The 144,179-nt window shown below is 42.5% G+C and overlaps 1 protein-coding gene across 6 annotated transcripts; it reads left to right on the top strand.

Annotated features, from left to right (window-relative positions):
* The first annotated feature begins 44,774 nt into the window (after window positions 1–44,774).
* On the top strand, window positions 44,775–143,551 carry pde1ca (phosphodiesterase 1C, calmodulin-dependent a). Of its 6 annotated transcripts, none has more exons than XM_041861905.2 (18): window positions 44,775–45,548; window positions 48,705–48,728; window positions 102,474–102,587; window positions 104,700–104,882; window positions 106,917–106,983; window positions 108,593–108,709; window positions 109,102–109,242; window positions 119,770–119,870; window positions 120,355–120,483; window positions 122,604–122,705; window positions 123,062–123,182; window positions 124,788–124,869; window positions 126,431–126,551; window positions 129,399–129,425; window positions 132,116–132,291; window positions 132,823–133,140; window positions 133,666–133,743; window positions 142,971–143,551. In XM_041861905.2, the coding sequence occupies exons 1-18, from the start codon at window positions 45,418–45,420 to the stop codon at window positions 143,153–143,155; spliced, it is 2,217 nt and encodes a 738-aa protein (XP_041717839.1). In that variant the 5' UTR covers window positions 44,775–45,417; the 3' UTR covers window positions 143,156–143,551. The 6 variants fall into 6 exon arrangements, with proteins under 6 accessions (XP_041717839.1, XP_041717838.1, XP_041717842.1 ...); XM_041861904.2 differs by having other exon boundaries at window positions 48,702–48,728; XM_041861908.2 differs by lacking the exon at window positions 142,971–143,551 and adding an exon at window positions 134,678–134,895 and having other exon boundaries at window positions 48,702–48,728.
* The last annotated feature ends 628 nt before the right edge of the window (window positions 143,552–144,179 follow it).

The following is a 144,179-nucleotide window of genomic DNA, read 5'->3' as shown; positions in this document are numbered from 1 at the left end:
AGCCCATTCCTGCTACTCGCACCAAGCCAGGGATGCGAGTCGTCAGCCTGGTGAGGTCCGTTCCGGCTCCACACACCAAGCCTAGGGTGCGTATCGTCAGTCCAGATCCTACCAGCTGGGTCAGATCGGACCGGGGGCGCTACGGGGGGATTGAAGAAGGGTGGTGGTCAAGCCCGGAGCCGGAGCCGCCTCCGAGGAGTAATGCCCACCCAGCCCTCCCCTGTTTGGGGTTTTGAGGCGCGGTCGCAGTCCGCGCCTTTGAGGGGGTACTGTCACGCTCTGGCTCCGGGACTTTGTATTTTGAGCCAGGGTGTGTTCGTTTTGTTGTGTTTTGGTTGGTTGTCTTTGGTTGTGTTTTCTTGGTTGATCGAGTGACTCCCAATCAGAGGTAACGAGTGTCAGCTGTCGGCTCGTTATCTCTGATTGGGAGCCATATTTAAACTGTCTGTGTTCACCTTGTGGTTGTGGGTTTTTGTTCCATGTTTCAGTCTGTGTACTGAGGACTTCACTATCCGTCATTGTTTATTGTTTTCTCGTTCGTGCACTTTAACTTTAATAAAGTCATGTTCGCTACAAACGCTGCGCTTTGGTCCACTCCTTCCGTAGACGGCCGTGACATCTATATCCATCCAGGATACCTGGGCCAGGTCAATTAGGAAGGCCTCCTCGCTAAAGTGTTTTAGGGAGCGTTTGACAGTGATGAGGGGTGGTCGTTTGACCGCGGACCCGTTACGGACGCAGGCAATAAGGCAGTGATCGCTGAGATCCTGGTTGAAGACAGCTGAGGTGTATTTAGAGGGTATGTTAGTCAGGATGATATCTATGAGGGTACCCATGTTTACGGATTTAGGGTTGTACCTGGTAGGTTCGTTGATAATTTGCGTGAGATTGAGGGCATCTAGCTTGGATTGTAGGATGGCTGGGGTATTAAGCATATCCCAATTTAGGTCACCAAGCAGTACAAACTCTATTGTATGCACGTGATGCATTTAAAAATATGTTGTTTCACATGTTCTGTTAAATCTGGACAAAACCAATCTTGTGAAATCTTGGTTACCAAATCCCCTCTTGACGAATGACACATCCCATGTGCCATTTGGCAAACCGACGGGATAAGCTGTGTTGGCGACACAGGTTTACTTGAAAGGTGTTGTCTCCAGAGGCCATCAGGGCCCCGGGAGCAACCTCTGGCCTCCCAAAGGGAGTGAGACATGTGGTCAGTCGCCTGTGGTTGTTGCAGATCAACAACAGGCGAGGCCACAGCAGAAGCCAGGTACACAGCATGGGTGTGACACCTTGTAGCAGCATCTTTAGCAGCAATGTCAGCAAGATCATTGCCCTTACTTGCCTCATCTTGGTTACCCGTATGGGCCTGGACTTTAAAAATGGCCAGTTTAGCAGGGAGTTTCATTGCTGAAATGAGAGCCAGAACATAGGTTTTGTTTTTAATAGGAGTCCCTGAAGCATTGGTGAAACCTCTAGCCTTCCAAACACCTGCCCATTATAAACATACACCAATTGCATAGGCAGAGTCCGAATAGATGTTAGCAGTTTTACCCTCAACAGCCTCACAGGCTGCTTGTTGTGCAGAGACATGGTCAGAGAGGGACTGCTCTATGTGTAGGGAGTTATCTATGGTTGTTACAGCAGAACCTGCATGTTTCCTTCCTGTCGTCTGATGAATGTAAGCCGACCCATCTAAGAAAAGTGTCATGTCAGCCAATTCAAGAGGTTCATCAAATAGGTCAGGTCTTGCTTTTGCATCAAGTTCGATTAGTTCAGTACACACGTGTGGGGTTCCTTAGCCAGTTCCATCTTGGCCTCTTCTGAGGCCTGGCTGTGGTGCCCAACCTCCCTGGTTTACAGCAGTAGGGCACTGATTCCTCATGTGACCTGCAATGCCACACCCCCAACAGACTAGAGGATCACCAGGCTTTCTCTGGTAGGGTTGGTAGGGCTGTTGAGCTGGGGCCGCTGCAGGGGGCCATTGTGGTGGGACAGGTGTTGAAGCTGGTGCAGGAGCTGGAGTACTCAGCATAAATGTGTCTGGCTTGCTACTTTTCTCTAGTGCAGCCAGTTGGGCCTTCTGGAGATGTGTCTGCAGGCCTGTTTTCTTTGATTTCTCCTCTGCCTTTGTTTTCTTCCTGAATTTGCAGTGGTGTCTCATGTAGTCTTCTTTCTCAGGGCCATCTTTGCGGTCCCAGCCAACCACTTCTTTCAGTTTCAGATGTAGTTCTTCAGTGGTTAGGGTGTTATCATACCTTTCACCAGTCTCATTTCTTCTTGTTTCTTCATTCTTTCCACATCATCGTAGTATTTCTGTCGGAGCGCCATCTCTTCAGCTGCTATTCTTTCTTACATGTCTTGTTTGGCTCATGGAGAGAAGGCACCTTCTGTGTCTACTTCCCACCTTTATCTTGTACTCACTTTCTTTTTTCCGTCTTTCCTCTTCGTACTCCCTCTCTCTATCTCTGTGTCTTGCATCCTCTCTCTCAAACATTTATTTGTCTCTCTGCCACTTTGCTTCACGTTCTCTGTCCGCTCTCCACTGTTCCTCTCTCTCTCTGTCCACTCTCCATCGTTCTTCACTTTCCTGATTCATCTCTTCTCTCTTCTCTCTTTCTCTCTTTCTTTCATTTTGTTGTTCTTCCATCACTGATTGTTCTGTCCTGGTGTAGGGGTATTTAGGCTTAGATGCAGTGAGTGGCTTGGTTCTTGCGTCCAAGTCCAACTTACCCAGTTCTCTTGTCAGTCTGGTAACCATGGAGGGCCCCGGACCGGGGTTTGTGGAGCCCTCTGTTCTTTTTCCGGTCTCTTTCAGGGTGCCTCTTTTTCACCTTGCCTTCTGAGCCGGAGTTGTCCTGTCTCAATGGGAATACACCCCCTTTGTAACCGGAGTGGTCATCTTCATATGGAGGAGGTGGTGCTGTTGGGAGTGCTGGGTAGACTTTCTTATAGGATGTCACACCAGATCTTTCCTCTGCTTCTTTCTTCTCGTCTTCTTCCCTTTTTTCAACTGACTGCAGATGGGTTATCCTTGAACATGCCCAAAACAGGGTCCCCTCTGACCAGAGTAATTGCAGGACAGTTAGGGATACCTGTGTGGATTTCTTTGTTGTCTTCTTTTTATCAGTCTTTCTTTTTTCCACTATGTCATGTACAACGTTAAACATGATTTTGTCAAAAGACCCATCCTTTGGAAATCTGAACTCCCCAGAGTGTCACGGTTTCGGCCGAGGCTGCCTCTCTCCCTTGTTCGGGCAGGCTTCGGCGTTCGTCGTCTCCGGAATTCTAGCTGCCACCGATTGATGTTTCATGTTCGTTTGCTTTTGTCTGTTTGTTTCTACACCTGTTTCTGTTTTGTAGTAATTAGTGTCCTATAAGTTTCTCGTTGTGTTTGTCTTGTGTTGTGTGTGATTGTTACCGTCAGTCTGTGTATTGCTCGGTTGAGCGTTATTTTCTCCACTGTTTGCTGGAGCGTTCGTTGCACTTGTGTGTGCACTTATTTCATCCTGACGCACCTGTTTGTGCGCATTGTCTTTTCGCCTTCGTGCGTATTTTGCTGTCAGGCTTATTTCGTCCTGTTGCCTGTGTTTAGGCAGGAATACAGCTTTTTTGGAATTCAGTCTGCTTCCTGCGTTTGATTCCTACACCACACCTACAACACGACCTGACAGAATCACACACCTTACAGTATGGAATCAGCAGGAGCCGAAGCAGCACATTCAAGACTGGAAACCCAGGTTCGGGAACAGCAAGAGCAGCTCCTGCAGATGGGGGCCGCCCTGCAGGAGGTGATGACCACCCTCCGAGGCTGGGGTCCGCCTCCACCGCCAGCCGCCCTGCCAGCACCATCGGCCAGCCCACCCAGTCCAGCGCCGGAACCTCGCGGAGTCCGACTATCTCTCCCGCAGCTGGGTGTCAGGGATTCCTGCTCCAGGTAGAGCTGTACCTGGCCACAGTATATCCGGCACCTTCAGGGCATGAGAGCGTGTCCGCCCTGATCTCCTGCCTGGCCGGTAAAGCGTTGGAGTGGGCCAACGCGGAGTGGAGGAAGATCGACGCCACGACTATTACATACACCGAGTTCTCCCGCCGCTTTAGGGCGGTGTTCGACTCATCCCCGGAGGGGAAAGCGGCGGGGGAGCGTCTGGTCTTCCTCAGGCAGGGGAGGAGGAGTGCCCAGGAATTCGCACTCGAATTCCGTACTCTAGCGGCAGATGCAGGGTGGAGTGAGCGGGCCCTCATCGATCTATACCGATGTAGCCTCAGAGAGGACGTCCGTCGGGAGCTGGCCTGTAGGGACACCAGTCTCACTTTCGACCAGCTGGTCGACATGTCAATCAGGTTAGATAACCTATTGGCTACCCGCGGACGTCCTGAGGGGGGTCCGTCCATTCCATCCTCCAGCGCATCCGAGCCGTGTCCTATGGAGCTCGGGCGCTGGCGCTAGAGATAGGAGGAGTCGGCAGACTAGGGGGTCCATCCACTGCACCAACTGTGGTCGGGGAGGACACACCGCGGCTAGGTGCTGGGGATGGCCTCCTAGGGGAGATGACGACAGGTCCCGCACTGGGGATTCCTTCCAGGTGAGTAGGCGCCCCACTCACCCAGAGCTCTCTGTTGCCCATTTCTGTATGCCTGTATGTTTTCCACAGGTAGCACCTCATGCCCAGCATAAGGCGCTGGTAGATTCAGGCGCAGCTGGGAATTTTATTGATAAAAGTTTTGTTTAGCGTTAGGGATTCCCCTCATTCCTGTTGATGTTCCTTTTCCCGTTCACGCCCTAGATAGTCGTCCGTTGGGTACGGGCTTGATCAGGGAGGTCACGGCGCCACTTAGGATGTGTGCGCAGGGGGATCATCAGGAGATGATTCAGCTGTTCCTGATTGACTCTCCTGCGTATCCGGTGGTGCTGGGCATGCCCTGGTTGAGTACCCATAACCCAGTGATTTCGTGGCAGGAGAGGGCTCTGATGGAGTGGTCTGCTCAGTGTGTGGGTAGATGTTTGGGCGTTTCCGTAGGGGCTACCTCGGTGGAGAGTCCAAACCAGGTGCCCGCATTGCACATTCCACCTGAGTATGGGGATTTGGCTATCGCGTTTAGTAAGGCGAGGGCGACGCGGTTGCCACCCCATAGGCAGGGGGATTGTGCGATAAACCTTCAGGCAGGAGCTGCGCTCCCACGGAGTCATGTGTATCCTCTGTCTCAGGAGGAGAAGAAAGCTATGGAGATTTACATAGACGAATCGCTGAGACAAGGATACATACGGCCGTCCACTTCCCCGCGTCCTCGAGTTTCTTTTTCGTGAAGAAGAAGGATGGTGGTTTGCGTCCGTGCATCGATTACCGTGGTCTCAATCAGATTACGGTGAAGTATAGTTATCCACTCCCGCTGATTGCGACCATGACTGAGTCGTTGCATGGGGGCGCGTTTCTTCACGAAATTAGATCTCAGGAGCGCGTACAACTTGGTGCGCATCAAGAAGGATGATGAATGGAAAACAGCCTTTAGTACCACCTCGGGCCATTACGAGTATCTAGTCATGCCATACGGGTTGATGAATGCTCCGTCGGTTTTCCAATCATTTGTGGATGAGATCTTCAGGGACATGCAGGGACAGGGAGTCGTTGTGTACATAGATGACATTCTCGTGTACTCACCTACCCGTGTCGAGCATGTGGCCCTGGTGCGCAGAGTGTTGCGGAGGCTGGTGGAGCACGACCTGTATGTGAAGGCAGAGAAGTGTCTGTTTTTCCAGGAGTCTATCTCCTTTTTGGGGTATCAGTTGTCCGCGTCAGGGGTGAAGATGGAGGTAGACCGAGCGTCGGCCGTGCGTAATTGGCAAACACCAACCACTGTGAAAGAGGTGCAGCAGTTTTTGGGGTTTGCGAATTACTACCGGAGGTTTATCCGGGGGTTTTGGGCAAGTGGCAGCTCCCATCACGTCTCTCTTGAAGGGGGTCCGGTGCGTCTGCAGTGGTCAGTCGAGGCGGACAGGGCGTTTGGGAGGCTGAAGGACCTGTTTACCTCGGCTCCGGTGCTGGCGCATCCGGATCCTCTTTACCATTTCAGGTAGAGGTGGACGCGTCTGAGGCCGGTATTGGCGCCGTGCTTTCACAACGGTCAGGCGCGCCACCTAAACTCCGCCCCTGTGCCTTCTATTCCAAGAAGCTCAGCCCGGCGGAGCGAAATTATGACATAGGGGACAGGGAGCTGTTAGCTGTGGTACAGGCCCTTAAGGTGTGGAGGCACTGGCTTGAGGGGGCTCAACACCCTTTCCTCATTTTGACGGACCACCGTAACCTGGAGTACATCCGGGCAGCGAGGAGGCTGAACCCTCGGCAGGCTAGATGGAGTATGTTTTTGACCCGTTTCTCTTTTAAGATCACCTACATCCCTGGGTCACAAAACGGGAAGGCAGATGCGCTGTCTCGGCTGTATGACGGGGAGGAGAGGTTCGTGGAGCCCACTCCCATACTGCCGGAGTCGTGTCTAGTGGCACCGGTGGTGTGGGAGCTCGATTCTGAGCTCGAGCGGGCATTACGCACCGACCCTAGTCCACCACAATGCCCGGAGGGTCGGAAGTATGTTCCGCTCGAGTGTCGGGATCGATTGATCTATTGGGCTCACACGTCACCCTCCTCTGGACACCCGGGTATCGGCCGGACAGTGCACTGTCTTAGTGCCAAATATTGGTGGCCCACGTTGGCCAGGGATGTGAGGGTTTATGTTTCCTCCTGCTCGGTGTGCGCCCAGTGTAAGGCGCCTAGACATCTGCCTAGGGGTAAGTTACTGCCCCTGCCCGTTCCACAACGACCATGGTCCCACCTCTCGGTGGATTTTATAACTGACCTTCCCCTCTCTCAAGGGAATACTACCATCCTGGTCGTTGTGGACCGGTTCTCTAAGGCCTGTCGTTTGCTCCCCATGCCGGGTCTTCCTACTGCCCTGCAGACCGCCGAAGCTATATTCACCCATGTGTTCCGGCACTACGGGGTGCCCGAGGACATTGTGGCTGACCGAGGTCCCCAATTCACCTCCAGAGTCTGGAGAGCTTTTATGGAGCGGTTGGGGGTCTCGGTGAGCCTCACTCGGGTTACCACCCGGAGAGTAATGGGCAGGTGGAACGCGTTAACCAGGATGTGGGTAGGTTTCTCAGAACGTACTGCCGGGATCGGCCGGAGGAGTGGGCGAGATATGTGCCCTGGGCCGAGATGGCACAGAACTCTCTCCGCCACTCCTCCACCCAACTAACCCCTTTTCAGTGTGTTTTGGGGTACCAGCCGGTTCTGGCACCATGGCATGAGAGCCAGATCGAGGCCCCCGCTGTGGATGAGTGGGTGCGGCGCTCGGAGGAGACGTGGGGACGCTGCACACGTCCATCTGCAGCGTGCCATACGTCGACAGAAGACGAGCGCCGACCTACACCGCAGTGAGGGGCCAGTGTACGCACCTGGAGATCGAGTCTGGCTCTCTGCCAGAAACCTGCCCCTCCGCCTGCCCTGTCGGAAGCTGGGTCGGCGGTTTGTAGGGCCATTTAAAGTCCTGAGAAGGTTGAACGAGGTATGTTATAGATTACAGTTACCAGTTGAGTATAAGTGTATTAACCCCTCGTTCCATGTGTCCCTTCTCAGGCCGGGTGGTAGCAGGCCCACTCCAAGAACATGAGATCTTGGAGACCCCCCGGCCCCGTTGGACATCGAGGGGGGTACCGGCGTACACCGTGAGATCCATCTTGGATTCTAGACGTCGGAGAGGGGGTCTTCAGTATCTAGTGGAGTGGGAGGGGTACGGTCCGGAGGAGCGGTGCTGGGTGCCGAGGAGAGACATCTTGGACCCCGTCGCTCCTGACGGAATTCCATCGGGGGTATCCTACGCGCCCTGCGCCGCGGCCTCCGGGTCGTCCCCAAGGCCGAGAGTCGGCGCGCGTCTGGAGCCGCGCGTCAGGGGGTACTGTCACGGTTTCGCCGAGGCTGCCTCTCTCCCTTGTTCGGGCAGGCTTCGGCGTTCGTCGTCTCCGGAATTCTAGCTGCCACCGATTGATGTTTCATGTTCGTTTGCTTTTGTCTGTTTGTTTCTACACCTGTTTCTGTTTTGTAGTAATTAGTGTCCTATAAGTTTCTCGTTGTGTTTGTCTTGTGTTGTGTGTGATTGTTACCGTCAGTCTGTGTATTGCTCGGTTGAGCGTTATTTTCTCCACTGTTTGCTGGAGCGTTCGTTGCACTTGTGTGTGCACTTATTTCATCCTGACGCACCTGTTTGTGCGCATTGTCTTTTCGCCTTCGTGCGTATTTTGCTGTCAGGCTTATTTCGTCCTGTTGCCTGTGTTTAGGCAGGAATACAGCTTTTTTGGAATTCAGTCTGCTTCCTGCGTTTGATTCCTACACCACACCTACAACACGACCTGACACAGAGGCAATAGTCCAATCATGCCATTTCTTGAATATCCATATAATGTATTTAATCAAGGCTGGGTACTGTTGTCCCAGGTATTCAACAGGAGTAACACATTTCATAGCTATTGGTCCAGTGGACATGTGAGAGGGACCGGTTGAGTTGTCTGCCATGGTTGCTATAATTTTTTATTGGGGCCGACCTGTGTACAATATGAACTAGAAATACACATTTGTTCCATAAATCAGTACTTATCTAATTATCTTCTTTTATATAAGGTCAATATCAAAAAACTAATTTTTTAAGCCTGGTGTCTCTCCATTCCCATAGTGACGGGATGGTAAATTATCTTAAATGTAATGCAGTCTAGGCGAACAGATTGCTTTACAGTATTACAGCCGTTAATCAACCATGCAACAGTAAAAGGTTCCACAAAAGTTGGGACCAGACTGGTGACAGGTTTAGTCTGTACAACTATTCTAATCTCCGCATCCACATTTTCCTCAGGTAAAGGGCTCAAAATAGTTTCAAAAGAGGTTCTACCAAGTAATGCCAGGCACAACCTGTTTCTAAAAGCAGGCTCCCTTATAACAGTTGTAGCATATTAATCAAGGTTTAATGCAGCACACCTTGCCTGATGTCCCGTTATTAGTAAATGTCCATTCAACCAAGGCAAATGCCCTTCGTTCAAACACGTATTGAGATACACCAGAATTATAACTCCACCATCTAGCCATTAATGATTAATCAACAAACAAATACATGCCTAACCATCACCGATAGTCAGTCACTCATAATCATATATACAATTTATACAACATACAACAATCAATTATCAGGATCAAACCTCTCATTTACCGTCCCTCACACAACTAGGACAAACATCTCGTTTACCGATCCTATCACTCCGGAGTACACAATTACAGGCCTTCAATCATAACCATTGGCTTTATACTTGGATTTGCCCTAAATCCTATCACCAAGTCAACAGAGAAATTCCTGGGTGTGAATATGTATAGCTATCACCTAGGTGGTGTGTGTCAGTCTCCAACAGGTTTATCTATTAAGAGTTTAGTAATAAATCAATATATACCACAGTGTAGGTTTCGTCTCTTAAATGAACAGCATACTGTGAGTGAGGCACCACTTACGTGTCAGAATGAGTCATCAACCACACAGTGCTTTGTTCAAATTACAGACTTTAAATATAACAGGCGTCTGCTTACCTTTAAGTAGTTAGTCGCGCGGCACAGTGGGTCCACGCTCACTCCAACGGCAGGTGGTCACTCACTCCTGGCAAGCTCGTCAAAATGTTGAGAGTTCTTTGCACAGTGCTGATATTCTCTTATTCTTAAACAAACTTTAAACTTTAGAAAATGACAGAGACAATGAATTCCAAATATATGAAAAAACCTTTAATAATGCAATTGCAGACAGAAGTTAATACAGAGACAACAGCAAAATGTAGCTCTTCAAAAGTTCTGCAAAGTGTCTAAAACAATCTCTGCTTTTTATACTAGCACTCCCTTCCCATAGTGTGATGTTTACACCTGACCCTGAACTTGCCCTAGCAACAACAAAGTATTCTTCCTAATCCTGTCTTCCCACGAACTCAGTATCAGGGGGTGAGGTGTCAGACAATAAAATGAGACATGTCTAAAGACAACGGGGCAATTGTGGTTGCAGGTTTCTGAGAACTATCTGCTGTCAAGGCCTCCATAGTTTTTAATAATGTAAGCAAATGCGCATAATATATAATATATTCCTCATCACAAGCATACCATTAACATGATAAAATAAAATAAAATGTTATTGGTCACATACACATATTTAGCTGATGTTATTGGGGGTGTAGCAAAATGCTTGTGTTCCTAGTTCCAACAGTGCAGTAGTATCTAACAATTCACAACAACACACAAATCTAAAAGCAAAATAATTGAATTAAGAAATATATCAATAGAAATATTAGGACGAGCAATGTCTGAGTGGCATTGACTAAATACAGTAGAATAGAATACAGTATATACAGTTGAAGTCTGAAGTTTACATACACTTCGGTTGGAGTCATTAAAACTCGTTTTTCAACCACTCCACAAATTTCTTGTTAACAAACTATAGTTTTGGCAAGTCGGTTAGGACATCTACTTTGTGCATGACACAAGTCATTTTTACAACAATTGTTTACAGACAGATTATTTAACTTATAATTCACTGTATCACAATTCCAGAGGGTCAGAAGTTTACATACACTAAGTTGACTGTGCCTTTAAACAGCTTGGGAATTTCCAGAAAATTATGTCATGGCTTTAGAAGCTTCTGATAGGCTAATTGACATCATTTGAGTCAATTGGAGGTGTACATGTGGATGTATTTCAAGGCCTACCTTCAAACTCAGTGCCTCTTTGCTCGACATCATGGGAAAATCTAAAGAAATCAGCCAAGACTTCAGAAAAATAAATTGTAGACCTCCACAAGTCTGGTTCATCCTTGGGAGCAATTTCCAAACGCCTGAAGGTACCACGTTCATCTGTACAAACAATAGTACACAAGTATAAACACCATGGGACCACGCAGCCGTCATACTGCTCAGGAAGGAGACGCGTTCTGTCTCCTAGAGATGAACGTACTTTGGTGCGAAAAGTGCAAATCAATCCCAGAACAACAGCAAAGGACCTTGTGAAGATGCTGGAGGAAACAGGTACAAAAGTATCTATATCCACAGTAAAACGAGTCCTATATCGACATAACCTGAAAGGCCGCTCACCAAGGAAGAAGCCACTGCTCCAAAACCGCCATAAAAAACCCAGACTACGGTTTGCAACTGCACATGGGGACAAAGATCGTACTTTTTGGAGAAATGTCCACTGGTCCGATGAAACAAAAATAGAACAGTTTGGCCATAATTACCATTGTTATGTTTGGAGGAAAAAGGGGGTTGCTTGTAAGCCGAAGAACACCATCCCAACCGTGAAGCACGGGGGTGGCAGCATCATGCTGTGGGTGTGCTTTGCTGCAGGAGGGACTGGTGCACTTCACAAAATAGATGGTGATGAAGATTTTTCAGTAAACTATTGGATAAAACAAAGTTAATCACAGACATGACCAACATATAGTCAGAATTATCTGTTGCTGGGCAATAACTTAATTGGTTCCTTTCACTGGGTTCGGACCTTGGGTCGAATTCCTTGCTCTTACCTAATCCATGGCTGTCCTACCTTATCAGAGACTGAAACCAGACTGTTGCCTTTTGCCTCTCTCTTCAAACAAAGTCCTGAGAGTGGAGCCAGAGTTGAACAGAGTTCAGACTAATCATGAGTAATTACAGCATGACGGGAAGGGAGAGAGGAGTTGGGTTTGGGTATGTTTGAGAGATTGAGTGTGGACCTGTCATGTCCAACAATCAATCTTAAGGTCAAGCAAGGGTGAGCCGGGGTTGAACAGAGTTTAAACTGAACATGATTATTTTTGCATGACAAGGGCTTGATTGATTGTACTACTATTGATTGTAAACTGAATAAAAGTCAAATTTAGCCGCTATCATAGACTAAGGAAATGGGCGGAGCGGTAGAGAGAGGGGAAACTGAGGATGGTGGTGGGGTAACCCAAGAGGGAGGGGCTTTAAGCTAAGATGTATGTGAAATGACTATATAAACAGAGAGCTGAGAGGTAGACGGGGGGATGCTTTGCAAATCACCCCGGCTTTGTATTTGTAATAAAGTCTATCTTGTTCATCAAAAACTCTGAAACACTTTGATTCTTTGATTAGTATAAGGACAACATTTTCCACATCAATGGCATCATGAGGAAGGACAATTATGTGGATATATTGAAGCAACATCTCAAGACATCAGTCAGGAAGTTTGGTCGCAAATGGGTCTTCAAAATGGACAATGACCCCAAGTATACTTCCAAAGTTGTGGCAAAATGGCTTAAGGACAAAAAAGTCAAGGTATTGTAGTGGCCATCACCCTGACCTCAATCCTATAGAAAATGTGTGGGCAGAACTGAAAAAGCGTGTGCGAGCAAGGGGGCCTACAAACCTGACTCAGTTACACCAGCTCTGTCAGGAGGAATGGGCCAAAATTCACCCAACTTAGTGTGGGAAGCTTGTGGAAGGCTACCCGAAACGTTTGACCCAAGTTAAACAATTTAAAGGCAATGCTACCAAATACTAATTGAGTGTATGTACACTTCTGACCCACTGGGAATGTGATGAAAGAAATACAAGCTGAAATAAATCATTCTCTCTACTATTATTCTGACATTTCACATTCTTAAAATAAAGTGGTGATCCTAACTGACCTAAGACAGGGAATTTTTACTAGGATTAAATGTCAGATATTGTGAAAAACTGAGTTTAAATGTATTTGGCTAAGGTGTATGTAAACTTCCGACTTCAACTGTACAGTGGGGAGAACAAGTATTTGATACACTGCCGATTTTGCAGGTTTTCCTACTTACAAAGCATGTAGAGGTCTGTAATTTTTTTTATCATATATACACTTCAACTGTGAGAGAAGGAATCTTAAACAAAAATCCAGAAAATCACATTGTATGATTTTTAAGTAATTTATTTGCATTTTATTGCATGACATAAGTATTTGATCACCTACCAACCAGTAAGAATTCCGACTCTCACAGACCTGTTAGTTTTTCTTTAAGAAGCCCTCCTGTTCTCCACTCATTACCTGTATTAACTGCACCTGTTTGAACTCATTACCTGTATAAAAGACACCTGTCCACACACTCAATCAAACAGACTTCAACCTCTACACAATGGCCAAGACCAGAGAGCTGTGTAAGGACATCAGGGATAAAATTGTAGACCTGCACAAGGCTGGGATGGGCTACAGGACAATAGGCAAGCAGCTTGGTGAGAAGGCAACAACTGTTGGCTCAATTATTAGAAAATGGAAGAAGTTCAAGATGACGGTCAATCACCTTCGGTCTGGGGCTCCATGCAAGATCTCACCTCGTGGGGCATCAATGATCATGAGGAAGGTGAGGGATCAGCCCAGAACTACACGGCAGGACCTGGTCAATGACCTGAAGAGAGCTGGGACCACAGTCTCAAAGAAAACCATTAGTAACACACTACGCCGTCATGGATTAATATCCTGCAGCGCACGCAAGGCCCGTCTGAAGTTTGCCAATGACCATCTGGATGATCCAGAGGAGGAATGGGAGAAGGTCATGTTGTCTGATGAGACAAAAATAGAGCTTTTTGGTCTAAACTCCACTCGCCGTGTTTGCAGGAAGAAGAAGGATGAGTACAACCCCAAGAACACCATCCCAACCGTGAAGCATGGAGGTGGAAACATCATTCTTTGGGGATGCTTATCTGCAAAGGGGACAGGACGACTGCACCGTATTGAGGAGAGGATGGATGGGGCCATGTATCGCGAGATCTTGGCCAACAACCTCCTTCCCTCAGTAAGAGCATTGAAGATGGGTCGTGGCTGGGTCTTCCAGCATGACAACGACCCGAAACACACAGCCAGGGCAACTAAGGAGTGGCACCGTAAAAAGCATCTCAAGGTCCTGGAGTGGCCTAGCCAGTCTCCAGACCTAAACCCAATAGAAAATCTTTGGAGGGAGCTGAAAGTCCGTATTGCCCAGCGACAGCCCCGAAACCTGAAGGATCTGGAGAAGGTCTGTATGGAGGAGTAGGCCAAAATCCCTGCTGCAGTGTGTGCAAACCTGGTCAAGACCTACAGGAAACGTATGATCTCTGTAATTGCAAACAAAGGTTTCTGTACCAAATATTAAGTTCTGCTTTTCTGATGTATCAAATACTTATGTCATGCAATAAAATGCAAGTTAATTACTTAAAAATCATACAATGTGATTTTCTGGATTTTTGTTTTAAATTCCGTCTCTCACAGTTGAAGTGTACCTATGATAAAAATTACAGACCTCTACATGCTTTGTAAGTAGGAAAACCTGCAAAATCTGCAGTGTATCAAATACTTGTTCTCCCCACTGTATATATATTTTTACATCATTACCAATGTTATTTATATAGATTGTAAACAGTAGTGGGCCGAGTATCGAACCTTGGGGCACCCTTTTACGTAACTCAGATTTGACCCCATGTACCTCGATGGCCTGAGTTCTGTCATTGACATAATTATTAAACCATCGGCAAACGTCAGTACCCAACCCTATATAGGGTGCTTCATCTGTGCAGGTAATCTGTTTCAGGTCAAGAGCACTCCAACAGGTGCCCCTGTATGTATAAGTTAATATTATGTACATACAGTTGAAGTTGGAAGTTTACATACAGTTTACACAAATTTCTATAGGAATGAAGTCAGGGCTTTGTGATGGCCACTCCAATACCTTGACTTGTCCTTAAGCCATTTTGCCACGAATTTGGAAGTATTTTTGGGGTCATTGGAGATCCATTTGCGACCAAGCTTTAACTTCCTGACAGATGTCTTGAGATGTTGCTTCAATATATCCACATAACTTTCCTTCTTCATGATGCCATCTATTTTGTGAAGTGCACCAGTCCCTCCTGCAGCAAAGCACACCCACAGCATGATGCTGCCACCCCCGTGCTTCACGGTTGGGATGGTGTTCTTCGGCTTGCAAGCAACCCCCTTTTTCCTCCAAACATAACAATGGTCATTATGGCCAAACAGTTCTATTTTTGTTTCATCAGACCAGAGGACATTTCTCCAAAAAGTTACGATCTAGTTGCAAACCGTAGTCTGGCTTTTTTATGGCGGTTTTGGAGCAGTGGCTTCTTCCTTGCTGAGCGGCCTTTCAGGTTATGTCGATATAGGACTCGTTTTACTGTGGATATAGATACTTTTTTACCTGTTTCCTCCAGCATCGTCACAAGGTCCTTTGCTGTTGTTCTGGGATTGATTTGCACTTTTCGCACTAAAGTATGTTCATCTCTAGGAGACAGAACGCGTCTCCTTCCTGAGCGGTATGACGGTTGCGTGGTCCCATGGTGTTTATACTTGCGTACTATTGTTTGTACAGATGAACGTGGTACCTTCAGGCGTTTGGAAATTTCTCCCAAGGATGAACCAGACTTGTGGTCTACAATTCTTTTCCTGAGGTCTTGGCTGATTTCTTTAGATTTTCCCTTGATGTCAAGCAAAGATGCACTGAGTTTGAAGGTAGGCCTTGAAATACATCCACAGGTACACCTCCAATTGACTAACATTATGTCAATTAGGCTATCAGAAGCTTCTAAAGCCATGACATCATTTTCTGGAATTTTCCAAGCTGTTTAAAGGCACATTCAACTTAGTGTATGTAAACTTCTGACCCACTGGAATTGTGATACAGTGAATTATAAGTGAAATAATTTGTCATGCACAAAGTAGATGTCCTAAACGACTTGCCAAAACTGTAGTTTGTTAACAAGAAATGTGTGGATTGTTTGAAAAACGAGTTTTAATGACTCCAATCTAAGTGAATGTACACTTCCAACTTCAACTGTATGAGATGAGTAAAGCAGTATGTAAACATTATTAAAGTGACTAGTGTTCCATTATTTAAAGTGGCCAGTGATTCCATGTCTATGTATATAGGGCAGCAGCCTCTAAGGTGCAGGGTTGAGTAGCCGGGTGGTACCCGGCTAGTGATGGCTATTTAACAGTCTGATGGCCTTGAGATAGAAGCTGTTTTTCAGTCTCTCGGTCCCAGCTTTGATGCACCTGTACTGACCTCGCCTTCTGGATGATAGCGGGGTGAACAGGCTGTGGCTCGAGTGGTTGATGTCCTTGATGATATTTTTAGCCTTCCTGTGACATCGGGTGCTGTAGGTGTCCTGGAGGGCAGGCAGTGTGCCCCTGGAGATGCGTTGGGCAGACCGTACCACCCTCTGGAGAACCCTGTGGTTGCGAGCGGTGCAGTTGCCATACCAGGCGGTGATACAGCCCGACAGGATGCTCTAAAATGTGTATCTGGTAAAGTTTCTGAGGGTCTTAGGGGCCAAGCCGAATTTCTTCACCCTCCTGAGGTTGAAGAGGCTCTGTTGCGCCTTCTTCATCACACTGTCTGTGTGTGTGGACCATTTCAGATTGTCAGTGATGTGTACGCCAAGGAACTTGAAGCTTTCCACCTTCTCCACTGCGGTCCCATTGATGTGGATAGGGGCGTGCTCCCTCTGCTGTTTCCTAAAGTCCACGATCAGCTCCTTCATTTTGTTGACATTGAGAGAGAGGTTATTTTCCTGGCCCCACTCTGCCAGGGCCCTCACCTCCTCCCTGTAGGCTGTCTCATCACTGTTGGTAATCAGGCCTACTACTGTTGTGTTGTCTGCAAACTTGATGATTGAGTCATGGGTGAACAGGGAGTACAGGAGGGGGTTGAGCACGCACCCTTGTGGGGCCCCTGTGTTGAGGATCATCGAAGTGGAGGTGTTATTTCCTACCTTCACCACCTGGGGGCGGCCTGTCAGGAAGTCCAGGACCCAGTTGCACAAGGCAGGGTTCAGACCCAGGGCCCCGAGCTTAATGATGAGCTTGGCGGGTACTATGGTGTTGAAGGCTGAGCTATAGTCAATGAACAGCATTCTGATGTAGTTATTCCTCTTGTCCAGATGGGATAGGGCAGTGTGCAGTGCAATGGCGATTGCATCGTCTGTGGATCTGTTGGGGCGGTAATGAAATTGAAGTGGGTCTAGGGTGTCAGGTAAGGTAGAGGTGATATGATCCTTAACTGATGACAGAAGTGAGTGCTACGTGGTGAGAGTAATTTAGCTCAGTTTCCTTTGCTTTCTTGGGTACAGGAACAATGGTGGACATCTTGAAGCAAGTGGGGACAGCAGACTGGGATAGGGAGAGATTGAATATGCCCATAAACACTCCAGCCAGCTGGTCTGCGCATTCTCTGAGGATTCGGCTAGGGATGCCATCGGGCTGGCAGCCTTGCGAGGGTTAACACGCTTAATCGTCTTACTCACGTCGGCCACGGAGAAAGAGAGCAGTCCTTGGGAGCGGGCCGCGTCGGTGGCACTGTGTTATCCTCAATGCGGGAGCAGAAGGTTTTTAGGTACAGTAGTCTGGGAGCAAGACGCCGGTGTCCGCAACATGGCTGGTTTTCCCTTTGCAATCTGTGGTTGTCTGTAGACCCTACCACATACGTCTAGTGTCTGAGTCGTTGAATTGTGACTCCACTTTGTCTCTGTACTGAAGTTTTGCCTGTTTGATTGTCTTACGGAGGGAATAACTACACTGTTTGTAATCAACCATATTAACAGTCACCTTGCCATGGTTAAATGCGGTGGTTCGCGCATTCAGTTTTGCGTGAATGCTGCCATCTATCCACGGTTTCTGGTTTTGGTAGGTTTTAATAGTCACCATTGGATCAACATCCCCTATAAACTTCCTGATGAACTCAGTCACCGTGTCCGTGTAAGCTTCAATGTTATTCTCAGAGGCTACCCGGAACATATCCCAGTCCGCGTGATCAAGACAATCTTGAAGCATGGATTCCGATTGGTCAGACCAGTGTTGAATAGACCTTAGCATGGGTACTTCGTGTTTGAGTTTCTGCCTATAGGAAGGGAGCAGCAAAATGGAGTCGTGATCTGATTTGAAGGGAAGGCGGGGGAGGGCCTTGTAGGCATTTCAAAAAGGAGAGTAGCAGTGATCTAGTGTTTTCCGTAAATGAGTACTACAGTCAATGTGTTGATAGAACTTCGGTAGCGTTTTCCTCAAATTTGCTTTGTTAAAATCCCCAGCTACAATAACTGCGGCCTCAGGATATGTGGTTTCCAGTTTGCATAAAGTCCAGTGTAGTTCCTTGAGGGCCATCGTGGTATCGGCTTGAGGGGGAATATACACAGCTGTGACTATAACGAAAGAGAATTATCTTTGGAGGTAATACGGTCTGCATTTAATTGTGAGGTATTCTAGGTCGGGTGAACAAAAGGACTTAAGTTTCTGTATGTTATCACAATTACACCATGAGTAGTTAATCATGAAGCATACACCCCCGCCTTTCTTCTTCCCGGAGAGTTCTTTATTCCTGTCTGCGCGATGAACTGAGAACCCAACTGGCTGTATGGACGGGGACAGTATATATAGAGACATTATTCCGTGAAACAGAGTATGTTACAGTCCCTGATGTCTCTCTGGAAGGAGATCCTCGCCCTGAGCTCATCTACTTTATTGTCCAGAGACTGAACATTAGCGAGTAATATACTCGGAAGCGGTGGATGGTGTGCCCGCCTCCTGAGTTGGACTAGAAGTCCACTCCGAATACCTCTTCTCCGCTTGCGGCGACTTGCAGCAGCCTCTGGGATAAGTTCAATTGCACTGGGGTGTACGAACAAAGGATCCAATTCGGGAAAGTCGTATTCCTGGTCGTAATGCTGGTGAGTTACTGCCGCTCTGATATCCCAAAGTTATTTCCGGCTGTATGTAATAACACAAAAAACGTTCTGGGCTAATAATGTAAGAAATAGTACAACAAAAAACAAAATACTGCAAAGTTGCTTAGGAGCTAGAAGCAGAGCTGCCATGTCTGTCGGCGCCAGATGCAGCCACCACTATGCTTGAAAATATGGAGAGTGGTACTCAGTAATGTGTTGTATTGGATTTGTCCCCAAATATAACACATTGTATTGAGGACAAAAAGTGAATTGCTTTGCCCATGTTTTGCAGCATTACTTCAGTGCTTTGTTGAAAGCATGGAATATTTTTTCTCTCTACAGGCTACTCTATTGTGGAGTAACTACAATGTTGTTGATCCATCCTCAGTTTTCTCCTATCACCGCCATTAAACTCTGTAACTGTTTTAAAGTTACCATTGGCCTCATGGTGAAATCCCTGAGCAGTTTCCTTCCTCTCCAGCAACTGAGTTAGGAAGGACACTTGTATCTTTGTAGTGACTGGGTGTATTGAAACACTATCCAAAGTGTAATTAATAACTTCACCATGCTCAAAGGGATATTTGTATTTTTATCCATCTACCAATAGGTGACCTTCTTTGCGAGGCATTGGAAAACCTCCTTGGTCTTTGTGGTTGAATCTGTGTTTGAAATTAACTGCTCAACTGAGGGACCTTACAGATAATTGTATGTGTAGGGTACAGAGATGAGGTAGTCATTAAAAAATCATGTTAAACACTAATATTGCATACAGAGTCCATGCAACTTATTATGTGACTTGTTAAGGGCATTTTTTAAATAAAATTATACAAACCCAGACCTAATACTTGCCCTTGTGATTTCAGTTGATTGATGTTTTATGCTAGGAATCACCATAACTCTCACTTCAGATAGCTAACCAAGTTCTCCAAGGGTCAAACACAATGGTAATATATCACACAGAGCTTCTAAACCATCAGGTATATAACATCTAGTAATTTGAAATGAATAGGTGTTGAAGATTATACCTTAGTTGATCTATGATGGTTTAGTGTAGTGTTGCTATGCAATAATGACACTATTGTTCTTGCACTGGCAACGGGCAACATATTTGTTTTTCCTCCTTTGTAATATTCAAGCTTTGGTTTCAGTGGATGAACAATATTAATTATGATTTAATGAACAATGAATATTCTTGTGGGCCATCAATCTTGGAATGGGTAGGAGGGGGGAGCAGATGCTAGATTACATAGACCTGCCTTGTTGATTAATAATGTACATACACAGTGACTATTCCCCTGTTTCTGTTACTGGCTGAGAGTACACCCCCTTTTATCTTTCTCTCTCTCTCTCTCTCTCTCTCTCTCTCTCTCTCTCTCTCTCTCTCTCTCGCTCTCTAATCTAATGTAATGCACAAATGCAAAACCTTAACATAAGTTATCAATCTACAATGGGCAATGGTGTCAGTCATGATGGCCTATGAGGCACAATGAGGCCTATGAGGCACAAGGAAGCGCTCAGTGAAGTTATTCACGTTCAAGCCGAAGTGTTCCCTTGTTGTTCATCAGAATTTGGTAGGAGCTCGTGCTAAGCCTTCATATTTTATGACACATGAAATAAACTACATGTAGATTACATATTTGAATATAATTAAATGTTTTAATGAAATTCACACTTTTGGTATTTGGTATTTTATTAGGATCCCCATTAGCTGTTGCAAAAGCAGCATATACTCTTCCTGGGGTCCACACAAAACATGAAACATGACATAATACAGGATTTAATAGACAACAGCTCATGGACAGAACTACATACATAAAAAAAATGTTTTTTACAAAAGGCACACGTAGCCTACATATCAATACATACACACGCCATATCAATACATACACACGCCTCCAACTCAATCATCAAGTTTGCAGACGATGCAACAGTAGTAGGCTTGATTACCAACAATGACGAGACCGCCTACAGGGAGGTGGTGAGGGCTCTGGGAGTGTGGTGCCAGGAAAATAACCTCTCACTCAACGTCAACAAAACAAAGGAGATGATCGTGGACTTTAGGAAACAGCAGAGGGTGCACCCCCCTATCCACATCGACGGGACCGCAGTGAAGAAGGTGGAAAGCTTCAAGTTCCTTGGCGTACACATCACTGACTAACTGAAATGGTCCACCCACGCACACAGTGTGGTGAAGAAGGTGCAACAGAGCCTCTTCAACTTCAGGAGGCTGATGAAATGTGGCTTGGCACCTAAAACCCTCACAAACCTTTACAGATGCACAATTGATAACTCTATAACTAAATAACTCAAATAACTCAAATGTAAAAATGAGAGCATCCTGTCGGGCTGTATCACCACCTGGTATGGCAACTGCACCGCCCGCAACCGCAGGGCTCTCCAGAGGGTGGTGCGGCCTGCCGAACGCATTACCGGGGGCAAACTAACCACCCTCTAGGACACCTACAGCACCCGATGTGACAGGAAGTCCAAAAAGATCACCAAGGATATCAACCACCCGAGCCACTGCCTGTTCACCCCGCTATCATCCAGAAGGCAAGGTCAGTACAGGTGCGTCAAAGCTGGGACAGAGAGACTGAAAAACAGCTTCTATCTCAAGGCCATCAGACTGTGAAATAGCCATCACTAGCACATTAGAGGCTGCTGCTGCCTATTGAAATCACTGGCCACTTAAAGAAATGGAACACTAGTCACACATTAATGTTTCTTATAAAAAGAAGAAGTGATGCAGTCAGTCTCTCCTCAACTCTTAACCAAGAGAGACTGGCATGCATAGTATTTATATCAGCCCTCTGATTACAATGAAGAGCAAGACGTGCCACTCTGTCCTGGGTCAGCTGCAGCTTAACTAGGTCTTTCCTTGCAGCACTCGACCACACGACTGGACAATAATCAAGATAAGACAAAACTAGGGCCTGCAGGACTTGCTTTTTGGAGTGTGGTGTCAAAAAAGCAGAGCGTCCCCTTATTACAGACACACCTCTACTCATCTTTACAACCATTGAATCTATATGTTTTGACCATGACAGTTTACAATCTAAGGTAATGGCAAGTAATTTAGTCTCCTCAACTTGTTCAACAGCCACACCATTCATTACCAGATTCAGCTGAGGTCTAGAATTTAGGGAATGATTTGTACCAAATACAATGCTCTTAGTTTTAGAGATGTTCAGGACCAGTTTATTACTGGCCACCCATTCCAAAACAGATTGCAACTCTTTGTTGAGGGTTTCAGTTACTTCATTAGCTGTGGTTGCTGATGCGTATATGGTTGAATCATCAGCATTGTCGTGACATGACTTACTTTATGGTATGACTGTTATTTATCGAATCACCTAACTATGTTTAATTGTCACTCAATTAAATTAATAATGTAACAATTAACTCATTAGGAATTTGGGGCACCACGGAATAAGTTTTTTAACGAGTTAACATCTCCCGAATTAAACTCTTAGAAGATATACAGTTGAAGTCAGAAGTTTACATACACCTTAGCCAAATACATTTAAACTCAGTTTTTCACAATTCCTGACATTTAATCCTAGTAAAAATTCCCTGTTTTCGGTCAGTTAGGATCACCACTTTATTTTAAGATTGTGATATGTCAGAATAATAGTAGAGAGAATGATTTATTTAAGCTTTTTATTTATTTCATCACATTCCCAGTGGGTCAGAAGTTTACATACACTCAATTAGTATTTGGTAGCATTGCCTTTAAATTGTTTAACTTGGATCAAACGTTTCGGGTAGTCTTCCACAAGCTTCCCACAATAAGTTGGGTGAATTTTGGCCCATTCCTCCTGACAGAGCTGGTGTAACTGAGTCAGGTTTCTAGGCCTCCTTGCTCGCACACGCTTTTTCAGTTCTGACCACACATTTTCTATAGGATTGAGGTCAGGGCTTTGTGATGGCCACTCCAATACCTTGACTTTGTTGTCTTAAGCCATTTTGCCACAACTTTGGAAGTATGCTTGTGGTCATTGTCCATTTGGAAGACCCATTTGCGACCAAGCTTTTCCTTCCTCATGATGCCATCTATTTTGTGAAGTGCACCAGTCCATAATGCAGCAAAGCACACCCACAGTATGATGTTGCCACCCCCGTGCTTCACCAAGGCGCAGCGTGATAAGCGTACATTTTATTTGTACTGAACAGGAACCAAAACAACAAACCAAACTATACGTGAAGTCCTAGGTTAACACAAAACAAACCTTACGGAACAAGATCCCACCAAGACTAGTGCAAAACAGGCTGCCTAAGTATTGCCCCCAATCAGAGACAACGAGCTACAGCTGCCTCTGATTGGGAACCACCCTGGCCAACATAGATCAAACGATCTAGAACAAAAACATAGAAAAACTAAACATAGCAAATCCACACCCTGGCTCAACATTTAAGAGTCCCCAGAGCCAGGGCGTGACAGGTATGACGGCTGCATGGTCCCATGGTGTTTATACTAGCATACTATTGTTTGTACAGATGAACTTGGTACCTTCAGGCGTTTGGAAATTGCTCCCAAGGATGAACCAGACTTGTGGAGGTCTACAATTTTTGTATGTTACAGTTGAAGTCGGAAGTTTACATACACTTAGGTTGGAGTCATTAAAACTCATTTTTCAACCACTCCTCAAATTTCTTGTTAACAAACTATAGGTTTGGCAAGTCGGTTAGGACATGTACTTTGTGCATGACACAAGTAATTTTTCCAACAATTGTTTCAGACAGATTATTTCACTTATAATTCACTGTATCACAATTCCAGTGGGTCAGAAGTTTACATACACTAAGTTGACTGTGCCTTTAAACAGCTTGGAAAATTCCAGAAAATGATGTCATGGCTTTAGAAGCTTCTGATAGGCTAATTGACATCATTTGAATCAATTGGAGGTGTACATGTGGATGTATTTCAAGGCCTATCTTCAAACTCAGTGCCTCTTTGCTTGACGTCATGGGAAAATCCAAAGAAATCAGCCAAGACCTCAGAAAAAAATGGTAGACCTCTACAAGTCGGTTTCAATTTCCAAACGCCAAACATCTGTACAAACAATAGTACGCAAGTATAAACACCATGGGACCACGCAGCCTTCATACAGCTCAGGAAGGAGAAGCGTTCTGTCTCCTAGAGATTAATGTACTTTGGTGCGAAAAGTGCAAATCAATCCCAGAACAACAGCAAAGGACCTTGTGAAGATGCTGGAGGAAACAGGTACAAAAGTATCTACAGTAAAATGAGTCCTATATCTACATAACCTGAAAGGGCGCTCAGCAAGCAGGAAGCCACTGCTCCAAAACCGCCATAAAAAAGCCAGACTCCGGTTTGCAACTGCACATGGGGACAAAGATCGTATTTTTTGGAGAAATGTCCTCTGGTCTGATGAATCAAAATAGAACTGTTTGGCCATAATGACCATTGTTATGTTTGGAGGAAAAAGGGGGCAGCTTGCAAGCCGAAGAACAGCATCCCAACAGTGAAGCACGGGGGTGGCAGCATCATGCTGTGGTGGTGCTTTGCTGCAGGAGGGACTGGTGCACTTCACAAAATAGATGGCATCATGAGGAAGGGAAATTATATGGATGTATTGAAGCAACATCTCAAGACGTGAGTCAGGAAGTTAAAGCTTGGTCGCAAATGGGTCTTCCAAATTGACAATGACCCCAAGCATAATTCCAAAGTTGTGGCAAAATTGCTTAAGGACAACAAAGTCAAGGTATTGTAGTGGCCATCACAAAGCCCTGACCTCAATCCTATAGAACATTTGTGGGCAGAACTGAAAAAGTGTGTGCGAGCAAGGAGGCCTAGAAACCTGACTCAGTTACACCAGCTCTGTCAGGAGGAATGGGCCAAATTTCACCCAATTTATTGTGGGAAGCTTGTGGAAGGCTACCCGAAACATTTGACCCAAGTTAAACAATTTAAAGGCAATGCTACCAAATACTAATTGAGTGTATGTAAACTTCTGACCCACTGTGAATGTGATGAAAGAAATAAAAGCTGAAATAAATCATTCTCTCTTCTATTATTTTGACATTTCACATTCTTAAAATAAAGTGGTGATCCTAACTGACCTAAGACAGGGAATTTTTACAAGGATTAAATGTCAGGAATTGTGAAAAACTGAGTTTAAATGTATTTGGCTAAGGTGTATGTAAACCTCCGACTTCAACTGTATATATCGATAACAGTCACTTATTAAATAATTACCTCTTATCAGTCTCATTCTGAACGTTGCATAATCCATGAACCTGCAAGAACCCCTAACCTTATTGATGAATCAGCAATACACAAATTGGCTTAATTATGTTTTTTACTAACTAACTAACTAAATAATAACACAACACAAACACACACACACACACATAGGTTATTGATTACTAAAGTAATACAATGAAAACAGGTCCCTAGTGGACTGGACTAACAATAGCATGAATGCTTGGGTAGAAGGAAGGTCAGAGTGGAAGGGAGAGACAGAGATTCAAACTATCGCGGTTACTTTGGAAACTACACTCATTCGGATTAGAAATGTAACATGTATTTACGTTTTGCTGTCCTCGATAGTTGAGCTGATGATGTAGGACTCTGGTTTGCCCACCAGAGATCCCAATGTCCTTGCTTACACAAGTGTGCATGCCAAGGGAAAGAAAACCAAGTATCCTGGTAGGCTGCAACCTGTTCAGAATGAGTCTGACGTAATTAGATAATTTTCATGTCAATGCCTGGAGGTCAGTAAGAATTGGTGTCGAGGGAACCTGTAGTGGTTTTACTACAGGTCACAGTGTCTTACACCATTGTAGTGGCAATAGGTATGAAAGTGTCTATTTCATAGCTATGTTATCCTGGAGGAGCTAATCTCACAACGGAAGTACTCTATAAGCACTGAACCAGTCATACGCGGTGTGATCATGGTTCATGACTTCTAATAACTTTCCTCCTGAATGGAGTGTTACATTTATTAGTGGCATGTGTGTTAACCATCAGAAGAGTGTTTAGGGAGATTCCCTTCCACATGTTGCAATCTAATTTCCTCTGTCGCTGTTGTCAAGGGCCATTTGACTTGTAAGGTCTCTAACCTTCTTACTGATTGTGGCTGGACTGACTGTTGCTGGCATTGGTACTGGTACTCAAGGAGACCAGCTATCCTACCGATTTATTCTGAAATGTTATCCTACCGGAATACATGATTAGAGCATTTTACTAGTTACATTGTAGTTGAAACTACACATGGCAAGGAATGATTATTGTTGCCATTTGTTTTGGAGATGGAAAGTCCACTGGAGTTATTTTACGACCAGTGTGGTACACCTCAGTGATATATTAGATGTGTTCTAAGGTCATCCCCGTCGAGGGGCTTGTCCGCTCTATGTTGTCATGGGGAAGTTTACAACTAGATTTGTTTCCTGCACTGGCGGTTTCGTACTGTGTTGCATGTAGTCTCGACCCCCCCACCGGCCTCGATGAGGCTCATCATGGGTCTGGGCTAGTTTCCCCCCCCTTTGTGTCTTGGGACCCCCCCACCAGCGGTGGGTGTTGGTGTCCGAGGCACAAACGAAAAGGTCGGACCCTTTGTACGAGTTGTCAACAGCCGCATGGTTAGTAGATTGGCTGTAACCATTCAACCAAATCTCCTGGTGTAGAGGTTGAGAGTTTCAGAGTTTCTCCATTTCAAACTTGTGGACTAACGTCTCACGTTTTCTGGTCTTGTAGGAATTCAACAATTTGCGACGTTTAGCTCACACTTCACGTCTGCTGGTCTAAAGGTTGATTTGTTTTTCAAGGCTTTTTATGCCCTCTGGGTAAAAGGGGCGTTCCATCGCGATGACACGATCTCTGATGTCACTCAGGGCGTGGCTAGTCACTGTGCATAGTTTATATGAAAAACGATTATCTCATTAGAAGACTAAAATCACATTCCTATCTTCACTAAAATACTCTCATACTTAATCATATATTTTATACAACATGTAGATGTAAACTTGATAGATAGAATATGTACACTTTCTGAGTTACAGTTATTACTTGATACTATCCTTAATCACATCACAAAATAATAAAAAATATGACATGATTATTCTTTAGATCCCCACTGACCATTCCAAACACTTGGAGGTCAGGAATAATGTTCCAATGTCCAATCTTTTGACGTTAGTGTTTTTAGGTGGCAAGAGTCTCTCTGTAACTGTTATGAGGTTTTCATAGTGTTGTGTGAACCAGGTTAAAGTTAGTAGATAAGTGGCTTGCATCATGAATTACTTGAGACCCTAGAAACTCATCATAACAGTAACAAAGAGATTTCTTTCTTCCCATACTAGAGACCAAAAGGAGTCCTTTCCTGCAAACTATTTATGACCGGCTGTTAAGTCATAAAACCGGCCCAACTCCCCATTCTCCTCTCCTGTGGGAGAGAGGGGGGGGTCTGGCTATCTGTCAGTTATCTGATCTGGCACCTTTGATCCTCAACCCATGAGGACAAGTCATGACAGCATACATGGACACACATGCTTTGTTTAATGCCAGTGGCAGATCATTAGTAAAAATAGAAAAGAGTAGAGGGCCTAGAGAGCTGCCCTGTGGTACACCACACTTTACATGTTTGACATTAGAGAAGCTTCCATTAAAGCGTGTTAATTAGGTTCCTAAGTGACTCCTGACATAGTTTGAGTGATGAACAAAAGCGCTGATCAAAATGGGATACTTTTTTTTGTAATCCTCATATCGAAACATTTAGTGCTTTTCATTATTAATTCTACACACATTCACCAATAAACCTAAATGAAGTTCGACAAAAATAAAGAACAAGCTTTTAAATCTCCTTTTATTTTGTGGCGAACATAAAGGGCTTGAGTGGCCATGCAGTAATGTTTAAAAAGGATGGAGGGTAGAAGGTGCCACTATGTAAACAGTATCCTGTGTGTGTGTATGTGTCCATTTATCCCCCCTGTGTCTCTAAAACATGGCTGCCGATGTTTGTCTGCAGCTGTCGATTGAATTGCGCAGCACTCAGTTTTCAGTTAGGAATGTAATTTCCATTGATTCACTATTGAGGAATGGCTACTCACACACACACACACACACACACACACACACACACACACACACACACACACACACGAACTGTAGCATGCATTGCACTTTACAAAGACTTTCCTTTCCCCACCTCTCAGCTTTATACCACCAAAAGGCTCATGCTAGTCATGCTAGTCCTTCATGTGGCTCTGTTACAGTGGCCCATCTTCCCATGGCGAGGGTGAGCCATCCTTTAAAGTGCCCAGCGATATCAGGGGATTGGTTTGTGTGAAACTTGAAAGAAAGAGAGAGAGAGAGAGAGAGAGAGAGAGAGAGAGAGAGAGAGAGAGAGAGAGAGAGAGACGCTCTTTGAGGTTGGCCCCTGGCATTATCCCTCTCTCTGCTTCAGGTAATTTAAAGGGTCGATCTGAGTCACCCCTGGAGAGTGAAAAAATGAGAGAGAGAGAGAGAGAGAGAGAGAGAGAGAGAGAGAGCATCAACATGGGGCATAGTCTCTGAAGTTGGTGCTGCCTCCATTTTTTGGCTTCTGATTAAAATGTGTGTCTGAGGATAAATATATTTTGACTACAGGGGTTAGATTTCATTTTGTCTTCAGAAAGTAGATGTGGTGTAGAATCAGAATGAGCTCAACAGGTAGGATTGAAATACCCCATGCCAAAATATTCATAAATATTTGAAAAGGGAGGATATTGTTTCCTGGGAAAAATATTTAAAAACCCTATTAGCTGCTGCCAAGTTGTATTTTTACCTGTTTTTAAAAATCTTGTGGAATAGAGTTCCATGTAGTCATGGCTCTATGTACAGTCGTGGTCAAAAGTTTTGAGAATGACACAAATATTAATTTTCACAAAGTCTGCTGCCTCAGTTTTTATGATGGCAATTTGCATATACTCCAGAATGTTATGAGGAGTAATCAGATGAATTGCAATTAATTGCAAAGTCCCTCTTTGCCATGAAAATGAACTTAATCCCCCAAAAACATTTCCACTGCATTTCAGCCCTGCCACAAAAGGAACAGTTGACATCATGTCAGTGATTCTCTCGTTAACACAGGTGAGAGTGTTGACGAGGACAAGGCTGGAGATCACTTTGTCATGCTGATTGAGTTAGAATAACAGACTGGAAGCTTTAAAAGGAGGGTGGTGCTTGAAATCATTGTTTTTCCTCTGTTAACCATGGTTACCTGCAAGGAAACACGTGCCATCATCATTGCTTTGCACAAAAAGGGCTTCACAGGCAAGGATATTGCTGCTAGTAAGATTGCACCTAAATCAACCATTTATCGGATCATCAAAAACTTCAAGGAGAGAGGTTCAATTGTTGTGAAGAAGGCTTCAGGGCGCCCAAGAAAGTACATCAAGCGCCAGGACCATCTCCTAAAGTTGATTCAGCTGCGGGATTGGGGCACCACCAGTGCAGAGCTTGCTCAGGAATGGCAGCAGGCAGGTGTGAGTGCATCTGCACGCACAGTGAGGCAAAGACTTTTGGAGGATGGTGTCAAGAAGGGCAGCGAGGAAGCCACTTCTCTCCAGGAAGAAAAAAAAGGTACAGGGATTGGACTGCTGAGGACTGGGGTAAAGTCATTTTCTCTGATGAATCCCCTTTCCGATTGTTTGGGGCAGGAAAAAAAAGAGGACTGAGCACGCCCCCATTCTCATCGACGGGGCTGTAGTGGAACAGGTTGAGAGCTTCAAGTTCCTTGGTGTCCACATCACCAACAAACTATCATGGTCCAAACACACCAAGACAGTCGTGAAGAGGGCACGACAAAGCCTATTCCCCCTCAGGAGACTAAAAAGATTTGGCATGGGTCCTCAGATCCTCAAAAAATTCTACAGCTGCACCATCGAGAGCATCCTGACTGGTTGCATCACCGCCTGGTATGGCAACTGCTTGGCCTCCGACCGCAAGGCACTACAGAGGGTAGTGCGTGACGGCCCAGTACATCACTGGGGCAAAGCTTCCTGCCATCCAGGACCTCTATACCAGGCGGTGTCAGAGGAAGGCCCTCAAAATTGTCAAAGACTCCAGCCACCCTAGTCATAGACTGTTCTCTCTGCTACCGCACGGCAAGCGGTACCGGAGTGCCAAGTCTAGGTCCAAAAGACTTCTCAACAGCTTCTACCCCCAAGCCATAAGACTCCTGAACAGCTAATCATGGCTACCCGGACTATTTGCACTGCCCCCCCACCCCATCCTTTTTACGCTGCTGCTACTCTGTTAAGTATTTATGCATAGTCACTTTAACTCTACCCACATGTACATATTACCTCAACTACCTCAACTAGCCGGTGCCCCCGCACATTGACTCTGCAACGGTACCCCCCTGTATATATAGCCTCCCTACTGTCACTTTATTTTACTTCTGCTCTTTTTTTTCTCAACACTTTTTTTGTTGTTGTTGTTTTATTTTTACTTTTTTGTTTAAAATAAATGCACTGTTGGTTAAGGGCTGTAAGTAAGCATTTCACTGTAATGTCTGCACCTGTTGTATTCGGCGCATGTGACCAATACAATTTTATTTGATTTTATTTGATTTTATTTGTCCGGAGAAGGAAAGGTGAGCGCTACCATCAGTCCTGTGTTTTGCCAACCTTTAAAGCATCCTGAGACCATTCATGTGTGGGATTGCTTCTCAGCCAAGGGAGTGGGCTCACTCACAATTTTGCCTAAGAACACAGCCATGAATAAAGAATGGTACCAACACATCCTCCGAGAGCAACTTCTCCCAACCATCCAAGAACAGTTTGGTGATGAACAATACCTTTTCCAGCATGATGGAGCAACTTGCCATAAGCAAAAGTGGCTCGGGGAACAAAACATTGACATTTTGGGTCCATGGCCAGGAAACTCCCCAGACCTTAATTTCAGTCATTTAGCAGACGCTCTTATCCAGAGCGACTTACAGTTAGTGAGTGCATACATTTATTATCTTTTCACACTGGCCCCCCGTGGGAATCGAACCCACAACCCTGGCGTTGCAAACGCCATGCTCTACCAACTGAGCTACATTCCCTCCCCTACCCTCGACGACGCTGGGCCAATTGTGCGCCACCCCATGGGTCTGTCTCCCAGTCGCGGCCGGCTACGACAGAGCCTGGATTCGAACCTGTATCTCTAGTGGCACAGCTAGCACTGCGATGCAGTGCCTTAGATCACTCCACCACTCGGGAGTAAGTCATAATTTGGTTGTAATCCAGAGAGGTTAGAAAATGTATCTAGATCCTCTATGAGGCTGTGGAGGGATTCTAGTTCTGGATTTAAAAGAAAACATTAATCATCAGCGTACAATGACACGTTTGTTTTTAAGCCCTGGATTTCTAATCCTCTGATATTATTATTGGATCTGATTTTAATAGCTAACATCTCGATGGCCACAATAAATAGATATGCCGATAGTGGACAACCTTGTTTCACTCCTCTGCCTTAGACCACTGCGCCACTTGAGAACGTGTGGTCAATCCTCAAGAGGCGGGTGGAGAAACAAAACCCCACAAATTCTGACAAACTCCAAGCATTGATTATGCAAGAATGGGCTGCCATCAGTCAGGATGTGGCCCAGAAGTTAATTGACAGCATGCCAGGGCGGATTGCAGAGGTCTTGAAAAAAAAGGGTCAACACTGCAAATATTGACTCCTGGCATAAACTTAATGTAATTTTCAATAAAAGCCTTTGACACTTATGGAATGCTTGTAATTATACTTCAGTATACCATAGTAACATCTGAGAAAAATATCTAAAAACACTGAAGCAGCAAACTTTGTGAGGACCAATACTTGTGTCATTCTTAAAACTTTTGACCACGACTGTAGTACTTAGATAAGACGGAAGTTTATGAAGTAGGGCCTTGTAAAGAAAAAGGGAGTAATGTGGAGATCTACGGATCTTTAGCGGAGTCCAGCCAACCTTTTGATACAGGATGCAGTGATGAGTATCAACACTGTCACCTGTAACAAAATGAAGAGCACTATGGTAGATGGCATCCAAAGGCACTATGGCAGATGGCATCCAAAGGTTTAATAGTAGTAGCAGCTGCACTATGATAAATAATATGACCATAATCAAGAACATATTAAAATGTTAACTGAATAATTGTCAGGGTTGAGTGTAGAGGTAACGTGGAATCACACGCAGGACACACAGAGATTCGAAACAGATGTCTTTAGTGAAGTCCGAAAGTACAAGCCAAACACGGCAACAGGCCACAGGCGAAACATACGCACACTGGAAGAACCAAAGTAAGTGCGCACAACGTGCAGGACTCTCTAAAACAAAACGAAATACAGAGAGCACACAACAGCGAACCAACTACTACACGTGACATAGAACAATTACACACAACACCTGACCAAACACAAGATAACTAAATAGGGCGCATAATGAACACTTAACAATGAACAGGTGTAACAATCAGACAAAACTAATCAAACATAGAAACATAGAACGGTGGCAGCTAGTACTCCGGAGAAGACGACCGCCGAAGCCTGCCCGAACAAGGAGAAGGAGCAGCCTCGGCCGAAACCGTGACAATAATCTGCTTCCTGCTGCTTAGAGAAAGGCACAATCTGTTTCTGTAAAAAAAGCCAACTTTAAATCTTAGGTTCTACTTTCCAAATGCATTGTATATGTTTTTAAAATATCAAATCCATATATATCCAAATGCCTAAGTATTTGTGTGATGGAACACATTCGATTGGAGAACCATCTAATGAGTGAACATATAGTTAATCTAAAACAATCTTACAAGAGTTTAAAACAACATGTATTTTGTTTTGCCCGTATTAATATACGTTTTCAATCAGCAAGGGATTTCTGCATAGCTACAGTATACAATCTGACTGTAGCTTTGACACAGCCAGATCAACAGTTGGTGCAATAGCACACATAATATTATCATCCGCAAATAGATTCAGTCAAAAGAAATTGACAGATTGACCAATGGTGTTTATTTAAATAGTTTATGTACTTCAAGAAATTCAGACTTAACCCCATCAATCACGATGGCCTGAGTTCTGTCACTAAGATAATCATGAAACCATGAACAGGCGTCAGATCTCAGGCCTATTGAGGACAACTTATTCAATAAAATAGCATGATCAACAGTATCAAAAGCTTTTGACAGGTTCACAAACAAAGCAGCACATTTCATTTTAGTGTCTAAAGCATTGACAAGATCATTAACAACTAAAGATGTTGCTGTAATAGCCCAGGCCTGAACCCTGATTGGTTTACATTCAAGATACATTTCTCAGATAAAAAAGAGCAAAGTTGTACATTTACCAAAGATTCAAGAATCTTAGGAAGGAAGGAAATGGGGGGATAATTATTAAAATCACTACTATACCCGCCCTTATGGAGGGGCAGCACAAGAGCTGATTCAGTGGGCTATGGGTTATTGAGCCAAATATGATGAGCGCTGCACACTTAAGCAGACCAGGGCCCAATTAGTCGGCCCCTGTGGATTTCTTGTTGTCTCTTGCTTGCAAAGCATCCAGGACTTCTTTTTCTGTAAATAGCCTAAAAGAAAAGCTTTCACTACAATTTCTCTGATAATTTACCAAGTTTCCCCTATCAGCATCCAGCCCAATATCATTGTGAATAGGCTTAGCAGTTCTTTCAAAGAGATAGCCCACTGAAATAAAATGATGATTAAATGCATCAATGATAGCATTTTTTTTGTAATAAGGCCGGTGTCTGAATTAATTTGTTGTGGCAGAAAGGAGGAAGTAGAACCCTTCAGGGATTTTCCAGTTTTCCAGAATTTAGCCGGGTTCCCATTACAATCCAGAAGAGCAGTTACATAATAATCAGATTTAGGCTTTCTGATTTGTCTTACACAATAATTTCTCAGTTGCGTAAAAGCTTTCCAGTCCAGGCCTAATCCTGTGTTCCTGGCCTTGACCTAAGCATCATCTCTTTTATTAAATACTTCTGAGAATGTTTTAGTGTACTAGGCATTCGATCTACCTGATTGATTATCCACAATACTATTGAAGACATCTGCAAAAAGGCTCGAAGCTAAATCAGGTTCAGGGATAGCTGAAATACAAATCATGTAAAAAAGTTTTTTAAGTTCCTCTTTGTGATGACACGAGGCTTAGATTTTTGTAGTCTCACATCTTTAACACAAACAACTGGGCAATGGTCACTAATGTCTTGGGCGAAGACAACAGTAGAAACATATTTCTCTGGTGTATTCGTTAAAATAAGATCAATCAGAGTTGACTTTGAAGTATTTTTACGCTTGGGCCATGTAGGCTTAGTCACCAGCTGGGTTAGGTTGAGATCGTAACATATGTCTTTTAGATTGTCTGAAGCCTGTATTTCCCTATCATATTTTATGTCACCCAGGATAATAACTTCTGATTTAGTAAAAGACAGTAACCTAGTTAGACCCCTATAACAGTTATGGATACATTTCCCCCGACAAAGGCTTAGATATAGTAGCTAAAAATTTTTGGCAAGGGAAATGGATTTCAGTAAAGAGACAGGTAAATTATTTTTAATAAGAATGGCCACTCCACCACCTCTACCCTGACTGTCAGCTCTGAACACATTATAACCCTCAATATTAAGGGTGGTCAGTAGTTGTGGTCAGTGTCTAAAATACAGTTGTTGCGTGTGAAAACTGAAAGAAGTGCGATGAGAAGGGATCGGGTGGATATGAAGCGAGTAAAAGGAGACAGCTTCGCTCTATCAAATCAGAGTAGCAGGATCAAAACGTACAGCCCACCCTTCACTTTACAGACAGGCAAACTAGCTAGTTTAGTTATTTAGAGCACGGTGCAAGATCCTGAGAAAGAGGACGATGCGCTGTTGCCTTGGCTGCCTCACCCTCATCACCCTCATTATAATCTTTTTTTATTTTTTTCTGGGGGTAGATCAGCTTAATATTGCAGATAGATTGTAACTTCTATCAATGTAATTGTCTGCATCACTTCCAATCCCCCATGTTTTCAACCCCGCCATCCGTTCCCTACTTGGGGTAAATTAGTGAACAACAATGCCCAGGCATCTACTTACAGCCTGTACTTACTATCTACACCTTATGGACACAGTCAATTTTACAATAATTCTATTTTATTTGTTTTTGCTCCTGAACTTCTTCTACTCTCAACCTCTCCGATCATTTTCATGATGTCCATCCGGTTTGCTTCTATATGCCATATCTTTCTAACTGTGCTCTTTCCCAAAAGCTCCCAACATACAACCTATATACTTATTATGGACACAGTATGCTTACATTATTAGTTATCTTGTTATTATTTGTTGTTATTTGTTATTAGTCCCATCCTTCAACTCCATTCAATACCTCCCATCTATCTCTTAACACCATCCATATAGGATTTCTATTTGCCATATATATTTCAACCGTACTGTGATGTTTTACAAAAGTTCTGAACCTTTCTATTCTCATTGCTTCTACAGATTGTGAATGAAAAATAAACATTTTTGCTAAAAGTATATTTTCAGATCACCCAGTAATGCTATCTGCAAGGTTAGCTCCAGGTAATTATTGCAATCATTTAGCCATTCCTGGACCTGTGTCCAAAAACAAGCTACAAATGGACAGAACCAAAACAAATGATCTAATGATTCTGTCTCTTCACAGCAAAATCTGCAGAGCTGGGAAGATTATATCCCCCATATAAATAACATTCTATTGGTAGCAAGAATTTTATATAATAATTTAAATTGAAAGATTCTAATTTTTGAATCCGGTGTCGTTTTGCGTGTCAGTTCATAAACACTATGCCATGGGATCGGTACGTCAAAAATCTCTTCCCAACTATTTTGCAATCTATATGGGACGGCTGTCAATCCTTTGGTCCTTAAGTGAAACTGATATACTTTTTTATTTATCACAGTTTTCCTTAACCAATTATGTTCTTTAATGCAAGGCCGACAGACAAGTTCCTTACTTTCTCCCACTTCCACTTTCCTCTTCTTATCTATTTTTGCTAACTTTCTATTAAGATGTATTGAAGTGAGATCATTTATTTTCTTTGGGATATGTATTCCGAGTATATCCACATCACCATCAGACCATTTTATTGGTAAATTCATGGTAATGTAAACATGTTATTTTTTAGTGATCCAATACGTAATATAGTACATTTGTCATTTACAGTTTAGTCATTTAGCAGACGCTCTTATCCAGAGCGACTTACAGTTTTTTTTTTCTTCATACTGGCCCCCCGTGGGAATCGAACCCACAACCCTGGCATTGCAAATGACATGCTCTACCAACTGAGCTACATCCCTGCAGGCCATTCCCTCCCCTACCCTGGACGACGCTGGGCCAATTGTGCGCCGCCCCATGGGTCTCCCGGTCGCGGCCGGCTACAACAGAGCCTGGATTCGAACCAGGATCTCTAGTAGCACAGCTAGCACTGCGATGCAGTGCCTTAGATCACTGCACCACTCGGGAGTAAGTCATAATTTGGTTGTAATCCAGAGAGGTTAGAAAATGTATCTAGATCCTCTATGAGGCTGTGGAGGGATTCTAGTTGTGGATTTAAAAGAAAACATTAATCATCAGCGTACAATGACACCTTTGTTTTTAAGCCCTGGATTTCTAATCCTCTGATATTATTATTATTTTAATAGCTAACATCTCAATGGCCACAATAAATAGATATGCCGATAGTGGACAACCTTGTTTCACTCCTCTTGACAGTTTAAAACTTTCGGAGAAATAGCCATTATTTACTATTTTACACCTAGGGTTACTATACATGATTTTGACCCATTTTATAAGAGATTCTCCAAAATTGAAATGCTCCAGGCATTTATATATAAACCTCAGTCGTACTTTATCAAATGCCTTTTCGAAGTCTGCTATGAATAGCAGGTCTGGTTTCCCATATTTTCCATAGTGTTCTATTGTTTCCAATACTTGCCTTATATTATCTCCAATGTATCTTCCATGTAAAAACCCTGTCTGATTAGAATGAATAATATACGACAATACCTTTTTAATTCTATGCGCTATACATTTTGCTATAATTTTTGCATCACAACACTGAAGTGTAAGGGGCCTCCAATTTTATAAATGGACTGGATCTTTATATTTTCCACTTGTATCCTGTTTCAGTAATAATGAGATCAGACCTTCTTCTTGAGTGTCAGATAATCTACCATTTACATAGGAGTGGTTAAAACATGCTAATAACGGTCCTCTTAGTATATCAAAAAAGGTTTGGTATACCTCGACTGGAATGCCATCCAACCCTGGAGTTTTCCCGGACTTAAAGTCTTTAATTGCATCCAGAAGTTCCTCATCTGTAATTTCACCTTACATTTTACATTTTAGTCATTTAGCAGACGCTCTTATCCAGAGCGACTTACAGTTAGTGAATATATATTTTTTTATACTGGCCCCCCGTGGGAATCGAACCCACAACCCTGGCGTTGCAAACGCCATGCTCTATCAACTGAGCTACATCCCTGCCGGCCATTCCCTCCCCTACCCTGGACAACGCTGGGCCAATTGTGCGCCGCCCATGAGTCTCCCGGTCGCGGCCGGCTGCGACAGAGCCTGGATTCGAACCAGGACCTCTAGTGGCACAGTTAGCACTGCGATGCAGTGCCTTAGACCACTGCGCCACTCAGGAGCCCCCACCTTCACATGAGTCTTTCTGTATGGCTGTTAATTTGACATTATCAATAGAAAAAAATCTCTACAATTAGCTTCAGTTAGAGGAGATGGAGGCGACTGAAAAGAAAACATATGCTTAAAGTACTTTGTTTAATCCTTCAAAATATAATTTGGTGAATCATGGGTGACTCCGTCAATTGTAACCAGTTTCATTAAGTTCTTTTTGGTAGCATTCCTATGTTGAAGATTAAAAAATAATGTTGTGCATTTTTCCCCATATTCCATCCAGTTTGCTTTATTTTTTATAATATATTACACTTGATCTTTCTTGAATAAGTTTCTCAATTTCTTTTAGATTTTCCTCTAATTTATTCTGAGTCTCTATGTTACAGTTTTTATTGCCATCTATCTGTTCTGTTAGACTTTCTATTTCCTTTCTTAGTATAAACTCTTTTGACCTAAATTGCTTTTGTTTTCGAGATGAGTACTGAATTGCATGGCCTCTAAAGGCACATTTAAAGGTGTCCCATACAATAAGGGGATTTGCTGTACCTATGTTATGTCGGAAAAAGTCAGTTATAAATTCCTTTGTTCTAATTATAAATAAATTATCATCCAATAGGCTTTGATTACATTTCCAATATCCTCGCCCACGTGGAAATTCAGTAAGAGTAATGTATATGCCAATGATCTGATGGTCCGACCGCATTCTGTCCCCTACCAACACTTTTTAAACTTTTGGTGCCAACGAGAATGAGAAAAGAAAGAAGTCAAGATGACTAGCTTGATTGAGTCTCCACCATGTATATCTCACTAGATCAGTATATTTAAGCCTCCATATATCTACTAGTTCTAATGTATCCATGACATTCACAATTTCATTTACATTTACATTTACGTCATTTAGCAGACGCTCTTTTCCAGAGCGACTTACAAATTGGTGCATTCACCTTATAGCCAGTGGGATAACCACTTTCCTTAAGAGCATGTGGATGATTGTTTGTGGTGTGATTTCCTTTACGGTCCATTGAGCTATTTAAAACAGTGTTATAATCCCCCACCATAATAATATTGTCTTGAATTGCTTGCAGGGTTGATCATTTATTATATATATTGTCAAAGAATTGTGGATCATCATTATTTGGTCCGTAAAGTTTAATGAGCCATATCTGTTTATGGTCCAATAACATATTTAAAATAATCCATCTACCTTGCGTATCTATTTGCACATTTGGATCGAAATTACTATTAATTAAAATCATCACCCCTTTTGAATTTCTTTGCCCATGGGAGAAGTATATTTCCCACCCCCCCATTCCTTTTTCCACGCAACTTCATCTCGAATTGTTGAATGAGTTTCCTGTATACAATAGATATTATATTCCTTCTCTTTGAGCCATGTAAATATTGTTCTTTTTTTGTTATTATCAGCTAAGCCATTACAATTATAACTGGCTATACTTATTTCACCATACACCATAATGAGATACAAGTTTCAAGTCTATTTATTATTATATATGTTTGTAAATGTACCAATAAAAAATACCGTAATGATTGAGTGTCCATGTAGCTGTACCGTGATATTTGCATTGCTACTGAGTAACCCTTCAATTGTTCTCCACTAATTCCCCCGCTAAAGCCCCTCCCCATCCCAAATTGAGCCGTCAACCCAGTGATCGGGATCCCACCCATGTCCCTCCGGATCCCTAAGGCCCGAGAGGCCAGGACCCATCCATCGAAAACAGCACACAGTGCTACCCACAAAACAGAAGCAGATTAACCGCCAAAAGCATCTCCAATGCTGTCACCTCTCTCTCTCTATATATATGTATAACTATTTAAAAACAAAAATGCATATACTATTATCCATCATTACCAATTAATATGCGTAATAATGTCGGCAGTTCATGCGTAGGATTTTAACATATAACCCGGATTGCCATTGTATTACATTTAATTTATTGACAAGCAATTATTATCCTAGCAAATAATTCCCGTGGTCCCCCCCCCAACATCCCCACCCCCCACAACAGATGCCGGACAAACACACACGCACATACTCACATACTCCAACACACTCAACCCCCCTCCTCCACAATCCACCATAAAATCAGATACTCAATGGCTGTTATATCCCAGAGCCCAACTCAAGAAATAACCTGATTTACGAGTGCACATACAGTTAAAGCTGATTGAGAAAGCATGCAGATTGAGCAGAAATTGACAACAATGTGAGATTTGATTAATCTACTTAATCTATGTCAAGTCCTAGGTGATGGAGATCAGATCCACCCTCTTCACCTGAGACACAAACACTCTGATCCCCTGTTGTAACCATTTTCCCAAGCATCTCCGTGTGGTCAGACCTTTGATTATTTTGTGCCACCTGGGCCACAATGATAAATCCCCTCTCGATTGTCCGAGTGTGACCCCCTCCCCATGGGTTACTGCAGCCAGTGTTGCCAGCACTGCCACTCCTGGGTGGGGGTACCCCACCGGAATCCCCACCGTCTTGGTAAAAGGTCGTCAAGGTTCTCATTAGCAGCTTTGAGAATTTCCTTGTATATAATGCTCTCCCATCAGGGGGCTCTGGCTTTGTAGGACCAACCCTGCCAGGCAGGCTCAGAATCTTGAGGGGGCGGTGCTGCTCAAGTAGGTCTCTGACCGCATTTATTTCTCTGTTTAGGCTGCATACTCACAGCAGGTCCATAAAAGAGATGGGAACTTGGTGGGGATTGAGGTTATAGGGTTAGGGATATTTCCATCATGATAGGACAATAAAAGATTTGATTAGATGTATACTATATTTAAAAATGTATATCCCTCATCTACACAAAATTGAAAGCTCTCTCTCACTACCCATGCTCATAGACCCCCGTCGGCTCTGGGATATGCAACCATTTCCTTTCTCACTCACTTAACGCCGCACCTTTTCAAACACAAAAATGCACCCCACATGGTTGACTGCGGAAGAAATGGGCCGAGCGTGCAAACGCACCCGCATCCACACCTGCCGCAAGGGGGAAAGGATGCCAGAGAGAACACAGGACCAACCACAACAACCATCCGCCAAAACAACAACCGCCCGCCAAAAAAGCCATGTTCTAATTATTTGTATTTAAAGATGTATTATTCTGCTTGTTATCTTTTCTTGTTATATCGTTTTATCCTTTTATAAAATACTATACTTACTATAAATGTGACAGAGAGCTGTTAGTTGACGTTATCTAGCTACTTTTTGTCACTCTAAACTTTGACTCGCAGCTGTAACTTTTGATTGCTAGGAGATAATTCTGTTCTGATTTGAATAGCAGAGAAGTAGACAAAAATGTCATACACTCTAACTTTTTGTCTAACTTGTTGGGAAAGTGGTCAACATTTCAATTTATAAAAAGTTACAGAAAATAATTGTTGATGCGGTTACAAAACAGCTGTAAAGTTGGATCGATACCAGATAATTCTGTTCCTATTTCAGATTTGAAAAGCAGTGAAGTAGAGGAAGATTTCATAAGCTTTTTGTCTAAGTTGTTGGCAAAGTGGTCGAAGTAGCTGATTTGTGTCAAAAGTTGCATTGCAACCAGGGCCTGGAACACAGCTGGAGCATTGGTAAGGCCAAATGTCATGACCAGATATTCGTAGTGACCGCTGGCCGTGTTGAAGGCAGTATTCCACTCGTCCCCTTCCCATATCCTCACCAGGTGGTAGGCGTTCCGCAGGTCCAGCTTGGAGAAAACGGTGGCCCCTTGGAGTGGCTCAAAGGCCGAGGTGATGAGTGGTAGTGGGTAGCCCCGGTAGTCGATGCATGACTGGTTTCCCCACAGCAGGATGGCATGGAAAGGGGTGCGAGTAAGGGGAGAGGAAAAGTTATCCGTATGGCCTACCAGAGTACTCGCCTCTAACGGTGAGCCTGGTCTTTTAGTGGACAGGAGGACACGGAATGACCAGTAGTCCCACAATACATGCACATCTTTGTGTGAAGCCTGTGTAGACGTTCGGCTGGGGACAGTCTAGCTTTGCCTAGTTGCATCGGCTCGGAAAGAGGTGAATTGGCAGACTTCGGAGACTCTCGGGGAACTCGGGTAGCCTTGGGTTCTCTCGGTAACGGAGACGTCGGGGACTTCCAGGATGCCTCGGAGGTGAGGTGGAATCCTTGGGCGGGCGAGTGGAATTGGACCTCCTCTCCTTCCTACGTTCCCGTAGCCGCCCATCGATCCGGATGGTCAAGGTGATGAGCGAGTCGAGATCCGCCGGTAGTTCCCGGGCTGCTAGCTCGTCCTTAACTTCCTCCGATACTCTGTGCTGGAACGTGTCGAACAGCAATTCCGGGTTCCAGGCACTCTCAGCTGCCAACGTACGGAAATCCACTGCATAGTCTGCCACACTGCGGGAGTCTTGCCAAATCTGGAGTAACTTCCGGGCAGCCTATCTCCCGTACAATGGAGCATCGAAAACCTTCTTCACCTCCGCCAGGAACTCCTCCAGACTGAAGCATACGGCCGACTGTTGTTCCCACACTGCCGTAGCCCAGGCGAGTGCCCTCCCGGACATCAGCGTGATGAGGTACGCTCGTATCTTTGAGGGGTCCGAGGGGAAGGAGGAGGGCTGCAGCTCGATGATGAGAGAACACTGAGCGAGAAACGCCCGACAGGTTCCCGACTCTCCAGCGAAGCATTCCATGGGAGGTAAGCAGGGTTCTCTGGAAACCGGGGTGGCCGGGGAGGCCGCGCTGCTAACAGCCGGGTTACTGAGGGGCTGGGAGGTTACCGTCGTGGTAGGCTGCCTGACAGACAACCCGCGGAATTGCTCCAGCAATGTGTTCAATGCTCGGTCATGGCGTTCGGCCAAGGTCTTGAACCCTTCCATAAGACCACGAAGCAACTCCTCGTGCTTTCAATGGTGGCTCCTTGGGAGGAGAAGGCGTTGCGGAGCTGATCCGAGTCTGCTGGGTCCGTCATGGCCAGTTTGTACTATCACGGCTCAGGAGAAGACCCAGATGCAGACAGTTTCGAAGTAACAAAAGTTTATTACAAAAACAGGGGGGCAGGCAAATGACAGGTCAAAGGCAGGCAGAGGTCAGTAATCCAAGGCAGTGTCACAAGGTACAGAACGCACACAGGCTCAGGGTCAGGGCAGGCAGAATGGTCAAAACCGGGAAAACTAGAAAACAGGAACTAGAGAAAAAACAAGAGTACAGGAAAAACGCTGGTAGGCTTGACGAGACAAGATGAACTGGCAACAGACAAACAGAGAGCACAGGTATAAATACCCTGGGGATCATGCGGAAGATGGGCGACACCTGGAGGGGGGTGGAGACAAGCACAAAGACAGGTGAAACAGATCAGGGTGTGACAGTGTCCCCACTTGTGTCTCCGAATAGCTCGGTATGAGCTGAATCAGGAGGAAGCTGTACTCGCTAAGCATGCACTGTGACGTCCGTCACATGTGCACAGCCCTGCCAGAGAAGCAGTTGTTATCAAAACATCTTCCTATACTGCTCATAATGTAAGTAATATGGTGAAGTGCATGATGGTATACACTATATACACATTTAGGATATCTGATGGGCCTGAAGTGAAATCATCCAGATGCTCTCTCTCTCTCTCTCTCTCTCTCTCTCTCTCTCTCTCTCTCTCTCTCTCTCTCTCTCTCTCTCTCTCTGGACTATGTCCAAACCCTGCATTTTCCCTGCCTAGTGCACAGTAATGTGACATGTTTTGATTCTGATAAGACCTTTCAATTTCCTGTAGGGGCCGAATCATAACAAACAACGGCTACACTAACTACCCCGTTCTCGGAAATAAGGGAAGGCCTGATGGCACTTTATTGGTTATTTTTATTCCTCCTCCCTCACAATCATTGCAATTAGATAATAACTACAATATCTGATGCAATTAAACAAACATCCACAAGCGTCTCTGTATTGTAGGATCCAAGGGTGTGTCCCAAATGGCACCCTATTTCCTATATACTGCACTACTTTTGACCAAGGCCCTACCCATATGGCTCTGGTCAAAAGTAGTGTGCTATAAAGGGAATAGGGTGCCATTTGGGACTCGGGCCGATTGTGGATTATGTTTTCCTTCTGGAAACTTCAGAGCGTGTTATCAATCTCATTGTTTGGGCAGACATGCTTGATGAGCACCGTCATTACCTATGTTGATGAGGGCAATGAGATGTGATTTCCCCATGTCGTATTGAGAGATTTGGGGGCTGCGTACAGAATGACACCATATTCCCTACATAGTGCACTACTTGACCAGAGCCCTATGGTCAAACGTAGTTTACAATATAGGGAATAGGGTGCCATTTGGGATGTAGACAGAGTCGGGTTCATCTCATCTTGTCTTGCCATACCCCTCCATTGGCCCCTGGGCTGAGGGAGCTCATCAAATACGTTATTTTGATTGAAAGCATGTGTGCAATGTCTTGAGATGTCATGATGTTGTGTTTATTATGTAGCGAAGTTGAGACGCTTGTTGCTTTTTGTAGAGGTCAGCGTTACCGTTCTTTGTCATTCATGTTTGCCTGATGTTCTGTGATCTAATCCAGAGTTTCCCAAACTCGGTCCTGTTTTTTTTTTTGCCCTAGCACTGTTCTCAGTGGACTCAAATAATAAAGTTTGATGATGAGTTGGTTATTTGAATCAGCTGTGTAGTGCTAGGTCAAAAACCAAAACATGCACCCAGATGGGGCCCCAGGACTGAGTTTAAGAAACCCTGATCTAATCTGATCTGATCTGATCTAATGATCTAATCACTGAACATTCAAAGAAAAAAGAAAGAGATAGACAGACAGGCAAAGAGAGAAAAAGAGGGAGGAGAGAGGGAGGGAGGGAGGAAGGGCGAGAGGAATAGAGAGAGAGAGAGAGAGAGAGAGAGGGGGGTGGGGGGTATAGAGAACAAGAAGGAAAACGAGAGGGGAGGAGAAAACGGAGAGGGAGAGAAAGAGAAAGAAGGCTTTTAGGAGTGCAGTTCAGCACACTCTGCCCCTCCTATTCACACACTGAAGCACCTCCAATCATTACACAGCTATCCTCTCTCTCAGTGTCTCCCTCTCTCTCTCTCTCTCTCTCTCTCTCTCTCTCTCTCTCTCTCTCTCTTCGCTCTCTCTCACACTCACTCAATATTTATCTGCACACACTAACACACTTGCATCCAGTCTTGAACAGCCCTGTCCGTCTCTGGATTTTCCTTCTCTTTGTATCCTTCTGTCACTCTCACTTTCTCTAATTCCCAGCCTTTGCTTCTCTCGACATCAACGTGAGCCTGTCCTCTCTCTCTCTCTCTCTCTCTCTCTCTCTCTCTCTCCCCCTCTCTCTCTCTCTCTCTCTCTCTCTCTCTCTCTCTCTCTCTCTCTCTCTCTCTCTCTCTCTCTCTCTCTCTCTCTCTCTATCTCTCTCCCCTCTCCTCCTCTCCCTCTATGATATGAATGATAGTAGTAGCGGTGGAATTAGCAGTGGAAGCGGCTGCTCTCTGATACCCGGCACGACGACAGCAGCAGCAGCAGCCCGGTAATCCTCCCCCCTCCACTCTCTCCTCCCCCTCTCCCCTCCATGGGGCGGAGCGTGGTTGTGGACCCCCCCCCGCCTTCACCCTTCCACCTCCTGAGCTGCACGCGCTCAGTGAGCACCTGAGAGGAGCTGCTGGTGACTGAAGCAGAGCACACACAGATCACAGCCAGGGGGCCCCTGACGCTGCTCCACCACTAGCCCCAGCTCCCCTGACGCAGCTGCACCGCTAGCCCCAGCTCCCCTGATGCAGCTGCACCGCTAGCCCCAGCTATTCTCAACAGGACCTGATACAGAGCAGGACAGGAGGATGAGGAGGGAAGAGAAGGATGAGGAACAGACTCCAGCTGTCACACTGCTGACAGAGATGGGATAGGGATTTGTATAGACAGAGGATTAGAGTACAGGGATCGAGAGATAGAGGACGACTCTGAAGCAGCACAACGCTCTGAATAAACTTCCACTTTTCCATCCTCTGATCGCGCTGCTGAAGTGGGCTGGCTCTGCGGAATTTAGACTTTAGACTTTCATGTCCTTTTGCCTGGTTAATATCTTAGACATGGAATCGCCGACCAAGGAGATAGAGGATTTTGAGAGTAACTCTCTGAAGTTTCTGCAGCCAGACCAGATTGAGAAGATATGGCTGAGGCTGAGAGGACTGTGAGTAATTCTTTCTGTTTTTATTATTCTCACTATTTGTCATTGTGTTAATGATTTGTCAGTGTTTATGTCTCTGCATACTTGTGTTTTAGTGTTTTGAGTGCAAGTATTTCACTCTGTTCACGCTTGACTTTGAGGGTACTGCAGCCTAGATTACCAATCCTGTCAATTTGGTAATTTTTGGGGGTCATTTTTAAAACACATTGAAAATTAATGAGTTAATGGTTGAAATGCCTTTAAAACCTCTGTGAAAGTTATTTGAAGAACATGTTTAGAGAGGAATGTGTAATCAATGCAACATCAGCCAATTTTTTCATCATATGGTTTCAACACAATTCATTATGTTTGATGCTCAAAGGGCATATTCTTATATTCTTGCCTACACCGGCTTTGCGCTTCTGTTTTCCTATACATATTACCAGAGGATATATTTTATGAGGATTTGAATTATCGAATGAGACAGTGGTGAAGTACATGCGCAATCAGATTAATGTAGCAGAAAGGAGCAAACATCCAGGGACCCAGAGGTTACAGTATGCAACCAGCCAGTCAACACTGGCAGCCAGGCAGTCAACAGACACACAGGCAGCCAGGCAGTCAACAGACACACAGGCAGCCAGGCAGTCAACAGACACACAGGCAGCCAGGCAGTCAACAGACACACAGGCAGCCAGGCAGTCAACAGACACACAGACAGCCAGGCAGTCAACAGACACACAGGCAGCCAGGCAGTCAACAGACACACAGACAGCCAGGCAGTCAACACAGTTACACACAGCTAATGGTTAGCTACTCATAATTACTAATTGGCTTACTAATTGTATGTCTGCTGTTTTCTGACTGTTTTCCCCTCCACATCAAAGCTTCACAGAGATAGAAATAAAGTTACATTTTAGGATGAAAAAAAGTGATGAAAAATATTTTTGCACCCCAATGACCTTCTAGAAATAACCCCCAAAGATATACATTTGATCCCCACACATTGTGTGTTAATGAAAGCACACACACGTTTGTGCATATGGATAGGTTTGTGTCTGTGTGTGCCTGTGTGTGTACATTTCTAATGTTCAGTATGTGATCTCAAGTCAGTAGAAACAAACACATCGTTGTCTGCCTTTGTGTGTCATCAGAGAGTATGGATGGTCTCAGCTGTGATCCTGGTGCTCAGGCTGCAGTCCCTGATGTCCATCATTGTTGCCTAATCTTCTGTCATTATGAGTGACAACATCATCCCAGAAGACCCTCAGTATAGTATTACTAGATCAGGGGCGTCTTGGAGTAGGAGTGCTGATTTAGGATCAGTTTTGGCTTTTAGAATAAGATTACAAGACCTGATCCTAGATCAGCACTGCTACTCTGAGACGCTTGATACCTATGGCCCCAGCCCAGCCCTGACCCTAGACCATAGATATACCCTCTCCATCATAGACAGACAATTGGCCCAGACAACAACCATTTGTCCTGGTCCTAATCTCAGGGACCATCCGCCTCGTCTTGTCTGGTTATTATTCCTCACAGATGACATTGATTGACTGCTCCGACGTCAACATGAGCCTGTCCTCTCTCTCTCTCTCTTTCTCTCTCTATTTCTATCTCTATTTCTATCTGTCTCTCTCTCGCTATCTCTCTCTCAATGTTTCTGTCTGTGTCTCTCTCTCTCTCTCTCTCTCGCTCTCTCTCTCTCTCTCTCTCTCTCTCTCTTTCTCGCAAAAGGAGGGGCGATCAGTAGGAGAAGGGGAATGTGGTTTAATATTTATATGCCATCTAAACCTCTCTCTCATTGCTATTACTGTGGCTTTACGGTGCCCTGGATAGCATTTTGGGAGATTGATCACAGACTTACAGACATTAAAGTTTAGGCCTAATTAATCTGTAATTGTCTTTAGGAGAGATGTTTTGGCACATAAATACCAACACAATCCAGGTGGGCTCGTATATAAACGGTGGAGACATTGTAAAATGTGTTGTGGTTATATGTGTGTATGGAGGAAGAGATAATTGTATGGTGATTGAACCCTTCCTAGCATATTAATTGTATTGCCAACAAACCTTAATATGTTGACACCATGAGGTCACAGCCTGCAGTCAGCTACACACCTAAGAGCCAGGGGTCTATGGTGCTAAGAACAGATAAACGGAAAGAAATGACTGAACATGACCTAGGCCAGATCAAGTAACCAGGTGTCTGAACCATAGAATTAGAATACATTCTGTTTCTGTGGTCACGCTGAACCAGACCAGTCCATTGTTTTTTTTTGGGTCATTGCATCCATGATCTTATCTGTCCCATACACTTCCTGGCTGTGACTGAGAGAGAACAGATATTTAAAAGAGAGAGGGAGAGATAAACAGAATGAGGGAGGACTGTTGATCATATTCTCCTGAGAATTGTTCACGTTGTGTTTAGCTATAGACCATGTCAAAGAGCAGAAACATGCATTTAATATGTTTTCTCATATTCTTCCCATAATTGTTACGTTTTATGGTCTTAGCAGACGTCTGAATTTGCTAATAGGGAATCTGTCACCCAACTATCACCCTTTCAAGTATCGGAGTGCTTGTGCGAAAACGATCCATTCAACAATAATTATTTATCAATCAAACAACAAATTATGATTGAACTTTTCGAAACTGCATATTTGCTTGTCTCTACGAATGTGGATGATAATTCAGTCCCAAAGCTAAACCAACAACACTGTTGACCGTCTGGTATGCAGGGTGGCATTGACTTTAGATTAAAGGGATCATCCGCTATAAATGTACCAAATGCACTTAGACCAACATTATCTCAATATGGACTGAGTTTATAGAGGTTAAAAGAGGATGAAAACCCAGAGAACATAGGGTGCATCCCAAATCGCACCCTATTTCCTATATAGTGCACTACTTTTGACCAGAGCTCTTTGGGCCCTGGTCAAAAGAAGTGTACTATAAAGCAAGTAATGATAATTTGTCACATCCATAGTCTTTTTCAAATTCATTCCAAGCATGTAGATGAATGATATAATGAATGACGTCAGTGCTCTACCTACGGTATAGGATTACAATTATATGGATTCATATATTGGATGGATTGATTCTTCTGAAAAATTACAAAAGACAATGGAGACTGATGCCATAAACATTAATGGTGTATTTGTTTTTCTCCCACAGAAGGAAATACAAGAAGACGTCACAAAGGTAAGCCTCAGACCAGGACTAGATCAGTTACTAGTTACCTACAAGGGGGACCCGGCTTCAAATAAACACTCCCATAAGCATGTATGCTACACTTGTCATCTCCACAACCATGACAAATAATAAAAAGCCCCCAAAAATCCCATTCACGTCTATTATTCCATTTCTACTTTATCTTTGTATTCGATGTGGTGTTGTAGTACATCCTCCGACTCGGTGTCTTTATATAAAACTCATTATTATAGTACAGGTCTGGGAAAGCTGTGTGTGTCTGTTCTGGGAAAGCTGTGTGTGGTCTGGGAAAGCTGTGTGTGTGTGCGTGTGTGTGTATGGAATTAATGATGTCATTGGGAAGCTTAAGTCTGGCTGCTATCCAACTTTCATCATTCTTGACCTCTTGTCTCTCTCTCTCTCTCTCTCTCTCTCTCTTTTCTCTCTCTCTCGCTTTTCTCTCTTCTCTCTCTTGTCTCTCTTGTCTCTCTCTCTCTCTTTCTTTCTCTTACTCACTCACTCTCTCATCTCTCTTGTCCCTCCTCTCTCTCTCTCTTCTCTCTCTCTCTCTCTCTCTCTTTCTTTCTCTCACTCACTCTCTCATCTCTCTTGTCTCTCTCTCTTTTCTCTCCTTTCTCTCTCTTGTCTCTCTCTCTCTTACACACATATACACACACACATTTGTTTTACTATCCCTTGTGGGGAACAAACAATTGATTCCCATTCAAAATCCTATATTCCCTAACCCCTAACCTAACCCTAACCCTTAACCTAACTCCTAAACCTAACCCCTAACACACACACACACACACACACACACACACACATACACACACACACACACACACACACACACACACACACACAGAGTAACAAAACCAAGCTCGTACAATATTGGATAGGAAGACAGCCAAAACTATCCCTGATACAGCCCAGAGACCAAACAAACCTAACAGAGGAAGTGCATTGACCACATGTCTGTCCAGCACTGCCAGATGTCTGACAGTGGAACATAAACACCACGTAGCTTTCTCATCCTCAGTGGATATCTCTATTGCTCTCTGTCTCTCTGCCTGCATGGTGTTTTTGTCTGTTGTTTTCTGTTTGTCTGTTCTTAGCCCCATAGACCCCTGGCTCTTAGGTTTGTAGCATAGTATGGTTAGTGTGGTTTGTTGGCATTACCATTAACATGCTAGGAATGGTTCAATCACCATACAATGACCTTTTCCTCCATTGTAAAACGTAGCTGTACTACTTATTTCTGTGAGAGTGAGGAGGATTTATAGCATTTAGAAAAATATTATTTGTCTGTCTGAAATGAAACCATCATGAAAAACACTCTAATCTCTTTCATAATTTCTTGAAACAATAAAATATAATTTACTAACATTTATGAAAATGGATAGATAGGGTTTTAGAATGAGACTCTTCAAATGTTAACAAATGTATTAAAAAATAAAATATAGTTGTTGCAAAAGTATTCACCCATTTTGTTTAGTCAAGCCTAAATTAGTTCAGGAGTAAAAATTGGCTAAACAAATCACATAATAAGTTACATGATTTTTTAATGACTACCCCTTCCTCTGTCCCCAATACATACAACATCTGTAAGGTCCCTCAGTCAAGTATTGAAATTCAAGCACAGATTCAACTACAAAGATAGGGTTTGATTTGATTTTGATTTGATTTGAGACCAGGGAGCTTTTCGAAAGCCTCATAAAGAAGTGCAGTGATTGGTAGATGTGTAACAATAACAAATCAGACATTGGATATCTCTTTAAGGATGGTCAAGTTAATAAGTATGCTGTGGATGATGTATTAAACCACCCAGACTCAACAAAGATACAGTCGTCCTTCTAAACTGAGCTTCAGGACAGGAAGGAAACTGCTCAGGGATGTCACCATGAGGCCATTGTTGATTTTAAAACAGCTACAGAGTTCAATGGCTGTGAAAGGAGAAAACTGAGAATGGATCAACAACATTGTAGTTACTCCACAATAATGACCTAAATGACAGAGTGAAAAGAAGAATACTATACAGAATAAAAATATTTCAAAACATGCATCCTGTATGCAACAAGGCACTAAAGTAATACTGCAAAAAAACACAGCAAAGGAATAAACGTTTTGGCCTAAATGCAAAGGCTTATGTTTGGGGCAAGTCCAACACATCACTGAATAACTGCCTCCTTATTTTCAAGCATGGTGGTGGCTGCATCGTGGTGTGGGTATGCTTGACATCAGCAAAGATGGGGGAGTTTTTCAGGATAATAAGAAATGAGATGGAGCTAAGCACAGGCAAAATCCTAGATGAAAACCTGCTTCAGTCTGCTTTACACCAGACACTGGGAGACAAATTCACCTTTCAGCAGGACAATAACCTACAACACAAGTGTGATGAGTGTGATGAACGGAGTCAGGCGCAGGAGGGTAATCACCGAATACAGAGTTTATTCCTTCGTTGACACACAAATGCACTCAAATAGCGATCAACGAAACAAGCACAGGGGAAACTCTCATCCCTGGCAAATACACTGTAACGGTAGAATCCAATAATACATAGGCACAGGGTCAAATCTACCCTGGCAACAAAATGTACGAGTAGCTCCACCGAGTTATACTACTCTCACAACTAACAATCACCCACAAGGACAAGGGGGCAGAGGGAACACTTATACATGGACTAATGAGGGGATTAGAACAAGGTGTGTGTTATAAACAGGACAAGACAAATGTGATGATGATTGGGGCGGCAGTAGTTAGTAAGCCGGTGACGACGAACGCCGAAGCCTGCCCGAACAAGGAGGGGAGGCAGCCTCGGCCTAAGTCGTGACAACAAGGCCAAATCTACACTGGTTGTGAATGTTCCTGAGTGGCCAAGTTCGAGTTTTGACTTAAATCTGCTTGAAAATGTATGCAAGACTTGAAAACTGCTGTCTAGCCATCATCCCCAACACCTTGACAAAGCTTGAAGAATTTTGAAAATAATAAATGGACAAATATTGTACAATCCAGGTGTGCAAAGATCTTAGAGACTTTACCCAAGAAGACTCACATCTGTAATCTCTGCTAAATGTGTTTCTAACATGTATTGACTCAGGGGGGTGAATATCTATCTAATCAAGGTATATTAGGGTTTTTATTTTTCATTAATACAAATAAAAAATCCACTTTGAAATGTGTAGATCAATGACAAAAAAACTCACTATAGAATTCATTTTAATCCCAATTTATAATGCAACAAAATGTGAAAAAATTCAGGGGGGGTGAATACTTATGATACCCACTGTAGAAAGATTGTGGTTTAGTGTTAGTGTCCCAATCAGACACCGCTTGGCTGTTTCATTATACACAATAAGCACCATCAATAGGGTCGCTCACAATTTCTCTCTCACATTCACAGTCTCACTCCTCACACTCCTCCTGTGCCCAAACACTCCGAAAGAGGTACCAGAAGAGAATTAGAATGAGAAGCTAAACCCTTCAATCAACAGATTTTTTAATATGAGTGCACTGAATACTTTCTGTGACTCTGTGATTCAGTAAAAATGGGAAAAGCTGACTAAGGCTACAGCAAACCCTGCTTGCACCTATGGCCATATGCATCACCACCCTAATGATATTATACCTTCTCTAGATTAGATAGTATTTGAGTAAAACTATGATGAGTCACTCTTTGTGGAGGCTATTCTGTTTGATTAAACTCTGGATGCACCACAATGACGAGCCACAAGGCCGTTACATAACTTTATTTCAACCTGGGAAGAGAGACAGAGACGTAGAGAGAATCAGAGCATCTGTCATTTAATGGCTGGGTGTGAGAGAGAGATAGAGAGAGAGATATTTGCCAACAGGGGTAATCAGGAGTCTCTGTCTGGCCATGCTAGAGTTTCAATGAATTTCAATGTATTTTATGACTGTGGTAGATTTTTTATTAGTTTCTGGGGTAATTAAAAGTGGAACTGCTCTCCAAAACTAGCCTAAAGCGATGTAAGTAATCATTGCATATTCCCCAAAATGACAATTAACAGCTTAGACGTCCATAAGCAGAATGTTATGCATGACGTAGACAAGAACATTACAAGGGAGGGATGCCCCCATTTCTAAACTTTAGTTCTCAAACTTTAAAAAAACCATAATAGCTGTCTATAGTCTGTGATATGTTGCTAAATGCCATCAATGCAACATATGTTCAATACTAGATTAATCTTGTTTCCATTACATCATTGACTTGTGGCTAAAAAACAAATGTGTTTGTAATTACATATTTTGTGCCAAACTCTTCAACTGCAGTATTAGAATGCCAGTATGGTAGTATATCCTTTGTGACATTTGAGTGGGGGGGGGGTCTCTATTGTTTTCACAGGACCTCCTATTTTTTGGGGGCCTAATATTAAAGACATGTCATTTAATGGTAAACATGTATTACCTTTTAATGTGGCATGAATGCAGTCATGCATGTTGTCATCTGATTGTCAAACAAATCACTTCAAAAAGGCTACCTGCGCAAGTTCGTCCACTCCAAAATAATTCCAGCATCCAAATGAGTGGAAAGAGATAACTGTTACAAAACATCAAAAAGTCACACTCGCCGATTGTCATTAGGCCTACACCCTTGTAGCCTGAATTAATTGATGCATCTTTCTAACAAATTGACCTTTTTTGTAAAAAGAAAAGTCAAGACATCTGAAAAGGGGCTGAACTACAGGACTGTCCTGGGATGAGAAGTTCAGCCACATGGGGCATAAAGAAAGAAAAAACATGACAGAGAGGTGGGGGTGTTTGTTTCATTTGGAATAAGCTTTTATTTTCATATTTATAACTGTAGCAGTACAAAATTACATTTTAAACAAATATGAGAATGGTTAAATTAGTATTATTTAGATACTCCCCCAAAGTATGACTTTTGTTGAGTTTAGGGGGGCTCATATCTCTCATTCAGGAGGGTTTAGCCCCCCTTCTCCCTGCGTAATTCGCACTCTGGACGAACACATGAGTCATCCATGGTTTCCATCAGCAGAATTAAACTCCACAGAGTGACTTCACATCACAGAAGGACCTAAGCCTTGGGTCTTCAAAGACAGGCCTTTCAGACATTCATTCCTCTGATATGTCATAGGACAACCAACAGAAGAACATCATTTATCTTCACTCATCAAATGCATGCTATGTGCAGTAGGACTAGTCTCCCTAGGCAGACGTGTTGCCTCCCACAATGTGAACAATGTTCCAGCAGGTCTGAGATTTCAGAGACTACAGTAGGACTGAGTTTTTAACTAACAACTATACAAATGATATGCTGAGAGTTACCTGACATGAGCTTTGTCTGTTTTAGCACTGTGTGGATGTGTGTGTATTTTCCATGTGGATTCGGCTCCCTGACTGCGTATGTGGTTTGACGTGAGATGGAGGGGGCTAAGCACAGCAGCCAGCACAGCTGTTCCCCATCACATTAGTGTTCTGAGCAATGTTCACAACTATCAGTCAGCATCACTATCAACCATCAGCCAGTATCTCCTCCTGCATCAGCTCCCAGTTACAGATACAAACCAGCTCACTACCTTTCTGGGGCTCTGAAACTCAGACCCAAACAGAATATTATTTGATAGATATTCCATTCAGCGCTGGTCTCAAAATCTGCAGTGGTGTACTTCAAAGTATAGCAGGCTTCTCTCCCAGTCCCCTATCGATCGGTCCAGCTTCTGTCTTCAGGCGGCTTTTCAGGTTGGACTCCATCTCTTGATTGCATTATCACTTAGCCATTGATTGGCCCAGGCGTCTGCAGTGCAATCTAAAAACTCTAACCTATTATTCCAGGTTGTTAGTTATCATTTTCTCCTGGGCATCAGTGTTTTTCTGGAGACTGACCAGGCACGTAGCTTTTATTCCAGACGACTGATTTAATGATTTGGATCCACTGCTTTGTTATTACGCTCAGTGATGAGGTAGTACAAGAAACATCCACTGAACTATTATTATAATCATTTCCTCTGTCCTCTTCTTCAGTCCCTTTGGGAAGAACTTTCTACTCTCTTTCATGATAGAGGACAGACATTTGTTGGATCCTTTTTTTCCCCAATGTCCCTTTTTTGGTGGCACGTTGTGAGGGTGGTTGTTTGTTACCCCAAAGCCACTAAAAGGACTGGGGTTCTAATGCAATGTCTCTCTCAATCTCTGACATTGTAGGACAAACAAAGCATTGGAGTATTGAGAATGGCTGGCTTGAAATCAAGCAGGTGCACTGTGTGAAGAGGTGTGGGTTCAAGCGACTGAAATACCTCAAACAAATAGAAAACATCAACTCAACAGACGTTCCAACTGAGTTCTAATGTCTGTGAAGCTATACTTCTTTATGTGTAACAGCTATTGCTGACACCCTGTACTTTGTGTAGTGTGTAGCAGATATTGCTGAAGCTCTCACTCGGGCGATTGCTGCTTGACCTAAACTCATATCTGCCCATTAGCAAAGTATCCACGTATGTGGTGTTGGATATAATAGCCGTCAGTGTGGCCTTCCTTCCTGATGATCTAATTCAAATACACTGCCCAGTTGGAATCAGCTTAAATCTCAGGCCATTCCGGACTCCCCGTATCCTGCCGTAGTCGATCCAATCTGTTTCTCACACCTGCTGGTGTATTCAAACAAACACACACACACAGACACACTGAGCAGAACGCCGTCCAGATGCTTTTGTTTTTCTATCCTTGTCAGAATATTGTATATGTTTTTGCTACAAACGTGTGTGTTTTTTTGTTTGATCATTCGGAATGCTCCTCAGCCTGTGGCCTTCCAGTTTAAAAGTTTCCCTTTTTATGCATTTCATGGTTAGTGATGTAGCACACACATTTGCTCATTTCATGGTTTGTGATGTAGCACACGCATTTGCTCATTTGATGGTTTGTGACGTAACACACAAGTTGATCTGTTGATCTCATTTTCCTGTAGTCAATTTAACAACTTTCCTGTTTTACGTCAATTCTTTCAACATTTCACTGCATCGCTTTTCTGACTAAGAAATATTCACATTCACCTGACTACTTCTTCTCTCACAGTATTGTGCCTCCCTCATATTGATTACATTTAAAATATATATGTTTTGTAATATTGATGTCACAAATGTTGAATTTTTACAGTTATTTATAAAAATATGTAGTTATTTGACACATGACTGTGTAAAACCTTGCAGTGCTACTTTTTTATCTGAGAGTGAGGCCGATATACATTATATCGTTTTGCAACAAAATTTGATTATTTTTGCCTCTGAAAAACCCCCATCTAGTGATAGATTTCAAACATGTCTGTCATTAAACAACCTCATACCATGATTAGATGGGGGGAAAACACACCTATCTCTTTCATAAGCTCTTTAAACAATAAAATACAATTTACCAACATTTCTGAAAATGGATATATAGTGTTTTAGAATTAAACTCTTCATATATTGATTCACATGTTGTTGCCAGGTGTTCAGAAAACAAGCCAGAGTGGAAGGAAAGAAGTTCAGAGCATGCATAGACCTTGAATTGATGGATAGAAGCTGCCCTCGCTCTCTCCATCTCTCCATCCCTCCATCCATCCCACCCTCCACTCAACCAAATATCTGAGAGGAAAGTGAAAGCAAAGGGCCTCTTGATAAGCCTCTCATCTACAGGGGCCAGGGGAGATTAAAGGGTTCTATAATTGTGTGTGTGTGTGTGTGTGTGTGATGGCCTTTGGATTAGTTTTGTGTGTGTTTATAATGGCAAGGTGAAGATGTGAGTCTCTATACCCTCATCTCTCCTCCTCCCTCCTTCCTCCTTTCCCTTCCTTTCTTCTCCCCAGTAAGATGGAGGGGACTGAAATGATTTGTGGTTTATCTCTGAGTGCAGGGTGGAGTGAGGGCTGTCGTCTGAACCTCCTGAGGTGCTTTTGGGGAACAAACGAGCAGTGTGTGTGTGTGTTTAGTGTGACTGTCTTTGTTGCTCAAGTGTTCAGTTCACGTTTGCCCTCTGATAACCATCCTTATATAAATAGTTGCTCGCCGCAAAAATGTCAGAACCTCAAGGAAATAAATAAACTGTTCTTCCCTCTAAGCTATGTGTAATTTATTTCCACTTAATTTATGTCTGCCATAACTCAATAGTTATTCACTGTACTCTACGGTTGGATGGAGTCTGACAGGCTATTAAGGGTGACTGTTGAGGGTGACTATTGAGGGTAACTATTGAGGGTGACTATCGAGGGTGACTATCGGGGGTGACTATCGAGGGTGACTATTAAGGGTGACTATCGGGGATGACTATCGAGGGTAACTATCAAGGGTGACTATCGAGGGTGACTATCGGGGGTGACTATCGGGGGGTGACTATTGAGGGTGACTATTGAGGGTGACTTGCAGAAACACTGTGCCGAGGGAGAAGGGGAAGAGAAAGGTATGGGGAGTAAAGGGGGACACTTGACTTGCTGTCTCAAATGGCACCCTATTCCCTATATAGTGCACTACTTTTGACTAGGGCCCTAAGTCTCTGGTCAAAAGTTGTGCACAAAATAGGGAATAGAGTGCCATTTGGGACGCAACCTTGGCTGATAGAGTTGTAATGGTAAGTCTGGAGCCATGAGAGCCTTGAGACATCACAGCGTAGCTGTCAGTCAATAAACAGTAACATATTACTCCCCACTTCATTCCATCACCCCTGAAGGGAGTGCTTGTAAAATACTTTTGATTAAAAGTCAAAGTTTATTGAAGGTCTTGCTACTCATTGGCTTTAATTTTGTTTGGGGCGCAAATAGAAAGATTGATCATGGATCGTAGGCTGTTTTTAGGAAGGAAGGAAATGGATGGCTGATATTTAAATTGTATCCCTCTCCCCTTCCATCCGTCTGTGAATTACCCCCCTCACTCCCCACCTCCAAGAGAGGTAGTTGGATGGTGGTGGTTTGTGGTCTGAATTGTTGAGAATTTACCAATTCTTACTCATCTGTAAACACATAGGAGTCCATGGCTGCATCTTAGTAGCCTGACGACTCACACTAAATTCTTCCGCTGTCGATCACTACATATTTTAGTCTGAGACTGCCATCATTAAAGTTGTTTGTGGTGACGAAGGGTGCTGTACAAAACAAAGTAATCAGCGGTTGGATCGTCTCTAACCAATCAGAGTATCAAAGCCAATGATGAAAGTATCAAAGCCAGTGACGAATGACCAACCCATCGGCTTCTGGACCAATCAGACGGCCCAAATGTGTTCACATTCGGTGAACGTTCGGGGAGGTACTCAGATCCAGACTCATTGCGGAGAAGAAACTAACGTCCATGAGCGTGGCGTAGAGTTTGGGCATAGCAAGGAGTCTGGGTAGTAGTGCTGAGCGATTAACATACCATTTTTTTTTTTTTTTTTGGGGGGGTTATTAAACAACTAATTGACCAACGTCGGTTCAATTACTTGAAATCCATTTAGCTCTGGGGGTTTTTGTGAGCCCAACACAACTCTAGAGAGAAATCAAATCATTCATGAGAAAAATCAACTCAAGAGCTATGTTGGACCATAGCCAGGGGAAGTAGTTTGCTGATTTTTCATTTGACGGGGAGAGTTTTTGCCCGCGCTGCAGACGACTATATATCGGTCCACTAATGCAGGACTCTTAAAGGCCCAGTGCACTACTTTTGTGGACAAATAATGTTTTTCAAAAATAAAAATAGCAATTTTTTATTATGATTTTTCAGGGGGTGCTGCAGCACCCTCAGCACCCTTACTTCCTGCGGCTATGTGTGGGACGCTGGGCTGAAGGGAGTTGTAGTTTTCATTAAGCAAATATTCAACCTAGTTCAGCGCAGAAATGTGGTAATTAACTACAATCACCATAATCTATTGCGCCTGTTTTTTCCAGCTCAGGCAGAGATGGATACCCTTTTACGCCTGCTACGTTAGGTTAGATACACACAGACCGCATAGACCGCATGAGAGAGGAATGTACACAACACAATGATGAGAGAGAGGGATGGAGACAGTTCGTGAAAGTATGCCTTATCTTCTTTGAAGAACTAGTAAAAGGAAAACTCTGCAGCTATCCTAGCTAAATAGGATGACTAAAGACAGAACAGTATGGGGCGTACAGAGATAACGTTGTCTGAGCAGAGATTATGACTTTAAGGAATGACAAATAATAAAATCATCAAATAAAAACTAAGTGATATACACAACTGAAATATTGTATTATTTCATAGTAATTTGCTATTTTTCTCTTGATGTCTACCCAATGTGGACCTGACAGAAACAATGGAATATTTTCAATGTTTTGGCAATTGAATGTTCATTATTTTGTGCTTCCAAATAATTGTAATGTCATTATTTCATAGTGCATTTAATGTTGAAAAAAACGATCAAAACCGAAATCGAATACCATGATTATTTTGTAATAATCGAACCGAAACCGAAACGACCTAGAAAACCACTAATCCCTCAGCAGGCAAGCATCATAGGGCTCTGGTCAAAAGTAGTGAACAATAGGGAATAGGGTACCATTTGGGACACACCCTATTTCTTCCCTTTGGCCTCTTGCTGTTGTGTTGTGTCTCTGGTTCTTTCTTCTTTAGATGAGAGCCTCAGCTCTCTCAACCCCATTGCTCCCCATTTTGAATGTGACTGTTTGAAATAGAAACGTAACCTTTGGATGACTCCAAGTATTATCACTAAGAGAGGATACCAAATGTAAACAGGCTTCTGTGTGTGTGTGTGTTTATGTGTGTGTGTGTGTGTTTATGTGTGTGTGTGTGTTTATGTGTGTGTGTTTATGTGTGTGCGTTTGTGCTTGCGTATGTGCGTGTGCTTGTGACCATTAGTCAGTAGAGGCCCATAAAAGCACAGCTGTGATGGATTTGGCCGTATAGCTCCGCAGCTGCGTGATCATATACAATCAGGCCACATCAAGGGCCTCAGCCTTGGGAGCCAAGCTGCCGACCCAGCCAAGGGAACAACCTATATTTATGGGATTACTTTGGCCCAAGTGCCCAGGCCCCTTAATATCTGTCTTAGCCAGCGATGGCAGGCGACTGTCTGTCGTTTTTCATTTACTCCGCTGCTTTGCTACTTAAAACATTCACAAGGGTTGTGTTTTAGTGTGTGTTTTTGGCTTGATTATGAGTTTGGCTAAAAGGAATTGTTCAGATTGTACAAAATATAAAGTTCACTGTGTGAAAAATTCAAATTTTACATCCATTTCTTAGCAACTATACCTATGACAGGAAGGGCACTTTTGCCTGCATCTGAAACGGCACTCTATTCCCTAAATAGTACAGTACTTTTGACCAGAGGCCTATTGAACCTGGTCAAACATAGTGAACTATATAGGGAGTATGAGACCATCCCATCTTTCAGATTGATCTATCTGTCATGCCTGTCAAAGAGGAGACACATTATCATCTCATCAGCTGCTCACTCACAGGACAGTCTGTTAACCCCTCTGTCTCTCTGTCAATGTATCATCAGCCAATGCAGCTGTAGGGTTAATGGGTCATGGAAGATGGAAGTCTGCTTTATTGACTATCATAAAGGCATTTCTCACCCAAGTCAGATTTCTGTCATTTTGATTGGCTGTCATAATGGTATTCCTCAGCCAATCACACTCAGGTCAGATTTTCTGTAGTTTTTCCCCCCACTAAGGCTGAGGTTGTGATGGGTCTTAAAACGTGGAATAAAAACATTTGTTGTCCTTGTCTCACCTCCCTCCCTCCATTCCTCTCCTCTCTCCCTCCCCACTCTCTCTCTCTCCCCCTTCTCACCATCTCTGTCTCGATCTGCTACAATCTCTAATCCCGGCATGCAACAAATGACCCAGAAAAACAAACACACCGAGTAATTGTATTATAGCTGGACCAACACTAAACCCCTGTCTGTCCACACGTGATGCAGTCATTCTCCTCTCCATGCGGTGCTCCACCTGATGCCAATATGCCTGTATGTGTGTGTGTGTGTGTGTGTGTGTATGTGTGTGTGTGTATTCTTATTTTACCTTTATTTTAATATCAGAGAGTCCCATTGAGACCAAGGTCTCTTTCACAAGGGAGCCCTGCATGCACACAATTGACAAAATACAATAGAATACAAATATACACAATTACAAAGACACTTGAGAAAAACATTCCTAACTAACTAACTAACTAACTAACTCATCAATATTTTTTTTAAAGACAGCTTTTCTCTGTCCCTCAATCGTATAGCCTCAATCCTAACCCTAGCATCATTACCAACATATTTCTTTGTTTTGAATAATTTTAGGGAGTGATTAGGTATTATTTGTTTTGCTGTTCTAGACTATGGTTATTAACCTTTGTTGACATGTACTTGATATGACAAGTCTGACATGAATGTCCTTGTGCAGAATGCTATCAAACAAATGAATTCAGGAGCTAACGTGTTTTTCTCCTGTTGCCTGGAAACACCTCAAATATTCAATTGTGTAGAGAGTGGTCAATATACTGAGTTCTGAATAATATATGCTGTTTGCTGCCGTTAGGCATGGCTCTGGATGGTGGGATGAAGAGACAGAGAGAGCGAGCGAGAGAGTGAGAGGGGGGTTGAGGGCAAGAGAGGGAGAGGGCGAGGGAGAGGGGGTGAGGGAGGGAGGGAGGGAGGGAGGGATAAAATATGTTAAATATATATATATATATATATATATATATGAGAGAGAGAGAGAGAGAGAGAGAGAGAGAGAGAGAGAGAGAGAGACTAAGTGAACTGCCATGGTTCTGGTTATTTTAAATACATTTTTCAGATGTAAAATGAATTACTAAACATTTTTAAGCCCACGTTTTATCATAATTATTTATAAAAACATAGTCAGCAGTATTTTGCGGAGGGGGCACACTGACTGGACCAGGCAACGAGTACCCCACCCTATTCTCCCTAGTAAGTGATTCCTTCCAAGGTGCACCACGAATCAAAGATATTCTAGGCAGGATGCTAGATACTCCTGAGTGGCGCAGTGGTATAAGGCACTGCATCACAGTGCTAACTGTGCCACTAGATCCTGGTTCGAATCCAGGCTCTGTCGCCGCGGCCGGGAGACTCATGGGCGGTGCACAATTGGTCCAGGGTAGGGGAGGGAATGGCCGGCAGGGATGTAGCTCAGTTGATAGAGCATGGTGTTTGCAACGCCAGGGTTGTGGGTTTGATTCCCACAGGGGGCCAGTATAAAAAAAATATGTATTCACTAACTGTAAGTCGCTCTGGATAAGAGCGTCTGCTAAATGACTAAAATGTAATGTAAATGTAGATACTCTAGTGTGTGCAGACAGTATCGTCAGTGGAGGAGGAGAGAGAGTGTAGAGTGCCACACACAGGATTTGATTTTAGCTGCCGGTTATGGGCATGACTCGCAGGAGGTATATTTGTGGTCCTCTGTAGCTCAATTGGTAGAGCATGGCGCTTGTAACGCCAGGGTAGTGGGTTCGATCCCCGGGACCACCCATACGTAAAAATGTATGCACACATGACTGTAAGTCGCTTTGGATAAAAGCGTCTGCTAAATGGCATATTATTATTATTTGTAAATGTATTTGATCAAGCTATGTAGCCTATTGATTCCTTGTTGATGAATAAATAAAACAAAAATGTTTAGTTGTTTCTCTGTAATACTAGTCAGTAGCCGCCTAGTAATATTATTAAGTTGGCTTTAGCTAGCCTGCTAGATAGGTTCCTAATCTCCCAACCTCATAACTAGCTACCAAGCCATTTCAGGCTGTCAATCAAGTTAGAGTAGCTTGTCTAACTATCTTACATTTACATTTACATTTACATCATTTATCCAGAGCGACTTACAAATTGGTGCATTCAACTTAGGATAGCCAGTGGGACAACCACCTTTTTTACAATTTATTTTTTATGGGGGGTGGGGGAAGAAGGATTACTTTATACTATTCCAGGTATTCCTTAAAGAGGTAGGGTTTCAAGTGTCTCCGGAGGGTGGTCAGTGACTCCGCTATCCTGGCGTCGTGGGGGAGCTTGTTCCACCATTGGGGTGCCAGAGCAGCGAATAACTTTGACTGGGCTGAGCGGGACCAACACATCCTCCGAGATCTTAGCTGAAATGCCTGCTGGCAAGGTTGTTCAACTATAGAAAATACTCACATTTATTATTGGGTGATACTAATTTATATACTATGATACTATATACAGTCATGGTCAAAAGTTTTGAGAATGACACAAATATGAATTTTCACAAAGTCTGCTGCCTCAGTTTTTATGATGGCAATTTGCATAATGTTATGAAGAGTGGTCAGATGAATTGCAATTAATTGCAAAGTCCCTCTTTGCCATGAAAATGGCAATTTGCCATGAAAATGCATTTCAGCCCTGCCACAAAAGGACCAGCTGACATCATGTCAGTGATTATCTCGTTAACACAGGTGAGAGTGTTGACGAGGACAAGGCTGGAGATCACTCTGTCATGCTGATTGAGTTAGAATAGCAGACTGGAAGCTTTAAAAGGAGGGTGGTGCTTGAAATCATTGTTCTTCCTCTGTTAACCATGTTTACCTGCAAGGAAACATGTGCCGTCATCATTGCTTTGCACAAAAAGGGCTTCACAGGCAAGGATATTGCTGCTAGTAAGATTGCACCTAAATCAACCATTTATCGGATCATCAAGAACTTCAAGAAGAGAGGTTCAATTGTTGTGAAGAAGGCTTCAGGGCGCCCAAGAAAGTCCAGCAAGCGCCAGGACCGTCTCCTAAAGTTGATTCAGCTGTGGGATCGAGGCACCACCAGTGCAGAGCTTGCTCAGGAATGGCAGCAGGCAGGTGTGAGTGCATCTGCACGCACAGTGAGACGAAGACTTTTGGAGGATGGCCTGGTGTCAAGAAGGGCAGCGAGGAAGCCACTTCTCTCCAGGAAAAACATCAGGGACAGACTGATATTCTGCAAAAGGTACAGGGATTGGGCTGCTGAGGACTGGGGTAAAGTCATTTTCTCTGATGAATCCCCTTTCCGATTGTTTGGGGCATCCGGGAAAAAGCTTGTCTGGAGAAGTCAAGGTGAGCGCTACCATCAGTCCTGTGTCATGCCAACAGTAAAGCATCCTGAGACCATTCATATGTGGGGTTGCTTCTCAGCCAAGGGAGTGGGCTCACTCACAATTTTGTCTAAGACAGCCATGAATAAAGAATGGTACCAACACATCCTCCGAGAGCAACTTCTCCCAACCATCCAAGAACAGTTTGGTGACGAACAATGCCTTTTCCTGCATGATGGAGCACCTTGCCATAAGGCAAAAGTGATAACTAAGTGGCTCGGGGAATAAAACATCGACATTTTGGGTCCATGGCCAGGAAACTCCCCAGACCTTAATCCCATTGAGAACTTGTGGTCAATCCTCAAGAGGCGGGTGGACAAACAAAAACCCACAAATTCTGACAAACTCCAAGCATTGATTATGCAAGAATGGGCTGCCATCAGTCAGGATGTGGCCCAGAAGTTAATTGACAGCATGCCAGGGCGGATTGCAGAGGTCTTGAAAAAGAAGGGTCAACACTGCAAATATTGACTCTTTGCATAAACTTAATGTAATTTTCAATAAAAGCCTTTGACACTTATGGAATGCTTGTAATTATACTTCAGTATACCATAGTAACATCTGAGAAAAATATCTAAAAACACTGAAGCAGCAAACTTTGTGAAGACCAATATTTGTGTCATTCTCAAAACTTTTGACCACGACTGTACTATTGTGGCAGTTGTACTAAACTCCTAAGGCATAACATTGCTTCAAGAATCAATGTGCATCATTAATTAAAATGACAAATGAACAGGTAAAGAGGTATGCATAGATAACCTATTCAGAAAAATATACATATTTTGTACACACAGTGCTGTGACGTCCCATTATGTCTGGCGGAAATCAATCACTGCATTCCACATTAAGAAACTCATACCAACAGTCAAGCATGGTGGTGGTAGTGTGAGGGTTTGGGGATGCTTTGCTGCCTCAGGACCTGGACGACTTGCCTTAATAGAAGGAACCATGAATGCTGCTCTGTATCAGAGAATTCTACAGGAGAATGTCAGGCCATCCGTCTGTGAGCTGAAGCTGAAGCGCAGCTGGGTCATGCAGCAAGACAATGATCCAAAACACACAATCAAGTCTACATGAAAATTGTAAAAAATCTACTAATTAGAAGTTTTGGAATGGCCTAGTCAAAGTCCAGACCTAATCCCAATTGAGATGTTGTGGCAGGACTTGAAACGAGCAATTCATGCTTGAAAACCCACAAACGTTGCTGAGTTAAAGCAGTTCTGCATGCAACAGTGGGCCAAAATTCCTCCACAGCGATGTGAGAAACTGATCAACAACTACAGGAAGCATTTGGTTGCAGTCATTGCAGCTAAAGGTGGCACAACCAGTTATTGAGTGTAAGGGGGCAATTACTTTTTCACACAGGGGAATTGGGTGTTGCATAACATTGTTAATTAAATAAATAAAATAAGTATCAATTTTTTTGGTTATTTGTAAACTCAGGTTCCCTTTATCTAATATTAGGTTTTGGTTGAAGATCTGATAACATTAAGTGGTCCTCTGTAGCTCAATTGGTAGAGCATTGCGCTTGTAACGCCAGGGTAGTGGGTTCGATCCCCGGGACCACCCATACGTAAAAATGTATGCCCGTATGACTGTAAGTCGCTTTGGATAAAAGCGTCTGCTAAATGGCTTATTATTATTTATTATTATAAGTATAAAATAGAGAAAATCAGAAACGGGGCAAATACTTTTTCACGCACTGTAGAATTAGGCATAATGATTATGGCTCTAGCTTGCAGGAAAAAGCTTCATGTGTTGGAAAAATTCACAATTCTCTCCCGCTCCATCCTCACATACTTTGTGCACCCTCTAAAATAATGGGTGCATGACGCCCTTGGTTCTGCCGATAGGTCCCAAATCAAATCAACCAGCAGAATGGATGTTGTTCCACTTCCAATAACTCAATTAATATTCCAAGTCTCCAAGTTCACCAGCCAATCGCCTGCAGTCCACAAACAAATGCCAGTACACTTGCAATGATCCAGGCCCACTCAAAAGTCAAAATCCTGACAAGCGCTCTAGGGGTTTCTTGGCCTCCATGTTGAATTGAAACCCTATTTCGGCTGAGGCTATCGTTAATGCATGAGGGTTAGCATGGCTGTATTATAATTCCTGTTTGTGCTCACCGTCCATTGCTGCTGCTTCGAGAGACTCTGCTTCAATTCGGATATACCCTCCTTCCATTTTGGTTCTCTGCCCAGGTGGGGGTTCCACAATTTTGGCCCTGGGAGGAGTCTGGTTACACAGCCATCCAGATGAGGCTAAATGAGGTGAAACTGTTTATGTGTGCCCTTGGTTCTGCCAAAGGGACCAACATTAGGAGACAAGTCAGCTAACTACTAATATTGCAAGTCGTAGTCGAGAAATCCTGACTGTCTGTAGAGGGAGAAGAGAGAGTGAGAGATAGTTACCTACCCCCTATGTTACTTTGTAATGTGCATAACAACTTTAGAGTCAAAAGAAGTGATCAATGATGGTATATTGGCTGGTAATTCTGTGCATACTGTAGCTATCTATTTTCTACTTTAAATTATGGAAATGTGTTGTAGTGTATTGATGCTGAGCAGAACCTATGTCCTCTATATCTCCACTGTGTCACATGGTCATGCCCCCTGTTGTAGAACAGACAGTAATGATAAACTATTGTATCTACCACCCATTTATCCTAGCATGAGGGCAATCCATTGGGCAGTGATACATTACACACACACACACACACACACAAATGTCAGACTGTACTATCTCTCCAAATGCACCCTTACACATCATCAGTCGTTTCTCATGGGGCTTGGGGGATGTGATGTGGAGCTGATGACTGTGGGTATCACTGTAGCACAGGAGAGCTAACTAAATGACTGTGTATGCGTGTGTGCGTGTGTATTTGTTTGTGCATGCGTGGGTGGGAAGTGTGTGCCTGCATGTGTGTGCGTGTGTGTGCATGTGTATCTGTGTGTGTGTGTGTGATTATAACCTTTAAACCTTCAGCTCTCTTGGGGCATGACCTGGTTGGTTGGTTGCACTGGACAGTTGGCACAGCCTAGCTACCCATAATCCTTTTTATACAGACACTCCCTGGACAGAGCTTCATTTACCACAGGATACAGAGTTTGACACAGTCCTGTTCAGTCGCACAGCACTGTCTTGTAGATCAACTCTAGGTAACCATTCCGGCTCTCACTCACCTCTTTCAGAATGAATGGGGCCTTTTTGGCTCTAGCTCACCTCTAGGCTTTCAGAATGAATGGAGGTATTCTGACTCTAGCTCACATCTAGGCAACCAGAATGACTGGGCCATGCTGGCTCTAGCTCAAGGCAGTTCTCGTCTGTGCTGTTTTGGGTTATGAGCGTACCCCTTACTAAAAAAAGTGTTCAAACTTGCAGCTTCACATGTAAGAAAACTCAACATGTGAAAATCTCACTTTCACGTGGAATTGCAAGTTCCCATTTGGAAATCTAATTTGCAGTTTCACGTGTAATAAACATTCACATGTGAAAATCTAACTTTCACATGTAGAATTGCAAGTTCACATGTTGTGGTAAAATAGTGTTATTCTCCTCACATATAAAAAAGTTGTGTTAACATGTTGCAGTAGCAATGTTTCTTTCCACATATGGAATTGCAAATTCTGTAATGCCATTCTGTAAAAAGGTAACTTAGCCGACCTGAGTATAATAATTCAAGTGCGTTCAAAATGATTATTTATAATTTTTTGCGCCATCTATTCAGAGTCTTACTGCTGCAGTGGTACGCCTATCTTCTTCATACATTGGTCAGTGACTGTTGGAAGAAGCCCAGTGAAAAGAACCCAGAAGCTAGCACGCCGTGTCTACTTACTTATCCTGTTTAACATGTTAAAATTAGTGCTGTTAACTCAAGTTAACTTTTAGTACTTTTTTGTATCGCATTGTCTGAAAGTGTCCAAAATACACTGAAAACATCCAAAATACATCATCTATACAGCTAAAAACAACAATGCGATGTCGAAACAAGTTGACTTTGAGGTTAAAGAAAGTGTGCTTATCGATTTACCAGATTTTGCTAACTGTTACTTTGGACAAAATCAAGACTTCAATATTCTTGTAGTGCTTTTTGTATAAAAAACTCTTAAATTACAGCTTAATTTGAGCAAATTATGAATTTGCGATTAATCGTGCGATAAACTGGATTTTGAATCGTTTGACAGCCCTAGTTGACATTAAAATGTGAAAATGCACAAGTGAAAGTGTAGCTGACATGAGTCGGTCCTGGTTATGTGATGAGGTAGCGCCGCTTGTGACTTCAAAGTAAGTTTTGTCCCTCTTGGTCCAATGGTCAAGATGTTGGCTTCTCCTGTGGGAGAGCTGGGTTCTAATCCTGCCAGTTACACAAGCACTCGTGAAACGTGAAATGTTGGGAAATCATGTGTCTTAGTCATGTGAAATGTCACACATGTTTCCGAAACCCACGTGTCTGTTTTTCCAACATCACATTTTTCAAATGTGATTTGTTCACGTGAAAATATTATTGTGAAACGTCCAAAACTCTGACTCGTGAAAATGTCACGTGATTAATTTTTTACCTATGCAATTTTTCACGTGATTTGTTCACATTTTTGTTCACGTGTCTGAAAACCAGATGTTTTTTCATGTGTTCTTTTCACATGTTTTTTTCATGTGTTTTTTTGTAAGGGTACCTGCTGTCTACTTTAAACTGACACTAATCTTAAATTACTTGAATCTCCCAAAAAGTATATATTTCGGAGTTCCTGTCCTGTGTGTGAGGTAAAAATCAAACAGAGCAAATCCACATAAACCTGGATAGATATAGTGTAAAATTTTAAATATAACTGTCCATCACATAGAAATAAATATTACATATAATTGTATACAGTTGATTGATGTTTTAGCGCATGATAAATCAACAGGCTGTTGTGTATGACGATAAAGACTATTAGAGCAACGGTTATGTCGTAGCCAGGCTCTGTCGTAGCCGGCCGCGACCGGGAGACCCATGGGGCGGCGCACAATTGGCCCAGCATCGTCCAGGGTAGGGGAGGGAATGGCCGGCAGGGGATGTAGCTCAGTTGGTAGAGCATGGCGTTTGCAACGCCAGGGTTGTGGGTTCGATAAAAATAATGTATGTGCTAACTGTAAGTCGCTCTGGATAAGAGCGTCTGCTAAATGACTAAAAATGTAAATGTAAAAAAATGGTTATGTGTAAGTGTATTTGTGTGTGTGTGTGTGTGTTTGTTTGTATGTGTGTGTCTGATCATGATTCTCTGCGGCTTGCCGGGCGAGACAGGGACAACTAAAGGCTTTTAGTGACCTCTACAATCTCTGCTAACCTTCACCAGAGAGATAGAGAGAGAGAGAGAAAACAGGAAGGAAATAAGAACATGCGAGAGCGAGAGAGAGAGAGAGAGAGAGAGAGAGAGAGAGAGAGAGAGAGAGAGAGAGAGAGAGAGAGAGAACAGGTGAATGATGGAGGGAGGAAGGGGTAAGTGTCGCACATATAGAGATAGAGAGAGTTGGAGTGAGTGTCAGAGAGAGAGAGAAAGGAAGACAGAAGCAGAGAGAGGAAGTCGAGAGGTGAGTGTGCCTGTCAGATAGAGAGATTGATTGATGGAAAAGCCACCTGAGCTCCATCTTCCTCTGTCTGTCTCTGTGACTCATAAAACCTTTGAGATCGAATATCATCTCTCCAGCCCTCATATGTTAATGACAGAGAGCCACAGACTCGGCTTCACAGAGAGGGAGACACAACAAAGCACCAAGACCAGTGAGACGAGATCAGACTGCATCAGACAGGAGGAAAGCCAATAGCTTCCAAGAGGGTGCTACAAAACACATAACAAATGTTTTTTTGTTTTTTTATCATTGTGCATGCATTTTGAGGATGACTGACTGACTGTTAAAAAGTCTGTTCCCTTTCTATTTAAATGGTTTGAGTTGTGTTGTTATATACCATCCTCCCTTCTCCAGACTATACCACTGTTCCTACTGTCCTGTAACTGCTGGCCAGTGTCCATGTCCCGGTTGGTGTGTTTGGCCGGGCCCAGAGGGGTTGCTGGGAGTTCAGAAGGGATAGATTTACATTTACATTTTAGTCATTTAGCAGACGCTCTTATCCAGAGCGACTTACAGTTAGTGAGTGCATACATGTTCATACTGGCCCCCCGTGGGAAACGAAACCACAACCCTGGCGCTGCAAGCGCCATGCTCTACCAACTGAGCTACAGGGGACATGAAGTAAACAGAGTAATGAAAGCTAAATGGTTTTTGTGACATTTCATAGCATACCTCATTGAGGTAATAGTCTATATATCCACCCAAAACACATATGAAGAATGCATGTTGTTACTTAAATTGTCATGTCATAATTTGAAGATTACAATCGTGGTGCATATACAGTACAACAACCATGCAAACAAGCAAGTGTGCGTACCACTTAAAATTATTACAGTAATTAAAGGTGAAATCAGAGGCTTAAAGCAGTCTGGCTCAGACACGTTCACCATGAAGTGGTATGCCAGGCCGTCATTGTAAATAAGAATTTGTTCTTAATTATTTCGCCTGGATAAATAAAGGTTAAATAGATTTTAAAAGTATGCCTTTGAGTAATTTAATTGTTGACAATTTAAAACAATATTTTGAAACCAACCAAAATGTTCAATGTAATATCCAAAATGAAGCTCAAATAACTCACTTTCAATATACAAGCAAAAATATACTTTGCCTATTAATGCATGGCCACTTATTAACTTTATATAGTGAATATAAAGTATAATACATGTACAATTTTAATTACATTTTGAACAGTAAAGTCAAAAAGTCTTAGTCATGAACCAACATGAGAGAAATGATCCCATCAACCTTAGTTAACAGTTACTCATACAGTTCACTTCAACTAGATCTGTGTGTTGTGTTGCCGTGGTGATCTGTGTATTGCTGTCATGGACGGTTACTCAGCCGGTCAGCTGGTGCTCTCTGGTCCTGTAATCCCTCATATAATCTCCACATCACCACCACTACTGGGGCTGTAATCCCTGATATAATCTCCACATCACCACCACTGCTGGGGCTGTAATCCCTGAAATATTCTCCACATCACCACCACTACTACTAGTTGTGCACCGGGGATCTTCAGTTTCTTGGCAATTTCTCGCATGGAATAGCCTTCATTTCTCAGAACAAGAATAGACTGATGAGTTTCAGAAGAAAGTTATTTGTTTCTGGCTAATTTGAGCCTGTAATCGAACCCACAATTGCTGATGCTCCAGATACTCAACTAGTCTCAAGAAGGCCAGTTTTATTGTTTCTTTAATCAGCAGTTTTCGGCTGTGCTAACATACAGTTGAAGTCAGAAGTTTACATACACCTTAGCCAAATACATTTAAACTCAGTTTAAACAGACATTTAATCCTAGTACAAATTCCCTGTTTTAGGTCAGTTAGGATCACCACTTTATTTTAAGAATGTGAAATGTCAGAATAATAGTAGAGAGAATGATTTATTTCATATTTTATTTCTTTCATCACATTCACAGTGGGTCAGAAGTTTACATACACTCAATTAGTATTTAGTAGCATTGCCTTTAAATTGTTTAACTTGGGTCAAGTGTTTCAGGTAGCCTCCCACAAGCTTCCCACAATAAATTGGGTGAATTTTGGACCATTCCTCCTGACAGAGCTGGTGTAACTGAGTCAGGTTTGTAGGCCTCCTTGCTCGCACACACTTTTTCAGTTCTGCCCACAAATTTTCTATAGGATTGAGGTCAGGGCTTTGTGATGACCACTCCAATACCTTGACTTTGTTGTCCTTAAGCCATTTTGCCACAACTTTGGAAGTATGCTTTGGGTCATTGTCCATTTGGAAGACCATTTGCGACCAAGCTTTAACTTCCTGACTGATGTCTTGAGATGTTGCTTCAATATACAGTGGGGGAAAAAAGTATTTAGTCAGCCACCAATTGTGGAAGTTCTCCCACTTAAAAAGATGAGAGAGGCCTGTAATTTTCATCATAGGTACACGTCAACTATGACAGACAAATTGAGAGAAAAAATTCCAGAAAATCACATTGTAGGATTTTCTATGAATTTATTTGCATATTATGGTGGAAAATAAGTATTTGGTCACCTACAAACAAGCAAGATTTCTGGCTCTCACAGACCTGTAACTTCTTCTTTAAGAGGCTCCTCTGTCCTCCACTCGTTACCTGTATTAATGGCACCTGTTTGAACTTGTTATCAGTATAAAAGACACCTGTCCACAACCTCAAACAGTCACACTCCAAACTCCACTATGGCCAAGACCAAAGAGCTGTCAAAGGACACCAGAAACAAAATTGTAGACCTGCACCAGGCTGGGAAGACTGAATCTGCAATAGGTAAGCAGCTTGGTTTGAAGAAATCAACTGTGGGAGCAATTAATAGGAAATGGAAGACATACAAGACCACTGATAATCTCCCTCGATCTGGGGCTCCACGCAAGATCTCACCCCCGTGGGGTCAAAATGATCACAAGAACGGTGAGCAAAAATCCCAGAACCACATGGGGGGACCTAGTGAATGACCTGCAGAGAGCTGGGACCAAAGTAACAAAGCCTACCATCAGTAACACACTACGCCGCCAGGGACTCAAATCCTGCAGTGCCAGACGTGTCCCCCTGCTTAAGACAGTACATGTCCAGGCCCGTCTGAAGTTTGCTAGAGTGCATTTGGATGATCCAGAAGAGGATTGGGAGAATGTCATATGGTCAGATGAAACCAAAATAGAACTTTTCGGTAAAAACTCAAGTCGTCGTGTTTGGTGGACAAAGAATGCTGAGTTGCATCCAAAGAACACCATACCTACTGTGAAGCATGGGGGTGGAAACATCATGCTTTGGGGATGTTTTTCTGCAAAGGGACCAGGATGACTGATCCGTGTAAAGGAAAGAATTAATGGGGCCATGTATCGTGAGATTTTGAGTGAAAACCTCCTTCCATCAGCAAGGGCATTGAAGATGAAACGTGGCTGGGTCTTTCAGCATGACAATGATCCCAAACACACCGCCCGGGCAACGAAGGAGTGGCTTCGTAAGAAGCATTTCAAGGTCCTGGAGTGGCCTAGCTAGTCTCCAGATCTCAACCCCATAGAAAATCTTTGGAGGGAGTTGAAAGTCCGTGTTGCCCAGCGACAGCCCCAAAACATCACTGCTCTAGAGGAGATATGCATGGAGGAATGGGCCAAAATACCAGCAACAGTGTGTAAAAACCTTGTGAAGACTTACAGAAAACGTTTGACCTGTGTCATTGCCAACAAAGGGTATATAACAAAGTATTGAGAAACTTTTGTTATTGACCAAATACTTATTTTCCACCATAATTTGCAAATAAATTCATAAAAAATCCTACAATGTGATTTTCTGGATTTTTTCCCCTCTTTTTGTCTGTCATAGTTGACGTGTACCTATGATGAAAATTACAGGCCTCTCTCATCTTTTTAAGTGGGAGAACTTGCACAATTGGTGGCTGACTAAATACTTTTTTCCCCCACTGTATCCACATAATTGTCCTTCCTCATGATGCCATCTATTTTGTGAAGTGCACCAGTCCCTCCTGCAGCAAAGCACACCCACAACATGATGCTGCCACCCCGTGCTTCACGGTTGGGATGGTGTTCTTCGGCTTGCAAGCCACCCCCTTTTTCCTCCAAACATAACGATGGTCATTATGGCCAAACAGTTCTATTTTTGTTTCATCAGACCAGAGGACATTTCTCCAAAAAGTACGATCTTTGTCCCCATGTGCAGTTGCAAACCGTAGTCTGGCTTTTTTATGGCTGTTTTGGAGCAGTGGCTTCTTCCTTTGCTGAGCGGCCTTTCAGGTTATGTCGATATAGGACTTGTTTTACTGTGGATATAGATACTTTTGTACCTGTTTCCTCCAGCATCTTCACAAGGTCCTTTGCTGTTGTTCTGGGATTGATTTGCACTTTTCGCACCAAAGTACGTTCATCTCTAGGAGACAGAACGCGTCTCCTTCCTGAGTGGTATGACGGCTCTGTGGTCCCATGGTGTTTATACTTGCGTACTATTGTTTGTACAAATGAACATGGTACCTTCAGGTGTTTGGAAATTGCTCCCAAGGATGACACTACTGGGGCTGTAATCCGTGATATAATCTCCACATCACCACCACTACTGGGGCTGTAATCCCTGATATAATCTCCACATCACCACCACTACTGGGGCTGTAATCCGTGATATAATCTCCACATCACCACCACTACTGGGGCTGTAATCCCTGATATAATCTCCACATCACCACCACTACTGGGGCTGTAATCCCTGATATAATCTCCACATCACCACCACTACTGGGGCTGTAATCCGTGATATAATCTCCACATCACCACCACTACTGGGACTGTAATCCCTGATATAATCTCCACATCACCACCACTACTGGGGCTGTAATCCCTGACATATCGCTGACTTTTTTACATAAAGGTTTACATGACTACTGCCATATTCGGCCTACTGCCATAATCAGTTAAATATCAAATTGTTATACATGTAAACATACTCAATGAATGGCAATCAGCATTGACATTCTGCCCTGGCATTTCAACCACACACACGTGAACACTGACATTATCCGCATCTGTGTTGACGCAGAATCACAAATTACAACATAATCAACTGTGTGTGTGTGTAGGTGTGTGTGTGCACGCGCAACCTTGTGTGTGTATGTGTGTGTGAGCATACATGCAATAATTTGTGTGTGTGCGTGCGCGTGCGTGCGCATGCGTGCGCGCGTGTATGTCTGTGTTTGGGTGTGTCTGTATATCCCCCCTAGCTCATTGTGTGAGGTTTAAGTTGAGACGGCCTAGTTCTTTAGTGAGGGTTATGAGTTAATGCTCTCTGAGCTCTAGCCAGACCACAGGGTTAGTGAGGTTGATGCTTTATGTCTCAAATCTCCTTACTCAAATTGAGTTTTTAAATTAGAGTTTAGATTACCCAGTTTTGAGACCCTGTTGAGGTATATTCTCTCCCCACCTGAGCTGTTCTCTCTCTCGCTCTCTCTCTCGCTCTCTTCTATCTCTCTATGTTCCCCTGTCTTTTTTTCATCTTTCATTAACGAGCGCTGCATAATGACGTTAATGAGTTCATTAAGTGGGTAAATACTTAGCATGACATTTTCCCCCGACACCTCCTTGTTATCCCCCTCCCTCCCTCCCTCTATCTCTATTTTTCTCTCTCTGCTTTCCCCTCTCCCTTTTCACCCATATCTATCTATCTATCTATCTATCTATCTATCTATCTATCTATCTATCTATCTATCTATCTATCTATCTATCTATCTGTCTGTCTGTCTGTCTGTCTGTCTGTCTGTCTGTCTGTCTGTCTGTCTGTCTGTCTGTCTGTCTGTCTGTCTGTCTGTCTGTCTGTCTGTCTGTCTGTCTGTCTGTCCGTCCGTCCGTCCGTCCGTCCGTCCGTCCGTCCGTCCGTCCGTCCGTCCGTCCGTCCGTCCGTCCGCCCGCCCGCCCGCCCGCCCGCCCGCCCGCCCGCCCGCCCGCCCCTGAGTTCTCACTCCCTCCCTCCCCTTCTCTCTCTCCTGGTCTCCCTCCCTCTCTCTATCACTCCCCCTCTCTCTATCGCTCCCTCTCTCTCTCGTTCTCTATCTCTCATTCTCTCTTAGGTGGAAAGCTCATTGGTCTCAAACCCCTACTTGTGTTGGACATACTCTTTCAGGCCACAAATTCCTAAAAACAAATGTTTATCCTATTTGTGTGTATGTTGGACCAGATGTCTATTGCCAAATGTGACAATGACCATAGGAGATGGCAAGGCAGCACAAACAGATCTGGGACCAGGTTGAGTCCTTGAGCTTCGTTGGGCTTTTGTCGGTCATCCCTGTGGATGTACTGGGTCTGTGTGTGTGTGTTGGGCATCCCTGTCGATGTGTGATGTCCTTCTCTCCCAGCATGAATAATCATCTCTAAATCCAATTAGTGTAAGGGGTTAAAGCAGATTATAAAACGGGTTGATTGAATCCAGGATGCTGATTGGTTGATAGCAGGGAGTTATTCACGATAATCCCCGCAAAATTCCATGATGCCATAATTCCATTTCCAGTATCAATCCACTGTTCCGCAGCCCAGCAAGGCATTCATAAACTCCCCCGGAAAGAAAGGATCTAGACATTATTTCCCCATGCTTCTTACCTAGCATTTGGTTTGCAATAGTGGGGGTTTGTCTAAACCCTGTTGCCTGCATCTACGACCTGTGCATTAATGTTGCAGTTTTTGTTTGCCATGCCGTAGTAGCCTAGGCTAGCGAAGAGAATGAACGTGAAACTAATAATTCAACATGGAAACTGTGAACACTCAGAACATTCATTAATAAACCAGTGTATTGGCTGAATTAGCATGCACTGAAGCTTGTAATTCACTGCAAACAATGTATACGTTACCTAGATTTTTTGGTATTATATTGAGATAATGAAGTTAAAATTGCTTGTTTTAAATTGATCCAGCTCACCAAGAAAATGCTTGTTTTTAGTTGATTTAGCTTACCCAGAAAATGCATCAAGATCATTTGTATTGTTTTTTGATATTCTTACTTGTTTCAAGACTTTTTTTAGGTTAAAATAAGCAAAATGATCTGCATGTGCACTAAGATAATTTACCTTCGTAAGATGTCAAGTCAATACATTCTAATGGTAAGAGATACACTTACAGTTTTTCTCCATTGGTTTGGCTCATTTCTTGAAACAGAAATTACATTCTCAAAACTCTAAGATCATTTGGCAAAACAGTCTTACAGTTCAGCACAACACTATAGCTCACTTGCAAAAGCTCATATCTCTCCTAAAACTGTTCACTCATGCTTCAAAACTAAATTCCTTTCCCATATAAGGAGTCAGTGCCACGAAAATGGCAAAGATCCTTCTCAATTGCTTTGGCTCAATTCTTGAAACAGACCGGACGTTCTCAACACTCTTGGTGCTTTAGCCAAAATAACGTGGATGGTTCGGCACAACACCATGGTTCACCTGCAAAAGCTCATACCTCTCCCAAAACAGTTCACGCATGTGTCAAAACTAAATTTCCTTCTCATTTAAACAGTCAGTGCCCCCAAAATGCTTCGTCCCTTTGGCATTGTGTAAGCACTGCAAGTCAAAATGTTTAGATGTTTTGTCACTATGGCAGAGGACCATTGAAATATCCCTCATGTCCACCTTTCAGTCTTAGCCCAGTCCTTCATTGACAATGGTTACTGTACTGTTTTTTGTCTAGCTAACAGAATACAATTGTGTATAAAACTGAAAAAAAATAAATAGGATTTTAGGGTAAGAGTAGCCTCCAAGGTTTGACATCACACATTGCACTCATACTGCCAAGGAAATTGTAACCATTATCATTCACACACATAAAGTAACTTCCATACATCAGAGTAAAAGAAAATGTATACAGCATAATATACTGTAATATAAACACACAAACAAAAAACAATGAAAATTATATGCAGCCTACAGTGCTGTAAATAAAGCTGGAGTTTCACAACTAACAGTTCTTCACTGGTCGCTGTCCTCACCCTCCTGGCCATCCACACGCTGCTGTCTGTCTGGCCACAGATTCTCGTCCACATCACAGCGTATATTCTCCCTTGCGATGCAACGAGGGAAGAAACGGCGTGCATGTCGCAACCATCCCCTACACTGATCTCCTGTAATATCCTCACACGCAGCGTCCATTGCATGGAGCAGGGACCTCTGATCTTGAGCCCGATGCTCATACACTCTCCACCTCCAAGCGGAGAAATACTCCTCAATAGGATTGAGGAAAGGAGAGTAAGGTGGTAGGAACACCATGACCATCCTTGGATGAGTAGTGAACCAGGCCCTGATGAGCGGGCCACGGTGGAAATTCACATTGTCCCATACAATGACATATTGTGGTAGGTGAGGCCCTACGAGACCGCTCTCATTTTCAGGGATCAAATCAACATGAAGGCGGTCCAAGAAGATGAGGAGCTTCTGTGTATTGTATGGGCCAAGACTGGGGATGTGAGTGGCCACACCATTCTCCGATATGGCAGCACACATAGTTATATTGCCCCCTCGCTGGCCTGGGACATCCACCATGGCCCGGTGGCCAATAATATTACGGCCACGTCTTCGGCCCTTGGCCAGGTTGAAGCCAGCTTCATCCACAAACACGAGGATGTGATGGGTCTCGTTTCCTTCCAATGCCATTATTCTCTACAATAGCGTAAAAAAAGAAAACATCAAATCAGTCATACAGAAGAGTCATACACTACAGTTACAGACAATTACATAGGAATGTTCTATGTTCTCCACAAGTTCAATATACTACTGGCCACTACTCCAGTGGTTCCAAACCTGGGGTACATGTACCCCTATGCAGAGGTACTACAGGGGGTATTTGACAGAAAGGGGAGGGGGAAATCATCAATGACTAGACTTACTGAAATGTTACAGTAAAACCCACAGTATTAGATAGATTTACATGGGAGGCACTAATTGCAGCTCTTTGACCCCTTTTCTTATTGTATGTTATATTCTTCAAAATAAGGATTATAATGATAATTGCATCATACAGTAAGCTGCAGTTTTTAGGCGAAATGTTGAAGTCAGATAAATCAAATACTTCCATACCTGGATTACCTGGATACACAAATCAGGTAAAGTGGGTACTGAAGCCAAAAAAGTTTGGGAACCACTGCTTAATTGTAAAAATGTTATAATGATGGACAACCAGTAACTGACTTACATGTACATACTGGTACCGCAGCTCTTTCACTCTATCAGAGTTCCTCTCAAATGGTACCCTGTAAATTTGCTTCATTGTCATCTGATGCTTCTTCAATATCCGGTCTATTGTGGAGATGCTTATAGAGTTGACATTTTGGAATATGGCATTGTCTTGTAGGATTGCAGCGCGGATCTGTCTCAATGTGATGGCATTATTTGCCATCACCATGTTACAGATCTCTTGTTCTTGTTGTTCATTGAGAAGTTTTCCTCTGCCACCTGTGCAAGGTTGTCGTCCAATCCTAGATATAGAAGTCAAAGGACAACACTCCATTCGTAATGTATACCTTATGTATTCCTTACAGAATGAGTTACCTATGTAATTGTATTGTTGTTTTACTTACAGTAACTTTACCACAATTCTAATGCATCACTGCACAGTGACTGGAATACTACTGTAAACTGTATCATCAATACTGTAGAAAATAAACTATTCCATAGTTTATTTTCTCCAATGTTTTTCTTGTCATTTTTAGTATCATAACATCCCATTGAGGTAAGATATTACTGTAGGCCTATCACACACACACACTAAATGAATAGGTAAATATGTAAATAAATATATTTCTTGCTCTATGCACAGTGTCCTGTCCTATACAACATATAATTCCATCATTGACTGACTACATACCTGTTTTCCCTGCGAAAGGTTTGGATGATGGAGGAGACTGTTGAGCGAGGCACATTAGGCTGCACTCGGCGACCTGCCTCCGCCATTGTGAGGCCATGGTTGATGACATGGTCTATAATTGTGGCCCGAATTTCATCCGGGACAGCATGGTGTCTTCGTGCTCCTCGGCCTCTTCCCCCTATTCCACCACCACGCACCCTTACTCCTCCTCCTCCTCTTCTTCTTCTTCCTCTTCCTCGAGCAGGCAGTTGCCCTTGTTCATTTACTTGGCCAGGTGCCTCCATGTTCAGAAATTGTACTGGTCCTGCATGGTCAAGCTCTTTACATACATGTTTGGCAGCATTCACAGTCATGGACAGCACCTGTCAGGTAACTAAACATACTGTTTGATTGGTCATCTGAGATGTGTGAAACTCCTCCTTCGTTAGTCAAGTTCTAGTTTCACCTGACTGTCAATTGCTGTAATAAATTTATCAAATGTTCCAAGGGATTCATATATGGTATTCATGGTATTATGTTCTTGACTAATTTTGACAATTGAACAGACTATTGTGCATGTGATGACTTATACAATGAAATGACGCTGACACGTTTTGGAGCGAACAACCATTAGACTGAGAATCAACAATCAGTTTAGATCAACAAGATCTATTCACTTGGAAATTGTGCTAAATGTAGGCTACCTGTACTTAATCATTTGCAAAGATGTACTGAGACATTGAGACATGTACTTAGACATTTGCAATTTGATGAAATGAATGAGAAATTCAATTCTGTTGTGAACAATTGCCAAGTGGTTTGGAGGTTTGTCCATGTAGTTTTGAGAATGTAATTTCTGTTTCAAGAAATGAGCCAAACCAATGGAGAAAAACTGTAATATACAAAAGTATGTGGACACCCCTTCAAATTAGTGGAATCGGCTATTTCAGCCACACCAGTTGCTGACAGGTGTATAAAATCGAGCACACAGCCATGCAATCTCCATAGACAAACATTGGCAGTAGAATTGCCATACTGAAGAGCTCAGTGACTTTCAATGTGGCACCGTCATAGGATGACACTTTTCCAACAAGTCAGTTCGTCAAATTTCTGCCCTGCTAGAAGTGGAACTGTCTAGGAGCAACAACGGCTCAGCCGCAAAGTGGTAGGCCACATAAGCTCACAGAATGGGGCCACCGAGTGCTGAAGCACGTAAAGTGTAAAAATGATCTGTCCTCGGTTGCAACACTCACTACAGAGTTCCAAACTGCCTCTGGAAGCAACATAAGCACAATAACTGTTCTTTTGGAGTTTAGCATTAATGGACTTTAGCATTCATTTAAATCTTTGGGGAGAAATGGATTTCAAAGAATGGCGGGAAGAGGAGATGGGAGGGGGCGACAATCCCCAAATAATGAGCTGGCATGCTCAACTGGGGAAAAAATACACTCTGGACGCCCAGGAGGAGCCGTAATGAGGAGAACACAGTAAAGCATCCAATTTAAAATGTCATACCTCTTTTTTTTCCTTCTTTTTTTTTAGGAGGTAGATCATCTTTAAATATTGCAGATAGATTGGAACTTCCATTAATGTAATTATCTGAATCACTTCCAATCCCCCATATGTTTTTTTTCTCTCGCAAATATATATATATATATATATATATATATATATATATATATATATATATATATATATATATACATACATACATACATACATACATACATACATACATACATACATACATACATACATACATACATACATACATACATACATACACATACATACATATATACATACATATACAGTTGAAGTCGGAAGTTTACATACACTTAGGTTGGAGTCCACACATTTCTTGTTAAAAAACTATAGTTTTGGCAAGTCGGTTAGGACATCTACTTTGTGCATGACACAAGTAATTTTTCCAACAATTGTTTACAGACAGATTATTTCACTTATAATTCACTGTATCACAATTCCAGAGGGTCAGAAGTTACACTAAGTTGACTGTGCCTTTAAACAGCTTGGAAAATTCCAGAAAATGATGTCATGGCTTTAGAAGCTTCTGATAGGCTAATTGACATCATTTTAGTCAATTGAAGGTGTACCTGTGGATGTATTTCAAGGCCTACCTGCAAACTCAGTGCCTCTTTGCTTGACATCATGGGAAAATCAAAGGAAATCAGCCAAGACCTCAGAAAAATGTTTTGTAGACCTCCACAAGTCTGGATCATCCTTGGGAGCAATTTCCAAACACCTGAAGGTACCACGTTCATCTGTACAAACAATAGTACACAAGTATAAACACCATGGGACCAAGCAGCCGTCATTCCGCTTAGGAAGGAGACGAGTTCTGTCTCCTAGAGATTAACGTACTTTGGTGCGAAAAGTGCAAATCAATCCCAGAACAACAGCAAAGGACCTTGTGAAGATGCTGGAGGAAACAGGTACAAAAGTATCTATATCCATAGTAAAACAAGTTCTATATCGACATAGACCGCTCAGCAAGGAAGAAGCCACTGTTCCAAAACCGCCATAAAAAAGCCAGACTACGGTTTGCAACTGCACATGGGGACAAAGATCGTACTTTTTGGAGAAATGTCCTCTGGTCTGATGAAACAAAAATAGAACTGTTTGGCCATAATGACCATCGTTATGTTTGGAGGAAAAACGGGGGGCTTGCAAGCCGAAGAACACCATCCCAACCGTGAAGTACAGGGGTGGCAGCATCATGCTGTGGGGGTGCTTTGCTGCAGGTGGAACTGGTGCACTTCACAAAATAGATGACATCATGAGGAAGGAAAATTATTTGGATATATTGAAGCAACATCTCAAGACATCAGTCAGGAAGTTAAAGCTTGGTCGCAAATGGGTCTTCCAAATGGACGACGACCCCAAGCATACTTCCAAAGTTGTGGCAAAATGGCTTAAGGACAACAAAGTCAAGGTATTGGAGTGGCCATCACAAAGCCCTGACCTCAATCCTATAGAACATTTGTGGGCAGAACTGAAAAAGCTTGTGCGAGCAAAGAGGCCTACAAACCTAACTCAGTTACACCAGCTCTGTCAGGAGGAATGGGAAGCTTGTGGAAGGCTACCCAAAACATTTGACCCAAGTTAAACAATTTCAAGGCAATGCTACCAAATACTAATTGAGTGTATGTAAACTTCTGACCCACTGTGAATGTGATGAAATAAATAAAAGCTGAAATAAATCATTCTCTCTACTATTATTCTGACATTTCACATTCTTAAAATAAAGTGGTGATCCTAACTGACCTAAGACAGGGAATCTTTACTAGGATTAAATGTCAGGAATTGTGAAAAACTGAGTTTAAATGTATTTGGCTAAGGTGTATGTGAACTTTCGACTTCAACTGTATACACATACAAATACATTTCCTTTTTAAAAATATATTTCCCTTTATTACTTTCCAACCCCACCACCCCTTCCCTAATTTGAGTAAACTAGTGAACATCAATGCTTAGGCCTCTACTTCCAGCTTATACATACTATATACATTTTATGGACACAGTCAATTTTACAATAATTCTATTTGTTTGTTTTTACTCCTGAACTTCCTCTACCCTCAAGCTCTCCGATCATTTTCATGATGTCCATCTGGTTTGCTTCTATATGCCATATCTTTCTAACTGTGCTCTTTCACAAAAGCTCTCAACCTATAACCTATATACTTATTATGGACACAGTATGCTTACATTATTAGTTATCTTGTTGTTATTAGTTGTTGTTAGTTGTTATTAGTCCCATCCTTCAACTCCATTCAACACCACCCATCTATCTCTTAACATCATCCATATTGGATTTCTATTTGCCATATATTGTACTGTGATTTTTACAAAAGTTCTGAACCTTTCTATTCTCATTGTTTCTACAGATTGTAAATTGAAAATAAACATTTTTGCTAAAAGTATTATTATATTATTGATCGATTGACTATGACTTTTCAGATCACCCAGTAATGCTATCTGCAGGGTTAGCTCCAGGTAAATATTACAATCCTTTAGCCATTCCTGGACCTGTGTCCAAAAACAAGCTACAAATGGACAGTACCAAAAGAAATGATCTAATGATTATGTCTCTTCGCAGCTAAATCTGCAGAGCTGGGAAGATTGTATCCACCATATAAATAACATTCTATTGGTAGCAAGGATTTTATATAATCATTTGAATTTAAAAATTATACGTTTTGAATCCGGCGTCGTTTTGCGTATCAGTTCATAAACACTATGCCATGGGATCGGTACATCAAAAATCTCTTCCCAACTATTTTGCAATCTATGGTCCTTTGGTCCTTAAATGAAACTGGTATACTTTGTTATTTATCACAGTTTTCTTTAACCAATTATGTTCTTTAATGCAAGGCCGACAGACAAGTTCCTTACATTTGCCCCCTTCCACTTTCCTCTTCCATTTTTGCGGTAATGCTGCAATTATTTGGTTGTAATTTTGGGTAGAGCAGACATTTCCATATGTTTTTGTTAGCTGCATGTGCGACATAACTCCACCAGTCCTACCGATGATATCATTTACGAAGATTATACCTTTTTTAAACATTTTGAAAAAAATACTGTTTTTATGTTTTTATCAATTAGTATATTTGAGTTTAACCACAATATTTGTTGCATTATTTGTTCTGTCATTTCTTGAGGATTAAATTGAAATTGCAACAAACTTTCTATGGCTTGTTTTAGAAATAGTGATATTTGGGAGATTATTTCCTTTTCAAATAACTGAAAGTGTGAGGTTGTAATCTGAATAAAGGGAAAAAGGCCATTCTTGAACATTGGGTGAGACAATCTTACTAATTTGCTAGAGAACCAGTTCGGATTTAAGTATAACTTTTGTATGACTGAAGCTTTTAGTGATAGGTCTAATGCTTTAATATTTAATAATTTCTGTCCTCCGAATTCATATTCATTATATAAATAGGCCCGTTTAATTTTGTCTGGCTTGCCGTTCCAAATAAAATGGAATATTTTTTTCTCATATATTTTTAAAAACTGTTCGCTAGGCATAGACAAGACCATAAGCAAATAGGTAAACTGGGATAATACTAAAGAGTTAATCAGGGTGATTTTTCCACAAATTGACAGGTATTTACCTTTACATGGTAGCAAGATCTTATCTATTTTTGCTAACTTTCTATTACATTTTATTGGAGTGAGATCATTTATTTCATTTGGGATATGTATTCCGAGAATATCCACATCACCATCAGACCATTTTATTGGCACATTTTATATTTTTTAGTGATCCAATACGTAATATAGTACATTTATCATAATTTGGTTGTAATCCAGAGAGGTTAGAAAATGTATCTAGATCCTCTATGAGGCTGTGGAGGGATTCAAGTTGTGGATTTAAAAGAAAACATGAATAATCAGCGTACAATGACACTTTTGTTTTTAAACCCTGGATTTCTAATCCTTTGATATTATTGTTGGATCTGATTTTAATAGCTAACATTTCGATGGCCATAATAAATAGATATGCCGATAGTGGGCAACCTTGTTTCACTCCTCTTGACAGTTTAAAACCTTCTGAGAAATAGCCATTATTTACTATTTTACACCTAGGGTTACTATACATGATTTTAACCCATTTTATAAGAGATTCTCCAAAATTGAAATGCTCCAGGCATTTATATATAAACCCCAGTCGTACTTTATCAAATGCCTTTTCGAAGTCTGCTATGAATAGCATGCCTGGTTTCCCAGATTTTTCATAGTGTTCTATTGTTTCCAGTACTTGCCTTATATTATCTCCAATGTATCTTCCATGTAAAAAAACTGTCTGATTAGAATTAATAATGTCCGACAATACCTTTTCAATTCTATGAGCTGTACATTTTGCTATAATTTTTGCATCACAACACTGAAGTGTAAGGGGCCTCCAATTTTTTAAATGGACTGGATCTTTATATTTTCCACTTGTATCCTGTTTCAGTAATAATGAAATCAGACCTTCTTGAGTGTCTGAAAATCTACCATTTACATAGGAGTGGTTAAAATATGCTAATAACGGTCCTCTGAGTATATCAAAAAAGGTTTGGTATACCTCGACTGGTATGCCATCCAACCCTGGAGTTTTCCCGGACTTAAAGTCTTTAATTGCATCCAGAAGTTCCTCCTCTGTAATTTCACCTTCACATGAGTCTTTCTGTATGGCTGTTAATTTTACATTATCAATAGAACAAAAAATGTCCATTAATTATAATCCACAAAATAATTCACATTTCCTGTTGCTGCAGGATTATTTTCCTGCTGTGGCAAACTTACTGTGTGATAACTCTGCCTAAGGGCTGTGTCCCGGCCTCCTCCTTTAGCTGCTGTGCTGTATGTGACTACAGAAGCTGAGGAACATAGGCACATCCAGGTACTTTCCGCAGGTGCTGGAGTTGTTGGCAAACTCATGGAAAACAGAAAGGAAAACGCTGCACACTGCTGCTCATGCTCCCAGGTGATTTTACTGTAACAACTTTTCGACCCTTAGTTCTTCAACATATGGATGCCTGATGAAGACCTAAGGATGGAAACGTTGTTACAATGATATCACCTGGGAGCATGAGCAAAAGTGTGCAGCATTTTCCTGTATGCGTCTAGCCATCCCTGACTGAGAGCTCTATTCAATCCGCATTGCGGAAGTTTAGCTTTACAGCGTAATTTAAATTTAAAGGCAATGTTCCTGCTTTAGCGGAGACTGCATTCACGGTAAACGCTGCATATGTCGGCTCAATAGGAAATTACCTTTACATTTCTATCGCAGAATCTGTAACTCTTCAGTTTTACAGATTGAATAGAGCCCCAAGCAATTCTTCTGGATTACACAGATAAGGCTAATTGTACAGATGTAGGATCTTAATTTTAGTCAGTTTGCTACAGCAGGAAAATATCCTGCAGCAACAGGAAATGTGAATTATTATGTTGATTATAATTCATGGACATTTTGGTAGGGGTTGATACATTTCTCGTTAGGGCAAATCAAGTCTGACATTTTAAAGTAGTAATGACAAACTTTAGAAGCCTTTTTAAAACTCAAATACACTACAAGTTTGCATTTCCTGCTGAGCAGAAAAATTCTCAGCAACAAAAGAGTGATCAAATTAAGATCCTACACCTGTAGGAGGTATCGTGGTATTTTAGTCTCTCTGTTGATTTCTTTGAGTTAGCTGTACATCTGTATTTGGTGATGATAAGATTAGTCCCAAACAGGCCCTGTATTAGTGTTCTGTTCTGTCCAAACTTCCATGTATCTGGCTGCGTCCCAATCATCCCGAAGTGTGCACTTGTGCAGTCCTTCCTCAGCCCCTGTTTCCCTCCCCAGCAGGACTGATAATAATGATGAGACACAGGGCTCCAACTCTGTTCCCCTTCCTGTCTCTTACATTTTATCCACAACCCCCCCCTCTCCCAGCATGCTGTAGTGCCGTCGACAGGAAGACACATGGCCCCCCCACCTGACTCCACATATGTCCTCCCTGTCCGCACGCTCCAGCCGTCTGGTCTGACACACCTTCTGCACACACTCACGCATGCATTCACACACACGTGCACACACACACACACACACACACCTGACACGACTACTGGAAGGGTGCAGTGGAAAAGATTGATGTTTTCAAAGGTTTCTCTGAACTATCAGCTCCAATAGGACTTGCTATTTGTCAAAAGCGGTTTGCAAACATGAACACTCGCCGCACATATTTACTTAGCACATCAACCAGTCAAAGATATGCACTTCTCCTAGAGAAAACCTCATTTTCAAACAGAACATGTAGACTGAGAAGGAGAAAGTTAATTTCACACTGGAAACTATTATGAGATTAACGTAATCGGTTGCAGAGACCGCGGTCACGGTAAATGCTGTATATGTCGGCTCAATCGGAAATGACCTTTAAACACTAGAAAAGCCTGGCCTCGAGCCATCCCGTTCTGAGCCAATGACCAGTCATTTCGATTTCAACGTTCTAACAGTCTAATAAATACATTTCATATATGCTATCGCAAAAATAATCATTTGGTTGTGTTTATGAAAGTCTTGGGTAACATTAGAATACAAAAACAAAATATTTCAAAGAACACAATAGCATTTTCATGAGTTCATGTTACTGTGTAGGCCATCTTTAAAAACAAAAAACAGCTAAAAACATCACAAGTGGTAAATCCATCACAAAAACAAATATTATAATTCTGTATTGGCAGGTCTTAAGAAACATTATGGAACTAAGGAAATGTATTTCAAAAGAAGATAATAGCATATTTTAAGTGTTATTATATTACTAGTCTTTGCTTAGTAGCCTGGGCTGTATGCTGGGCTTTATGTGTGCTCATGTGTGGAGTGCCTGAAACAGTTCTTATTCTCTTAACCCTCCCGTTGTCCTTGGGTCAAAATGACCCGCCACTGTGTTGAAACAATTTTATTTAATTTTTATATTTTTTGGATCATTTGTGAGAAGGAGGCAGTGATACTTTCTTTAAAGTCTCACTGCCTCCTTCTCACAAATGATCCCAAAAATATAAAAATTGAATAAAGTTGGTTCAACACAGTGGCGGGTCATTTTGACCCTAGGACAACGGGAGGGTTAAATAGTTAAGTGTTTTGGAAACCTCAGAATCTGCTCTTTCTGATACTATATAGAAATCAAAATGTCTTACCTGCGTTGAACTCTGTAGGAGTATTTGAAAAAGTCCCTTTTTGCGATCTGTTTCCCTGCCTCTGTGTCAATTTCAAGCTGCGCTGGCCCATCACGTCATATATACATTTTTTAATTGTATTTTACCAAGTAAGACCCATTGAGGTTAGAAACCTATTTTGCAAGGGTGACCTGGCAAGAAGACAAAACAGGGAAATAGCAGCGTGTACATAACATTTTACAAAAAATAAAAATACACACAAAAGACAAAATGTCACAAGATGTGTTAAAAAAAAAAACAATATGGTCAAGTTGTCAATATGCTGTTTAAAATTCAGCTTTTCATCTAACCAAATCCAAAGATACTTATATGAGGTGACCCTATCAATTTGCTGGCCTTTTAGAGTTCAAATCTGCATGTGACTCCATCTGTCTGCTTTCAGAGAAGAGAAAACCAGAAACTGAGTTGTCTTTGCAATAAGCACATGTTTCAATTCGAAAAGTTGCTTTGAACAACATCAAAAGCCAACTGTAAATCCTGAAAAGCCTTCTCAATATTGGATGCGCTAGAATAAATAATTGTGTCATCAGCATACAGATGGAGATTTGCAGAGTCAACCATCTTCCCTATATCATTTATATACAATGTAAAAAGGACTGGACTGAAAATGGATCCCCGGAGAACTCCTTTCGTAAGCCTTCGAAACTCAAATCAAATCAAATGTTATTTGCCACATGCTCCGAATACAACAGGTGCAGTTTTAAGAAAAATAAGTGTTAAGTAAAAAAATGTAAGTAAAAAATAAAAATAACAAATCATTAAAGAGCAGCAGTAAAATGAAATAACAGTAGGTACAGCAGCGTAAAAGAGCAAATGCAAATAGTCCAGGTAGCTATGATTACCTGTTCAGGAGTCTTATGGCTTGGGTAGAGGCTGTTAAGAAGCCTTTTGGACCTAGACTTGGCCATCCGGTACCGCTTGCCAGAGAGAACAGTCTATGACTAGGGTGGCTGGAGTCTTTTAGGGCCTTCCTCTGACACCGCCTGGTGTAGAGGTCCTAGATGGCAGGAAGCTTGGCCCCAGTGATGTACTGGGCCGTACGCACTACCCTCTGTAGTGCCTTGCGGTCAGAGGCCGAGCAGTTGCAATACCAGGCGGTGATGCAACCAGTCAGGATGGTGCAGCTGTATAACTTTTTGTGGATCTGAGGACCCATTCCAAATCTTCCAAGTCTCCTGAGGGGGAATAGACTTTGTCGTGCCCTCTTCACGACTGTCTTGGTGTGCTTGGACCATGTTAGGTTGTTGGTGATGTGGAGACCAAGGAACTTGAAGCTCTCAACCTGTTCCACTACAGCCCGTCGATGAGAATGGGGGCGTGCTCAGTCCTCTTATTTTTCCCCCCTGTTGTCCACAATCATCTCCTTTGTCTTGATCACGTTGAGGGAGAGGTTGTTGTCCTGGCACCACACAGCCAGGTCTCTGACCTCCTCCCTGACCAGATTTCATACTCTCCTGTGCTACAGACTGTGTTCTGTCAGAAAGGTAGTTTTGGAACCAAGCCAACACTTAAACCAACCTTTTTTAGTCTATACAACAGCAGGGCATGGTCAACAGTGTCGAAGGCCTTCAATAAGTCAATAAAAAGTTAAACACAGTGATGTTTCTTGTCCTAAGCATCTAGAAGATCACCTACAACCTTAATTACCGCAGTGATTTTACTATGCCTGGCTCAAAAACCTGACTGGAATTGAGATAAACTGAGTTATTATATAGACAGTCTTTCAACTGTGAGTTCACCAGGTTTTCCAAAACTTTTTCCAGTGCAGACAGTTTAGATATGGGACAATAGTTATCCAACTGGGACGGATCTCCACCCTTATGTAAAGGGGTGACGTAGGCTGCTTTCCAGACTTTTGGAATTGTATTAATCGCCAATGAAACATGTTATATATGAGTGAGAGGGGCAGCAATGATCTCTGCACCCATTTATTGAAAATAAGAGTTCAATTCGTCTGGCGTGGCCACTTTCTTAATATCAATAGATTTTAGTGCCTTTACAACTTCTGAGAGCGCAATCTCTGTAAAATGAAATAGATTAACCGTAGGCCGGCTTGCACAGCCTCATTCAAGATTTTAGGATGGAGTTAATTATCAAATAAATGCTCAGTCTTAGCAAAATGCTCATTAAACATGTCAAGCAGTTTATTCTTTTCCGTCACGCCCACTGAATTTGAAGTCAATTTCAGCGGAAGACCAGAGGAGATCATGTTAGCATTCATGGATTTAATGGTTTTCCATAATTCCATCGGGTTATTGAGGTTTGCCTTTGTAGATTCGTTATAGAAGCTAGATTTGCATTTCCGTATTAAGAAGGTGCACTTATTTCTCAGTGCCCTGAATGACCTTAGTTCAATTACCACATACGTGTCTTTAATATAAATAGGTATACCTCCCCCTTACTCACTCGGTCACATCGATAAACATTATAACCAGTCAAGCCTATAGACTGATTTACAACAGATTTCTTAAGCCAGGACAAAACTAAGACACATGAGCCCAGACTTTTATCATGTCCATTTTCCCAACCCTGATCTAGTTTTTAAATAATTTTTAGTCAGACGTTCATCCATAGCCAATGGGCCTGGTTTCTGGGGAATGTTTCCTGACACCAAGAGCATAATAGTAATAATAAAACACCTTAATTTGTTGCTTCTTAAAATCTCTCTACACTTAGAAGACTTTAAAATATCCAAACTACAGTCATCTGTCAAACACAGTTTTTAGCCAGACCAAACACTGCAGATGAGAAAGTTTAATGAGCAGCATGTCACAGTAGGAGTCAAATAGTAACACAATTAGACCCATCTGAAAGATAAAAGCTGCTGTACTATTAGTCAAGGTAGGGTTGGGCGGGATTTCTGGGGTAAGGAGATGAGATTGTTTTTGATAACAGTGAGCCATAACCCAGATAGGCAGCTATTAAAACCATTTTGTACAAACATTTAAAATATGCTGTCTTTTAAAACCTTAAATGCCCTAAAAATGTTCAGCTGTAGCCTACAGGTATAGTTTAGTCAGACACCAAGTGTGTGCCAGAGCGTTGGTGCCTTAGCTACAGCCCCAGCACATTCAACAGCCGCTGGAGGAGTGCACTGTGTGACGAGGTGTGAAAGAAGGAGTCAGGCGCAGGAGGTAAAATACCGAAGTCCAGAGTTTAATCTGTTTGCATAAATCAAACGCCCCAAGCATCAAACGAAACTATACAAGGAACACATCCACCTTGGCAATAACACAGTGAAATGTAGCTCAACCGAGCTACACACTCTCACAACAAACAAAAAAACACTTATACATATACTAATTAGGGGAATGAGCACCAGTTGTGTGTGATTGAAAAGACATGACAAGTGGAGTAATGAGAATGGGATCAGCAGTAGCTAGTACTCCGGTGACTACGAACGCCGAAGCCTGCCCGAACCAGGAGGGGGGGTAGCCTCTGCGTAAGTCGTGACACACTGACAGGGAATTCACCTGGTGTGTGGATCTGGTCAACGGCCCAGTCGCCTCACAACACCGCACAGTGAGGCAGCAGCGGGCCCTGTAGACCAGCAAATCACCGGTGGAGAGTCTACCCGGCGGGGGTAGTCTGGGTTAGCAAGCCCAGCGCATCTAGTTCCTTCACAGCGCAGTTACTGACCTCCGGCTTCCACAACACAGCACAGCAAGGCAGGAGAAGACCCCGGCAGAACACAGGTGAAGAACCTGCCCATCGAGGAGTATCCAAGGCTAGTCAGCCCAGCGCATCTAGACCAGTGGTTCCCAACCTTTTTTGGTTACTGTACCACCAACTGAATTTAGCTCTGCCCGGAGTACCTCTGAAGTACCCCCTCATGTAAAAATTTTCCATTAGGCCTATGGTCTCCTGAGTCTTCTCAAGTACCCCGTGTGGATAGGTCAAGTACCCCCAAGGTTCCTAGTACCCCTGGATGGGAACCACTGATCTAGACAGTCAGTCACAGCACAGATATGTCCTCTCACGGCTTTCAGGGAGGGCACCACACCGACACAGTCTCCGCGCGTAGAAGCAGCAGACTAGAGTGGTAACACGGTCTTTGCTGCAATGCACACAGGTGAAAATCGGCAGTATGTGGTGGATGTGATGGTAGAAAGTTGTAGTGGATAATGTGAGTCTGAATCACAGTTCCTTCCCACCGTCACTGTGTGGTTAACTCGCAGTTTTACCGCTTTGATTACTTTTTTTGCGTTCAGTGTTGTTCAATGACAAATCTCACAGCCTGTAACGGTTTTGCTAATAAACACTTGTAACACTTGAAACAAACAAACAGCGAGACACACAACACGCTCAGCGGAACTGCCCTGCCGCCATCTTGAACGAGAGTATACACAATTTGACAACTGATAATAATGTCACCCATCAGACTATTGTCAATTTAATCTTGTCTTTAGGCAACTATTATTATATGTGTGAAATTAGTTTAGATATCGTTTAGGTGTAGGTTCTAGGTTCATCATCAGCTGCGCAGGCTGATTGGTGGTGAATGGGAAAAATAAATGACATGTTGTCTTAAAACTGCTTATAACACAAATGTTGTTTGTGATAGTGAAATTCTAACAACATGCATGTGTTAAATAGACTTATTTAGGAGAAGTCAAGGACGGAAGGCAGCATTACTTTAAAAATGGCAGAGATATTTCAATTTTAAATTCATATGCTGTCAAAATGACTTCCTTGGCGCTTCTAGTGTTAAATGTCAAGCGCATTTTAGCACTGAACTTTGCCAATACGTATTTAACTGAGCCCTTTGTCACACGGGTTGGAGGTTATTTGAAGTATCAATATGAATTTAATGAAACTATTGGAAAACCTTTATTGGATGGAAGAATACGCAGCGTCGTGTTGCCTGTCTCCATGGCTTGCATGTTAATAACTCTTACGAAGGGGGTCGCCTAGTTAAATCTATAAGTAAAAGGTAATCACAGCCTTACTCAGAGACAAGGGGCCTTCAACACAACCAGTCATGTGGCTCTGGTGTGACACTTTACTGCTGGGTACGATCAATACAGAGACAATGTGCATGCTAGGACATATGCGCGCACACGCAAGCACTCACGCGTGCACACACGTACACACAGACACACACACACACACACATACATACACGTACACACAGACAAACAAATGCATACACACAGGCATGCACTCATACTCACACACACACATACACACACACACACATACACACACACACTGCAAATACAATCAGAGACAGACCTCACACACACACACCCAGGGTACTGTGGAGAGATAATATACTGGAGAGAGTTTTTGTTCTCTTATCTGTGGGCATTCTTCTTTCACTCAAAGCACAATGATAGTTTTAATACTCCTTCTTTCCTATGCCTTGAGGTGAGATGACAGTAGGTATATAGATGTCTAATAACCTGTGTGTGTGTGTGTGTGTGTGTGTGTGTGTGTGTGTGTGTGTGTGTGTGTGTGTGTGTGTGTGTGTGTGTGTGTGTGCGTGCGTGCGTGCGTGCGTGCGCGCGTGCGCGCGTGCGCGCGTGTGTGTGTGCTTGCATGTGTTTTGTACATAAAAGAGCAGCCGTAATGAACACAAGTCTTTCAGAGATGTTTTGATTCCCTCAATGTATTTCAAATGTTTGACATATCATTCTAAATGGAATATCAATCTTAAAGGTCCCGAACAGTGAAAATAATAATTTTTCATCAAATTGGTTGATATTTGGATGCAACCAGTTCAAAGTAGGGTACCCAAGTATGAACAATGACTGTAGCTGATACATTGATACAGTTTGATCATAAAGTTACTTGGCCCCTCCCCCTTTGTCAAACACTTGGATTCAGGAGGCAGGCATTATGCAATGTCATATAAAGCCGGAAATGTAATACACCAATGGTAGTGTCTTATCATCTTAATTAATTTAAATATGTACTGCCTTAAAATCATCATCACATGTGCACCTACTTTGTTTACAAAGTAGCTAGCTCAAGCAGAATTTACGACCAAAGATACAGTGGCTTGCGAAAGTATTCACCCCCCTTGGCATTTTTCCTATTTTGTTGCCTTACAACCTGGAATTAAAATGGATTTTTTGGGGGTTTGTATCATTTGATTTACACAACATGCCTACCCATTTGAAGATAGCAAAATTGTTTTTATTGTGAAACAAACAAGAAATAAGACAAACAAACTAAAAACTATTCACTCCCCCAAAGTCAATACTTTGTAGAGCCACCTTTTGCAGCAATTACAGCTGCAAGTCTCTTGGGGTATGTATCTATAAGCTTGGCACATCTAGCCACTGGGGTTTTTGCCCATTCTTCAAGGCAAAACTGCTCCAGCTCCTTCAAGTTGGATGGGTTCCGCTGGTGTACAGCAATCTTTAAGTCATACCACAGATTCTCAATTGGATTGAGGTCTGGGCTTTGATTAGGCCATTCCAAGACATTTAAATGTTTCCCCTTAAATCACTCGAGTGTTGCTTTAGCAGTATGCTCAAGGTCATTGTCCTGCTGGAAGGTAAACCTCCGTCCCAGTCTCAAATCTCTGGAAGACTGAAACAGGTTTCCCTCAAGAATTTCCCAGTATTTAGCGCCATCCATCATTCCGTCAATTCTGACCAGTTTCCCAGTCCATGCCGATGAAAAACATCCCCACAGCATGATGCTGCCACCACCATGCTTCACTGTGGGGATGGTGTTCTTGGGGTGATGAGAGGTGTTGGGTTTGCGCCAGACATAGCGTTTTCCTTGGCCAAAAAGCTAAATTTTAGTCTCATCTTCTGACCAGAGTACCTTCTTCCACAGAGCTAGGCTTAAAGTGGTCCTATGGACAGATACTCCAATCCCCGCTGTGGAGCTTTGCAGCTCCTTCAGGGTTATCTTTGGGTTCTTTGTTGCCTCTCTGATTAATGCCCTCCTTGCCTGGTCCATGAGTTTTGGTGGGCGGCCCTCTCTTGGCAGGTTTGTTGTGGTGCCATATTCTTTCCATTTTTTAATAATGGATTTAATGGTGCTCCGTGGGATGTTCAAAGTTTCAGATATTTTTTTAAAACCCAACCCTGATCTGTACTTCTCCACAACTTTGTCCCTGACATGTTTGGAGAGCTTCATGGTGCCGCTTGCTTGGTGGTGCCCCTTGCTTAGTGGTGTTGCAGACTCTGGGGCCTTTCAGAACAGGTGTATATATACTGAGATCATGTGACTCTTAGATTGCACACAGGTGGACTTTATTTAATTAATTATGTGACTTCTGAAGGTAATTGGTTGCACCAGATCTTATTTAGGGGGTTCGTAGCAAAGGGGGTGAATACATATGCACGCACCACTTTTCTGTAATTTATTTTGTATAATTTTTTGAAACAAGTTATTTTTTTCATTTCACTTCACCAATTTGGACTATTTTGTGTATGTTCATTACATGAAATCTAAATAAAAGTCCATTTAAATTACAGGTTGTAATGCAACAAAATAGGAAAAACGCCAAGGGGGATGAATACTTTTTCAAGGCACTGTACTGGTAACCTTTCATCTGTGGTGTGAATGTTAGATAGCAAGCTACTTACCCGCATGCTGGCAAAAGCACACTGTGTTGTGACTGGATGCCATAGTGTAAAATTAACCTTACCCTATTTTCCGAAGGATGAAGACATCCTGACAGCAGTGGCTGCTTTTCATTTCGGGTGGACAGGCTGCACTGAAAATTACGATCATATCACGCGTTTGCAGTGCACATTTCGAGTGAAGTTGCTTAATCAATTGAGGAGAACATTCGATAGGTCTTGCCAGGAAGCTAACCCTGTACCATCATTGAGATTGGCTCTTACAAGCGATTACCATAATGTCTTAGAACTGCCAACACAAATATTATTATTTCACTTTCCACCTCATTACACCAAGCTATAATTAGAAAATTCAACATCTATTCTGTCTGCACAGCTACCCAGGCAACCACCGCAGCAGGAATGCGGTGATACAAAATCAGCTTTCCCAAGGCAAAGTAAGGGGGATATGCTGTGAAGCCTGTGAAGACAGACCCAACATACTGTAAGTCATTGTTATTCATTGCATCAATTGAGCATTTCAGGCACACAAAATTTCAAAATACAAATATTGAAAGTTTCACAGAAGTGCACAACCAAGTATAGCATATTTCAATCAGAAAACACATTGTAGAATGAGTAGATCACTTCATCATCGAATTGATAGCATCATAACTCAGAACATTAAATGAAAGGAAATTAAATTCACTACCGATTTAATAAATATTTACCTTTTCAAAAACATTACAGGCTACGTAGACAGGCTCCTGGATCTCCTCTTCAACGAGGTCACCCTTGATCCAGCATCGTATGTGGGGAAGCTGTGCGAGCTGTCCTTCCCAGGACCCCTGTCTACCCAGTGTGAGAGCTCTGACAAGGAGGAAGCCATATCTGGATTTGTCTCCTGCTTCAATCTTGGGGGTGACTGAAGCCAAATGGGTGACTGAAGCCTGCTTGATTGAAGCGGGGTACATGGGTCCCCCTCGTCTCCCACTCCCCTCCCCATCAATCTCTGTAGTTGGTTGAATTTCCTAAAGCCTAAGTAATTCACTTTTACATGATATGATATCACATTTTGTTACTTTGTATAGTATTTTCAAGCATTCGGACGTTAGATGAGCTTTACAAATTGTACGAATCAATGGGTCCTGCACACTGTGGTGCCTATATTAGGCTTATTGCTTATGGCTCTAATAATTGTTTTTATGTCAAATTATGTCTCTTATTTCTCACCTTTATTTTTCATGAGTGTTCATGTTGATCAATGCTGGCCTATTGTAAATGCCTGGTCAAATAAATGTCTGATCAATACATACTGTACAATTCTGAACATATTGTCATTTATAATGCTAATGCAGTGGCACCAATAAATTGTCCAGTACACTTATTGTATGCTGTTTTCATGTATATTCCCTTATGTCTAAGCTTCTAAGTGACTCAGGCTTTACTAATTATTGTGAAGAAGTGTATCAGTGAACATAATTCTGTAATTAGTTACAAACAATAGAAATACAATTGTGTATTGCTGCTGTTTGTCTGATATCCAACAGTCCATAATAATATGCCATTTAGCAGACGCTTTTTTTCCAAAGCGACTTACAGTCATGTGTGCATACATTTTTACGTATGGGTGGTCCCGGGGATCGAACCCACTACCCTGGCGTTACAAGCGCCATGCTCTACCAATTGAGCTACAGAAGACCACATGCTCTGTTGACCATGAGATAATTTTGCAGAGAAAATGGGTTGAGGCATACTATTTAGGCTTGGAATGACATGTGGCCCATTGTTTACCTTGTCTAATACCATGGCATTGTTGAATACTCGTATCTGATTGGCTTGAAGGGCATTCTAGAGCGTTATAAAAGGGATAATCAACTCGGGGCTCTGGAAAATGCGTTCTCTGGAAAATAATGCAACTCTGTGGAAGGTCAGTTCCCTTCCGCTAGCGCGTCGTGAAACACACGTTCCACATCGTTCATTATTTTCCATAAAACGCATAGCCCCTAGTTGATTATCCCTTACTTATACCATGGCATTGTTGAATACTCGTTTCTGATTGTCTCGAAGGGCATTCTAGAGCGTGCACTATTTCCATTTAACGCACGGTATATCAGCACAGTAGAATTCAATGGCAATACTTAATTCTTACATGTTCTGTTTGAGCTGCTTTTGGAAGCAAAAGTAGAAATGAAAACATTATTGTCATTGTTAAATTCGATTTTCATTATAGCAAGCTAGGACTGATGGTTCGGTTAGCTAAACTAGCAAGTCTGTTTGTTTGGTTACCACGGCAACTACTATAGTTATTTATAAACTTTCTAGCTACTTCCGTGGATGTTGAACACATTTCTACTGGCAAATGAACACATTTCTAGTGGGAAATGTTTTAAATTATAGCCATGGTATAAAAGGAATAATCAACTCAGGGCCCTATGTGTTCTCTGAAAAATAATGCAACTCCGTGGAAGGTCAGTTCCACTTTGCTAGCGTGTTGTGGAACACACCTTCCACGTCATTCATTATTTTCCATAGAAATCATAGCCCCTCATTGATTATGCCTTACGTCAATGACATGTGGCCCATTGTTTACCTTGTAACCTGGGAATGACCACAAGGGCGTTTCAAAGAGCTGTCAGTCAAGGCGAGCTCATGAGCTCCCACCTACTCAGCCTGTTCTTTCAGGCTTCCTGATAGTTAGAGATGAGAGAAAATGTACAATTTCTTCAATTCTGAGCTGTTTAATAGCGTAACAATATTATGGATGATGTTTTGGTCATTCAAAGGCTATTTTTACTTGGGAAATAGGATCACTGTGCTGGACCTTTAACTATTCCTTTGATTTCTAATGGAACGTGTGTGTGGGGGCGATAAATGTAACATTTTGACAGTTAGGTTTAGGCATTCATTCTGAATGGTTAAGGTAAGGGTTAAGGTTTGGGATAGGGTTAAAACAATCCAAATAAAGACGAGTGCCTAGCACTGGGATTGAACATGTGATCCTTGGAGCCGGAGCTCGCAGCTCACGGAACAAAAATTCAAACAACCCTCTGAGCCATAGCTTGCGGCTTACGCCCATCCGCCATCCCCATCCACAACCCTACTTGATGGTAATAGAGCTCACAGTTGCCCCTAGTGGCCTGTTTTGATTTCATCTCACAATGTCATGGGGACCTGGACGAACGTCGAATATCGCCTTGGATCTCGATTGATCTGGCTGAAAGTAATAGAGTGCCATTTGAGACGCGTCCATAGTACCCAGAACAGGTGTCTATGACTAGTGATGAGGTACAATAATATATTATGAATACATATTCATATGATAACCCTTCTCACTATTGAAAGGTCATGTTATTGTTCACTTGCAGGATCCTCTGTAGTTATTGCCTTTTGCCTTTTCTGTCTAATTTCCCCTCTTATCATTCCCAATCAGAGAGGCTTCTGGTAAGCTGTAATCCTTTAATGGGATGACATTGACGTGACTCATTGATTATGTGTTTGTCTGCTAGAGAGCAGACGGGAATCCTCTGAGAGATAGAGGGAAAGGCAGGTTTTTGACGCTTGGCTGATTTCGATAACATCATTAAAACACCATGCCGTTTTTCCTTTATGTTTCGACCTTGTTCTCCTTTTTAAAACAGAGTGGGGGAATTTTATTAACGGTAAAATTATAAAACCGGTAGACTTTTTCCACCAGGGTAAAGAAGAGTATATTAAGATGATGACTGGTCAAAATAATTTTGTCGGTGTGTGCGCGTGTGCATGTTCCGTGGCCCATCCAGAACAGAGTGGAGTTATTTGATAGACCTCAGACTGTTTCATGTTACTAAGAAAGAACTGGAGAGTCTATGGTGTCATGGTTTCTGTTGCTCTGTTCTCCAATCTCCACCGTGCTCCGGGGGTAAAATGGATTCAAACGTAGACTGTGTCTGGGAGTCAGGTTCTCTAACAGTAGGTCGTTCAGTCAACCTATTATGGACTTGACCCATTACAGCAAATTGAGCTTGAAGTGTTTTTCTACGGAACAGTGAATAGGGCAATTCATGTATTTTCAGCTAGATATATGTGCCTTATTTGCTAAAAGGCTTATCATAACATATTACTGTGACATTATTGATAATTCTGCCACAAGAGCTACCTTATTTAACCCTAGATCAAATATGAGTGTAATGACTAGGAATTATAGGTTAAAATCTCGCTCTTGGTTTCCTCTCCTGTAATGGCAGGAGAAGTGAATAACAACACAGTTAAATCCATGGAGAAGTGCTTTTGTGATTTCACCCATCATCTCTCTCCCCCGTCTGTTTGTACCTTGTGTGGCCCTAGCAGCTGTGGGAAGATTTGGGTCAAACCTGTCCCCATGTGTGACCCACACACTCCCGAACAAACACACACACACACACACACACATATGTTCGCATACACACACACTTAAAACACACATTGTGCTCATGTGCTCACATATTAGTCACGCATTTACACACAGACACTTTTACCCACAATTACACTCTGATGCACTCGCACTGTCACACATTCAAGCCTAAACGTGCACACACACACAAATTCTGCTTTCATCACCAGAGCTGACATATAAACCCTTACACTTGTGACATTGTGTCATACTTATTATGAGTGTGACTACAAATGAGTGACACTGACTATGTCAAAAGACCGGCTGTCAACACAGCACAGATACACACCAACCTGGACTTAGGGGCAGACATAACATCTGGGACACTCAAATTAGTATAATATGTTAGGTTTGCTATGGTATGTATTAATTTTCATCTGATATGTTACAAATTACAAATTACAACTGGTATGATATCTTACGAATTACAGTTCGTATGATATGTTATGAATTACAATTCGTATGATATGTTACGAATTTGGAATAGGTATGATATGTTACGAATTCCAATTTGTTGTGGCCAACGTTAGCTAGGTGGCTAGGTGGCTAAATCTAACGTTAGAGTTAAGGTTAAGGTTAGTGTTAGGAGTTAGGTTAAATGATTAGATAATCTGGTAAGTAGTTGTAAAGTAGCTAAAAAGTAGTAAGTAGTTGCAAAGTTGCTAATTAGCTAAAATGCTAAAGTTGTCTGTGATGAGATTCGGACACTCAACCTTTGGGTTGCTAAACATTCAAGTTATACGTTGACCCATCCACCCCGACCAACCACCCTGCTTTCATTTTTGCCTTAAGTAACCTTTTGTCTTATGTAACCATACTAAACGTAATATTTAATACTAAATGGAGTGTCCCGGATTTACTGGTATTATGTTACGTCTAGTCCATGAGACTAGCCTGTAGACACTCATATACAGTACAAACACACACCTATACACTGCACAGACAGTACAGAATGCATTTAAAAAGTCTCACCCATATTCACAATCACATTTCACATAAAGAAATAGATACACAACATGGTCATGTATTCAGACACACACACACACACACACAGCCAGTGCAATGATCAAGCAGAGGTGTGTAGAGGTGAGAGTTATTAGCAGGAGCTAATCTTTAGTCTAGCTAGGAAGAGTTATTACAGTGTCACATACTGCTGTCCCAGGTGGTACTCCTGTAAATACCAATCAGCTCTCTGCTTTGGACCTGAGCTGCTGTTTATTGGGCTTTGTTTGCAGCACGATTATCACTGTTTGCTCTTTGTAGTTCCAATTTCATTTTTTCTTTATCCAGGCAATTTTTTTCTGTCATGTCAGCTGGTGTGTGTATGTGTGTGTGTGTGTGTGTGTGTGTGTGTCTTCCTAGTGTTTTCCCCTGTCTACGTGCCAGTTCACAAGCCTGTGTAGTCCACGAGTATGAGAAAGACTACAAATCATCTCAGAGGACCTGGGGATTGTAGCGATGACAGTGAAGACCTCTAACGCCATAACAACAATCTGTCAATCATCCTGTGTAATCATATGATAGTTACGATAATGTTTTGATGAGGTGATCAGTGATTGGGAGGGAGTAATGTATCCTCTGACCTCAGTGTCCTTGGCTGGGCATTCTGATTAAAGGGGATTTTGAAATACCCCTGCAGCTCTCTGCTCTATTGTCCGTTAGTTTTCCAATATTATTCACAATTATCTAATTTGACTTGCATATCAAATAGCTTAGAGTTCAGCCACCACAACAGCGTTAGGAGTTGTTGGAAAGAGACCAGGATTCAAACAAATGCAGAAAAAATGACCTTTACACTGCGGTTGATGGTTAACGGTGATTTCAGCTTAAGCCGACATCTGTACAAATGGACTGTGACTTGGGCATTTGTGCCATCTGAAAGCAGCTATGGCAGGTTGTATCAGGGCAGACTGGGCTGGCTCTTTAAGGGGATTGTGATTGCTGGGGTTTAGACTCTGGCAGAGTGGGCTTTGGCTAGCAGTCCTCTATTGGCTGTTAGATCTGTGTGTGTCATACTGCATGTCCAGCCAACAGTGTGGCATGCATGAATACACAGCTGAATAGCTTCCTCTCTCCTTAGTTAACCTCACATCCTTCCTTTTTAATTTGACTTGACCAAATATTCTGTTCATCTACCAGTTACTCGAACCTTCACATCCCTCCTCAATAAGGTGTCAAACACGTTAATTCATTGTTTAATCACGTTTTGTTAATATATTACAAACATAGTTAGCACAGGGCTAGTAGTGAGGATGCTGTCTCTGTGCCATTGGTGGGTGTGATATGGAGGTGTACCAGGTGACTGTCTAAATGTCTAGCTAACTTTAGCATAACCAATAGGATTATCCAATGATCCAATGATATTTTTATTTTTATTCTGCCCTACTTTCAGTACAACAGTTTTTTTTTTATATAGTCATTATGGCCTGAATAGATTGCTATTTTTCAGGGTAGTGTGTGGTTTTACAAGTCCACTTAAATTGTAAAAATAAGCCACGCATAATAACACATGCATAAAAGCACACACATTGCGGCAATTGTTCTGCCAATACGGTGGCACGATCTAACTTTTAATGCCTGCAACTGTAGAAGCATGAGAACTCATGAGATGTGTTTTTGTTCCCTTTCTCCAGGTTGCGATGCTTGGTGAAACAGTTGGAACGAGGAGAGGCGTCCGTCGTCGACCTCAAGAAGAACTTGGAGTATGCAGCCTCAGTCCTGGAGTCTGTGTACATCGAGGAGACACGGTATGGATACCTTATCATGGGCACAACAGTACAGTAGATTGGTCAATTCCACTATACATATTACATACAGTATCTGACATATTCTGTGTGAACTATTATTATTATTATTAGTTATTTCTCAAAATGTTCTGTCCTACAGAATGTTATTCTCTCTCACTCTCTCTCTCTCTCTCTCTCTCTCTCTCTCTCTCTCTGTCTGTCTCTCTCTCTCTCTCTCTCTCTCTCTCTCTCTCTCTGTCTCTCTCTCTCTCTCTCTCTCTCTCTCTCTCTCTCTCTCTCTCTCTCTCTCTGTCTGTCTCTCTCCCCATCTCTCGCTTACTCTCCTGCACTTTCTCTCTCCCTTATGGAAAAACCACATGAATGTGATCTTATGTGAAATGAATGTGATAACATGTGACAACATGTAAAAGCAACATGAAACTACACATGTGAAAACAATGAGCACGTGAAAACATGATCAGAATTTCAACAAGTGATACCATGAAACTACACGTGACAACATTTGAACATTTTTCACATGTAAAACTGCAAATTAGATTTTCACATGTGAATGTTTTTGAATGTGAAAGTGCAAATTCAATTTTCACATGTGAAAGTTGTTCACATGAAAATGCAATTCCACATGTGAGATTTAGGTTTTCACATGTGAAAGTTCTAAAACATGTTATTCTCCTGACATGGGAAAAGGTGGTGTTAACATGTGAACTCTAATTTAATACATGTAATCATATGGTTTCACATGTGAGCAATTGACCTCACATGTCTCTTTTGTTTTCACATGTGAAAGTTTCAGCTCAACATGGGAAAACAACTATTTCACATGTGAAAATGTGATTTCACATGTGAAATGCGATTTTCACACGGGAAACTGTACATTTCACATGTGTTTTTTGGGAAGGGAAGTAATGAAAGGTATGGGTATTTTAAGGTAAGTGGTACGCTGTTAAACTAAAATAGTGTAAACATCTTTAATCAATATGATTACATTTGACATGATGACTTAGAGCTGACTTTCCAATATGACTCCACTTGGGATTTAAACTCACAACCTCTGGATTTGGGGTACGCTGGTCTTTCTAATGCGCCACAAAGTCTGTAGCATTTTCAGAAGTCTCCTACAGATTCAATACCTATAATACATCTCTGCACTTAGCAAAATAGTGCCATCTGCACTGCTATTTTAGTTATCAGATAATATGACTATTCTCTCATCATTGATTTCATTTACTTATTTCAGCAATTTGTAGTTTTGACCAAAGTGTAGGAATACAGGTGAAATCAGTTATTGACACCGACATGGTGACGTAGCAACAAGATTGGAATGCAATGGTTGTGAATTCAAATCCCAAGTGAGGACATGTTGAATAATAATTACAGTATAAATAAACATAAACAATGTAATCATGTGTGTCAAATATGTAAATTGAAAACACTGCGACCGCGTGACATTCCGGGGACATCCTAATGAATGTTAAATTTTTTATCACCTGTGAAATATCATGTGAAAAATATAAATGTGAAATTTCATGTGAAATATCATCACATGTGAAGTGTTCCAAAACCACATGGTTTCACATGATTTGTGAAAGGTTATGTGATCACATGAAAATCCACATGTGAAACTTAATGTGAAATATCATCACATGGTTTTTCAGTAAGGTCTCTTTCTTCTCTCTCTCTCTCTCTCTCTCTCTCTCTCTCTCTCCCGCTCTCTCTCTCTACCTCCCTCTCCCTCTCTCTGTCTATCTCTCCCTCTCCCTCTCTCTGTCTCTCTCTCCCTCTCCCTCTCTCTGTCTCTCTCTCTCGCTCTGTATTCCCCTCTCTCTCTCACTCTCCCTCCTCTGTCTACACATATTTGTTAGAGAGAAAGAGAGCAGAATTGGGTTTTAATGAAAAACCTTATCAAGTGCTCAAAACAAAGTAGTTATTTTAACTTGATTGAAATATTATTGATGAGAAGAGATGGGCCCTGCTCTGTGTGTGTGTGTGTGTGTGTGTGTGTGTGCACGCGTTTGTGCGTGTGTGTACATGCATAAATGCATACTTGTGCATCCATGCATGCACGTATCTGCGCATATATGTGTGTGTGCATGTGTCCGTCCCTCTCTGCAGACGGTTGGTGGACACGGAGGATGAGCTCAGTGACATCCAGTCGGACTCGGTGCCGTCGGAGGTGCGTGATTGGCTTGCCTCCACCTTCACGCGTCAGATGGGTCTGATGCTGCGCCGGACCGAAGAGAAACCGCGCTTCCGCAGCATCGTACACGCAGTGCAGGCTGGGATATTTGTTGAGAGGTTAGTTTGTCCTACAATGTCCTCCGAACATGTAGTATGTTTCTTACTAAACTGGGAGATCAGCACTGACAGTAACACACTGTCAGTGTATTTGTGAAGAGGTTGATTGTCCTACAAATTCACTACACTGCCAAAAGTATGTGGACACCTGCTCGTCGAACATCTCATTGCAAATTCATGGCCAATAATATGGAGTTGGTCCCCCCTCTGATGCTATAACATCCTCCAGTCTTCTGGGAAGGCTTGCCACTAGATGTTGGAACATTGCTGCGGGGTCTTGCTTCCATTCAGCCACAAGAACATTAGTGAGATCGGGCACTGATGTTGGGAAATTAGGCCTGGCTCGCAGTCGGTGTTCCAATTAATCCTAAAGGTGTTCGATGGGTTTGAGGTCAGGGCTCTGTGCAGGCTAGTCAAGTTCTTCCACACCGATCTCGACAAATGATTTCTCTATGGACCTTGCTTTGTGCACGGGGGCAATGTCTTGCTGAAACAGGAAAGGGCCTTCCCGAAACTGTTGCCACAAAGTTGCAAGCACAGAATCGTCTAGAATGTCATTCTTCACTGGAACTAAGGAGCCTGAATAATAAAAAACAGCCTCAGACCATTATTCCTCCTCCACCAAACTTTACAGTTCACACTATGCATTCGGGCAGGTATCGTTCTCCTGGCATCCGCCAAACCCAGATTCATCCATCGGACTGCCAGATGGTGAAGCGTGATTCATCCCTCTAGAGAATGCGTTTCCACTGCTCCAGACACCAATGCCGGCGAGCTTTACACCACTCTAGCCAACTCTTGGCATTGTGCATAGTGATCTTAGGCTTGTGTGCGGCTGCTCGGCAGCTCCCGAAGAACAGTTATTGTGCTGACGTTGCTTCCAGAGGCATTTTGGAATTTGGTAGAGAGTGAATTTTTACGTGCTACGCGCTTCATCACTCGGCGGTCCTGTTCTGTGAGCTTGTGTGGCCTACCACTTCGCGGCTGAGCCGTTGTTGCTCCTAGATGTTTCCACTTCACAATAACAGCACTTACAGTTAACCGGGGCAGCTCTAGCAGGTCAGAAATGTAACAAACTGACTTGTTGGAAAGGTGGCATCCTATGAAGGTGCCACGTTGAAAGTCAATGAGCTCTTCAGTAAGGCCATTTTACTGCCAATGTTTGTCTATGGAGATTGCAATGCTGTGTGCTCGATTTTATACACCTGTCAGAAACGGGTGTGGCTGAAATAGCCAAATCCACTCATTTGAAGGGGTGTCCACATACTATTGGCCATGTAGTGTATATGGTCTGTGTATTTCATACTGAACTAGGATATACCACATTCATCTCCCTGTTAGTCTCTCGCGACAGACTGTTAACAATAACAGCCCACAGCATCAAATCAAGTAGCTTGCATTTAAGATTTGTTTCTGGGTCCCAAGATTATCTCATGCTAGCAGTTACCCATAGACTTCCAGTCATTGCGCTAATGCTAGTTAGCATTGGCTCGCGAAACTACCTCTAACTTCCTTCATACTGGACATAGATACATAAAAATGGTATCCAGTTCATATGCCTCTGGGGAAGTAGATTAAGGGCCTCATTGCCAAAATCCTGAAGTATCCCTTTAATGGACAGGAGTTCCATATTTTTCCCTACTGTCAATGGAGCCATCAAAGTAATTTTGTCCTGTAGAGAATGCCTTATCATAAAGAACCCTACATGAAAGTGTGTGCATCCAGCAATCTCTGGCCAAGCCCTGGGTGGGTTTATTTGATAGCATACGGTATGTATCAGTCTCACAGTAGAAGCGTAAACCCCAGCCTAGATGATAAGCATTGGGAAGGTCACCCATCACATCCCTGTTGTGAGGTATTTCCCCCAGAACCATCCTCCCCTTACCCTTGAAATGGTAATACCACTAGCCATCTCCCCCCGTCCACCTCCACCAATCAGTGGTCCTTGGGTCTCTGGGTGTCCTAACATTGTGTGCATGGGCGTGTGTGTGTGTGTGTGTGTGTGCATGCGTGTGTGTTATCTCTCCCTGACAGGATGTACCGCCGGACGTCCAACATGGTGGGATTAAGCTATCCGCCCAGCGTGATCACGGTGCTCAAGGTATTAAGAATCGCGACCTGGCAAGGACGGCAATAGGCCAACGAGGCAGGGGAAGTCTGAGATGTGCCAATGGGGTGGCGGGGAGGGAGGGCCAGGCCTGCGATATACCAGGCCTGGCCCTCCTTCCCCGCCACCCCAAGCAGGGGCAACCAAGATATAACCATACATCATTCACAACCTCACCCTATTTCCTTCAAATAGGCCCTCACATACACAGTATATGATGGAATATATATGTGTAGAATCACAGTACATACAGGCTGCATGCATTAATTTCAAGCCATTCTCCTCCGATGCCAGAACACACAAGGGTAAAAGCAGCATTTGACAAAAATACAATGTATTTTTACTATTGAATGTCTGTCCTGTAATGAGTAATCATGTGTGTCCTGGTTACTGTCCTGGTTTTGACAGAGTGGGCAGCACGTGCAGTGATGTGGGCTGATGTGGATAAAATGCCAGGGCCTAATTCTTGTCCCAGGCCGCCCCTGGCTGACAACAATCCTTACCGATGCTGTGATATCATCATGCCTCACCTTATGAATCCTGGCTTGACTGCTATTAGATTTCCTCCAGCTATCTCACAAAGCTATTTTCTTCGTATTCTCCTCTAAAACCGCTAAATAACACAGTGTTGAAATGAAAAGCTCTGTGGGCTACTTACCCCCGTTCCTTCTGTAGTCATCCTGCTGTCCTGACCTGTCATTGGTTGATTCACACAGAGACTGGAGAACTTGGCTTAGTCATCTCTGAGCCCGCTCTCTTCCTCTTTCTTTCTCTCTCTCTCCACCTCATCCCTCTTTCTCTCTCCATTTCCATCTCTCTCTTTCAGTATGCCCGCAGGCTGTGTAAGCCAGTGGCGGGAGACAGAGATGGAGAGCAGGCGAAAACTTCCAATTTAAAGATTTAAATCTTTAATGTGTTGTAATTCAAATGGCCCCTGCACCAGACATGTCAGAAGAACTCCACAGAACTTTGTTGGAAAGAGAGAGAGAGGGAGGGAGGGAGGGAGGAAGTTGTATAGAGAATGAGAGAGAGAGAATGAGAGAGAGAGAAGGGGGAGTGAGGGAGAGAGAGAGAATGGGGGAGAGAGGGAGAGAGAGAGAATGGGGGAGAGAGAGGGAGAGAGAGAGAATGGGGAGGTATGGCGAGAGAAGGGGGGAGTAAGGTAGAGAGAGAATAATCATATCAATAACTCACCTCTAGATGTACATGGGGATTCTGTTCTTGTTCATTATTACTGAGGTTCCTATTATGACTCCTAATAGCGCCTGGCTTTAAATTCATGTAACATACTGTATCATCAAACAAACTAGAAATAACGTCTGATGTAAAAACATGCTTACTGCTCTATGGTTTTCAAATGGTCATGCAGGCTTTCAATAAAGTGAATTTATTGATCACCTAAATTCAATGAAATAATACTTGAATATAAGCAATGTATAGCAATATAAAGGAAAATAAAATGTTTGAGACTCAGATGCACACCATTTTCATTTTAGAAGATACCCCTCCCTGCTCCTCCTCAATTATTTGCCTTACAGACACATTCAGATTCAAATGTAGTCTTTCAATACTTGTTCTGACAATGACTCCCTCTCTTTCGCAGCACGTGGACATGTGGTCTTTTGACGTGTTTGCCCTGAATGACGCGAGTGGGGACCACGCGTTGAAATTCATATTCTATGAGCTCCTCACAAGATATGACCTCATCAATCGCTTCAAGGTAAGCTGATCAGAAAAGGACCACATCTCATTCTCTCCCACTCCCTTATCTACCCCCCGTAGGCATCGATGAGTGATGTTCTTTTAAGTCTATTTTAATTCCATTGAATCAGAAGGTCTCAGAGGTTGTACGACTAGGGAATCAATTGCTTAAATACAAATATTCTCTCCTCTTCCCCTTCATCTTCACTGATTGGAAAAGACTTGGTGAAAACAATATGGTGGAAGCTCATCATTAGGCTAGTCAACTATTTCAGATCACTACAATGAAGGACAGGAGGCGATGAGACAAAGGAACTTTTTAGCTGAGAAAAGCCAATCTGTGTAAGAGCCAGAATGAGAGATTTCCCTCAGGTCACTGTCTGAGCTCTGTTGTTTTTGTTTGTTGTTCAGATCCCTATCTCTGCACTGGTGTCCTTTGTGGAAGCCTTGGAGGTGGGCTACAGCAAACATAAGAATCCCTACCATAACCTGATGCACGCTGCAGATGTCACTCAGACAGTACACTATCTATTATTGAAGACAGGCATGGTGGTAAGAGACACTTTATTTTAATGTGTGTGTCTGCTTGCTTTACGTGCGTGTCCATGCATGTGTGTGTGTGTGCGTGTGTGCCTCCTAAGCTGTGTGTGTCAACAGGAGTGTACCTGCAGTATTCTTGTTTGATTAAGTCTGACCCACAAACCCACAATCAGCTGTATTTATGAGGCCATGGAGGCAGTCAGTCAGCAGCCACCATCCTGCCTGCAGGCCATGTCATAGACAGTAGCGGTGCGTGGGTAAAATCACTGGGGAAGCCAAACCAGGGAAAAAAAGCCATATTACAACCTATGTGTTGTGATAATTGCGTTGCAATTCTCTATCTGCTCTATAACCTGTTAGTTCATATGCCTTGCCACCATGAAGTGCACCAGTCCCTCCTGCAACAAAGCACCTCCACAGCATGATGCTGCCACCCCCGTGCGTCACGGTTGGGTCGGTGTTCTTCGGCTTGCAAGTAACCACCTTTTTCCTCCAAACATAATGATGGTCATTATGGCCAAACAGTTCTATTTTTGTTTCATCAGACCAGAGGACATTTCTCAAAAAAGTACGATCTTTGTCCCCATGTGCAGTTGCAAACCGTAGTCTGGCTTTTTTATGGCTGTTTTGGAGCAGTGGCTTCTTCCTTTGCTGAGCGGCCTTTCAGGTTATGTCGATATAGGACTTGTTTTACTGTGGATATAGATACTTTTGTACCTGTTTCCTCCAGCATCTTCACAAGGTCCTTTGCTGTTGTTCTGGGATTGATTTGCACCAAAGTACGTTCATCTCGAGGAGACGGAACGCGTCTCCTTCCTGAGCGGTATGACGGCTGCGTGGTCCCATGGTGTTTATACTTGCGTACTATTGTTTGTACAGATGAACGTGGTACCTTCATCATGTCTGAACCAGGCATGTGGTTGATCGGAGGTCTTGATTTCTTTTGATTTTCCCATGATGTCAAGCAAAGAGGCACCGAGTTTGAAGGTAGGCCTTGAAATACATCCACAGGTACACCTCCAATTGACTCAAATTATGTAAATTAGCCTATCAGAAGCTTCTAAAGCCATGACATCATTTTCTGGAATTTTCCAAGCTGTTTAAAGGCACAGTCAACTTAGTGTATGTAAACTTCTGACCCACTGGAATTGTGATACAGTGAATTGTAAGTGAAATAATCTGTCTGTAAACAATTGTTGGAAAAATTACTTGTGTCATGCACAAAGTAGATGTCCTAACCGACTGGCCAAAACTATAGTTTGTTAACAAAAAATGTGTGGAGTGGTTGAAAAACTAGTTTTAATGACTCCAACCTAAGTGTATGTAAACTTCCGACTTCAACTGTATATGGTTAACCTGGCGGCGACGAAGATGGCGGCCTCGCAACTAGCTCTTAGGAATCTTTGCAGTATTTTGTTTTTTAATGTATTATTTTTACATTATTAGCTCAGTAAGTGTTTTGTATCATTACATACAGCCGGGAAAAATGATTGGATATCAGAGCGGCGGTAACTCACCAGCATTACGACCAGCAATACGACTTTCCCGAAGCAGATCCTTTGTTTGCTCTCCCCAGGGCAACTGAACTGATTCCAGCGGCTGACCCAAAACATCACCGGTGGAGGAGAGGCACTCGGAGCGGCCTGCTGGTTCGACTTAGGAGGCGCGCACACCACCCACCGCTTCCAAGTATACTACTCGCTAATGTTCAGTCTTTGGTTAACAGGATCGACGAACTCCAGGCAAGGATTTCTTTCCAGAGAGATATCAAGGCCTGTAACTAACTTTGTTTCACGGAAACATGGCTCTCTTGGGATATTCTGTCAAAATCGGTCCAGCCAGAGGTGTTCTCAGTTCATCGCGCAGACAGGAATACATATCTCTCTGGAAGCAGAAGGTCGGAGGTTTGTGTTTCATGATTAACGACTCATGTTGTAATTGTAGTAACATACAGGAACTCAAGTCCTTTTGTTCACCCGACCTAGAATATCTCACAATCAAATGCTGACCGTATTATCTCCCAATATAATTTTCTTCGGTTATAGTCACGGCCGTGTATATCCCCCGTCAAGCCGATACCACGACGGCCCTCAAAGAACTTCACTGGACTTTATGCAAACTGGAAACCACATATCCTGAGACTGCATTTATTGTAGCCGGGGATTTTAACAAAGCAAATTTGAGGACTAGGCTGCCGAAGTTCTATCAACATATCGACTGTTGTACTCATGCTGCCAAAATCCTCGGCCATTGCTATTCGAACTTCCGGCAAATCTGACCACGACTCCATTTTGCTCCTCCCTTCCAATAGGCAGAAACTCAAACAGGAAATACCCGTGCTAAGGACTATGCAACACTTGTCTGAACAATCGGAATCCACGCTTCAGGATTGTTTTGATCATGCGGACTGGGATATGTTCCGGGTAGCTTCCAAAAATAATTTAGACGAATACACTGAAACGGTGACTGAGTTTATCAGGAAGTGTATAGGTGATGTTGTGCCCACTGTGAATATTAAAACCTACTCTAACCAGAAACCGTGGCTAGATGGCAGCATTCACGCCAATATGAAAGCACGAACCACCGCATTCAACCATGGCAAGGTGACTGGGAATATGGCAGAATACAAACAGTGTAGCTACTCACTCCGCAAGGCAATTAAACTGGCAAAACATCAGTATAGAGACAAAGTGGAGTCGCAATTCAACAGCTCAGACATGAGACGTATGTGGCAAGGTCTACAGAAAATCACGGACTACAAAAGGAAAACCAGCCATATCTCCAACACCGACGTCTCTCTTACAGACAAGCTAAACACCTTCTCACCCGCTTTGAGGATAACACAGTGCCACTGACGAGGCCTACTACCAAGGACTGTGGCCTCTCCTTCTCCGTGGCCGACGTGATTAAGACATTTAAGCATGTTAACCCCCGCAAGGCTGCCGGCCCAGACGGCATCCCTAGCCGCGTCCTCAGAGCATGCGCAGACCAGCTGGCTGGTGTGTTTATGGACATATTCAATCTCTACCTTTCCTAGTCTGCTGTTCCCACATGCTTCAAGATGGCCACCATTGTTCCTGTACCCAAGAAAGCAAAGGTAACTGAACTAAATGACTATCGCCCTGTAGCACTCACCTCTGTCATCATGAAGTGCTTTGAGAGACTAGTCAAGGATCATATCACCTCTACCTTACCTGTCACCCTAGACCCACTTCAATTTGCTTACCGCCCCAATAGATCCACAGACGATGCAATCGCCATCACACTGCACACTGCCCTATCCCATCTGGACAAGAGGAATACCTATGTAAGAATGCTGTTCATTGACTATAGCTCAGCATTCAACACCATTGTACCCTCCAAGCTCATCATCAAGCTCGAGGCCCTGGGTCTGAACCCCGCCCTGTGCAACTGGGTCCTGGACTTCCTGACGGGCCGCCCCCAGGAGGGGAAGGTTGGAAACAACATCTCCACTTCACTGATCCTCAACACTGGGGCCCCACAAGGGTGCATGCTCAGCCCCCTCCTTTACTCAATGTTGACCCATGATTGCGTGGCCAAGCACGCCTCCGACTCATTCATCAAGTTTGCAGACGACACAACAGTAGTGTGCTTGATTACCAACAATGATGAGACCGCCTACAGGGAGGAGGTGAGGGCTCTGGGAGTGTGGTGCCAGGAAAATAACCTCTCACTCAACATCAACAAAACAAAGGAGATGATCGTGGACTTCAGGAAACAGCAGAGGGTGCACCGCCCTATCCACACCGACGGGACCGCAGTGGAGAAGGTGGAAAGCTTCCTTGGCGTACACAAACTGAAATGGTCCACCCACGCAGACAGTGTGGTGAAGAAGGCGCAACAGAGCCTCTTCAACCTCAGGAGGCTGAAGAAATTTGGCTTGGCACCTAAAACCCTCACAAACTTTTACAGATGCACAATTGAGAGCATCCTGTCGGGCTCTATCACCACCTGGTACGGCAACTGCACCGCCCGCAACCGCATGGCTCTCCAGAGGGTGGTGCGGTCTGCCGAACGCATTATCGGGGGCAAACTACCCGCCCTCCAAGACACATACAGCACCCGATGTCACAGCATGGCCAAAAAGATAATCAAGGACATCAACCACCCAAGCCACTGCCTGTTCACCCCGCTATCATCCAGAAGGCGAGGTCAGTACAGGTGCATCAAAGCTGGGACCGAGAGAATGAAAAACAGCTTCTATCTCAAGGCCATCAGACTGTTAAATAGCCATCACTAGCACATTAGAGGCTGCTGCTGCCTGTTGAAATCACTGGCCACTTTAAGAAATGGAACACTAGTCACTTTAATAATGTTTACATATCTTGCACTACTCATCTCATATGTATATACTGCATTCTATTCTATAATATTCTACTGTATCTTAGTCCAATGCCGCTCTTTCATTTCTTGTCCATATATGTATATTTTCTTAAATTCCATTCCTTACTATTTTTGTGTGTATTAGGTATTATTGTGAAATTGTTAGATATTACTTGTTAGATATTACTGCACTTTTGGAGCTAGAAGCACAAGCATTTCACTACACCTGCTATAACATCTGCTAAACACGTGTATGTGACAAATAACATTTGATTTGATATATGTTGAAGAAGGTGGGGCTCAAGCTGCATCCCTGTCTCACCCCACGGCCCTGTGGAAAGAAATGTGTTTGTTTTTTCCCATTTTTAACTGCACACTTGTTGTTTGTGTACATGGATTTTATAATGTCATATGTTTTTCTCCCAACACTGCTTTTCATCAATTTGTATAGCAGACCCTCATGCCAAATTGAGTCAAAAGCTTTTTTGAAATCAACAAAGCATGAGAAGACTTTGCCTTTGTTTTGTTTTGTTTGTTTGTCAATTAGGGTGTGCAGGTTGAATATGTGGTCTGGCCATACAGTAATTTGCTAAGAAGCCAATTTGACATTTGCTCAGTACATTGTTTTCACTGAGGAAATGTAAAAGTCTGCTGTTAATGATAATGCAGAGGATTTTCCCAAGGTTGCTGTTGATGCATATCCCACGGTAGTTATTGGGGTCAAGTTTGTCTCCATTTTTGTGGATAGGGGTGATCAGTCCTTGGTTCTAAATATTGGGGAAGATGCCAGAGCTGAGGATGATGTTAAAACGTTCAAGTCTGTATATTTTATCATTTCATTTAGGATACCATCAACACCACAGGCCTTTTTGGGTTGAAGGGTTTGTATTTTGTCCTGTAGTTCATTCAATGTAATTGTAGAATCCTCCTGTAGTTCATTCAATGTAATTGTAGAATCCAGTGGGTTCTGGTAGTCTTTAATAGTTGATTCTAAGATTTGTATTTTATCACGTATATGTTTTTGCTGTTTGTTCTTTGTTATAGGGCCACATTTTCCCAGAAGTGGTTAGATTCTATGGATTCTTCAGTTACATTGAGCTGATTTCTGACGTGCTGTTACTTCTTTTTCCATAGTGTATTTTGTGTATTGTTTTAGTAATTCACCATTGTGAAGGCTCAGGTTTTCTGGGTCTCTATGTTTTTGGTTGGATAGGTTTCTCAATTTCTTTTTTAGGTTTTTGCATTCTTCATCAATGTTGTTAATTTTCTTAGGTTGTCTGCTTTTTAGATTTGATAGGGAAGCTGAGAGGTCAAATATACTGCCAAGTTTACACCTTTACTATTACAGTGAAACATTTTGTCTAGGAAGTTGTCGCTCTCTCTTTCCCCGCCTCTCTCTCTCTCTCTCTGACCTCATGATATGCTCCCCATTGAGACTTCATTGATCCTGGTCCTGAGTTAATCTCTCCTGACTGTTGGGTATTCATTCCTGTCACCTCCCTGCTCCCTGGTCATTAACCACCCAGTGATATGTTACTGTTTAATGATCTTTCGGATGATTCATGGCTGATGATGTGTGGATATGTGAATGATGATATGAGGGGCAAGGGTTGTGATCCATGGATGATTTCACAGTCACACTCGTAGCGGTTGGATTCCCATTGGTTTGATTCAAAATGTGCCGGTTACACATTGCCCTATTGGATCCTCATTGGTCCAATCAATATGCTGGCAAAAGCATAATTTTGTTTTGAGTATGTCCCCACTCGTTGTGGCATAGATTGTGTCCCAAATGTTACCCTATTCCCTACATAGTGCACTATTTTTAACCAGAGCCCTATGTGCCCTTGTCAAAAGGAGTGCACTACAAAGGTAATAGGGTGCCATTTGGGAAGCAGCCATAGCCTGGCTGGGTGCCCGAAATGACAGCTTGTTTTTTGGAGCTCTCTCTCTGACACCTTTAAATCCACAGGAAAGCCTGTAAAACTGTCAGCATGGTTTATGAGGTGCTAGAATCACCACTGTTATCAAAATGTGGATGCAGCACATTCATTATAACCATAAAGCTGCAGTCTCTGTCATAAAGCAATTTCAAACTGCCAACAAATGTCGTAAAATAAACTTTTACTGCATAGAGCCTGCAAATGAAGATATGAAATCATGTAAAAGCAAGTGTGAGTTAATAAAGCTATAAAGAACAGTGTAAAAAGAGAAGAGTAATTGTAGTTTACAAAAAGGATAAAGGGGCAATCAGCAGTTGCTACATATTTTTTATTTACTTTTAATATGTACCCATTGATTATTGAAGATTATAACTTATAAATGTACTCCATCAGAACCCAAAATATAAGTTTGTTTTACTCCAATGTTTATCACAAAGTAAATGTAAACAAACACTATATAGCCTCAAAGCATGGTTAACACTAGAACTGCTGGGTCTCAGAGGGGCCCCCCTTCAAGCTAAGGAGCAGTCATTCTGACTGCAACATTCTAACAGTGTCATTAATATATTTCATATATGCTATCCCTAAAATAATCATTTGGTTGTGTTCATGAAGGTGTTAGGTAACATTAGAATGCAATTTTTTAAAGTTTTATTTCAAATAACAAAATAGCATTTTAATTAGTCTATGTCACTCTATACAACAAAAAAATAATACTGTACTATAAATTGTATTTGTGAAGAGCATTTATTACAATTATGAAACATAAACCATATGTGTTGGAACATGGTAAGAGCTTCTTTTTATAGATGTTAAACTTTTTTTTTTAACAAAATACTCATGCAAAATGCGCGGTCGATTATGAAAACAGTAGCCTAAACATCATTAGCGTCAAGTGTGCTTGATAAATAGTGAAAATCAGCACAAAAGCAATAAAGGCATTATAATGAATATAAACATTTTAAATTATTGACAGCTTGTGGTTAAATGGTCTGTGTTTTCACGCAATGGCATCAGTTGGATTTCATTTAGCGGTTATCCCTTGTCCTAACAGTCAACACAAATCTTCGCCACTTTCTTGACACACTTCAAACAAACACGTCTCTTGCATGTGACACAAGTGTTTTGGTTTCTGTTCTTTGTGCATCTGGGCACCTGGCACTATGATGCCTGGGAGCTGTGCGCAATTTTCCTTGCGCAATGGCTCGCGTGGAATCTTTGCTCCTGCCTTGGCACTCATATATCGCTCATGTAGCCCGTATGCTAGACTCATGATTAAATCTTTCCTGGGCATGGTGTTGTTCATGCATTGCTTGAACAATACATGTGCGTTGATAGCAGCTAAGTCAAGCATGTTATAGAACACCGCAACACGCCAGCGTGCCATCTGATCCAAAAAATCCACACCAATTTCTGGAACAGAATAGAGTAGAAAACATTATGACAATTTTCCCGTAGGAAAAACAACATGTGTTATACAGAGGAGCATAATGCATTGCATAAGTTTATCTACAGTACATAGGCCTATGGCGATGCGTATTATGTAATATTGTAGTGCATAATAGTATCCGTTTTTCTCTTTATTGTGTCCCTGTCGATGGCAACTGTCGGATGCATGGTGCTCATGACAGGAACGTCCTTTCTTGCATTGCATTGGTATAGTGTTAGTGTTGTCTTGTCATTCTTCACCACTGTTGTGGAGTACAACCGCTGTGCGGGTGACTTATTTTGCGCAGAGGGATCTCCCGTCTCGCTTTGTTCATTGTGCCGACTAGGCTTGTTTTTATTTGCAAGCAACTTGTTCACCAATGACAGTGAAGTGACGAAATTGTCCAATGTGACATTTCTCCCCTTGCCAACGTAAGGTTCCACAAGCCTCACCATCGCATTCTCCAACACTCGCTCACCTGCTGCCCGATGTGGATCTTTTCCGAAACTGTGTCATCCCTTCCTTCCTGTCTCACGGTTTCATTTGGTGGTGGCGCGGGCGTACAGTTCTGTCTTTTTTTGCGCTTAGGCCTCGGAGGTGTAGGTTCAGGCTGAGGCTCAGAATCAGAAGAATAATCATCAGAGATGTCACGATTAATTTATTCCCCACCATCTGAGTCGTTTTCATTCCGATATTGTAGCAGCGCTAACGCAGCATGTGCATCCATTCATCTTGGTCTTCTTGCCATTGTAAATTACGCACGCTCTCACTGTGTACTACAAGTAAGCCAGAGTAGACTGATAAGACTGCTTGGATTTGGTGGACTGATATAGGTACATACCATTTTTAGATTATAATTAGAATATACCAATACAATAGAATGGCCCGCCCTTTTCTTCATTCACAATTGGTGATTACATAATTATGCATTCTCCGCTTCCCCTTACTCATCAACTCACCCATTCTCCCTCTTTCTCCCCATCATACTTTACTTAATTTATTTAATCTGTTGTTATATGTGTGAAAATCGTTTCGGTATAGTTTAGGTTCAGTTTCGAGGCAATTGTCGGGGTAATTATGAACTGGCCACTGCACCTTCCAATGTCGGGAGAATGAGCGGAGCAGGCCCTACTGTCTGGAGAAGGAGGGGCAAAGGGGAAAACCATTCACATAATGACATGCCCTCCTAAAACTCGTTATAACTTCAGTTCTGTTTGTGATATTACGATTCTAACAAGGGAAGTGTGTTATACAGACTTATTTAGGAAAAGTCAAGGATGGAGGGGGGCATGATAAATACATTCATTAATGAGCAGTCAAAATGACTCTTTTAGCGGTTCTAGTGTTAAAACTATCATTTGGATATCTTGAATGGTCAGCCCTTGCATCCATAGCTCTGTCTATGGGAAAATCTCTATTGCATACTCCTTGCGTCCTCTCTCCTCCTCTCCTTCTCAAAACCCATTGGAGGAGAAGGTCAGAGAGGAGGGACCTCTGGCTTTCTTGTCTAATGGGTTTTGAGAAGGAGACGAGGAGAGAGGAAGCAAGGAGTTTGCAATTGAGATCTTCCTCATGAATTTGAGAGTGACTACATTTCTCCAGCTCATCCCTAAACTTTTTAGTTTTTTTTTTATCACAGAAATATAACAACATTACTGCTACTGTTACTTCTGTAATGGAGTAATGGAAACAGTCAGGGAGAGAAACAAATCTAATATTCTTCTTGTATTACAGAACCAGGACAGGCTAGCAGAAAATGTTGCTTTGTGGGAAGGGAACTTTAATAAGTACTCAATTTAATTTATGACATTAGATATCATATAATGTCTCTCAGAGGAGGCTGGTGGGAGGATCTATAGGAGGATGGGCTCATTGTAACAGCAGGAATGGAGTTAATGGAACGGAGTCAAATGTGGTTTCCATGTGTTTGATGTGTTTGATACCGTTCCATTTATACCATTCCAGCAATTACAATGAGCCTGCCCTCCTATATCTCCTCCCACCAGCCTCCTCTGATGTCTCTCTATGCAAACATATTTAATATTCAATTAAAGGGATACTTCGGGATTTTGGCCATGATGCCCTTTATCTACTTCCCCAAAGTCAGATGAACTAGTGGCTCCAAATGTTATACCTCTTTGTCCATTATGAAGGATGTTAGAGGTAGTTTTGCAAGCCAATGTTAACTAGCGTTAGCACAATGACTGGATATCTATGGGTATCTGCCAGCATGCTAGTAAACACCCACAGACTTTCAGTCATTGCGCTAAAGCTAGTTAGCATTGGCTCGCGAAATTACCTATAACTTCCTTCATACTATACACAGAGACATAAAAATGGTATCCACAAGTTCATCTGACTCTGGGGAAGTAGATAATGGGCCTAATTGCCAAAATCCCGAAGTATCCTATCGTATCTAGTTTTATGTATTGACTGGGGGAAGATTGTGAAGCTTACATAGATTTGTTCTTCTAAGGTGTGTGGGCAAGCAGGCAATGTGAACATGTCACTTATGCTTACCTTACAATGCATCAGCATCAGCCCCTAAAAATGTTTTGCTCTAGTTGTTTGTTCTCCTCTAAATTGCCTTTATCACCTCTTGTGTTCCTCCTTCTCCAAATCGTATCCTCTCTCTCTCTCCCCTCCCCCTCTCTCTCTCTCTCTCTCTCTCTCTCTCTCTCTCTCTCTCTCTCTCTCTCTCTCTCTCTCTCTCTCTCTCTCTCTCTCTCTCTCTCTCTCTCTCTCTCTCTCTCTCTCCCTCTCTCTCTCTCTCTCTCTCTCTCTCTCTCTCTCTCTCTCTCTCTCTCTCTCTCTCGTCTCTAGAACTGGCTGACTGAGCTGGAGATCTTTGCCATGATCTTTGCTGCTGCTGTCCATGATTACGAACACACAGGGACCACTAACAACTTCCATATCCAGACCAGGTAATATTCTATGACAGCCGTAACACAAGCAGAAAATAGCACTCAGCAAGGGGATAATTCATAGGCCAGGGGCAACGAAACAGGGATGGGAACTCATTGTTATGCATTTAGAGAGGGGATGATTAAAAACCGTGAATGGGAGTTCTATTCTAATTCCACCTCTGCCTCGTGACGGCGGCCATTGTTGAGCCTAATCCTCAATGCACAACAAGTTCTAATTAATAACAAAACTCTCTGACATTTCTTTAGGTATGAGTTTTATTGCAAAACAGGTCAATATAAGCTACAGTGTATCTAAACTACATGAAGTACCATATAGATCAACTCAAATGTGATGATAATAAACCATGTATTGGATTAGAGCAGGGGCTTTATATTTACCCCATCGAAATATAATTACTAAAACAGACATTCCCATTCAAATCAAACAATGTTCCATCATTCTATTTCTATGGTTTACCCTCTCCTAACTGTGTTGTCTCAGGTCAGGCACGGCCATCTTGTATAATGACCGTGCAGTTCTGGAGAACCACCATGTGAGTGCTGCCTACCGCCTCCTACAGGACGATGATGAGATGAACATCCTCCTCAACCTGTCCAAAGACGACTGGAGGTAGGCGAGACTCAGAGAGTTCGGGACCCTGGTGGTAGCAGGGCCGTGCACAGACCTTTTGGGGGGCATGTACTCAAACAAAAAAAGGGCACCCCTGTAAAACAATTCCCACAACCGCAGTCAGAGACTTGTTGAGCAATTATTAGTTTGATTATTTCATTACATAAAAGCAATAGACAAGATAGATGCTATTGTTGTATCATTTGCTAAGATTTGGTTAACATGCTTCATGTGTGTCATTGAGAAGAGGGTAAAGCAGCACAATCTGATGAGTAAAGTATTTGGCAAAACGATTTTCAACTGCAATAAAGGCTGCACTTATTAACAATAACCAACACAATTCCAGTCAAAATAGAAGATTATAAGAAATACTGTAGCCTACCATTACTATTTCCAACCCAACACCATTTGTTGCCTCTATCATGTATCCTATACTGGCTGAAGCTTTGATCCAGTGGAATAAGTTTTGAGGAGCAGGGAGGTTGAAGGTGACTTCAGGAACACAGCTGCTGCTCTACACTATCCCTAAATAAGACAGTAATGAGAGCAAATGAATAGAATATTGTGAGAAATACTGTAGCCAACCATTACTAGACCATATATTGCTTTACTATAGCCTACCATTCCCTAAATAAGCCAGTAAAGAGAGCATGGTGATCACTGATGATGACTGATAACGTTCTTAGCAAGCAGACTAATTAGGCTACCATATGCTACAACAAAATGGCTAGCTAGCTAGATTACTTTTTTTTTTTTACAGATTGTGATTTATCACCAATGCTCATAAATAATGACTTCATAATCTAATATCCCTAATCTTATAACTTCATAGTTTAATTTAATAATTATGTCATTTAAAAGTAATTTCATATTTCATAATAACTCTATAGTCATATAGCACAGATCTATTAGCTACACGCATTGCTTTGCTTAACATAATTAAAATATGTATTTTATATGCAAATAATGTATCGGCATAAACATTATGATGACGATGAACATACACTATTTCATATTCATGGTATATGGCTGACTGGCAAGTGGCTTGTGTGGTTATTTTAGTAGGCTAACGTTATATGGTGGCTAGCTAGCTATAGGCTACCTGTGTTGCTCCTTCCCTGACACATGTGCAATTCCCGGCTGAAGGGATAGAGTTGAGTCTGAGGGTCGGTGATGCAGCCTCTCCTCTCTCTCTGTGTCTCTGCTGCACGTAGACTTATCAGCCAACCAGACTGGATTTGATTATGTAAAGCAGCAAGTTAGCAGGTCACTCACATTGTTAAACTGCTCAATTATGCTGCTGTGGCAGTGGTACTGATATTTAAACTAGCTAGGTACATTCTTAGAAAAAAAGGTTCTCCCGATAGGTGAACCCTTTTTGGTTCCAGGTATAACCCTTTTTGGTTCCAGGTATAACCCTTTTTGGTTCCAGGTAGAACTCTTTTGGGTTCCATGTAGAAACATCTGTGTAAAGGGTTCTACATGGAACTCAAAAAGGTTCTACCTGGAACCAAAAGGGTTCTACCTGGATCCAAAAAGGGTTCTTCAAAGGGTTATCCTATGAGGACTGCCGAAGAACCCTTTTAGGTTCTACATAGCACCTTTTTTTCTAAGAGTGTAGCTAGCTATACACTCAACTCGACCGGTGACCACGGGCGGCCAATTTAACGACGACTTGCAGGCAGTGGGTTCAGATCAGAAAAACAACGACAAAACTGTTTTGGGGTAAAGTATACCAACATACAAAAGGGCACTTTGGAGACTGGAAGTGCAAAGGGGCAGGTGCTCTGCACAGGTAGAGCACTATCTGTGCACGTGCCTGGGTGGTTGAGATGGTGTTGGCCACAGACATGGCCTGTTCCTCTCTCTAACCTACCTCTAACCTGTCTGTCTGTCTGCTCCTCTTTCTAACCTACTGTACCTCTAACCTCTCTGTCCGTCTGTCTATCTGTCTGTCTGTCTGTCTGCTCCTATCTCTAACCTACCTCTAACCTGTCTGTCTTTCCACTCCTCTCTCTAACCTGTCTGTCTGAACTCTCTTTAATCTACCTCTATCATGTCTGTCCATCTGTCTGTCTGATCCTCTCTCTAACATGTCTGTATGTCTCCCCCTCTCGTAGAGAGCTACGGGCCCTGGTGGTAGAGATGGTACTGGCCACAGACATGTCCTGTCACTTCCAACAGATCAAGGCCATGAAGAACTTCCTCCAACAGCCAGAGGCGTGAGTGACTCTTATTTAACTCTATAATTACCTAGACAAATATATCTAAAATAGCACCCTGTTCATTGTAGTAGACCATAGTGCCAGTTCAGATTGGCCCCAACACTCATTACTCCCCACACATTTGTCCTAAACCATAGCCTGCCCTACCATAAATGCACTAATTGATACCAAAAATACAATAACCCCAAGCTGCTGTCTCTCTGATCAAATATCCAACAGCCCAATATTGCTGAGACGTGTATGTTGTTTTCTTAGACTCCTGAGTTCTGTTATAGTCTCTCTGGACTCTTGTTCCTTGCATTTATGATATATTATTTTCAATCTTCTCTGCTCTATACTGTTTTACTCTGAAGGATTCTCAAGCCCAAGGCCTTATCACTGATCCTGCACACAGCTGATATCAGCCACCCGGCCAAGAACTGGGATCTGCACCACAGGTGGACCACATCACTCCTGGAAGAGTTCTTCAGACAGGTCAGTCTATACTAACCCCTTACCCCAGACCTTTAACCCCTGACCCTTAACCCCTAAACCCTGACCCCTAACACCTAAACATCACTGGACCACCAGTAGGAGTGCTGATCTAGATCAGGGGGACCTGATCCAAGATCAGCACTCCTACTCTGAGAGGCTTCATGAATATAATAATATGCCATTTAGCAGACGCTTTTATCCAAAGCGATTTACAGTCATGCGTGCATACATTTTTGTGTATGGGTGGTCCCGGGGATCGAACCCACTACCCTGGCGTTACAAGCGCTGTGCTCTACCAGCTGAGCTACAGAGGACCCTGGTCAGATAGGTGTGGGACAAAGTCCAGTCTGCCAAGTCAGATACGTAGTGCTGGCATCTTCCTAATCCTACTACCTTCCCAAATAAAACAGTGTGATAATCCCAATATTTTAATCCTAATCTGGTCTCGTTTTCATTCCTTCCTTGCTCAACACTAATCCCATGAATCTGATACTAGACTACCACTCCTCTCGCACTCTCACAGACAAGAAGCAGATCTCAAAATAGCGAAACCTGAAAAATCAGGTTTTAGAGTCATTATTTATAAGAGATATTGGATGGTAATTTCACAAGGTATTTCACAAGGACATCCAATTTCTTTAAACAAAAGGAGGACATTACTCTTTATGAATTGCATAAATTACATCTGTGATCATTATGAATATAAAGTGACAATGAGTAATATAGCTGTTCTTGAAAATTCTAAAAGTATTTATAAAATGGAATGAATTATAAAATTGCATTGGATATTAACAAGTGCATGAAGAGACACCCCAGTGAATTTTCTACCCGGAGTCAACCCGATTTTCTATTAGGTGTGATTTTAAAGTAGGATATCCTCCCCATTACCATTACAGGCTAATTAACGCCTCACTCTGTTCTGTGAAAATGAAATTAGCCAGTAGTGTGTGGACTCTTTCTAGAACTTGAACAAATTCTGCGTCCCATAGGCCTCTGGTCAAAAGTAGGGCATTACATAGGGAATAGGAGGGTGCCATTTGGAACGGACTCATGGTGAAATGTAATCAGTTCATTCCCAGGTGCTGCTCCACTAATCATATTAATAGAAATGTCAAGTACAATGAATGACCAGGACATACCAATCATTTTTTACCATACATAGATTTATTTGTCTTAAATTGGCTCCTTTGATGTTGTTCAACAGTACTGGGAGATAGAAGTAGAGTGGAGAGAACAAAGTGGGGTGTAATTATCTAGGATAGAGGCTGTTTAACATTCAAATGACAGTTGTTGTTTTTTTCTCTCTGCTGGGGACAGTAATAAATACCCCTACTGAGGGTTGCAAAGTTCCTCAAAATTCCAAATTTTTCAAGAAATCCTGGTAAGGGAATTACGGATTTACTGCTTATTCCGTTCTGATTCCGGGAATGTTCCAACTGGGATTTCTGGAAAACCTGGTCATTTTGGGAAAGTTACTGGAATTTTGGAAAGCCTACCTCTACCCCATCTCTTTGATATGAAGTGCACTTACACTGTCAGAGACTGCATTCTTCCATGCATAAAGACTCAGAAGCAGTGTTCACAGTGGTCATGTCGTGTTCTCAGGGGGATAAAGAAGCAGAGCTGGGCCTGCCCTTCTCTCCTCTGTGTGACCGCAAGTCAACCATGGTGGCCCAGTCTCAAATCGGTGAGTCAGTGTAACATTGTTGTATACACAGTTCTATATAGAGAGATAAATCAGTAGATAGATAGATAGATAGATATATCGATAGATATATACACTACCGTTCAAAAGTTTGGGGTCACTTAGAAATGTCCTTGTTTTCGAAAGAAAAGCAATTTTTTGTTCATTAAAATAACATCAAATTGATCAGAAACACATTGTAGACATTGTTAATGTTGTAAATGGCTATTGTAGCCGGAAACGGCAGATTTTTTATGGAATATCTACATAGGCGTACAGAGGCCCATTATCAGCAACCATCAGTCCTGTCTTCCAATGGCACGTTGTGTTTGCTAATCCAAGTTTATTATTTTAAAAGGCAAATTGATCATTAGAAAACCCTTTTGCAATTATGTTAGCACAGCTGAAAACTGCTGTGCTGATTAAAGAAGCAATAAAACTGGCCTTCTTGAGACTAGTTGAGTATCTGGAGCATCAGCAATTGTGAGTTCGATTACAGGCTCAAAATGGCCAGAAACAAATAACTTTATTCTGAAACTCGTCAGTCTATTCTTGTTCTGAGAAATGAAGGCTATTCCATGTGAGAAATTGCCAAGAAACTGAAGATCTCGTACAAGCATGTGTACTACTCCCTTCACAGAACAGCGCAAACTGGCTCTAACCAGAATAGAAAGAGGAGTGGGAGCACAACTGAACTAGAGGAGTGCCCCGGTGCACAACTGAGCTAGAGGACAAATACATTTTGAGTCTAGTTTGAGAAACAAGCGCCCACAGGTCCTCAACTGGCAGCTTCATTAAATAGTACCCGCAAAACACCAGTTTCAACGTCAACAGTGAAAAGGCGACTCCGGGATGCTGACCTTCTAGGCAGAGTTGCAAAGAAAAGCCACTTCTCAGACTGCCCATCTTAATCTTTTATTTTTATTGGCCAGTCTGAGATATGGCTTTTTCTTTGCAGCTCTGCCTAGAAGGTCAGCATCCCAGAGTTGCCTCTTCACTGTTGACGTTGAGACTGGTGTTGAGACAGGAATAGCCTTCATTTCTCAGAACAAGAATAGACTGACGAGTTTCAGAAAAAGTTATTTGTTTCTGGCCATTTGAGCCTGTAATCGAACGCACAATTGCTGATGCTCCAGATACTCAACTATCTCAAGAAGGCCAGTTTTATTGCTTCTTTAATCAGCACAACAGTTTTCAGCTGTGCTAACATAATTGCAAAAGGGATTTCTAATGATCAATTATCCTTTTAAAATGATAAACTTGGATTAGCAAGCACAACATCCATTGGAACACAGGACTGATGGTTGCTGATAATGGGCCTCTGTACGCCTTTGTAGATTTTCCATAAGAAATCAACCATTTCCAGCTACAATAGCCATTTACAACATTAACAATGTCTACACTGTACTTCTGATCAATTTGATGTTATTTTAATGGACAAAAAAATTGCTTTTCTTTCGAATACAAGGACATTTCTAAGTGACCCCAAACTTTTGAACGGTAGTGTATATAGATAGATACATAGATAGATCTCAGTGGTTCTATATGTCTCTCATTCCCTCAGGCTTTATTGATTTCATCGTGGAGCCCACGTTCACAGTCCTCTCAGACATGACAGAGAAGATTGTGACGCCACTGATCGACGAGGCGTCTCGTTCCGGCCTCGCTGGGTTCAGACGCTCCAGGTGACACTGTCAACACACTGACCTTATTACACACACACACATACACACACACACACACACACACACACACATTCCAAAATGTGATATATCCATTTTTAGAAATGCTTGCAAATTAACGTTAATTAAAAATACATCTTGTGAAACAGATAGAGCTATTATTTTTTTCATCTTACCATGACATGTGCTAGTGAAAAGACAAAGATGATGGGGCTCCCAAGTTGTGCAGCGGTCTAAGGTACTGCATCGCAGTGCTAGAGGCGTCACTACAGACCCTGGTTCGATCCCGGGCTGTATCACAACCGGCCGTGTTCGGGAGTCCCATAGGACGTTGCACAATTGGGTTAGGGGAGGGTTTGGCCGGGGGGGCTTTACTTGGCTCATCGCGCTCTTGTAACTCCTTGTGGTGGGCCGGGCGCCTGCAGGCTGACCTCGGTCCTCAGGTGAACGGTGTTTCCTCCGACACTGGTTAAGCAGGTGGGTGTTAAGAAGCGCGGTTTGGCAGGTCATGTTTCGGAGGACGCATGACTCGACCTTCGCCTCCCGAGCCCGTTGGGGAGTTGCAGCGATGAGTCAAGATCGAAAAAGGGGGTAAAAATAACAGAGCTCCAATAGAAAAAGTATCCAGATTGGGTTTTAAACAGTTATGTGTAATAAAGTATCAATATCTAAATAAATATTAAAATAATCAATTTGTTTCAACTATATTGTGCATATAGCCTATCCAGAGGTTGTATCCAGAACAGTGTATACAATGTGTGTTTTCTTTTTGGACATTTAAGCAACTCACATTTTTAAGTGTCATGTAGGCTAAATGCATCATAATGCTCTTTCTGTTAACGGGAGCTAACATGGCTGCCATAGAATGTTGTAGCAAAGATTTTTATATCCAACACAATGGGGGCAAATGAATCATAGTGGGCAGAACACACAAGGAGGTGGGCAGAGCCAAGCACGAGCTAGCGAGAGCCTATTGGCGCGTTCTAGTATGTATTTGCATATTTCCGTTAGGGAACGCCTACTCTGTGGCACGTGTGGAATAACTCAATTCGCCCTTGCACTCCCTCTAAACAACGCAACTTTTAGAAACTTTTGTAAAGGGTAAAGTCTACAAAACTTAGTCCACTCTGTTCGTAGCAGATTTTAGTTTTGGAAACTGTATGGAAATTATATTGAGATCAAATGTTTCATTGACGAGAAAATTAGCAGAATGTCGGCCAAAATCCATCTCGCTCCATCTTCTCCCACTGCCACTGCCGGCCACTGGGCTTCCTCTCACCACCATATTTGGTAGTGAGTGGAAACCCCAACCAGATACTTCACATTTATACATCCGGTGATGTATATCTGTCTCATTGTTCTAACTGTGGTTGTAGTGTTGTGTAAATGCATCATAATGCAGAAACCTCAATGTCCCAACTCTCTTGAAACTCTAAACACATGACACTGGAAGTAGCGTGTTTTAGTAAGAAAGAAGTGCGTTGGATGTTTTGCAAAAAAACACATTCTAAAGCACATCTAAAGTAAAGGTTTGAAAAGCATGAAAACAGCCATAATTCATGCACATAAAAAGGGACCCATGAACATTCATTTCAGATGAAAAAATTTAAATGTGAAAAATGTGTGTTTATTATGTTTTGGAATCAAACCCTTCATATATGGATCACATGTATTGGTCTAGTGAGTGATGTTGATGATATATTGCATGCTCATCTCATGTCTTGGTGAATCTATAACATAATTTATAACCTCATCCTTTATATGACTCCTGGGGAGATGAAATAAACATGGAAAAACATACATTGACACATCAGAGACTGGGCTGTTCATCAGACACAGATTGCATCCCAAATAGCACCCTATTCCCTACATACTGTAGTGCACTACTTTTGATCTGAGCCCTATGGGCCCTGGTAAAAAGTAGTGCACTATGTAGGGAATAGGGTGCTATTTTGGATGTGGACGCAGTGATGCTCTAAAAATAACAAGCCGGGGGTCCTCCAGTCGTCTGTCTAATGATAACTAAATGAAGCTGAACAACATGTCAGCTGGTATGAGTAATTATAATCTGATTTCCTGCCTAAGGCTCTATGGCTGTGTCTCCACTGACTGGTCTCTGTCACGTATGGCTGTGTGTGTGTGTGTGTGTGTGTGTGTGTGTGTGTGTGTGTGTGTGTGTGTGTGTGTGTGCCGGTGCACATGAGTGTGTAAGTGGTTGATAATAATACAATAAAATACTTCTCATCATGCGAAGGTGTGTTAGTAGTCTTATGGCTGTACACATCAGCTGTAGTTTCCTCAAATGAATTGCTCCTTTTCATCGCTGTTGAAGTCAGTCTGAGTGAGACACACTAAGAGTCAACAGACCCATTAAGAGAGACAGTGTTGTCAGTTAGAATAGAAGAAATGGTCTGGGATAATACGTGCATGGTGACTAGGTGACAGCCAGTGTCTGGTGGTTGAAGAGGACAGGCTGATTGTAGCACTTAGTAATCCATCTCTCTATTCTACTCTCTAATGGTCATCCATTATGTTTTTATCATGCCAACACTGCATTGTGCCATTTATTCACACACTGATGGGCCTCATGCTGAACCCAGATCAGCTCTTAACATTTCCATAGAGTCTAAAGACTGGAGGAACACAATGACTGACCACATTTACTCAGTCATTACAGTTTTAACACACATTTTCACACACACACACGCACACACCACTTCTACCGCACATGTGTAAATAACTACTATAATTACTTATATTTATTTATTTGTCTCTTCTTTTTTACTGGATGCTTGTATTATCTTTCTTACTAGATTTTTTATTTAATACTTTTTTTATATTTTGTTTTAGTTGCTGTACTGAGAGGAGAGCTGGCAAGTAAGCATGTCATTGTACTTTGATTTGATTTGACAATAACACACATGCTCTTTCACACTTGCTTGCACACACACACACACACACACACACACACACACACACACACACACACAAACATCAAAACAGGCCTGACAACATCAGCTGGGATCAACAACTGTCCTGCTGCTACATAAACAAAGTCATGCCATCATCATCAACAGAATAGAAGGATTATAAACATTACTTAGAACGCTCATACATCCCTCCCTCCATCTTCCTCCTCACCCCTGATCTCTCTCTCTCTCTCTCTCTCTCTCTCTCTCTCTCTCTCTCTCTCTCTCTCTCTCTCTCTCTCTCTCTCTCTCTCTCTCTCTCTCTCTCTCTCTCTCTCTCTCTCTCTCTCTCTCTCTCTCTCTCTCTCTCTCTCTCGCTCGATCACTCTCTCTTCTCCGAGGCATATCTGGATAAAGAGGCTTAAACACTTCCTCACTTTCTTTCTCTGTCGTACACAAACAGTCATTCACACACACACACACACACAAACACACACGCACATTAGCTGTAAAGTGGTTGTAATGACGTCATTCCAACCAGCTTTGCCCGCTAGACACACACTTGCAGATTGTGTTTGCAAACAGCCACATCTGTCCACCTCCTCTTGTTACTTCAGCCTCTGCAACCCAGTCCATCTGTCCACCTCCTCTTGTTACTTCAGCCTCTGCAACACAGTCCATCTCTCCACCTCCTCTTGTTACCTCAGCCTCTGCAACCCAGTCCATCTGTCCACCTCCTCTTGTTACCTCAACCTCTGCAACCCAGTCCATTTGTCCACCTCCTCTTGTTACCTCAGCCTCTGCAACCCAGTCCATCTGTCCACCTCCTCTTGTTACCTCAGCCTCTGCAACCCAGTCCATCTGTCCATGTACAGTTGAAGTCGGAAGTTTACATACACCTTAGCAAATACATTTAAACTCAGTTTTTCACAATTCCTGACATTTAATCCTTGTACAAATTCCCTGTCTTAGGTCAGTTTGGATCACCACTTTATTTTAAGAATGTGAAATGTCAGAATAATAGTAGAGAGAATGATTTATTTCAGCTTTTACTTCTTTCATCACATTCCCAGTGGGTCAGAAGTTTACATACACTCAATTAGTATTCGGTAGCATTGCCTTTAAATTGTTTAACTTGGGTCAAACGTTTCGGGTAGCCTTCCACAAGCTTCCCACAATAAGTTGGGTGAATTTTGGCCCATTCCTCCTGACAGAGCTGGTGTAACTGAGTCAGGTTTGTAGGCCTCCTTGCTCGCACACGCATTTTCAGTTCTGCCCACAAAATGTCTGTAGGATTGAGATCAGGGCTTTGTGATGGCCATTTTGCCACAACTTTGGAAGTATGCTTGGGGTCATTGTCCATTTGGAAGACCCATTTGCGACCAAGCTTTAACTTCCTGACTGCTTGCAAGCGCCCCCCTTTTTCCTCCAAACATAACGATGGTCATTATGGCCAAACAGTTCTATTTTTGTTTCATCAGACCAGAGGACATTTCTCCAAAAAGTAGGATCTTTGTCACCATTTGCAGTTGCAAACCGTAGTCTGGCTTTTTTATGGCGGTTTTGGAGCGGTTGCTGAGCGGCCTTTCAGGTTATGTCGATATAGGACTCGTTTTACTGTGGATATAGATACTTTTGTACCTGTTTCCTCCAGCATCTTCACAAGGTCCTTTGCTGTTGTTCTGGGATTGATTTGCACTTTTCGCACCAAAGTACGTTCATCCTGAGCGGGATGACGGCTGCGTGGTCCCATGGTGTTTATACTTGCGTACTATTGTTTGTACAGATGAACGTGGTACCTACAGGCGTTTTGAAATTGCTCCCAAGGATGAACCAGACATGTGGAGGTCTACAATTTTTTTTCTGAGGTCTTGGCTGATTTATTTTGATTTTCCCATGATGTCAAGCAAAGAGGCACTAAGTTTGAAGGTAGGCCTTGAAATACATCCACAGGTACACCTCCAATTGACTCAAATGATGTCAATTAGCCTATCAGAAGCTTTTAATGCCATGACATAATTTTCTGGAATTTCCCAAGCTGTTTAAAGGCACAGTCAACTTAGTTTATGTAAACTTCTGACCCACTGGAATTTTGATACAGTGAATTTTAAGTTAAATAATCTGTCTCTAAACAATTGTTGGAAATATTACTTGTGTCATGCACAAAGTAGATGTCCTAACCGACTTGCCAAAACTATAGTTTGTTAACAAGAAATGTGTGGAGTGGTTGAAAAACAAGTTTTAATGACTCCAACCTAAGTGTATGTAAACTTCCGACTTCAACTGTAGATAATGCTCATTATAGTGGAACTAGAATCACTGGGCTGTAAACCCTCATTTCCTCAATGTATTAAATTGAGGTTTTTCAGTTCAGACATCCATTAGGCATGGCTGTGATGTCCAATCTCATGTAGAGATTGGAGACCTCTGTAGAATCTCAATAGTTCATTATGTTGTTTGGTGTATGATAGGTCACAGGAGTGGACCACAATCGTGGGTTCAATTCCTGCAGCGATCATATACAATGTATGCAACCACTGTTCTGTGGTTTAAGTCACTGTGGAATAAAGTGTCAGCTGTGGCCATATTTACAGTAGGTGTGTAAGGTGTGTGTTACAGGCCAGGTGTATGACATTCTCTATCTCTCTGTGTGTACAGTCTGAACAGTATTCCAGTGGGGGATGGGAAGCGGTCCAGTGTGATCAGTACAGGCTCAGAGGGCAGTGGAACACTCAACTGTTCCCCGGGAACCGTCGACTATAAGGGCTTCAAGGCCACCTGGAATGAAGAGGTGCACCAGAACAGAGAGAAATGGAAGACCCAGGCTGCTAAAGGTACACTGGGGCCCCTCAACCCCTCACAGGGAAGGGTCTGGCAGGGTTGGTGGGTTGGGGAATAGGGTATGAGACAGAATGAGGAGGATGAGAAGTGGAAGACCCAGGAGGCTAAAGGTACAGAAGAGCCCCAGACAGGGGAGGGGTTAGTCAGGCGGGTTGGGTCCTGGTACAAAGAGGTGCACCAGAACCGAGAGAAATGGAGACCCAGGAGACTAAAGGTAAAGCAAAACAGAAAATAGGTGGGTTATGGGAAGGATCAGTCCAAGGCCATGAGGTGGAAGTATTGTCATTCTTAGGACAAGAGGCAATGAAGACCGAAGCAGCTAAGATCTACAGTAGAAACAATACTCAATGAAGACCCAAGCAGCTGAGATCTACAGTAGAAACTCTACTCAGTGAAGACCCAAGCAGCTGAGATCTACAGTAGAAAACCTACGCAGGAAAGGGCTTGGCTGGAGGGTGGGTGGGTTAGGGAGTAGGTGGAGTAGGGCTCTTTCACACATACAAAATATATTTTTGTTCTGACAGATCTGGAGGAGAAAACCAAAAGGGAAGCAGAGGAGAAGGCTTCGCAGGAGGGGACAGAGGAGGGGAAAGAGTCTGGAACGACAGAAGAGAAGGAGGAAAAGAAAGCGAGGGATGAAGAAGAAGGTACACAAGCAGGGGGAGAGAAAAAGGAAGCGGGGGAGGAAGTGCCCAAAGAGGAGGAAGGGAACATGGACCCAGGGGGGACCGTCGGGACCACACCAACAACATCAGGACCAGGACCAGGCCTGAACCACTTGGACCCCAAGGAGCCTGAAAGCAGCAGCACCAGCACAGAGAAAAACCAGCAAGTTCAAAACGGTATGTGTTAGTTTACATTCAGTTACAGGCTCATACAGATATACTCTCTATTTATAATACTTGGTTTAAAGAAGTTGTGAACAGCATCAACTTAAAGTGCCAAGTAGTGATTAGAATATGGAGGACCCAAAGTTTGAGTCAATTTGTCTGGTGGTCTTTTTGGTGCTGTCAAACTGTTATTGCCGTTGCTTCAGAAATGATAGCGGAAGCTAAAGTTCTTACTGAATCCTTGGCTGCTCTCCTGATGGTTTAGTTGTAAAAGAGTGCCCTCTGCTGGTCAATTATGCATGTAAAAGGATTTTGAAATTGTATTTTGAAACTGTTATCATGTCCTTTGAAGTGTCAACATTTGTGACTACTATGAACATGTCACTTCCTTATTCTCTTCAAGTCTGTATTTTATATTTTCTTTAATCAGTGTTGTCTATCTGGGGGATGTGTGAGGCATCTAGTGGACAGTGAACCCCTGGTCTGGTTTGTGTGGGGGGATTGTGATGGTTGGTGACGGTTTTTATTTGACTCCAGGGGAAGTACCAGAGGAGCTAGACTCACCTGACACTGACTCTGGCTCTGATGATGAAAGTGAGAAAAACACCTCTGACGGTAAAACACCATTTACTTTCTCCTCAGGGCGAACCTTAGCTACGTTTCCATAATCAAATACATGTCTCCTCTTCTTAAAGCAAAGAGAAGAAAAAAAGCAGTTTTGGTTATGACAAGGTATGCAAAAAACATATTAAAACATTGTAGTTTGGTCCTGCAATTCGAGTTTCTATGATGTGAACGGTGTACATATTAGGACAGCACCACACAGGACTATGACTGACTCTCTTGTGGAAACGTGTCTAATGTCACTCACACCCTCACTCACCCCGCCATCCTCCACCACTTCCTCCCTCTCAAAGGCAACCTCTTTCTATCATTTCTTTCTTCTATCCCTTCCCCTGAGTCTGTCCTTCACGTTACTATGGTGACAGTGTGTTCATTGATCGTTATCTACAGTCTTGTTCAATCCTGACAGGGACTTTGTCATTGTCCCTCTATACATAACATGTTCTTTTTTTATAAGACTTATCTCTGAAACTCAAAGCTATTCTTCCGAGCAAACACAATCCCTCTCATTTAGCTGTTAACACCCTTTGACAACTGACTCTCAAAACCATCACCCCCAGCCTCAGTTACCAAACTGACCATGTACCAATTTTTGGGTCACAATGTGCCTACAACTTTCCTTTCATTTCGGTAGACTTCCCGAGCGTAGATGTTGCTGACGCCTGACAGATCTTACAACACCTGGATAGGTATTTAAGTATCAGCTAACCACATCATCTGTTAAAGAAATGTGTCAGTCGATGACACAGTCGATGACGTGGCACGCAACCATTGGTTGTTGCGTCGCCTCGCCTTAGCTATGGAACACGGCCTATATTGTCTTCAACCCCTCCCCCTCCCCAGCATGCCATGCAGCGGTCCAGGAGACCAGGAAGTTGGAGCAGGAAGTTTTAAGTGTGCCATATGTCCTCTTCCCCTCCCACAGATAAAGAAGAGGAGGACTCTGACGACAGTAACCATGACAGTTTACCTGCGTCTTTAGCGGCTGCAGCAGTGGTGGCTGCTCCTACGTCCAATCCAAACTAACCGCCCATTCAGTTCCCCAACAAAGACTTCATTTACCAGGGGACACCTCTATCTCTCTCTCTTTCTCTCTCTTTCTCTCTCTTTCTCTCTCTCTCTCTCTCTCTCTCTCTCTCTCTCTCTCTCTCTCTCTCTCTCTCTCTCTCTCTCTCTCTCTCTCTCTCTCTCTCTCTCTCTCTCTCTCTGTCTAATGTTCCAGATTGCCCTCTGCTGGATGTGTACTGCTTTTATTTTTGTTTATTTATTTTTTAACACCACACTCTTCGAAAAAAAGGTGCAATCGAGAACCTAAAAGGGTTCTTCGGCTGTCCCCATAGGAGAACCCTTTGAATAACCATTTGTGGTTTCACGTGGAATGCTTTTGGTTCCAGGTAGAACCATTTTGGGTTCCATGTAGAACCCTTTCCACAGAGGGTTCTACATGGAACCCAAAAGCGTTCTACCTGGAACCAAAAAGGGTCCTACCTGGAACCAAAAAGGGTTCTTCTATCTATGGGGACAGCCGAAGAACCCTTTCGGAACCCTTTTTTCTAAGAGTATAGTTCCACTTGTCTCTGTCTCTGGTGGAATCCTGCTTTTCCGTCCATTTTTTTCTCCCAAATCAAAGCTTAACTTGCCAGTCCATGTGTTACCATGGCAAATGGCAGGTGCTGGTTTCCCATTAGCCCAAACATTTCAACCTTTGCCATTTCCTGAGCCATGATGGACTTATAGGCTCTTTCTTCCACCTGGAGAGGAGCAGGCACATGCACAGGCTGGCACATGAGAGGGTAAGGCCAAAGGACAGGACAGTGTTGCCCTGTGTTGCCCTGGCCTCCACACTAGCTAGGCCCTTCCAGAGGAGCTTTCAGTTGGCTCTGTGTAGCTTCCTCTGCTCCTACTCATCACTGCACACTTCTGGTTGGCATTTGGACCTTCAGACCTCTCTGTGTTTGTACAGTATGTGCATCTGTGTGTGTCGGGCAAAATGTAAACAAGGTCGAATCTAAAAAGGATGTTGAACGAATGGCGAATCTACATACAACTATTATTATTATTTAAACAGTGTAATTAATGAATAAAGTACAACGACATTTGTCTTGTTTATATTGCATACGTAAAATATATAAGATAAACGATTGTTAGATTTGTTTTGCTTTTACATTTCATTTTGCAACTAGAATGCACTTTCTAACTAGCACACATCAAATAAAGTGAAATGAAGTCATGATTACCCTCTATCATACAATCTAAATAGGAAATCTGAAACGTATTGGCTTAGTCATTGAAACGTCTTCTTATAGAGAAATCACACATATTTAGTAATACTAAGAAACAATATTGTGTACAGTAATGTATATAAATATAATGATGTATTGTGTTGACCTATGATTCTCCAGCGTTAGAATTCCCATATGTTTATTGTAAATCTAAAGAAAAAAGTAACTATGTCCAGAGAACGATGATTGATTCAAGTTGTCTCTAAATAGTATGTTATGTTATTCTTTTTACTATGTACTGTAGGTGATTTATGTTTCCGCAGTGCAGGTTTGATTGATTTCCAACCTTCAAAACGTTATTGGGATGACATCATACGACTGTTATTAAGGCAGGCACCACAACCATGTTAATTTTACTGGGCGGGGAAATCAACCGTTTATAACATGTTACAATGCCAAAATATACTGTATATGTGTGCTTAGGTTTTGTTGCTTACTTTTCCTCTAGTTCTGGGCATTTCTAGCTAGGCGAGTTTCCTGGTTGCCACGGTTGCCAGTTGTATTTTTGAGTATACTATGTATTTATTGAACATAACATTTACATTTTATTTATGAATTATTGTGTATAGTTATAATTTTGAACATCTTAATGTAGTCAACAGAGATAAGTAACATGTTTCTAAGACTGAATCTGTGCTCCCCCAATGACATGGATGAGTGGGTTAATGTATTATTATTTCAAAGTAGTGTGAATTTATCATTATGAGTTGGTTATTTATGCTTCAACTTCAATTCCAGGACTTCTTCTGACTTTGCTTTAAGACACTGTCGCTCAACACAATTTCCTCAAGTCTTTCTTTATCAAATGCATTGCGGCATACAAAGCAGGAGATTTTTCCAATATGTGGATAAGAATTGGGTTGAGAGAGTCAGTTCAGTTCCCACTCAACGTTCAACTGTGATGTGAGAACTTTGTTGAACAAACATGGAATCTGATTGATCCATCTTGATTTACTAATACATACGTTTTCTAAAAATCATTCACAGCATGTAAATATAATTTACTTTTTTGTGTTCAAAAATCAATTTGCCATTAACATAATTATTATATCAAACAAAAAAATAACACAGAAAACTAAACAAACAGAACAAACACTAGGTTACTACACGTCATGAAATGTAGAAAGTAAATAATCAAAATATTGAATGTTGTGTTCAAGAAGCAGACTTATAGTACATGTACAGTACAGTATTGACTGGGTCATCTTTGGGGTTTTCCAAAATGGCCTCAAGGTTCACTGTGTAGAAATTCCTGTTGCCTTGACCAAAGATAGAAAAACAACAGATTATACAGTTGGAAGTTTACATACACCTTAGCCAAATACATTTAAACTCAGTTTTTCACAATTCCTGACATTTAATCCTAGTAGAAATTCCCTGTCTTAGGTCAGTTAGGATCACCACTTTATTTTAAGAATGTGAAATGTCAGAATAATAGTAGAGAGAATGATTTATTTCAGCTTTTAATTCCCAGTGGGTCAGAAGTTTACATACACTCAATTAGTATTTGGTAGCAATGCCTTTAAATTGTTTAACTTGGGTCAAACATTTTGGGTAGCCTTCCACAAGCTTCCCACAATAAGTTGGGTGAATTTTGGCCCACTCCTCCTGACAGAGCTGGTGTAACTGAGTCAGGTTTGTAGGCCTCCTTGCTCGCACAGGCTTTTTCAGTTCTGCCCACAAATTGTCTATAGGATTGAGGTCAAGGCTTTGTGATGGCCACTCCAATATCTTGACTTTGTTGTCCTTAAGCCATTTTGCCACAACTTTGGAAGTAATAATAATAATATGCCACTTAGCAGACGCTTTTATCCAAAGCGACTTACAGTCATGCGTGCATACATTTTTGTGTATGGGTGGTCCCGGGGATCGAACCCACTACCCTGGCGTTACAAGCGCTGTGCTCTACCAGCTGAGCTACAGAGGAAGTATGCTTGGGGTCATTGTCCATTTGGAAGACCCATTTGCGACCAAGCTTTAACTTCCTGACTGATGTCTTGAGATGTTGCTTCAATATATCCACATAATTTTCCTTCCTCATGATGCCATCTATTTTGTGAAGTGCACCAGTCCCTCCTGCAGCAAAGCAACCCCACAGCATGATGCTGCCATCCCCGTGCTTCACGGTTGGGATGGTGTTCTTCTGCTTGCAAGCGCCCCCCTTTTTCCTCCAAACATAACAATGGTCATTATGGCCAGAGGACCAGAGGACATTTCTCCAAAAAGTACGAACTTTGTACCCATTTGCAGTTGCAAACCGTAGGCTGGCTTTTTTATGGCAGTTTTGGAGCAGTGGATTCTTCCTTGCTGAGCGGCCTTTCAGGTTATGTTGATATAGGACTTGTTTTACTGTGGATATAGATACTTTTGTACTTGTTTCCTCCAGCATCTTCACAAGGTCCTTTGTTGTTGTTCTGGGATTGCACTTTTCGCATCAAAGTACGTTCATCTCTAGGAGACAGAATGCATCTCCTTCCTGAGCGGTATGACGGCTGTGTGGTCCCATGGTGTTTATACTTGCATACTATTGTTTGTACAGATGAACGTGGTACCTTCAGTCGTTTGGAAATTGCTCCCAAGGATGAACCAGACTTGTGGAGGTGTACACTTTTTTTTCTGAGGTCTTGGCTGATTTCTTTTGATTTTCCCATGATGTCAAGCAAAGAGGCACAGAGTTTGAAGGTAGGCCTTGAAATACATCCACAGGTACACCTCCAATTGACTCAAATGATGTCAATTAGCCTATCAGAAGCTTCTAAAGCCATTACATAATTTTCTGGAATTTTCCAAGCTGTTTAAAGGCACAGTCAACTTAGTGTATGTAAACTTCTGACCCACTGGAATTGTGATACAGTGAATTATAAGTGAAATAATCTGTCTGTAAACAATTGTTGGAAAAATTACTTGTGTCATGCACAAAGTAGATGTCCTAACCGTCTTGACAAAAATGATAGTTTGTTAACAAGAAATTTGTGGAGTGGTTGAAAAACGAGTTTTAATGACTCCAACCTAAGTGTATGTAAACTTCAGACTTCACCTGTAGATATCCTATAGTTAAAATAAAACTAATTCTACAAAAGGGTAAATACTTTTGTTAAAGCTACTCAAAATGATTTATTTTTCTCCAGAAGGAAGAATATTTGCCTTAAAATAGATACGTCTTTACTGCTCACTTCAGTGTTGCCCTGTAGAACAGTCTATATGTCTAGCTTGCAAGCTTTTGTGACATCTTTAAGGGCAAGATCTTGTCAGTGTTTAGTGATTGTTGATACTTTGTGGCAGCTATCCCTTTCATGATTTCTAAATGTTGTTTCTTGTCATACAGAGAGATAGGGTCTAATGTATTTTTTTATTTTACCATTACATTTATTTGTATCTGACCGCTACCCTGTGGTACTAGTTCTGTCTTTCAAAATCATACTTAGTCATGCATGTTCACTGTAATGTGGACCTTTGTCATAGTGAAGAATCCCTGAAGAATGTAAAAACATTCGAAACCCATTTTTATGGCCCCATTCTCACGCCTTCATTTACTATTTTATGACATGTAATCTTTGTGAATTGTCTCCTTTTACTTCAACTCAAAACCAGCAATCTCATGCCTTCCTGAAAAAAGCATCATATACTGTCAGATATTTTAATTTATTTAAAAAAACGTAACGGCCACATACCGTGTGTGAATGGTTTAAATGGACACGTGTAAATGAGGAGAAGCTGATAGATTAGTATAGAATCTATAGATCACAGTTTTTTGTGAATTGGTGTGTGAGTGGGTATATGAGGTGCAGTATGCTTCTATGTTCTATTGCTAGGGGTTAGTATAGGTTGATATCGAAATATGACGTTATTGATAACAACCTATTGCCTGTACAGTAAGTTCCAGGCCCACGGTGTAGTAGTGCCAGTGTAGTATGTTAGCCATTGTCATTTCTGTGACCCCCACTTTCTCTATGACCAACTAATCAGCAAAACCTGGGATTAAATCACTACGGACGAAACCATGATCATCTTGTATTTTTTGTTGTTGCCATATACAGTGAGGGAAAAAGTATTTGATCCCCTGCTGATTTTGTACGTTTGCCCACTGACAAAGAAATGATCGGTCTATAATTTTAATGGTAGGTTTATTTGAACAGTGAGAGATAGAATAACAACAACAAAATCCAGAAAAAAGCATGTCAAAAAGGAGTGATCCTAATCTCAGTTTGTTACCTGTATAAAAGACACCTGTCCACAGAAGCAATCAATCAATTAGATTCCAAACTCTCCACCATGACCAAGACCAAAGAGCTCTCCAAGGATGTCAGGGACAAGATTTTAAACCTACACAAGGCTGGAATGGGCTACAAGACCATCGCCAAGCAGCTTGGTGAGAAGGTGACAACAGTTGGTGCGATTATTCGCAAATGGAAGAAACACAAAAGAACTGTCAATCTCCCTCGGCCTGGGGCTCCATGCAAGATCTCACCTTGTGGAGTTGCAATGATCATGAGAACGGTGAGGAATCAGGCCAGAACTACACAGGAGGATCTTGTCAATGATCTCAAGGCAGCTGGGACCATAGTCACCAAGAAAACAATTGGTAACACACTACGCCGTGAAGGACTGAAATCCTGCAGCGCCCGCAATGTCCCCCTGCTCAACAAAGCACATATACAGGCCCGTCTGAAGTTTGCCAATGAACATCTGAATGATTCAGAGGAGAACTGGGTGAACGTGTTGTGGTCAGATGAGACCAAAATCGAGCTCTTTGGCATCAACTCAACTCGCCGTGTTTGGTGGAGGAGGAATGCTGCCTATGACCCCAAGAACAGCATCCCCACCGTCAAACATGGAGGTGGAAACATTATGCTTTGGGGAGAGGACAACTTCACCACATCAAAGGGACGATGGACGGGGCCATGTACCATCAAATCTGTGTCAGTGGGCAAACGTACAAAATCAGCAGGGGATCAAATACTTTTTTCCCTCACTATATCCCCCTTATATCAGTTTTTTTACAGTGCCGTGAAAAAGTATTTGCCCCATGTCTGATTTTCTGTATTATGGCACATTTTCACATTGAATTTGGTCAGATCTTTTTGTTGGTTGTAGTGATATATACGGGGAGTCTGAGAGAAAAAATGACACCAAAGTTTGTGCTGCTTTCATTTGTTTGGCGTGTAAGGTAACCTTACACCCCCCCTAGTTTAATTCAACCCAATTAAAGGGATACAGTCAGCTGTTTGAGTACTTTGGTTAACAACCAGCCCTGCCCAATATAATTCGGACTAACTTTGGCCCTTACCATCAGAGTGAAGTTGTCAGCACACAGGTTCTAGAGCCACATCATGCCACGATTTAAATAAATTCCTGAAGTTGTTGATGTTTATCAGTCTGGAAAGGGTTCCAAAGCCAAATCTAAGGCTCTGGGGCTCCACCGAACTGAAGCGCAGCTGGGTCATGCAGCAAGACAATGATCCAAAACACACAAGCAAGTCTACATCAGAATGGTTGAAGAATAAGAAATTGAACGTTTTGGAATGGCCTAGTCAAAGTCCAGACTTAACCCAATTGAGATGTTGTGGCAGGACCTGAAACAAGCAGTTCATGCACGAAAACCCACAAATGAGTTGAAGCAGTTCTACATGGAGGAGTGGGCCAATATTCCTCCACGGTGCTGTGAGAGACTAATTGATAACTACAGGAAGCATTTGGTCGCAGTTATTGCAGCTAAAGATGGCATAACTAGTTATTGAGTCTAAGGGGGCAATAACTTTTTCACACGGGGCCATTTGGTGTTGCATAACTTTCTTTAATAAATAAATATGTATTGTTTCTTTGTATGTTATTTGTTCACTCAGGGTCCCTTTTATATAATATTAGGTTTTGGTTGAAGATCTGATAACATTCAGTGTCAAAAATATGCAAAAATGCAGAAAATCTGACGGGGCAAATACCTTTTCACAGCACTGTACTATATGTATTTGAAGCCATAACAATGTTAATTTTTTTCTGTGAGTATTGCTTCAAGGTGTTTCATATGGAGCATATTTTTTTGGTAACCATCAAACCGGTTGTCCTCATGTTTTTACCCCCACTTTTATTTTCTTATTTTGTTTGAATTGAAGATTTTATTGATCACACACCAAGACCAAACTGTGCAGCAGGCCATGTGGTGGTGTTTGTTCCAACGCTACGTTAGTGCACTGTTGTGACAATAAATCTGAACTCAAAGGGCTCAGATCACGACTCAGTGTCTTCATTGTGTCCAGTTTAAAATGTTTTGTAAAACTATTATGTAGTAAGCACACTAAATGTCTGTATTGTCAGTGCTGTATGTGTGAGGTCTAACACCAGCCTACCTATAACAGAATAACCCGTAAAGGTACCCTACAATGGGTTACAACATAATAGAATAAGCAATAGATAGCACCACATCAGATCTGGGTTCAAATACATTTGTATTTTGTTATTTGTTATTTAACTAATTATTTGCTGTGTTTCTGAGTATTTTCAAAGAATGTGGCCCGAATCAACTACTGATATTGTAAGTATTTGAAAGTATTTTCAAATAATTTCCTACAAATAGCCTCCTATTTGAAAGTATTTTCAATTACGTATTTCAAGTACTATTTTCAAATGTCTGGGTTTCAAATACATGGGAGTGTATTTGAGTCAGTGTATTTGAGTATTTTCAAATACTTTCCAAGTGCATTTCCAAATATATTCCAGTTTTCAACTACTTGTCTTTAAAAAGAAAAATGTATTTGAAAGTAATTGAAATACCTTGAATAGTATTTGAACCCAGGTCTGCACCACATACCGGTACATACACATATACTGAATCTGCATATGAAGATACATATGTGACAATGTATAAAATACAATTTAAAAAATACAACCTTGATGATTGTTTTTCCCTGACAACTGACCTGGTGACCTTTTCTCTTGTAGACTCGTCAGGCTCGGAGGGCTATGACTTGATTCGCTACTACAAGAGACCGAGCTACTGTGCCAACTCTCACCTGGCACTACCCTCCAGAGAGAAAGAGAGGGAGAGGAGACCAGAGGGCAGGCTCATCGACCCCAGGAGCAGAGTCAGGAAGCTTCAGGGCATCTCCCTACGCCGGAGGAAGTGACATCACAAAAAGTGACCTCACAAGAAGTGACATCACAGAAATCTGTAGACATTGCAACCTACGTTGTTCTCACTTATACTTATACTGGCGCCAGCAAGGCAAAGCTGTACCCAGACATTAGATTATTAAATTATGATTTCATATATAGTAGTTAAAAATGAACTGACAGTGTTTTAGAACCATTCAATCTTGTTAAAATATGTTTATATACACCCTCTCTGGATATGGCGCATTTGTTTTCACATTTTGTGACAAGCAAGCATTTTTCAAGTTTTCATGTTTGGGAATGACGTCGTGTCGGGTATTTGTGAAAGTCTATATTAATATGAGTGGGAAAGCGACGGTGCCTTTGGGCAATTAATAGACACTACTGTAAATAAAAAATTTAAAAATGTGTCAGTCTTGTCCAGGTCCAGACACTACACAGACCACCATAACCACCAAAACCAATCTGAGCTACAGTCGGCCTATATGCAAATAAGACATTGCCATACGGGGATTTGCCAATGATGGGATTTAATTACTGCCCCGGGCATGCCCCGCCCCCCCGGGTGAACCGGGTTAGCGTTGATTGCAGTCGATTTGGAACCGGGATGCCTCCCGAGCGTGAGCCAGGTGCCCCGTTCTGTCTGATGGCAAAGTTGGCTGAAAACAAAAGTGACGTAGGTTAACTAGAGTCGAGGCCCGCACAAAAATCGAATTAGCATAATAGAACCATCCCCATCGCAATCTATCTGTTTAAGCTAGATATATCTGCATCCACTGATGTCGGCCTTCTGCCTCTGGTGGGAGGAGCTATAGGAGGACGGGCTCATTGTAATAGCGGGAACGAAATAAATTGGAATGGTATCAAACACATCAAACATATGGAAACCACATGTTTGACTCCGTTCCATTAAAACCATTCCAGCCTTTATAATGAGTCTGTCCTCCTATAGCTCCTCCCACCAGCCTCTTCTGGTCTGTATGGAAGAAACCCCTCTGTTAGTCTAGCTTTAAAGGCACCCACCAGATGTAATTCCTG

The sequence above is a fragment of the Coregonus clupeaformis genome, chromosome 34 (assembly GCF_020615455.1).
Source record: "Coregonus clupeaformis isolate EN_2021a chromosome 34, ASM2061545v1, whole genome shotgun sequence".
Classification (NCBI taxonomy): Eukaryota; Metazoa; Chordata; class Actinopteri; order Salmoniformes; family Salmonidae; genus Coregonus; species Coregonus clupeaformis.
This window is presented reverse-complemented; position numbering and strand designations above follow the sequence as displayed.

Bases quoted from the DNA above. Each gene is read 5' to 3' on its own strand.
- pde1ca (XM_041861904.2), top strand. From the start codon at position 45,418: ATGTCCTTTTGCCTGGTTAATATCTTAGACATGGAATCGCCGACCAAG. The intron at 129,426-132,115 runs GTAAGCATGTCA...CTGTGTGTACAG, and splicing joins ACTGAGAGGAGAGCTGGCAA to TCTGAACAGTATTCCAGTGG. The intron at 133,141-133,665 runs GTATGTGTTAGT...ATTTGACTCCAG, and splicing joins AAACCAGCAAGTTCAAAACG to GGGAAGTACCAGAGGAGCTA.